The 144,179-nt window shown below is 42.7% G+C and overlaps 1 protein-coding gene across 1 annotated transcript; it reads right to left on the bottom strand.

Annotated features, from left to right (window-relative positions):
* Nucleotides 1–37,380: 37,380 nt before the first annotated feature.
* On the bottom strand, nt 37,381–128,303 carry TGFB2 (transforming growth factor beta 2). Its single transcript, XM_052653852.1, has 7 exons — nt 127,958–128,303; nt 71,348–71,511; nt 46,120–46,252; nt 45,885–45,995; nt 44,218–44,395; nt 42,418–42,571; nt 37,381–38,239 (listed from the first exon to the last, which is right to left on the bottom strand). The coding sequence occupies exons 1-7, from the start codon at nt 128,301–128,303 to the stop codon at nt 38,081–38,083; spliced, it is 1,245 nt and encodes a 414-aa protein (XP_052509812.1). The 3' UTR covers nt 37,381–38,080.
* Nucleotides 128,304–144,179: the final 15,876 nt, after the last annotated feature.

Raw genomic sequence — 144,179 nt, 5'->3', positions numbered from 1 at the left:
ACTGAGTGCAATTCTATTGTCATATAGACCTACAAGGAAAAGAAAGAATTCTTGGATAAAGGGAGTGGTAACAACAGACTGGTTCCAAATAGGAAAAGGAGTACATCAAGGCTGTATATTGTCACCCTGCTTATTTAACTTATATGCAGAGTACATCATGAGAAACGCTGGGCTGGAAGAAGCACAAGCTGGAATCAAGATTGCCAGGAGAAATATCAATAACCTCAGATATGCAGATGACACCACCCTTATGGCAGAAAGTGAAGAGGAACTAAAAAGCCTCTTGATGAAAGTGAAGGAAGAGAGTGAAAAAGTTGGCTTAAAGCTCAACATTCAGAGAACGAAGATCATGGCATCTGGTCCCATCACTTCGTGGCAAATAGATGGGGAAACAGTGGAAACAGTGTCAGACTTTATTTTGGGGGGCTCCAAAATCACTGCAGATGGTGACTGCAGCCATGAAATTAAAAGACACTTACTCCTTGGAAGGAAAGTTATGACCAACCTAGATAGCATACTGAAAAGCAGAGACGTTACTTTGCCAACAAAGGTCCATCTAGTCAAGGCTATGGTTTTTCCTGTGGTCACGTATGGATGTGAGAGTTTGTCTGTGAAGAAAGCTGAGCGCCAAAGAATTGATGCTTTTGAACTGTGCTGTTGGAAAAGACTCTTGAGAGTCCCTTGGACTGCAAGGAGATCCAACCAGTCCATTCTGAAGGAGATCAGCCCTGGGATTTCTTTGGAAGGAATGATGCTGAAGCTGAAACTCCAGTACTTTGGCCACCTCATGTGAAGAGTTGACTCACTGGAAAAGACTCTGATTCTGGGAGGCAGTGGGGGCAGGAGGAGAAGGAGATGACAGAGGAAGAGATGGCTGGATGGCATCACTGACTCGATGGACGTGAGTCTGAGTGAACTCCAGGAGTTGGTGATGGACAAGGAGGCCTGGCGTGCTGCAATTCATGGGGTCACAAAGAGTTGGACACGACTGAGCGACTGAACTGAACTGAACATTTTTCATGGACTTTCCAGGTGGTTCAGTGGTGAAGAATCCACCTGGTTCGATCCCTGGGTCAGGAAGATCCCCAGAGAAGGAACTGGCAACCCACTTCAGTATTCTTCCTGATAACTTCTATGGACAGAGGAGCATGATAGGCTACAGTCCAAGGAGTCTCAAAGAGTCAGACACGACTGAAGTGACTTAGCATGCGAGCATGCACACATTTTTAAAAAGTATTTACTGAATTTTGTTACAATATTGTTTCTGTTTTGGTGTCTTGGCTGGGAGGCAAGTGTGATCTTAGCTCTTCTGCTAAGCGCACCTCCTGCACTGGAAGGCAAAGTCTTAACCACTGGACAGATAGGGAAATCCCAATACACATATCCATTGGCACCATGCTCTGCTGATTGGCTGTTTGTACACAAACAGGCAACAGACTCAATCTGACCTATAGTTTGCCAATCTTGGCTTGTAGTCTTGAAAGCTTTCAAACAAGCAAACTGACATCTACTGTCTCATTTGTGCTTCATAATTACATGAGAAGTCTAGTTTGGCACTATACCCCTATACTATGGTTGAAGTTGACTAAACTTCCACAAAAAAAAAAAAAAAAGAAGAAGAAGCTTCTTGAGGGAATACAGCTGGTAAATGCTGGAACCAAAACTTAAACTTATACTTCCTAACCACACACCCATTTCAATTTAGGGCATATACTAAATCTTTGCTTCCTCTGATTTGCCAAGGAAAATAGTCAAACTAATAATGTCCCAAGATTATACTGATCCTAACCCCAAACTTTTGTCCTCCCATGTGTGAAGCATCTATCAGATTATCTTCAATGGCAGGACATCTCTTTCCTTAGAAAACATATTTGGTTTTTGCAAAAAGCTCCAAAACATTTGAGGCCAAGTCTCATAAACACAACAAGTCTTGGCTATAATGTAATGAGAACTTTTCTCTGGATTGACCTTCAAAGCCAATGCTGAAGAGAACACCCAAGCAGAAACACCTACCCCTATCTGCTGAAAGCAAAGGAATCTTCACTGGAAAAATGAATATGCTCCTAGTTGATTAATCTTTATACAATTTTAGAATTAGAAGGGACTTCTGTGATAGTTTTTTTTTTCTTATTTATAGAAGATGAAGAAGGAAGCAGACTCAGAAAGATTTATTTGAAGAATAGCATTTATAAAATTTCATATTTGGCTTTCAAACCTCTTTGTAAGTAGTAATAAACATAGAATTAATTTCCCTCCAGTGCACATCTTATAAATAAAACTGGATGTTGCAGTTTAGTGACATTAAGCCAGCAGGAATAAGAAATCTACCCTAACATCATTGGGAATTTTGGTCTTTTTAAGGTAAGTTGATGGTTCAGATCAAACCAGTCAGTTCTAAAGGAAATCAACCCTGAATATTCATTGGAAGGACTGATGCTGAAGCTGCAGCTCCAATGCTTTGGTCACCTGATGCAAAGAGCCAACTCATTAGCAAAGACCCTGATGCTAGGAAAGATTGAGGCCAGGAGGAGAAGGGGATGACAGAGGATGAGATGGTTTGATAGTGTCACCAACTCAATGGACATGATTTTCAGCAGACTCTGGGAGATAGTGGAGGACAGAGGAGCTTGATATGCTACAACCATGGGGTCACAAAGAGTTGAACATGACTTAGTGACTGAACAACAACTGGTTCAAATAATTTCTTAAAGGCTCTGAGAGCCCTCAAAACCCCATAATACTGTGGAAAATTATATAGAGTCAAATTCAAGTTTTGTTGGTAAGCATTAATTGCTTTCCATATGCCTTGCAGAGTTCTCAGCTCTCATAATCCTCATAACACTCCTCTGTGGTAATTAGTATTATCGCCATTTTATAGATGAAGACATTTGCTTAGAGAGATTTGCCTACTATTGTGTTTAGAGCTCAAGGAAGATATTGGACTCTAATCTAATCAGTTACTTGGGGCTCAATCAAGAAAGCAAAATCACCAGGATTGATATATATGAATTGGCCAAAAAGTTTGCTTAGATTCTTCCATAGAATGTTACAGAAAAACTCGAACAAAATTTTTAGCCAACCCTATATTTGTCCTTACACAATTATAGGATCTAACTGAATGGTTCACATACAGCTGGGCCTGAAGTCAGGAAGGCAGGCTTTAGGAAAGGAAAGATGAACTTGAAGGAAGGGAGAGCAAGGACAGGCTACATCCATAAAAATCAGCTAGAATCTTTGAGGATGAACTGGAGACAATGTTTTCCCAGTGCCTCCAAGCCTCTGACTTCTCTGCACAAGAGCTGGTGCATTTTGCCAGAAAACTGCATGAAAACCCATCAGATTCTCAGTTTCCAGTTTAATGAAACCATTGCTGTATCCACTCTCCTGAGGACTAAGCCCTCTAGATCAACAGAGCAGGTACAGGTAGGGAAAATTCCACTCGCTTATCCCTAAGGGATGCTAATAAGAGACATTATTTGCATTTCCACCTCTTAATTCCTAGAATGTAAATCCTATCTATGGGAGAGAGAGTACCAAATATTATGCACTGGTTTAGAGCAGATAATGCATTCTGGAGGCTATTTGGGCTGAAGGTTCATGACATTGTACAGGAGGCAGTGATCAAGACCATCTTAAGAAAAAGAAATGCAAAAAGGCAAAATGGTTGTCTGAGGAGGCCTTACAAATACCTGAGAAAAGCAAAGCAAAGACAAAGGAGAAAAGGAAAGACATACCCATTTGAATGCAGACTGTCAAAGAATAGCAAGGAGAGATAAGAAAGGCTTCCTCAGTGATCAATGCAAAGAAATAGAGGAAAACAATAGAATGGGAAAGACTAGAAATCTCTTCAAGAAACTTAGAGATACCAAGGGAATGTTTCATGCAAAGATGGGCACAATAAAGGACAGAAATGGCAAGGACCTAACAGAAGCAGAAGATGTTAAGAGGAGGTGACAAGAATACACAGAAGAACTATACAAAAAATATCTTAATGACCCAGATAACCACGATGGTATGATCACTGGACTAGAGCCAGACATCCTGGAATGTGAAGTCAAGTGGGCCTTAGGTACCATCACTATGACCAAAGCTAGTGGAGGTGATGGAATTTCAGTTGAGCTATTTCAAACCCTAAAAGATGATGCTGTGAAAGTGCTGCACTTAATATGCCAGCAAATTTGGAAAGCTCATCAGTAGCCACAGGACTGGAAAAAGTCAGCTTTCATTCCAGTCCCCAAAAAAGGCAATGCCAAAGAATGTTCAAAACTACCACACAATTGCATTCATCTCACATACTAGCAAAGTAATGCTCAAAATTCTCCAAGCCAGGCTTCAACAGTACATGAACTGTGAACTTCCAGATGTTCAAGCTGGATTTAGAAAAGCCAGAGGAACCAGAGATCAAATTGCCAACATCCATTGGATCATCGATAAAGCAAGAGAGTTCCAGAAAAACATCTATTTCTGCTTTGTTGACTATGCCAAAGCCTTTGACTGTGTGGATCACAACAAACTGTTGAAAATTCTTCAAGAGATGGGAACACCAGACCACCTGACCTGCCTCCTGAGAAATCTGTGTACAGGTCAAGAAGCAACAGTTAGTACTGAACATGGAACAACAGCCTGGTTTCAAATCAGGAAAGGAGTGCATCAAGGCTGTATATTGTCACCCTGCTTATGTAACTTATATGCAGAGTATATCATGCAAAATGCCAGACTTGATGAAGCACAAGCTAGAATCAAGATTTCTGGGAGAAATATCAATAACCTCAGATACACAAATGATACCACCCTTAAGGCAGAAAGTGAAGAACTAAAGAACCTCTTGATGAAAGTAAAAGAGGAGAGTGAAAGAGTTGAATTAAAACTCAACATTGAGAAAACTATCACGGCATCTGGTCCCATCACTTCATGGCAAATAGATGGGGAAGCAATGGAAACAGTGACAAACTTTATTTTCTTGGGCTCCAAAATCACTGCAGATGGTGACTGCAGCCATGAAATTAAAAGATGCTTGCTCCTTGGAAGAAAGGCTATGACCAACTTAGACAGCTTATTAAAAAGCAGAGACATTACTTAGTCAACAAAGGTCTATCTAGTCAAAGCTAAGGTTTTTCCAGTAGTCATGTATGGATGTGAGAGTTGGACCATAAAGAAAGCTGAGCACTGAAGAATTGATGCTTTTGAACTATGGCATTGGAGAAAACTCTTGAGAGTCCCTTGGACTGAAAGGAGATCAAACCAGTGAATCCTAAAGGAAATCAGTCCTGAATATTCATTGGGAGGACTGATGTTAAAGCTGAAACTCCAATACTTTGGTCACCTGATGTGAAGAACTAACTCATTGGAAAAGACCCTGATGCTGGGAAAGATTGAAGGCAGGAGGTGAAGGGGACAACAGAGGATGAGATGGTTGGATGGCATCGCTGACTTGATGGACATGAGCTTGAGCAAGCTCCAGGAGTTGGTGATGGACGGAGAAGCCTGGTGTGCTGCAGTCCATGGGGTTGCAAAGAGTTGGACATGACTGAGTGGCTGGGCTGAACCGAACTGAACTGAATTCCTAGAATGTAAATCCTATCTATGGGAGAGAGAGTACCATATATAACTCACTGGTTTAGAGCAGATAATGATCCTGGATGCTATTTGGGCTTCCCTAGTGTCTCAGATCAGAGAAGGCAATGGCAAGCCACTTCAGTACTCTTGCCTAGAAAATCCCATGGATGGAGGATCCTGGTGGGCTGCCTTCTATGGGGTCGCACAGAGTCAGACACGACTGAGGTGACTTAGCAGCAGCAGCAGCAGTGTCTCAGGTGGTAAAGAATCTGCCTGAAATGCAGGAGACCTGGGTTCAACCCCTGGGTCAGAAAGATCCCCTGGAGACAGGAATGGCTACCCACTCCAGTATTCTTGCCTAGAGAATTCCATGGGCTCTTCTTCCATCTTCCAACCTACTCACATCCAGTTGGCACTGTAACAAATCTCAAAAGGTCATTCTACTCTTCCATCAGGCCACCTGCTTCATAATGGTGTGGAACCCAGTAGGACCAGTGAATTACAAGAGTATGAGCCCCTTGCTGCACTTAATTTCTTGTGAATGAGGTCCTCAGGTGAAAGCAATGTTGTATGGTGATCATGGCATCTGTAAGTCTATGAATAGTATTGGCAGATGCACTGAAGGAAGTTAATGCAAATCTACCTCTATTCCAATGAGAGCAAAGTGCCAGTGCTGGCCCTTACCTGGTAGAACTGGCCCAATTGAATGAACCCTCCATCAAGAATCTGTTTAAATTCTTCAGGGAGTGGTGCCCTACTGGGAGTTCATTGTCATTCTCTGCTGTTGCAGGACATATCTTCAGCAGTCACTGAAGTGAAATCAGTCTTAGTGAGGAGTCTATATTGCTGAGCCCATGTATAACCTCCACTCCTATTTCTCTGCCCACTTTGTTCATAAAGCCAGTTGGGCAAGGGTAAGGGTTGCTGGGAAGAGAAACTGACTGGTATCCATTAGACAGGCTATCTTGTACACCTGATTAAGCTCCTTCTCTCTTTAGGTTGCTCTTTGATGTATGTTCACAGAGGTCTACCCACAATCAGAGGATGACTGATTGACACTCTTGGAGGAAAGACCTATGACAAGTAACTTCCTAAGACCTCTTTGTCACTAATTTTCCCATTGAGCTCCTTCCAAGTTCCTGACCATCTAGGCAAACCAATAGCCAGACCACAACCCATGAATTATTGTATATACACATCTCTTACTCTCTCCTTCTAAGAAAAATGAACAGCCAAATACACTGCCTGAAGTTCCTTCCCTTACCACTCTTTAGGGACACCCCAGAATATGGCTTGTGCTCAGCCACTAAGTTGTGTCCAGCTCTTTGCCACCCCATTGACTATAGTCCACCAGGCTCCTCTGTCCATGGGATTTCCCAGGCAAGAATACTGGAGTGAGTTGCCATTACCTCCCCCAGGGCATCTTCCCAACCCAGGGATGGAAATTGCATCTCCTGTGTTTCCTGCATTGCAGGCGGATTCTTTACCTAGGAAGCCCTGGACTGTAATTGACTACTTTGGGATAGTGCCAGCATATTGCCAAAAACTATCCATAAATGAGACCTAAATGATCCTTCCTTAGCTGATAACAGGGAACAGCCACAGGGCCACACGTTTGAGAAGGAAGAAGCCGTATCTCTGAAGGCTGTCCCATGAACATCATTGCCTTTGCACATACGACTTACATTAACCTTCAGGACCTGCTCTAACCTGATCTTGTTTACAGTGCTTCCATTTAGTCATGGAATGCTTCTATGCTCAAACAATGTTATGACCCAAATATGTGTGTTTCCATAACCTGTGATCTTAACGATTGTGCTGCACCTCTGTTGGAGTTCATAACAAACAAGAACCATTATATTTGGTACAGAAAGAAACATCAAGTAACCACCATTCTTTACAACATTACCACAGACATACATTATGTTAACACTGCTGATTTCAAATATAAAGCAGATATAATGGAAGAGCTAAGCCCAAGCAACTCCTGAGAAATGATAATGGAAGGTGCCTGATTTACACTCTTGGAGATAATTATCTGTGACCAGTAACTACACAGGAGAAAAGACCTTTGAAATTATATATAATTTAAATCCTAAATATCTTTTAAAGTAAATAGGTGTTTCTAAAACTTTTTCTGTTAATGATGCATTCCCGTGGCAAAAGAGCAAAGTAGCCGATCTTTTCTTAACTCTTTCGCTTTCTTCTCAAGCTTTCTAAACTACAACAGTATACATGCTGTGCTAATTGCTCAAAAACATAACATTATTTCATAATCAGCCCTCAAACATCCTGCATCATATCTTGACAAATAAACTGTAACTATCTGATGTGCTTGATTGCCCTTTTAGGAGATTCTACTTTGATTTCAGGCAAATTTGATTGCTCAATCTCTGAAGAAGGAGAAAGTAAAAAAATAAAAAAGAGAAGCATTTCTTTTGCAAAGCACGAGGGGAAAAAAGAACTTATCTTAGGAAACAGACTGCAAATAGGACATTGTAAGAGCAGAGTTTTGATGTTAATGCTATTACTCCATCCATCATGTATCAAAGGAAGACTCCACATAAGATGGTGCACCTATGAATAAAGAGATGTCAACATTTCACAAGTGACAATAAGATGGAGTGAGTTTTCTTCCAAAGAGCTCTTCAAATATTGCATCTACAAAGATTACAATATTAAAGGAAGTGTGAGACACCCTTAGAAATTTGAGCAAGGATTTTCCTTCTAGTCTTTGTTTGACTTTGACTCTCCAGGCTTCAGAATGAAACCTCTGCAACTCTGAGCACAACTGCCTTGCATTTGGCACCCTGGAAAGTCTCTAGGTTTTCCTGGGCTGATTTTCCCATCCTGGCTAATCTTTGATATAAATAAGAAATGAAGTTGCAAATGTAGTCACTGTCAAAGCTTCAAAAAAAGGTGGGGGGAGGGAGTGGAGTGGTGACAAGGCTAATCCAAGAACTGCAGTTACTGTCAAATGTAAGGATAATCTAAGAATTGCAGTTAAGCCAAAGAGCTTTAATGCTTGGCTTTGGACTGGATCATGAAATTGAGGGAGCCTTCTTGTTGAACTTTAACAAATACTAAAATGAGTCTAAGCCCTGGGGATAACCACCAACTCCTAGTTCTGGGAGGCTAGCCTACACTTCACATTTTTTTCAGTTGAGGTCCAATGTGGACAATCCACCCAGATAAATGGAGAATTGATTTTAAATGTCAGGTGATAAGAAATGCCAGTGTGGTAAGAAAAGGGAAGAAGAGATTGGGCAAGAAGGAGGCATAATTCACGTGTCGGCAGGCCCACGGTGACTCCAATCAGACCCGTAATTCTATCCCCCGTACTGAAGAAGATGCTTACAACAGTCATGGGTCACAACATAAGCTCCTTTATTCCCACGGCAAACAGCATCTGAAAATGATGCTCCATGCAATTAAGGTTTGTTGGGAACCTTTTTTTTTCTTTTCACATATGGCAATATTTATCTTCAAAGTTTTCCTCTTTGGCTCATGGGCTCCTTCGTGAGGCAGCTGGTCTTGTGTGGCCTAATTGTGAGATGATTTGTTGTGTGATTCAGTAGCATTGTTTATTTGTACAGTGGTTCAGTGGAATTTATAAACTGCATAATATTGTTCTAGACTGTTTTCTTTTTATTAAGAAGCCACATTTTCTCCAGCATTCATGACTGGGACTATAATTAGGCAGAGGATTCAAGATATTTTCAACCTAGCTTCCTCTGTTAATTAACGTCATTAAACCAGAAACTCTTGCATTTAAATGAAAAGATGGGAACAGAACATGGAAAGAGAACTCCAGTGATGAATCAAGTTGAAATCAATCTTTGTTTTGCATACAAAGAGCTTGTTAACAAATACTCAGATGTAACTAATACAAGCTGTAAGTTGTGTCTAATTAGTCCTAGCTGTTCTCAGGAAAATCAAGACAAATCATGGAGTCTTTTAGAAAAGTTCCCTTTTACTATTCTTGGTCTGTCCCTGAGAAACCCTCAGTAAATGGTCCCAGTGACTTGTCACAAGTTCTTTAATGATGAAATATTTCCAGTGCTGCCAGGCCTATAAAAAGTTCTAAGAGCAATTTGACCTTCCCATTTTGTTTCCTTTATTAAAAAGAAGCTACATGTGGGGTTTTTCTTGTTGTTGTTTTTTTCCAATAAGAATATTTCTAAATAAATTATGAATGGAATTCTCAAGGGACTTTGGAAGTAAAAAGGGAAAATTGCAGGACCAGGGATGGGATGTGAAACCTGACCATGGTAAGATATGTTTAAGCTGAATAGAAAGGCTTAAGATAAAATAGGGAGTCACAGGGGAGAGCTGGTTAGCTATGGGTCAAGCAGTTTCCAACATGGCATTGCTGTGGTGAATGAGTCACAGACCAGAGTCTGGCCCTTTGCCTTGGCAGTCCTTAACTGGACCTTATCAAGACTCTCAGATGTAGTCAGAATCTTGAGGAGAGATTCATACATTAAGTTCACAGAAGGGTAATGAGTGAATCCAAGGTCAGTTTACTAATTTCTTATGGAGGGTGTCTAGGTCAGGGTGCTGAATGCTTGCCCCTCCCATGTAAGACAACCCTTCCCATGTCCTGAGTCGACAGGAAGCTGGGTTATTCATCTGAATGCTGCTTGGTTGGCATAGAACTGAAACCCATGGGTGGGGAATGTTTGAGGATCATGTTATCTAAGCCAAGATAAGGTTCAATGAAATTCCCATCATTTCACGGGAACAACACTCTACAGAGATCTCTGTCTCCCAAATGTAGTCACTCAGTCTACTCAATAAGACTTAACATAAATCATTATTCTTTTCCCTCTTTTCCTCTGTGCTGCACATCTTTATTTAAAGGTGTTAAGGTTGTTAAACAATTATTAAATGGCTATTTCTGTGAATGCCAGAAGATACACTGTCCACTTCCATTATATGCTTACTTAATATCTTTGAATCTTTAAGACCATTCTTTTTTATACTAAGTTTCTTGGGGAACCCTTGCTTCACTCCAATGTATCATCTTCAAAATTCAGGAGTCAATTGTTCACTGAAGACATATTTTTAGTCAGTTCAGTTCAGTTCAGTTGCTCAGTCGAGTCCGACTCTTTGCGACCCCATGAACTGCAGCACAGCAGGCCTCCCTGTCCATCACCAACTCCCGGAGTTTACCCAAACTCATGTCCATTGAGTTGGTGATGCCATCCACCATTTCATCCTCTATTGTCCCCCTTTCCTCCTGTTTTCAATCCTTCCTAACATCAGGGTCTTTTCAAATGAGTCAGCTCTTCACATCAGGTGGCCAAAATATTGGAGTTTCAGCTTCAACATCAGTCCTTCCAAAGAACACCCAGGACTGATTTCCTTTAGGATGGACAGATTGGATCTCCTTACAGTCCAAGGGATTCTCAAGAGTCTTCTCTAACACTACAGTTCAAAAGCATCAGTTTTTCTGTGCTCAGCTTTCTGTATAGTCCAATTCACATCCATACATGACTACTGGAAAAACCATAGCCTTGACTAGACGGACCTTTGTTGACAAAGTAATGTCTCTGCTTTTTAATATGCTGTCTAGGTTGGTCATAACTTTCCTGATACTAAGTGTATTGAATATAAGGGCTTCTTAAGAGGAAGCCCTTATATATATAAAGCCACCTTTAAATAAAGTCACCTTTACCCAGGTGGCTCTGTTGGTAAAGAACCCACCTGCAAAGAAGACATGAGTTGAACCCTTGGGTCTGGAAGATCCCCTGGAGAAGGAAATGACAACCCATTCCAATATTCTTGTCTAGGAAGTCCCATGGGCAGAGGAGGCTGGTGGGCTAAAGTCCATGGGGTTGCAAGAGTCAGACACAACTTAGCTACTAAACCACCACCAAATCGAGAGTTAGGTTGGGTACAGTCAAAAGCACAGAAAGAAGGGGAAATGAACTCTGCTGTCAAGAAACCTCAAATCCAGGTAGGGAGATAAACTGTAGATCCATTCAGAAGAACAATGCTGTGCAAAACACAGCCTGGTGCCAGACACATAGCAGTGTCCAAAGAAGGAAGAAAATAGGATTGTCCAGAGAAAGTTTAATGGAAGAAGTAGAATTTAGGAGGAAAACTGTATAAATTCTGTGTTAGGTTAAGGTGGGCTTTCTTGCTTTAAGCACTAATGATTTTGTTGTGGGGGCCTTTTCCATGTATTGTAGGATGCCCACATCTCGGGCCTCTATCCAACACGCTGGTAATATCACTTGCTCACTGGTAAAGAACTTGCCTGCCAATGCAGGAGATGCAGGTTTGATCCCTGGGTCAGGAAGATCCCCTGGAGGAGGAAATGTCAACCCACTCGAGTATTCTTGACTAAGAAGTCCCAAGGACAGAGAATCCTGGAGGGTTACAGTCCATAGAGTCACAAAGAGTCAGACATGACTTAATGACTAAACAAGTGTGACAACCAAAAAAATCTCCCGATATTGTCATATATCCCCTGGGGCCTGCAAAATCACCACTGTTAGAACCCTTGCAGCAAAGGTAGCCTGTCATCCAAGTAAATTATTCAACTGATCTTTAAAGATGGGGGAACCACTAGTGCCCAGGAGAGAAGTCGGGGTACAAATTCAGAATGGAGAGTTAGCGTCACAACTGTGGGAATCTAAAATATTGGGGACTTAGGAAGAACAGTGACAATCAAAGAGAATAGATCACACTGCAGGGAGATTCGTTACCATCTGAGCTATCAGGAAAGCCCTTTTCTCAAGGGCCTGAGACTGGATATAACAGAAGACATAACAGTAGTTAGGAAATGTATTTTTTGAAATTAAAGTGTTGTTTTGAAAACTCTTAAAACATTCCTGCCTTTATTCTGAACTGGTGAGTTTTTTGATATACGACTCTCCTTTGAAAACACTTCAACTAAAGGGAGAGTTTGGCTACCTATGACTAATTATCTCAGAGGACATCCAAATAGCTTATAGGAACAAATACGATTACAGGCCTGACACCAGAACCAGACAGTTTTCAAGGCAGAGCGCTCCCTTCTTACTACATACTATTTTGAGTGCTGAAATATATAATTATGACAGAGCACATTTCAAAATGACACTCCACATAAATAACGTAACCACAATCCATCATATAATCCCTTTTCAGGGTGCTTTTTGCCAGGGCTGCACATGAGCAGGAGTCTTCAGCATCATCACTAGCCACTGTGTGTCTGTGTGTGTGTGTGTGTGTGTGTGTGTGTGTGTATGTGTGTCTGTCAGTAACTCAGTCATGTCTGACTCTTTGCAATCCCCTGTAGCCCACCAGGCTCCTCTGTCCATGGGATTCTCCAGGCAAGAATTCTGGAGTGGAATGCTGATCCAGGGATCAAATCTAGGTTTCCTGCATTGCAAGCAGATTCTTTACCATCAAAATGCCTAATGTCACAAGCCAGCTTGGAGGAAGAAATTGATATCTCTGCCCAACTTTCGACCTTGCTGGGGACCATGGAGGGGGACAGAGCTTCCCTGGTGGCTCAGACCGTAAAGAGTCTGCCTGCCAGCGCAGGAGACAGGAGTTCAATCCCTGGATTGGGAAGATCCCCTGGAGAAGGATATGACACCCTATTCCAGTATTCTTACCTGGAGAATTCCTACAGAGGAACCTGGCAGGCTACAGTCAATGGGGTCACAAAGAGCCAGACATGACTGAGCAACACTTTCTTTCTTTCTTGGAAGGGAACCAAGGAAAGACCCACTGGCAAAGAGGCACCTGATACTAGAGTAGGCCTGTTAATATTCTGTGGAGTGTTCAGCAGGCCTGTTGTCTCCCAGATTCATTTTGCAATCATTCTAGCAGGAAGTAAGAAGGCCCAGTGACTCATGCAGAAATACATCCTTCAAAAAAAAAAAAAAAGAAAGAAAGAAAGAAAACAAAAACAAAACCTAGTTGACCCTTCCAACTTGTTCAGATGTACACCATTTAAATTTTTGCTTGTTTTTAATTCACCAAAAATCACGTACAGTGGGGAAGTACAGCTGGGTCTTGGGCAGAGGGGATCCATCAGCCTAGAAGGTGGTGGGCAGGAACACACAGGAGCCTGGAGGAGGGCAATCTACCTGAAACCTTTACCAGCCTCCCTGACTTTGTTTCAGATCTTTTTATTCACCCTTTGCCTGGACTCCAACATGTCGGGAGCAGCAGTGCAGAAACAACGCTGATTCAGAAAGGCTGGTTGCCAGAAACAGAAAGGATTCTGTGTGGGGAGGGCAAGCTACACATGGCAAGGCCTGTTATCCTTGCACACAGGAGAAACCGTCAGAATCTTTTGAATCAAAAATACCAGAGTGGAAAGCAGCCTTTAAAAAAAAAATTTTTTTTTTTTTTAAGTGCTGACTCTCCTCTGATTTCCAGAGTTTTCCGGTTAGGCTTCAGTTGGAAAGGCCACTGTGGGTGCGACTGTGTGTGTGCTCAATTGCTCAGTCCTGTCTGACTCTGCAATATCATGACTGTAGCCTGCCAGACTCCTCTGTTCATGGGATTCTCCAGGCAAGAACACTGGAGTGGGTTGCCATTTCCTTCTCCAAGGGATCTTCCCGACCCAAGGATTGAACCCTCATCTCCTACATTGGCAGGCAGATTCTTTATCACTGAGCCACATGGGAAGCCTGGTGGTGGGATTATTCTAACACAATTCCTCTTTCCCTTCCACCCTCTCAGATAAAATCATTTTGAGGCAGTGATCCTTTAAAGCTATAGGCAAATGTTAAAGATCATTTTTATTTTGCCCAAATGCTTTTATTCATCTCTTCCTTTGAATCCTCTCCTTGCCCAGCCATTACTATTTGCTTCCTTTTAAAAAAAGAAGAAACCACTCACATTATGACATACACTAGAATAGCTCCAAGTCCTATTCTTAGATTGATATATAAGGAATTCACCACTCCCTTCAGGATTAAGGAGCATTAACCTTTGGAACACAGTCTCCATAGGCATGTCAGGGTATTTTTAAGAATGGGAAAACCCAAGATACAGATAAACAACAACAGTTCCAAACGGGGTTTATTTTTAGATCTGAGATTCTGAAGTATATAAAGTTACAGATACCAAAATGGTTCTCAGTCTGGTGGGTGTGCCCCTCCCAACACCTCCACAGACCGCAGCCCCTGGCTCTGTCACATCTGTTCACATGCACACACATGTGAACACACATGCACACACCTCAGACCCCTTCATTAACTCTGACTGCCATGACCCCTAGTTGTGATCATAATCCAAAGCATGATGAGGAGTAGAAATATTTAACTGTTTCCTGCAGATAAAAGATATTTATTGCTAAGACGTTCCCCGTAATTGTTGTTTAGTCACTGAGTTGTGTCCAACTCTTTTGCGACCCAATGGACTGCAGCCCGCCAGACTCCTTTGTCCATTGAACTTCCCAGGCAAGAATACCGGAGTGGGTTGCCATTTCCTTCTCCAGGGGATCTTCCTGACCCAGGGATCAAACCTGCATCTCCTGCACTGGCAGGCGGATTCTTTACCACTGAGCCACCAGGGAAGACCTTCCCATGTAAAACTGTAATTAAAAATGCCTGGGTTTTGGCAAATTTGTCCAGAGCATTTGAATATTAGTGATCTCTCCAAAACCACTCACAAACTCTGAGGCTGTCATGCAAAAATGTTGTGGATACTACCCTTCCTGTAGTGACTACTGACCACTAGTCTTTAAAAATGGACAGAGTGGGATTGCTGGGTCATATGGTAGTTCTATTCCCAGATGCTTTCATAGAGAACAGACTTACAGAGATGGGTGCAGGGGGGAGGGAGAAAAAGGAGAGGGTGGGACAAATGGAGAGAGTATCATGGAAGCATATACACTACCATGTGTAACACAGATAAGCAATGGGAATTTGCTGTATGACTCAGGGAACTCAAAGTGGAGCTCTGTAACAACCTAGAGGAGTGGGATGGGGTGGGAGGTGGGAGGGAGGTTCAAGAGAGAGGGCACACATGTATACCTATGGCTGACTCATGTTCATGTATGGCAGAGGCCAATACAATATAGTGAAGCAATTATCCTTCAATTAAAAAAAGTTTGGGGGAAAAAAATGGACAGAGAGCCCAAGGAAAAGAATGGGGAAAACTTCCTTGCGTGATGTGATATCAAAAATCTGCAGTGGAAAAGAAAGTAATAACATGTGAAAGTTGACCCTATTTGGACTGATCTAGAGCAGTCTTTTGGGGTTCCACAAAGGGCATGCAGACTCATGTGCTTATTCCAGAGCTGGCTTTGGTTTTCCGCTAATCTAGAACACATGGCATCTTTAAAGGACTAATGGGATCCGAGAGTAATGGAACTATTTGCTCTATCCTCTTGGAAAAAGCAGCAGCCGTATGGTTCTGGCACCTGGAGGGAATCAATTTCTCTAGTTGGTTTTACCCAGATTGCCTGAGTCTGTTTATATTCCTGAGGAGTATCATTACGCTAATGATTTGTTAAATTTGTAAAAACTTCTTAGTCAACTGATACAATATCTGGGATTTATTTCAAAAGAATCCAGTGGGACGAAGAGGAAAGTGAATAGAGATGAAGATAAAACAGTCAGAGCTGAATAAAGGGTACAGGAGGTTTATTCTACTGTTCTTGCTGCTTTTGTGTCTGTTTGAAATTTTCCATAATAAGAAGCTTTTTAAAGTTCTATGCAGTCATTCATTTATTTTCCGTCTGAACCCTTTGAGTGACTCCTTCAAAAAAAGCACAACTTCCCAGTTTAATTCACACAGTTAAAGCATACAGTTGGCAGCCTAGTTGCAGGGGGGTTACGGAGGGCATTCTAAAGCAATGCAAACAATAAGACATCCAAGTCCCCAAATCCTGATTTCAGGGAAAATGTCTTCATCTCCCCGAACTCTGTAATTTAACATTTAAAACTGAAAGCAATAGTACCTAGTTTATCAGAACTGTTATGAAGGTCAAAAAAGTTAGTATATCCAAAAGGGTCCTGACCCTATAGGGGATTAATACATGTCATTTTTATTTCTCAACAAAACCACTGATGGAATATCAAATGCTGAGTTTATTTCAAACGCCAAAGAAACAAAACAAGAATCTTTTAGGCATGTATCTGCCTAAATAAGCAGATGTGTGTGATTCTGTGTGATTTGAACTGTGCTGGACACAGCACAGAATAATATATGGTCATTGCTTTAGAGGATTCTGTAGCTTAGTGGTAGGCAGAGATATAAATTTATACTACCAGCTGGGGAAACGCCAAAACAGGGGCATATATGTGGAACTCTTGGAATCCTGGACAAGACACTGTGAACTCAGTCAGGAGGGTCATGGAGTGGTTAATCAGGCACTCGAATGGGGCATCCGACTGACCACTAAGCCCTGCTCCACAGCCTCTCAGGGAATCCATCCAAGCTCCCAGCCAGTCCATTGCCTCTCCTGGCCATATCCTAGGTAACCAACAGACAGCCACGGAAACGGAGCATACACAGTGGAAGGAAACCAGAACAAATAACCTCTGGCATTTCCACTCATTTCAGGACAGTCCATCTGAATTGTTAATAAACAGAGAATAGAATTGTTGGAAGGAACGGAGCAGATTGGAGGGTTCAGCTTGAGGGTCCAGGGTGAGGGTTTGATAGGAGGAGACACACTAGAAACGCTTGAGTTCTTGAGAGGCTCTGAGGGGTCAGGGGCAGGGCTCCTGGGGCATGGGGCCTCAGAAAGCAGTCTCCTGCAGGCTTTGCTTTTGGTCAGAGGACAAAGAAAACTGAAAAAGAGAAATAGCCAGCATGGTGGTACACAGCAAGAGGCAAAATCCAAATAACTTGCCCCTCCTCTTTTCTATTGGCACTATAAATACCATTTTCAAATGTTACCGTAACTTAATGAGTCTCTTTTAGGAAGCACTGGGTTGTGAGTCATCTCAAAACTATGCATGAGGCTGAACACCCTGCTCAGATTCCATGAACCTTCGCAACTGGCTCTTACTGGGTCTGGTTTGGAATCCCATTTCTGTGGCGAGGAAGCATCTGAGCTACATACAGGCGAGGTCAACTTGGCTGCCAAGATCTCACCAACTGCACTTATTCCTGTCTTGCCCTGGGGGGCTTCCAGGAGAAGGGACTTGCATGATGCGGATCCACTTTTAAAAGACAAGGTGGGGCTAATTTTAATGAGTGAAATGTTTTTAGAAGACCCTTTGCAGATGACAGAAAGTAGACAAAAGGGAAACAGACGGAAGGCTCAAAGCAGGGATGGGGATGACTGCACCAAATCTCCTGGATCCCCTGGGGTCACGGCTGCAGGGCTGGCCAAACTGCATCTTGGCCATCTGTCTAAGGAAATCCCCACAGGTGTCCTTTTAGGGCTCATCCCCTCCATCTCACGGCTCTCCAGAAAGTCAGCAAGTCAAAACCAAGACACACAGCAGATAACAATCTTTGCAAAATTATTGCATTCCCTTACCAAGTGAGGGCCTGGTCTGGTTCACCCTCTCCAAAATCTATGAAGTAGGCAGTACTTACTAGCTTTAGCTTATTAATATTATTTAATGATTTTGCCTTTTGAGTAAAAATTATTTGTATGATAGTAATGTATGTTTACTACCTAAAGATTACAAGGCAAAATAATAAACCACAGAAATAAGAACTGGGATCCAACCCTTCTACATAAGAACTGCTAGCATTTGAATATATTTCTCTGCTGAACTGCATGGAACTTAAGGGAGTAGATATGCTTTTCATCATAGGGAACTGGAATGCAAAAGTAGAAAGTCAAGAGATACCTGGAATAACAAGCAAGTTTGGCCTTGGAGTACAAAATGAAGCAGGGCAAAGACTAACAGAGTTTTGCCAAGAGAATGCACTGGTTATAGCAAATACCCTCTTTCAACAACACAAGAAATGACTCCACACGTGGACATCACCAGATGGTCAACACTGAAAATCAGATTAATTTTATTCTTTGCAGCCAAAGATGGAGAAGCTCTATACAGTTAGCAAAAACAAGACCAGGAGTTGACTGTGGCTCAAATCATGAACTCCTTATTGCAAAATTCAGAGTTGAACTGAAAAAAGTAGGGAAAACCAGTAGACTAGTCAGGTATGACCTAAATCAAATCCCTTATGATTATACAGTGGAAATAACAAATAGATTCAAGGGATTAGATCTGATACACAGAGATAGAAAGAAAAACTGCTAACAGAGGTCCCTGACACTACAGGAAGCAGTGATCAAAATCATCCCCAAGAAGAAGAAATGCAAAAAGGCAAGGTGGTTGTCTGAGGAGGATTACAAATAATTGAGAAAAGAAGAGACGTGAAAGACAAATGGAGAAAAGGAAAGATATATCCATCTGAATGCAGAGTTCCAAAGAATAGCAAGGAGAGAAAAGAAAGCCTTTCTCAGTGATCAATGCAAAGAAATAGAGGAAAACAATAGAATGGGAAAGACTAGAGATCGCTTCAAGAAAATTAGAGATACCAAGGGAACGTTTCATGCAAAGATGGACATAATAAAGGACAGAAATGGTATGGACCCAACGGAAGCAGAAGATATTAAGAAGAAGTGTCAACAATACACAAAAGAACTATACAAAAAAGATCTTAATGACCCAGATAACCATGATGGTGTGATCACTCACCTAGAGCCAGACATCTTGGAGTGTGAAGTCAAGTGGGCCTTAGGAAGCATCACTATGAACAAAGCTAGTGGAGCTGATGGAAATCCAGTTAAGCTATTTCAAATCCTAAAAGATGATGCTGTGAAAGTGCTGCACTCAACATGCCAGCAAATTTGAAAACCTCAGCAGTGGCCAGAGGACTGGAAAAGGTCAATTTTCATTCCACTCCCAAAGAAAGGCAATGCCAAAGAATGTTCAAACTACCACACAATTGCACTCATCTCACACACTAACAAAGTAATGCTCAAAATTCTCCAAGCTAGACTTCAACAATATGTGAACTGAAAACTTCCAGATATTCAAGCTGGATTTAGAAAAGGCAGAGGAACCAGAGATCAAATTGCCAACATCCACTGGATCATAGAATAAGCAAGAGAATTCCAGAAAAACATCTACTTCTGCTTCATTGACTACACTAAAACCTTTGACTGTGTGGACCACAACAAATTGTGGAAAATTCTTCAAGAGATGGAAATACTAGACCACCTGACCTGCCTCCTGAGAAATCTGTATGCAGGTCAAGAAGCAACAGTTAGAACCAGACATGGAACAACAAACTGGTTCCAAATTGGGAAAGGATTACATCAACGCTGTATGTTGTCACCCTGCTTCTTTAACTTCTATGCAGAGTACAACATGTGAAATGCCAGACTGGATGAAACACAAGCTAGAATCAAGATTTCTGGGAGAAATATCAATAACCTCAGACATGCAGAGAACACCACACAGGAAAGGAAGAGGAAATGAAGAGACTTTTGATGAGAGTGAAAGAAGAGAGTGGAAAAGTGGGCTTAAAACTCAGCATTCAAAAAATTAAGATCTTTGCATCCAGTCCCATCACGTCATGTAAAATAGATGGGGAAACAATGGAAACAGTGACAAACTTTGTTTTCTTGGGCTCCAAAATCACTGCAGATGGTGACTGCAGACATGAAATTAAAAGACACTTGCTCCTTGGAAGAAAAGTTATGACAAACCTAGACAGCATAAAAAGCAGAAACATTATTTTACTGACAAAGGTCCATATAGTCAGAGCTATGATTTTTCCAGTAGTCACGTATGGATATGCGAGTTGGACCATTAAAGAAAGCTGAACGCTGAAGAACTGATGCTTTTGAACTGTGATGTTGGAGAAGACTCTGAGAGTCCCTTGGACAACAAGGAGATTAAACCAGTCAATCTGAAAAGAAATCAGTTTTGAATATTCATTGGAAGGATTGATGCTGAAGTTCCAATACTTTGGGCACCTGATGCAAAGAACTGACTCATTGGAAAAGACCCTGATGCTGGGAAAGATTGAGGGCAGGAGGAGAAGGGGACAACAGAGGATGAGATGGTTGGATGGCATCACCGATTCAATGCATGTGAGTTTGAGCATGCTCCAGGAGTTGATGATGAACAGGGAAGCCTGGTGTGCTGCATTCCATGGGGTCGCAAAGAGTCAGACACAACTGAGTGACTGAACTGACTAAGGGAATAGATGGAGACAGCTGGCTGCTTTTATATTAGCTCTTCCACATGAGACCATGTGACTTCTTTTGTTTTTTATTGAAGTTTAGTTGTTATACAATATTATATAATTACTGGTATAAAATACAGTGAGTCACAATTTTTAAAGGTTATACTCTATTTATAGTTATAAAATATTGACTATATTCCCCTTGTTGTAAAATATATCCTTGTAGCTTATTTTGTACATAAAAATTTGTACCTATTAATCTCTGCCCCTATATTGTCCCACCCCCTTGCATCTCCCCACTGGTAACCAGTAGCCTGTTTTCTGTATCTGTAAGTCTGCTTTATTTGTTATATTCACCAGTTTTGTATTTTTTAAGATCCCACATATAAGTGATATTGAACAGTGTCTTTCTCTGTCTGACTTAGTTCACTTGGAATAATTCTTTCCAAGTCCATCCATTTTGCTGCAAATGGCAACATTTTGTTCATTTTTACGGCTGAGTAGTATTCCATTGTCCCTGGAGAAGGGCGTGGCAATCCACTCCAGCACTCTTGCCTGGAGAATCCCATGGACAGAGGAGTCTGGCGGGCTATACAGTCCATAGGGTCACAAAGAGTCGGACACAACTGAAGCCACTCAACAGAAGTATTCCACTGTATACACATACCACACCTTCTTTATCCATTTATCTGTGGATGGACACTAAGGTTGCTTCCATATATTGGCAATTACAAATAACACTGCTGTGAACACCGGGATGCGTATATCTTGAATTAGCTTTTTTGTTTTTTTCAAATATATACCCAGGATTGGAATTGCTGGGTCATACAGCAACCTATGTGACTTTGGCCAGTCTATTCAACCTCACATCAACCAACTCTCTTTATCTGAAAAATGGGGACTATAATAAAACTGATCTCCAAGATCATTGTACAAACTAATCTCCAGGAAGGATGTGTCACAGGCAAAAGAAAGATAACAGAGAGGAGCTCAGCAGTAAAGACCAGAGGAGCAGAAGGAGGGGGAAAATTCTACCTGCCATTTAAACTAAGGAAACTCCTATGCTTGATTATAAAATTTAGCTCTGAGTTCACTGGCAGCCGAAATAAAAATAAATAATTGATGCACTGTATTTTCTCATGATCTCATTAAAGAAAGCTTCATGTTACATCAAGAAAGACATATTCTAGTAACAGCTGACTCCAAGAGGAACTATTGTATGGGCTTTCCTATATGGGAACATAAAGAACATATTAGGGGCTGGATTTTAAATATTTACCCAAAACACAGATATTCCTCAGGTAACTGCCTCTCATCTTCTCTGGAGGCTCTCCACATGCATGCTGCTGCTGCTGCTAAGTCGCTTCAGTCGTGTCTGACTCTGTGCGACCCCATAGACGGCAGCCCACCAGGCTTCCCCGTCCCTGGGATTCTCCAGGCAAGAACACTGGAGTGGGTTGCCATTTCCTTCTCCAACGCATGCAAGTGAAAAGTGAAAGTGAAGTCGCTCAGTCGTGTCCGACCCTCAGCAACCCCATGGACTGCAGCCTTCCAGGCTCCTCCATCCATGGGATTTTCCAGGCAAGAGTACTGGAGTGGGTGCCACTGCCTTCTCCATATGCATAATCATTTGCTTTTAAACTGGATGATATTTGAAAAAACAAACATAAATCATCCCACATACAACAGATTGCTCTTGATTTAGTAGCTTCTATTTGCTTTATCTTAACACTCTGCGGTTTAATGCACATGTGCATTTTACAGTTATGGATAATTCCTACTTATACTCTTTTTTGATACAGATGTGAAAGAACAAAATTCAGTCGAGTAAATGTCAAAAGTCTTAATTGGCCTTAGTCAGTGATCCATGAATCAGGCAGCAGCCAGTTGGGTGTTGCAAAGAAGCTGCAAAGAGTAGTACAATTCGAGAGGGTTTTATAACCAAAGTGAGCAGGAACAAGGAAGTCATTCTGGGAAAAAGCAGATTGGCTATTGCAAGGTTCCTTTCCTCATACTGAGTAAAGGGAAATCTTGGTGCCTTGTCAGGTAACATGTGCTAAGCAAGCAAACAATGATAACTTACACTTCCCTTTACTGGGAGAGCTGAGTATACAAGCTTAGTTAACTTTTGGTTTGCTGCAGGAAAGATTCCATTTTGAGCCCAACAGAGAAAATACATGAATTCATTCCCCTTGAGAAGAAAATATGAATTAAAAATTAGTGCCAATATATTATGGTAATTGGGCTTTCCTGGTGGCTCAGGGGTAAAGAATCCACCTGTAATGCAGGAGATATGGGTTCGATCCCAGGAAGATCCCCTGGAGGAGGACATGGCAACCCACTCCAGTATTCTTGCCTGGAGAATCGCTGTGGACAGAGGAGTCTGGCGGGCTGCAGCCCATGAGGTTGCAAAGAGTCAGACGCGACTGAGCGACTAAGCACACAGCACACATTTTCTATTAATTAATACATTCCTATAATTAAAGACAAAGGATAAAAACAAGTCAGTGATTAGAACCAGTTCCCTAGAGCTGTGAATATCTCCAAAAGCATCCATGGAATAGGTTTCCTTTTTGAATGGCTAGTTTATTTTGCAAAAGATCACAGAAACCTCAAGGCAACATTTTCTTCATGTGAAAGAAAGAGTTAAGTGTTGACAAGATTCATATTTGGGAAATGACATCACAACTTTACCAAGAGTGACATTGGTTTCCTTCATCATTTGTGTCCATTCCAGTTTTTCTGATGCTGATCAGTGGTCCTGGAGCGGGGAGTGGGGAGCAGGGAGATTCTTTTTATACCACCTGCAGCGTACTTCTGTGGGGGTGAGGGCCACTTTCAGGATGACTGATGAAATTGAAAGTGACAAAGTTATAAATGACTCTACTCTTCTGAAACAGTCACTGAGCTTTGTGTGTCTCAGATGGGAAATGTCCAAGTATCACCTACCACGTTAGCACCCAACACACCTAACCTTGGGGATATTTAGGCAGGAGAAATGGTGAAATAGAAGAAAAGTCCAGAATATAAATTGAGGAAGAAATTTCTGCTCTGAGGCTCCATGGCTGACTCCAATTGGTTCCCTTTATTGGTAAAGTTTTTCTTTGTGGGTTTTCTTTCTGGTCTACTGAGGGCTTGACCAATAGCCCATGGAATGTGTCAGCTCTAATTGCCTGTGTGGATTGGCACAAGTCATGCCTCAAAATTGGAATGTTGTCACATATAACATAGTCCTCCAAAGGGATAAATGTGGCCTGGAAAATGTTTTATCCAAACATTCCTTAAAAGCAATTGTGTTCTGCTATGGCGAGGGGGCGGACGACTTTCAGAGAACCAGCTGAGCTAATTCCCAGGATGCCGAAGTGGTTCAACACGTGTCAGGACACCGCTACCTCCCCTGGCCCCTAAAATCAGATTTCGTCTTCCTGCCAAGGACACAGACAATGGCCGACTGCACTCTGGAGGTAACCTAGCACTGGTATCAGGGCAGGTCTCCAAGAGAAATGGGTAACTGGAGAGCTGTGAAGACAGATGAGGGATCTACAGACCTGGGCTCACTTTGGGAGTGAATCTCCAAACCGATGAGCTCCTTACACAAGTGTTACCTGTTGTGGTAACAGCTATCAAGTCAGCCTCACTACAACAGGTTTGAGGAAAGCAAGGACACTGTCTTCACAGGGGAGGTTTGCTACGAAGAAAGATGCCATGAGTTAAGGACATAATGCAATTACAGAGACAAAGAAAGGACACTGAAATTTTGAGCACCTCTATGTGCCACGTCCTGTGAGTTGGCATTTTTATCATTTTTATCACGGGACTCTAAAGATCAATCAAGCATGCATATCTTCCTGAAGGGTCTGTTTTCTTTAGAAATAAATCACGGCAACCTGATTCCTGTGAGCCAGTTGAGTAGTAAGTGTTGGGCCACACAGACAAATCAGTTCTTTGCTTATTCACTCCATTTTCCTCTGTACCTTACAGACAGGTGCTAGGGGAGGAAAAGTGATGCTTGAACCAAATACTCTAACATAGTTGGGAAAACATTCATTGTGTATGCCACAAGTCCAAATAATATTCCTTTTGCCTCAGATAACAATCCAGCCCAGACACAATCCTCCTTGAAGCCACATAGGCAGGGACTTCCCTGATGGAGAAGTGGATAAGAATCGGCCTGCCCGTGCGGCAGACACAGGTTCAAGCCCTAGTCGGGGAAGATTCCACGTGTCACTGAACTAAGCCCTTGGGCCACATCTCCTGAGCCTGTGTGCTGCAGCTACTGAAGCCCCCATGCCTAGAGTCTGTGCTCCTCAACAAGAGATGCCCAGGCTGCACAACAAGGAGTAGCCCCCATTCCACGCAACTAGAGAAAGCCTGCGCAAGGCAGTGAAGATCCAGCACACCCGAAAATAAAATGAAGGCACGTAGGCGGACACCAAACCACTGACACCAAGCCCCTGTTACACTGGGTACATGTGATGAATCAATTAGTAGACTGATTTGAATTTTGGAAAAATGAATAAATTTTGAATTGCTCTTTTTATCATGAGAGATTGAATCGATTGTAGACCAACAGCAAAACAGAATTCGGCATCATCTGGGGACAGGCAATCAAGGCCTGCCATCAGAGAAGGACTCTCTACCAGAGAAACTCTCAAGAAAGTTCCCATAGAAAAACTCAGGCCCACAGGAAATGTCTAGTTGAGATGATGGATCACAGACCACCCCATTTGCCAAGCTTCCATTTCAAGCTCCTGCAGCCACCATCACATGAAGAAACAAGTCTCCTTTTCGTCCTGGGATACTTCTTTTTTGGGAAACGACAAACTGGTCTTCTAAACATTTCATGTTTGATATCTGACATTTTCCCATGAGACCCAACCTCACCACGCAATGGACTGGAGATAAAGATGCTTCTTTTTTTAGAGACAGGCAATACTGCTTTTGGAGAGCAAGACACAACCACAAGCACAACTTAGCAGAGAATAGAGCCGTGACAATCAGATCCCTGGAGACGTGAGTGGGAGTCTATGAGCACACAACATTATCAATACTCATCTGCTGACTGACAGCCTTTCAAATATTTACAGTGCCTGGAAACGCTCTCATTGAAATGGTCCCATTTTTATGAACACTTTCTCATAAATTTATACCCATTTGTTTAGACAATACAGTGGACCAATGAACCATGCAGGACTTAGGGGTGTCAATACTCCCCAAACTGAAAATCCACATATAATATAAACAGTTGATATATATTAATAAAATAAATAACCATCAAGGACCTACTATGTAGCACAGGGAACTATATTTAGTATTTTGTAATAGCATATAAAGGAAAAGAATCTGAAAAAGAATATATATATTTGTATACGTGTGTATGTATATGTATATCCGAATCACTTTGCTATACACGTGAAACTAGTGCAACATTGTAAATCAACTATACTTCAGTAAAACAAACAAGACTTTACATTCAACCCTCTCACACCCAAGAATTCAGCCAACTGCAGACTGAATAATACAATACTATTTAATAGTGAAAAAAATCCATGTATAAATCCTGTTGTTCAACGCTCAACTGTGATTGGTAAATGCTAGCATGGGACCGCGTAAGATTTCCTTGAAAGACTTTCTTCTTTTTTCTATACAATTCCCTCTCTATCTCAAAAATAACCTGACTTAGTAGGCTGGGATGTTCATAGGAATACCTGGTTTTTACATTCCTCCATGTGACTCTGTTTTGTACCCTGGTGTAGGACCATTGAGCATAGACAGAGCGCCCATCTTAAGGAATCATGAACTTTTTTCCACTCCACTGCTTTTCAAAATGTCTTATGAAGGAAACGGGGTAACAGAGTTTGGTCTAATTGGCCCAAATTGTTCTCTATTATTGGCACAAATATCTAGCCATTAGCAGGTGTGTGTGTGTGTGTGTGTGCACGCGTGCGCGCTCAGTCCCTTCAATCATGTCCTACCTACTCTTTGCAACCCCATGGACTGCAGCCCACCAGGCTCTTCTGTCCGCGAGATTTCCAAGGCAAGCATACTGGAGTGGGTTGCCATTTCCTACCCCTGGGGACCTTCCCGACTCAGGCATCAAGCCCTCATCTCTGAAGTCTCCTGCATAGGCAGGCAGGTTCTTTATTGCTCGTGCTACATCAGACCTACAATAAACCAATTTCACATGGTCTGATCTAATAATTTTACTAGACTTATTTTCTGTTGTTTGTTACTAAGAACTTTAATACATTTCCAATGCATTTCACAATGTATTATTATAACCCACTAGTATCATTTCCATGTGTCTGTCATCTCAAAACTGCTATATTCCCAGTACCCACAGAGTGCATGCCACATCACAGGTGCTCAATAAATACTGGATAAATTAACTGCTTTTGACTTCCATATTGTACTTTGTATATTAATATGTATATACCTAGTTCTTTCAGAAGACTAAAAACTTCGTGGCCAGAGATTGTGGACTTTTTTTTTTAATCTCTGAATCTCCATCAATTTATACAGATCCTGGTAATATTAAAAGTTTCTGGGACTTCCCTGGTAGTTGAGAGGCTAAGACTCCATACTCCCAATGAGGGAAGCCAAGTTCAATGCCTGGTCACTGAAAGAGATCCCACACAGCACAACTAAGAATTCATATGCTGCAACTTAAGATCCCGAATGCCACGACAAAGATGGAAGTTCACGTGTGCCACAACTAAGACGCTGCGCAGCCAAAGAAATACGCATTTTTAAAAAGCTGCTGAGAGACTGAACTCAAAAAGTTATTTTTTGAGAGAAAAGAGTCCATGCAGATGGTCTACTTCAAGTTCCTATTTTACACAGGCTGTTAGTTTAAGTGACGAAAGTCAGGCATCTAACTTCTCAATTACAAAAGCAAAAAAATAGTCACTGTTTCAGTTACCATCACTGTATAACCAATCACCCCAAATTGGTGGCTTAAAATAGCAACAATCATTTTGATTATTGCCTTCTGTCGACAACTTCGTACACCCTCCAATAGAATTTTCTATTGTCACCGAACTCGAGTTTGGCCGCTGTTCACTTGAAAGTGTTAATTGGAAAGGAAAGGATGCTTTATTTGGGAGGCTGGCAACCTGCAGACTCCTGTCCAAAATCGAACTCTGAAGATTATGCACAGCCATGAAAGTTTTTAAAGGGTGAATCATTTGGGGAGGGGGTCAGAGTCTGTTTTCTTCCACCGTGTGCAGACTTCCTCCAGATTGGGTGGTAGGTAACGAGGCAACAGGGCGGTGCTCCAGGAATCGTGTGCTCAGCCTGAAGCTCCCATCCTCCCTCCAGATGGGGGCCTTTGTTCCTGCAGAAGAACTAGGTTCCTGTTATGTATATCCTCGGAGGAGGAAGCCGGATCCTGCTTTATTGATGCAGTACTGTTTCTTAACTGCTTCTCCTTAGTTTCTACATTCCTTCCTTTCCCTGATTAGCAACTCCTCGAATCTGCCTTTTAGAGCTCAGGGAAGGTCAAGGAAGCGTATTTCCTACAGACAAGTGGGGGACACAGAAAGGACTGGTACCCAGGAGGGTCCCAGAGGGTCCTACTCCACTTCACTATTAATAAAGATGTTTCCTGATGCTTGCTCTTTCCGGAGACTTAAGACTTCTGGACACACTGGGGTTGAAATGACATTCCAATACATGCAGTCATAACTGGAGCTCTGTAACAGACACAGATTAATGAGTAACTTGCTTTAAGAGACTCTTGGGTTGAGGTGAAAGCTTTCAGAGATACTCTTACTTCTGTTGCTGTGTAACTAGACTGTGATTTCGGAAACTCATTATAGTTACTCACACTACATTTCTGCAAATATGTTCATCAACATTTACTGTCTTGTGAAATACTTGATAACTACCAAATGTTGCTGAAGTTTTGATCTAGATCAGAGTTTTTCAGTCTCTGCAATACTGACATTTTTTTGGCTAGAAAATTCTTCATTGAAGGAGACTGTCCTGTGCATTGTGGGATGCTTAGCTGCATGCCTGGCCTCTACCTCCTCGATGCCAATAGCACTTTCTGAGTTGTAACAAACAGAAATGTCTCCAGACTTTGTCAGATGTCCCATGGGGGAAAGGGGGGAGGGCAAACAGCTCCCAGTTCAAAATAATTGGTTTAGATGGAACAAGTTAGCCATGGGAGATAAATCAAGATACAAGTTGCAGTGATGATTTTGCTGATGATGATATTGCTGGCAACAGAATCAATGGTAAGTATAATTGGGCTCATTGTCTCTTTCACTGTAAACTGTGAGCTCCTGGGGTGCAGAACTAATGACTGTTCACTGTGGTGGAATAAGCCTCTGAAGCCCTCTTTGCTGAGTCTCCACTTGTAGCAGCAACATGCTTCCAGTCTTTCTTCCTCATGAAGAGCGGTTTATCAATTCCTTCCTGCAGGGTTATAGCCCAGCCAATCTTGGATCGGCAAATGAGAGGCTTGGCTCTACTGGAGAAAGTATTGGGGAAGAAGGGCTTCTTCCTTCTCCATTTCCTCTAAAATCAGCCAAAGAAGCGGCTGCTGATTCTGCTTCCACCAGAGATGGTCAACCAAGCCTCAGCGCCTGCAGCAAGGAAAATACAGCAGGAGGGTGGATTACAGCACTTTCTTTAGGGTTTCACTGAAGTGAAATTCATCCCTCTCTACCCAGAGCATCACCTACTGAAGGCTCAGATTGAAGGACCTGTTTTGTTCACTTGTGTGAACCTAGAACCTAAAACCTAGAAAAAAATCTAGTATATATGATATGCTTGGTAATTATTTGTTGAATGAATTATAGTGAAGAGTTGTTTTATGCTCACTGGTGCAATCATAGAAACACACACAGAGCATCCTACCAACCAGGAGGGGGGAAAAGGAATTTACAAAGGACTTTGTAGACCACCTAATCTAACTCTTTTTTTAATTGAAAAAGATACTGAAAGTGATATCTCTGCATCCCAGATAGTGTGTCAATGGTTGGGTTCGGGGTATAATCCCATCTCATGCTTTGATTTCTGCCATAAGCTAAGTTGTATAGTGGCCTTCCTTGGTGGGTCAGTTGGTAAAGAATCTGCCTGCATTGCAAGAGATACAGTTTCAATCCCTGGATCAGGAAGATCCTCTGAGAAGAAAAATGGCAAACCACGTCAGTATTCTTGCCTGGAGAATCCCATGGACAGAGGAGCCTGGTGGGCTACAGTCCATGGGTCGCAAAAGCTTCAGACATGACTTAGCAATTAAGCCACAGCCACAAGTTGTATAGTAGATGCTGAAAAGAGAAAGGGGAAGTGAAGTCGCTCAGTCATGTCTGACTCTTTGAGACCCCAGGGACTGTAACCCACCAGACTCCTCTGTCCTTGGGATTTTCCAGGCAAGATACTGGAGTGGGTTGCCATTTCCTTCTCCAGTAGATGCTGAGGATTAATATAAATGAGGATGAGTCCAGAATAGGAAATTTAGGATTGTGATGGCTCAGGGTTCTGAGGGAGACTCCTGGGCATGAGATGTGACCATTTCTAACACCCAGCACAGCAGGGCAGAGACTGAGCAAAAAGAATTCCTTGTTCCAGTCACATCATATATGCAACTTTGCTTCTTTACTTCTCAAGACACCTATTGAAAAACAATGGCACATTAGAACTCCCCCTTTGAATCTGTTGCTTGATCTTAAGCCCAGTTGACTAATTTGTTCTGTATTTCTCACCACATTTGTTTAGCTACTTTGGTGTTATATACAGACACCAATCTCTTGACTCAATGTGTGATGCACGTCAAGTCTGGTGATCATGTAACCCACTCCCTTTCCTGTCTCCCTCCTTGTCTCCCTTCACTCCCCCCCCCCCCCCCCCCCCGGCTTCCATTGTGCCCTGAGTGTTCACTGGTGTCAGTATTCCAGATCCCAGGTCAAGTGGAAAAAATCAGAATCGACCCTAGTATTCCCAGTGAATTAAAGGTTCTCGCTTAGTCACAAAAGAATTCGGAAATGAAGTGATAGGTAAGAAGCGGATTTATTTAAGGAGAAACACACGCCACAGACAGAACATGGGCTGTCTCAGAAGAAGGGAGAGAGTGAGAGAGTTTAGAAATATGACATGGCTAGTTTTTATGGGCTGGGTAATTTCATAGACTAATGAGTGGGAAGATTATTCCAATTATTTGGGGAAGGAGGCAGAGATTTCTAGGAATTTGGACATCACTCAGTCTTTTAAGGTTAACCTCGGAACTGTTATGGCCTAATGGGTGTATCATTTAGCATGCTAATGTATTACAATGAGCATATACTCAGGCTCAAGATCTAGTGGAATTTGACTCACCCACCATCTTGACCTATTTTTACACTGACCTAGGTTATGTTGTGTCTTTGGGCTGTGTCATTCTTTCAAAGATTGTGCCCTGCCTCCCTCCCTCCTGTTTCACTAGCGCCTTTGGTTGGAATTATTTTCTGTACTACACCCCTAAGAATACCAAAATAAAATAAATGTTAAAAAAAAAAATCTATCTACCTATCTACCTACTTAGCTAATCTCCTTGAGGAAAATTCTATAGGAATAATTCCTCATGGTTGACTGTAAGAGCCTGCTGTCAAGGATTTGCCAGACCTCCCTGGGCCTTCTTCAGATCTGCTATGCCACCTTCTCTCCGTATTTTACCTTTGTAGGGCTTTGAATGTAGCCAGTGGCTTTGGAGGACACCAGGGTGTGAGCAAGTGGAAGATGTACACATTTGGTGATACAAAATTTATTACTTCATGAAATGGACAACCACCGCTTGATTGAAAGCCCTCCTCTATTTTCTGTACTGTTTCACTTAATTTTGCTTCAAATGAAGAAATTAGTGTTACACCCATGCTTGAGGACAAGCCAAACTACATGACTTCACATCCAATTCAGAGCTGGATGGGATTATGTAATATCTTAACTTGTTTGCTCCCAACATCCTCAGATTCAGGATTTTCTATATGAATCAGAATGGAGATTTGGGCCTGAGGAGAGGGTTTCCATCTCTAGGGCTGGCTAGCCATTTACAATGTCACCTGAGTCACCCATCTGTGTTCTTCTAGGTGGGTTGGAATCTGTGGAAGAGAAAAATCCCACTTTGGGGGAAAAGCCTCAGAAATGGCATTGGGCCTTTTTCTTGCCCACTAATGTCTTGCTTTGCTGTTTAATTATGTCTGTTCTCTTGGGCTGAATGATTTTCCTAGTTTTGATCACACAGTCTCCCTCAGTACATTCTGTTCCTTTTACTAGGTCTCTGCCCAATTACAGGAACACACTCATCTCTTCTCCAAACAGCCATTACTTGCTGAAATAGAGAAATCAACTACAAAGTGTTTCAGAGAAATAAGGACACAAGTACAATCATCCCAATGGGGGAGGGGAGGGGATCAAAGCAATTCTTTCCTTTCAAACAAAGTTAATTGAAATTTGCAATTTCAGAAGTTATTCGTATCCACGATACAACTACCTGATATTTATATGAACTGTATCTCCAATCTCATGGGGTGTTTCAAAAGAGGTATAAAAATAACATCGCTTCTATTCTTCTGATCCAGAATGTTAGAAAAACCACGGTCGTCTTCTCCTTTGTTCAGCACACAAGATGTGATTTAACAGATGATCGAAAAAGAGATGGGATCTAGTTTTTGCTAGAATTACAAGGTGACCATCTGATAGGAACAAAGGCATGTGCTAGCTCGAAGTCCCAAGGCCAGTTTCAGTGAAGCTCTTACAGCTCAAAATGTTCCAGCTTCTCACTTTTATGGGCCTTTTCAAAGGCTCTGACTCTAATTTTGTATTTGTAATTTTGATTTTCTCTAAAACAAGATCCTCCCTTATATAAGCTTCAGGAACACAAAGTCTGGATCCACCCTTCCAAGACCCGTTAGTAAAGGTGGTACAGTTTATTCACGGATATGAAAGCAATGTCTTCTCACTGACTTGAAGGAGCACAGTGAGTATTTGGCTTTCCCAGCCCACTTCAACACAGTAGAAAAACGTCATTACAGGTACATTAATGAAGATTTCTATGGACTGAAAATATTTGCTACAATAGTCTATCTACCCTAGAAATAGGTTGTACTGTCTCAGTAGTGCTTTGCTGATATGTAATCATTATTTTATCTAGAGATTTGCCAGTAGAGCTATTTGTATTTTCATTAATACATCTGTCAATCAGTTCCAACTATTAGGCTGAACCCTAAAGAACTGGCGACATTCAACAAATCACAACCTACAAAAACAGTCTCATAGTGTTTGACTCAGTATTCTTTAATCATAGGTTAATTACAAAAACAAAAGCTGGTCATACAGTTTATGGGAATAGCTTAGTCTTTGAACAGAGCTGTTATCAAAATCTACACCATTCTATTCTCTATTCTAATAGAGAGCTGTCTAACAGAGGTAGAAAGAACTTCTGGCTCCACGTGTAAGGAGCTTAGAAATCACCACTCTGTCCTAACAACTAATAAAAAGCTGAACAGACTGAAAAAAATCAGTAAATCTTCTTGGATCCAAAAGAGAGAAGAGGAAACTAGGCAACCCCCCTCCCACCAAGGATGGAGAGATAGATGGTACCAGACATGGCAGGGATGTTGGAGTTACCAGATTTGTAATTTAAAACAATTATGATTAATATGCCAGAGAAGGCTGGTGTGCTGCAGTCCATGAGGGTGAAAAGAGTCAGACAAAACTTAGCGACTGACAGACAACACTATGCAAAGGGCGCTAATGGAGAAAGTAGATGGCATGCAGGAAGAGATGGGCACAGTAAGCAGAGAGATGGGGAAATTCTAAGAATCAAAAAGAAATTCTAGAGAGATAGAACATAGGGTACAAGTCCCATATGTAAGTTTAAATTTTCTAGTAATTGTATTAAAAAAGTAAAAAGAAACAGCTGAAATAATTTCAATAATATACTTTATTTAATCCCATATATTCAAAATAGTATTATTTAGACATGTAATCAATATAAAAAAGTAATGAGACATTTTACATTCTTTCTTTTTTGTACTAAGTCTTCAAAGAATGGTTTGTATATCATACCTTGGAATATCTCAGTTCAGACTCACCACATTTCAATAGCTTGAAAGTCACACATGGCTGGTAGCTAGTGTATTGAACAATGAAATTCTCGACCCTCCTCTTGCAAACTGGGTGACCTTGGACATGTCATTTAACCATTCTGAGTCTGCTTACTTCTCTATAAAATGGAATTCTATCAAAAAACCCTACATCCTAGGGTGATATGTGAGATTAAGTAAGATAATAAAGAACATAGCTGGTGGGTGCTCAACAAACTGGAGTTCTCACCACCATCATCTTAGAAAACGGGTCCTTCAACTAACTACCTTGACTCTGGTATTTTGAATTCAGTTGGTGGACTGGAAGCAAAGTCTCAGCTGAACATTTCCCCACCATCTGAAACAATTTCTCGTCAGTCATGTAACCAAACAGTTAAGAAACAGAGCAACAGAATATTCTCTGAAATAACTGATGGCCTGATTCACTGGTGAGATTAGAGTCTAGAGGTTACACATTTAGTAACAAGAGGAAGAAATGCGGCCCCAGCTTAAAGTCTGAACAGACGTTAAAAAGTTCATTACAACAGGATTGCTGAGGCCAAACCAGCTCGGTTTGGGAAATGTTGTGAAGTCTATGATTTACTGACCATCAACTACAGGCCAAACACCAAAGTACTTTCTGTACGTCCATTTACTTAACAATAGTAAGGGCACAGAAGCAAACATGCAAAGCCCTGTAGAGCAGGTCATCTCGTCCTTATTTTAAAGATAAGGAAACAGAGGCTCAGAGTGGCTGACAAATTTGTCCAAGCTGATAGAGCTCTTAGGTGACCCTAAGAACCCTATGAGGGTATCAGAACCCTATGATACCCTCTTATTCTCACATGTCAGATGAAGGTGATGTGGGGTGGTACTGGCCTGGTACTGGCCCCTCCAGAGAAGCACACGTGAATTATTTCAAAGTGAAACACTTCCTCTATGAGTTGAATATAAAAGATGAAACACAAGTGGCAGAAAAGGAACCATTTTCTGTTCTACCTATTCGTCTGAATGGATGGTTTGTTTCTAGGTGATGTTTTTAGCCAGCAGGCACAAACTAGTTCTCTCATGAGATAAAGCGGGCAATCAGATAGAGCCACAATGACTTTTTTTTTAATTAGTTCTATTTATTAAGAGACTGGCAACTCGCTTGCAAAGTCTGGACTTGTAGGGAACAGCCAAGGAAGCTTGCGGGAATAAGGGGTTTTTGGTACAGCGGTAGGGGAGAAATAGAGAGAGGAGTAGCTGCTCTCAACGATCAATCCCGAAGAGCACATGGCTCTTGTTATATCTGGCTGGCTCAGCAACTATCCAAGTTATGGGGCTGCAGGGGATACTGTCTAGACCAGTTCTTTTGGCCCTGGGGTTGGCAGAACATAGGATCAGAAAGCCAAAGCATGGTCCAAACATCTCTCTGCATTTTTTTCTGGTAGACAGTCAAGCTGGATGGAAACTAAATCTCCAACAATTACCAAATAGCAATAAACAAGGGAATAAAAAGACTGCACAGGGTTTTCTTCAGGCTTTGATAGATATATCCTGGCTCTTGAACTATAAAGTATGACATCTCTGGACTGAATCTCTTTGAAAAAAAAAAAAGCATGATCTTAAAGCTGGTACGACTTTTCTAGTTTGAACTTACGCTCTCTGCATTAGAAGCGTTCTCTGATCTCTACAATGGACAGGAAAAACACATCGACATATCATTGAAATAATTTATTTACCACTAGAGCACCACAAAAACAGACATACATTGTGTTAAAATACAGCGTAATCAGTCATCAAAATACAAAACAGCTATTCTTATGTTCCATTAAAAAAAAAAATCATGCCAACCATAAAACTGCATTGCTGTTTAACACAGAAAAACTGTAGCCCCATCCCACCCACATACTAACATTTTCCCCATTCCCTCCCACCTCCCTCCCGTCTCATGGCAATATTTACTTTTGGGAAATAAAGGCCTTATAGAACCCCCCAAACTAAAAAAAAAAAAAAAAAAGATTCAAGATATCTTAAAATAGAGCATTTAAAATATTATCAGTGCATTCATGAGGAAAGACAAAATAATACAAAACAAAAATGTCATTCTATCTGAGAAGAAAACACCTGCAGAAATAAAAGTGATTTACATAGAATGAATAGAAAAGTGGAAGAGGAAAAAAAAAAAACAAAAACACACTCCAATCTGGGATTGGGTTTCACCCAATCCAAAGGTTATTTGGTATTGTGGCATCCTATCTCTTGCTTTTCCAGTTTTCAAACAAATCCAATTTGTCATTTTAATAATGGCCAGGAAATTCCAAGAAAAGGAAGTATACTATATCAAACAACTTCACTCTGGATTCACACCTCACTGTGCTGCTCTTTAGGTAAAACTGCAAATATTCCATTGTCTATTAATGATTATTCTAAAGCTAAATAAGAGACAACTGACAAACTGACATATCCTACAAATCCTGACATAAGGTTACCTCCTCTGCAAAAATGTAGCAAATCATGTATTTCGGGAAGGTAAATTCTAGCCTCTGATTTGGTAAGTCTCATTCAGAGGAAAGAAAGGACTTTTTGATCATGGGAGAATTTGCCTTGTGCCTTTGCAACCTTCAAAGAACATCTATAAAACCTTAATTTCAGTGAAATACACTAAATGACTTATGCTGATATGGGTTTATTTTTTCTTCCTTAAAAAAAATCAACCGAAATGTTAATCTTTCCATTTTTCCCTGAACACTAAAAACTCGATTAAAGAAAAAGCTGTCTCCTGTGATCTGTCTGCTCTGTTTTTGAACAGCAGAATTCTGTGAAAATACTGATTAAACCAAGTTAGAGACACCTTTCTTAAACCAGTCACTAAGACTCTGAGTTCCAGTCAGATCCTTAAGCCCTTGCTAAAACTGAACATTTCACCTCAATTATCTATGTATCTATAATCCCCAATTTTCCTAAAATAGAAGCTTGTTAATGTCTGAATTGATTAGTAATGATGCTTAGAAAATGAAGAAAAACTATGTCTTTTTATAAAAGAAAAAAAGGACAGGTGGACTCAGGTAGTTTATGTCATAGTAATGGACAATGAAAAAGCACAAGTGGAACAAATACTATCAAACATGTATTTGTAGTGCAAGTCGAAATACAGGGGCTTTATTCAAAAGTTCTGGCCAGCTAAAGGAAACACACAATTCCCAACGATCATTAGAAAGAGCTCAAATTTAAGTCCAATCTAAATCAGAGTTGGCATTACTATAGAACATTAAAAAATATGGTAAAAATTTACACATTACACATAAAGTAGTTAATGTTTTGATTCCATCATTTGCAAAAGAGATCTGCAGTTGTGTTTCCAATTATACTGGCTTCTATACCCATCTATTGTAATAATATAGGTACGGTTACATACACCGAAATGAAAGAAAAATCTAGAGCATAGCTACACAGCAATACTTTAAGGTCTGAAGTTTGACCAGTACGTGTTTAAACATCTCAACATCTCACTGGTTGACTAAACTGACAAAGAGCCATTTACAATTAAGGAGAACAAAAAAATCTTACAGACTTAATCTGACTGAAAGTTTCCTTTATTAACAGGCTTTTCAGTTTTGAACCTTACAAGAAGCTTCCTCGGGCAGTTGGTACAGAGCATGTATTTGCAGGGTCTTTTCTCTTTATGCAGACTTGCTCGGTCATATAATAGATCTCACTCGCATTTTTCATCTTGTTAATATGACCTCTTTTTGCTGGCCTGTTTGAGTTCAAGTTCCTTAAGCCATCCATGGGTTTCTGGCAAAGTATTTGGTCTCCACTTTTTTTACACCTGTTTTATTTTCCAAGGGCAATGAAATGTTCATTATATAGTAACACACAATAAATAACTCACTGTTAACTCTAAGAGTAAGAATGGGAAAGATACCTATTGCATAGCAATACAGAAAAATCAAGTGAGGCATGGGATAAGAACATATGTACAGCAACTCCACTAAACGGGATTTTCCTGTTTGTTTGTTTGTTTGTTTTTCTTTCACATAATTAACACTAACAAATACTTCCAGTGTTTATTTTTTTCTTAAGAAAAAAAAGGTTTTGCTTCTTGTCTCTCTCACTTACAGAGCAGGTAAAATATAAAGCCTTCAACTTTTTTTTCGTTTCAGATGCCAGTTTTAACAAACAGAACACAAACTTCCGAAGTGTTTGAACTAGTACCGCTTTTTCAATTTTTTTTTAACACTGATGAAGCAAGGCTCTCTTGTGTTTTCTTGTTACAAACATCGCCTCTGTCACCATCATCACCATCATCATCGTGCGATTATCATCTTGTCACTTTTCCGAGAATCTTAGCTGCATTTGCAAGACTTGACAATCATATTAGAAAGCTGTTCGATCTTGGGTGTTTTGCCAATGTAGTAGAGAATGGTGAGCGGCTCTAAATCTTGGGACACGCAGCAAGGGGAAGCAGACGCTTCTGGATTTATGGTATTGTATAAGCTGAGAACCTGAAAGAATGCAGGAGAAGAAAGAAAACATAGGAAAAGCCCAAACAAAATTAAGGGCAGTTTTTTTTTAATGTATTTATTTAATTGGAGGATAATTACTTTACATTATTGTGATGGCTTTTGCCATACAATATGAATATGAATTATCAGTATGCATTGGCCATAGGTATACATGTGTTCCCTCCATCCTGACCACTATGGAGAATGGTCTGGAGATTCCTTAAAAAACTAAGGCAGTTATTTTTAAATAGAACCATCGCACAATGTTATCAGTTCCAGTACTGAGTAGGCAGTTTAAATGATTTGGGGCTTACATTTTACTTATCCTCCAACTATAGTCAAATGGGGAGGCATTCCCAAGAATCCCTGAGTTTATCATTTTCCTACAGAATCCTTTTCTCATACATTGGACAAAACTGCTCATTCAACAGATTTTCCAGTTTTTCCAATGAGTCTTTACTTTGATCACAGCTTTGTTGTCTGCACTTTCCCAGGCCCTCAGAAAACTAGGTCCAAATACCAAACTTGGCACTTGGTCTTGTAAATCTGCCTGCAATGCAGTTCAATTCCTGGATTGGGAAGATCCCCTGGAGAAAGGATAGGCTACCCACTCCAGTATTCTTGGGCTTCCCTTGTGGCTCAGATGGTAAAGAAGTGAAGTGAAGTGAAAGTAGCTTAGTCATGCCTGACTCTTTGCAACTTTATACAGTTCATGGAATTCTCCAGGCCAGAATCTGGAGTGGGTAGCCTTTCTCTTCTCCAGCGGATCTTCCCAACCCAGGAATCAAACTGGGGTCTCCTGCATTGCAGGTGGATTCTTCACCAACTGAGCTATAGAATCCATCTGCAATGCCGAGAGACCTGGATTCAATCCCTGGTTCAATCCCTGGATTGGGAAGATCCCATGGAGGAGAGAATGGCTACCCACTCCAGTATTCTTGCCTGGAGAACCCCCATGGACAGAGGAGCCTAGCATGCCAGTCAGTCCATGGGGTCACAAAGAGACAGACACAACTGAGTGACTACCCACAAGCACGGCACTACACTTCATAACTGAAGTTGTTTCATGGGTAGATATTTTCAATCCCCACCCAGACGAAGAGTTCCCTTGAGGTCAGAGACTCTGTACACTTCATTTTTCTTTTTGTAAAACCTTATAGCCCTAGTAAGACTTCTCTGGACAAAATGAGACTCACATGCTAGGTGAAGAAACAAATACACAAATAAGTAAGAGAATAACGTTTTCTTTATTAAAATTCTTAGCAGAATGTTAATCTATCCTTAGGTAGAGCAAAAGACACCTGTCTGCAGTGTGAAATATTTCTATGCTAAGCATCTTCTCAGGCCAATTTAATGCCACCTAAGATTTTCATTTAGAAGAAAAAAAAAGTTCAAATTCTTTTCATTTGTCATTGCTTCATAAATACAATCATGCAAAAAAATAAGCAATCTATGTTCTTAATTATCCAGTTGATTACATTTTGCTAATGACAATGATGATAATAATAAAAATATAATAATAATAATCAACCCTCCATTTAACTTTTCATGTGGTAAATAGTAGTGGCTAAGTACAGAATGGAAAGGAAGTTCTACAGTTTGCGCTATACCTTTAACCCTGTCCTCTATCAAAGGAGCATGTGACTTCTACCAACAGAAGTATGGCACATCCCCAGTGATGATAAAGAGACCTTTCCAAGGATGCCATTAACGTGTTAGTCAAACACCAAGTGACCTTTTCCTCGAGATCCATGGCAACATTTTCAGCCTAAGACAGAAAATCTGTTCAGCACACCAACACTGACTACTTTATTAAGCTACCTCTGGCTTTTTGGGTAACTGTCCAAACCACATATTTGTGATCATGACAGTGATTCTTCCTCTCTCCTTGAAAAACAAGCATGGTCTCAGCCTTCACACACTCCCTCTGTGTATCAAGAAGGAGAATTATGTTTCTACTTGGCAACGGGGCCTTCCCACATTACGGCTACTGTTGCCACAGCCCAGCTGAAGCAGCCTGGCCTGAGAGCTCAGACAAAGGGACAGGCAGGAGCAAGCTTCCCTCACATGGCCAAGCACGTGGTCAGTCCCGAGAGCCAACAATCTCCAGGGGAGTCGGCAAAACAGCTGAAGGAAGGGGGGCCGTGTTTGTCAACTGAAAGTTTTGTGGATGTAAGCATTTGTCAATAAATAAACTTTATCCTCCACCAACACGTGATTCTTGCACTGAACACAAGAGGCGTTTTCTAAGACAGACTGTCCAAAATAATGGATATTCCCCAAACTCTCGAATTCAGCTGAACGCATTATGCGATCTTTTTTTGGCAGCGGATTCATTTTCCTACCCTGCAGTGAAAGGCAATTTTTCTAATGTTCCTTTAATAAGAAGATTTACAGAGGCATAACCCCAATGTGTAGCCAAGACAGAGCAAATGAAGGTCTAGTTACAAAACCAGGAGTCTTGCATCCTAAGCTTTGGTTTGTCACCAACTGTTTGATCCTGGGTAAGTCATCTACATGATATAGACCCTAATTTTTCTAGAAAAAATGAAGGATTTGGACAATATAACCAATTTTTTGTATTTTATATTATGATTATTTTTTTATTGAATATAGTTGATTTAAAATGCTGCGTTAGTTTCAGGTGTACAGAAAAGTGATTCAGTTATACATATATATGTATTGAGCTGGCCAAAAAAATCACTGGGGTTAAGACGTTATGGAAAATCTGAACGAACTTTTTGGTCAACCCTATATAGATACATATCTTTAATATATGTTCTTTTTCCGATTCTTTTCCCTTATACGTCATTACAAAATACAGAGCACAGTTCTCTGTGCTGTACGATAGGTCTTTGTTATTTATCTATTTTATGGATAGTACTACAGGGTGGACAAGATAACTTATCAAGTCCTTTCCATCTCTAAAATTCTACATGACAAGGCACCAGGAAAGAAGCATTTGGAAAAATATCACTATTACATAGAAAAAGTCTTGGTTAATCTGGGCTGGGAACTCATGGCGTCTACTCTGGGACCTGACTTCTGAATGAGACTTCATTCCTCATCAAAGTAACTTAATAAAATTTTCAGATTCTCACTTACTCTAGGTTATATTCAAAAAGACATAGAGATACTGATTTTCAAATCATTGTCGCATATATCATCTTATGTTCTTCACATCTACTCTTGAGTTGGACATTATTATTTCAAAAAATAATTTTTATTCTTTTTACGGATAAGAAACTGAGGTTCAAAGAAATTAAATGATTTTGTAATTGTTATACACCAGTGAATCAGGTGGTACTAGTGGTAAAGCCCCACCTGCCAATGCAGGAGATGAGACTTAAGAAGCATGGGTTCGACCCCTGGGTCAGGAAGATCCCTTGGAGGAGGGCATGGCAAACCCACTCCAGTATTCTTGCCTGGAGAATCCCATGGACAGGAGGATTACAGTCCATAGGGTCACACAGAGTCAGACATGACTGAAGCGACTTAGCAAGCAAGTGAATCACTCAGGCTTCCCTGGTGGCTCAGTGATAAAGAACCCGCCTGCCAATGCAGGAGATGCGGGTTCTATCCCTGATCCAGGAAGATCCCTTGGAGAAGGGAATGGCACCCCACTCCAGTATTCTTGCCTGGGATATCCCATGGACAGACAACCTGACTGGCTACAGTCCATGGGGTCGCAAAGAGTCAGACATGACTTAGCAACTGAACAACGACAACACTGAATCACTCCACCAAAGCATCTACAGAAGTCCTCAGTGTTCTTTCTAGTAGGATAGACCCTGATTGAGTGATAACACATCCTTTTTTCATCTAGAGAACTGGGTCCCTGCACATTTTAACAGTATCTGACAGTAAGATATTGATTCCACCTATTTATGCTTACAGCTGTTAAGAACATAAAACAAACAGAAAATTAAACAAAATTGTCTTTAAGTTGCTTACGGGCTAATTGGAAAGGCCAGATCTACTTGTCTAAACTCATCAGTATTGCTTTCTGCCTTGACCTACAGCCCGAATTTTTTCTCATCATTCAAAAGGGTTTCTCCAGCATCCATTTATGTGTGGTGACAAAAGGGCATGAGGCTATTGAGAATCCATTCAGTAAAACTATCAGCAGTTACAATTAGCAGCCCAAGAACGAAGAGACAAGTGAAGCCTGTACTTACCCTACTGTGCTGAGTGTCTGAGCTCCACAGATATGGGCATGCTCCAGCACAGAAGTTGGCATTGTACCCTTTAGGCTCATGAATCCATTTCCACCCAAGATCCCTCTTGAAATCAATGTAAAGTGGGCGTAGGCAACAATTATCCTGCACATTTCTGATAAAAGAAAGAGCAATGGAGATTTTAAAGCTGGTTTCCGTCCCACTCCAGGTCCCTTATTCCAAACCAGAAAAATGACTCATTTGTTTATTCAACAAATAAATATGAGCATTGGGGTTCCCTGGTGGCTCAGTTGGTAAAGAATCCACCAGCAATGCAAGAGACCTGGGTTTGATTCCTGGGTTGAGAAGATCCTCTGGAGAAGGGAACAGCTACCACTCTAGTACTCTGGCATGGAGACTTCCATGAACAGAGGAGCCTGGCAGACTACAGTCCATGGAGTCACAAACAGTCAGACACAACTGAGTGACTTTCATACATACGTATATGAGCATATACCACAGACAAGGTTTCAATGGTTGTAAAGCAATCTCAACAGACTTTCATAACGGGGTGTGATGGTGATTTGCTGGGCTGTTTTCCCTTGGGAGTTCTATACTCTGACCCTCTTAACTGTGTCCTCAAAAACCAAACCCTTCCCTTGCAGGATGAGACATAAGCAGAAAGGTGGCAGATGGAGACGAAGCCCCTTCCAACCTGCAAAGTCGCCATCCAGCCTCTATTGCCTTTTCAAATGCAAATGGATAAAGTACAACAGCTATTTACAGAGAACCATCTCAGGCATTTTCCTTTGAGAAAAAATCCTTTATTTCATTTCCTGGCCCTGGATCTAGGGATAAACCAGAGATCAAGAAACACAGAATCTTGCTTATTAGTGCAACCACTGGCTCTAGCAAACAAAAAACACCCTTTTCCTTGCACTTTATCAGTGAGGCCCTCTTACCACCCCGTAGCTCACAACATAAAGAAAGAGCCTTTCTCTTACCAGGCTCACTAAGAAATCACAGAAGGACATTCACACTTTCTCTCCATGAACTCATGTAGGAATAGGAGATCAGTTCATGCTACCCCCACTTCTCTCATATTCTGTAGCAAAAGACGAATAGCACTTTTCTTCTATCTCTCTCATCACTGTTACTGTCTGTGAAGGAGATCTGACCATGGGTACCCTGCCAGGTGGCGTGGATGATAAAGAACCCGCCTGCCGATGCAGGAGATGTAAGAGATGCAGGTTCAGTCCCTGGGTCGGGAAGATCCCCTGGAGGAGGGCATGGCAACCCACTCCAGTGTTCTTGCCTGGAGAATCCCATGGACAGAGGAGCCTGGTGGGCTACAGTCCATGAGATCACACAGAATCGGACACAACTGAGGCAATTTAGCATACACACATGCATGCACACCCTTCAGGGAGAGGAAAGGCTCCTACAGATGGCGAGTCTCCCTAGTTAGGGAGCCGCCATCATGCTCCTCAAACAAACCTATCTTTGCTCTGGGGCGTCGAGAGTTCCTTTTCTCCTTCAGCCTCAAAGTGCTTCAGAGAGACTTGGGGTGAGGGGTGAAACTCAAGGGGCTAGTTTTCTCCCTTCATAGTGGGTTCATTGCTAAAGAACTGATGAAGACAGCATAGAAATAACTGTTTAAACCTCTGGTGTTACAAAATACGATGGCTCTATTTTTCTATCCCCGGCTTTAAGCAACGAGTTACAGTTCAAGACCATTTTCAGTTTAAAAAAAAGGCAAAGGCAGTACAGGAGTTAAACAGAAACACAATTTCTTTTTTGTTTTCTTTTTATTTCCTTTACCTAAAGCAATAGGCTGCGTCCAGAGCACGCTTCTTCCGCCGGTTGGACTGTTGGGACTCAAGTCTGTAGGAGGGCAACAACATTAGCAGGAGATGTGGGCTCTTCCCACTGTTTTTTTTCCTAGTGGACTTTATTGTTTTCTGATCACCACTGGTATAGGTAGAGGTGCCATCAATACCTTGAAAAAATGCATTCGGGTAATAAACATTTAGCTTTACCTTCATCAAGTAGAATCAGCCATACCTTTTATCCCCCCCTTTGTCTATTGTCACAAACAGCAGTGATGACCACACAGCAGCGGCAGCAGTGGCTCACTCCCCACAGCAACGGACAGGACGAGTACCAGCGACAAGGAACACGGCTAAATGGGGCTCTTGTCAGAAGGCAGTTCAGTGTCCAAGGCAGGGCGAGTTGGTTATGAAAGTCACTACAGAAAGAGTCTTTGACCTCTAGTCCAAGGGCACTCGTTCTCAGTAGTCCAGTCAGTCCTCAGCGTAGGCTGTGCTCAAGCCTTCAACGACTGATGACATGGCTATAGAACATGCCTTGTCACCCGCTGGGTTCCTCTCTTCCTAGGACTGGTCAACTCAAAGACTTTCCTCATGAACCTAAACTGAGCCTTACACTAAACTGCCGTGAATGAGGTTCAAGTGAAACAGAAGTCACCCTTACCTAATGCTGTTTGGGGAAGCTGTGAAGAAAGGGCTTTTTCATGGATTTTTATGGCATCCTCAACACTTTCCTGATTCCATCTGAGATGGAGAAACCCGAGCTTCCCAGAGCATGCTCAAGAGACTGCCAGCTTAAGCATTTAATCTCTGTACTTCTCAAGAATCATGACTAGGTTAGAGACTGAAAATAAATCTCTAGACTTCTGGGAGGATTTTTCTGTGAGCAAGGGCCACTGGAGGCTTCGGCCAAGGGATGGAGGTCCCTGGTGGGGTTAGCTAGGGAAGGGTGATCAGCTCCCTAACCTGGTGGTATGGAGCAAGTGCTACACCCACAATTGGTCCAGACCCTCTGCTCATCTCTCATCATCCAACGACTTGTTGTCTAGTGGAAGACATGACTTGAGCCCTTGGTATCACCTCATCCCCTTTGACTTTTGGCTAATTCACTAAAAGGTAAGCAAGACTGGGGAAACAACTAAAACTCTGTTCTGTGTTTGCAAACTAATTATGAAAGCCTGATAAGGAAGCCACTTGGAATACTGGGCATCAGCCAGAAAACGGGGTGTGTTCTGACACAGATCAGGTTAGTTACAGAGGCTGTGGCAGGAGGGGACATCCTTCTGTGAAATCCAGTGGTGGATTCCTGATGTTGGGTTTGGGAGCATTATCAATGGATGTCCTTGAAAGCATGTTATCTTTTTCTTCTGTAACATTAGCATTGAGGGAATGCTGGTTTGCTTAAATGAAGAATGAAGGGCTTAACAGGTTCTTTAAGAGTCTGGAAGGCTGGTAAGTCTGTCAATTAGTATTGCCAAGTCATCATCCAGCTTCGAGCAATGTAAACTGGAAACCAATCCCTTTCTGCCTTCATGTATCTTACCCCAACCATAGCTTTGACCAAACAAATCTCATTTTCACACACAAACTGACCTCATTCCCCCAGGTTATTGACAGAGGCCTTCCCTCCCCCACCTCCTTTGCCCAAGTTTCATTTACCTGCAAATCGTGCTTCTAGTTCTTCACTTTTATTGGGGATGATGTAATTATTCGATGGTACAAAGGTGCAGCAGGGACAGTGTAAACTTATTTTAAATCCCAGGTTCCTGTCTGGAAAATATGAAATCGAGGAGGTCATTTTTCTGTGCATCTAATACCCCTCCATCTGCCAGTGCTTTGCAAATAATTTAGGATCAGTGAACATCGAAGGAGGAAAACAGAGAGCAGTGGTCACCTTTATGGTGGAGCCATTCGTGAACAGCATCGGTGACGTCAAAGGAGAGCCATTCGCCCTCTGCTCTGGTTTTCACAACTTTGCTGTCGATGTAGCGCTGGGTTGGAGATGTTAAATCTTTGGATTTGAGAATCTAGAGGAGGAAAGGGCAAGAGAAAAGCTCAGCTGGCATACTGACAGCAGGATTAAACCAAACTATTCACAGTATCCCAATTCACTATCTAAGTTGAGTCCCGCTCCGGTCTACCCAAGTATTGTCATCTCATGGGCATGGCCACACGCATAAAAAAGTAACACCACGCCATTTGCCATGAAAAATAGAGCTACTAAATCAGCCATGTGTTTTGATAAAGGTGACAGGAACCATAAAGCCAAGTGTCTCAAAGAAAGTGACAGTAATTATTTTCCTCTGCTGACACAAGCTTTGCAAGATTTCAGCCATAAATTCTATGCCATTAAGTTAATGGTTTTGTTGTTCTGCTTGCCGTTTCATATGGGGAGCTGGGATGTGGGGAGGGACCAGAGGACTGGTCCAGGTCAGAGGATCCGGGCTCACCCTTGGAAGGCTCTGAATATAAATCTTCTTCAAATAAAGAGACAAAGGCCCTAATCTTGGTTCCTAAATCCACCACCATTTTAATAAAATGTGGGACATGCCTCAACTTTGGAGGTAAGTCTCTAGCTGGGATTTTTGCTCTCCCTGTGACTTGTTATGATTTATAAGGATATTCCACATCCCGCAGACAAAGAACGAATTTGGGCAGGAGCAATCTGGCACGGCGTGGAGGGAGAGTCTGAAAGGAAATCAGCCTGAACGCTAACAATTTAGAAAGATGCATTTATTTCAAATAAGTTAAGAGCAACTGCAGTCTGTTCTTGGGTTTCTATAGGAAGTGAGCATTTTAAGTTGCTTTTTTAAAAAACTTTCTGTCTTTAAATGATAGTGTTTTATGAACCAGTCAAACCACGACTCTAAGTCTTCAAGAACTAGATTAAATCCCTACCCAAAGCCATATCCTGCCTCTCCTCAGTACTTATAGGCTCAAGCCCTGTTGCTTTACATTTATTTCCTGAGACTGAGCCTAACCGTGATGTGGTCTCTCCAACAAGTTCATATACCTTGCCAGGGCTGGGATCAGGTCATCAATTTGATATCATTTCAAAGCACAGCACTTGACTTAATCAATGTCTATTAATAGGACTGCCTGCATATCTAGAAGATTGATTTATGCTCCTTTAATCCTTGTAAAACAAAAACACACAGTGTTCCTGCAGATTTTACAATGCATTTTCCTTCCATGTGTGCACATCATTGGTTTCAAGCAGTCCAACAACAGACACTTCCTAGGAAATTTGGCATTATAGTAGACTATTTTATTTTCTGGATTGTTGTTCAGTCACTAAGTTGTGTCCAACTCCTTGAAGCGCCTAGGACTGAAGCATGTCAGGCTTCCCTGTCCTTCACTATGTCCCAGAATTTGCTCAAGTTCATGTACATTGAGGCAGAGATGCTATCTAACCATCTCATCTTCTGTTGCCCCCTTCTCCTTTTGCCTTTAACCTTTCCCAGCATCAGGGTTTTTTCCAATGAGTTGGCTCTTCGCATCAGGTGGCCAATGTATTAGAGCTTCTTTTGGATTAAGTAAGTACAAAATAGGGAGGAAATCATATAATTGGACTTCGGACGTCCTCACGAATCTTTAGACTAACCTTACTCTACAAGCCTGCCTCTCAAATGCAACAATGTGCAGAGAATCTAGAGGTAATCATGATCCTACCATACACAAGAGATGCCCTTTGTGAACTAAAGGAAGAAACATGACTTAAGGGCTGAGTACATGGGCCGTGAGTTTGGCACACATTATTTCATTTAATTTAATCCTGAAAACATTCCTGTCAAGTAGATGAAAGAAACCGAAACTCAGAGAGGTTAAATAAGTTGCCCAAAGCCTCACAGTGAACAAATGAGTCAAAGCAATTCCAAGTTATTTTTTCAACTCTGATGCTGGATTCTTGAAGGCCAAAAGAGTTGTGAGAATCCCCTTGGATCACAATTCACTCTTACCCCTTTCCAGATGACAGAAAACAGTCAATGACAGAGGCAAATATTTCTAATAAGATTATAGTAAATGTTGATAGAAGATGAAAATATACCACGTGAGACATATATGTAGTTAGTTAATGTTGACATACCTATAACTTTCAAGATGCAACTTAACAGTTATATCCTCTGGAAATCAAACCTTGATTTGATTTCCTGCCTTGGAAATACTCCCAGTTGGGGAAATAAGACACTACCTATCCGATTCAGGAAAAACAGTCCAATTCACCTAACATAGAATAGCAAGGGTAAAACAATAGTTGAGAAGACATTTTCAGGCATTTCCATCTGTCTCATTGACTAAAAACTGTAACATTCCCAAAGCTCACCTTTCCAACTTTAAATTTCTTCCTCTAGCTGACTTTCTATCATGATGCATTATTTCATAACTCTTTGTGTACTAGCTTTGTTCCTAATTAACATGTGCATGCTAAGTCAGTTCTATCATGTCTGACTCTTTGTAATCCTATGGATTGTAGCCCACCAGGCTCCTCTGTCCATAGCGTTCTCTAGGCAAGAATGCTGGAGTGGGTTGTCATGCCCTCCTTCAGGGGGTCTTTCTGACCCAGGGACTGAACCCGTGTCTCTTATGTCTCCTGCATTGCAGGCAGATTCCTTACCACTAGAGTCACCTTGTTGTTATTCAGTCGCTCAGTCGTGTCTGACTCTTGGCAACCCCATGGCCTGCAGCGCTCCAGGCTTCCCTGTCCTTCACCATCTCCCGGAGGTTGCGCAAACTCATGTCTATCGAGTTGGTGATGCCATCCAACCATCTTGTCCTCTGTCTTCCCCATCTCCTCCTGCCTTCAATCTTTCCCAGCATCAGGGTCTTTTCTAATGAGTTGGCTCTTTGCATCCGGTGGCCAAAGTACTGGAGCTTCAGCTTCAGCATCAGTCCTTCTAATGAATATTCAGGACTGATTTCCTTCAGGATTGATTGGTTTGATTTCCTTGCAGACCAAAGGATTCTCAAGAGTCTTCTCAAACACCACAGCTCAAAAGCATCAGTTCTTTGACTCTCAGCCTACTTTATTGTCCAACTTTCACATCTGAAAAACCATAGCTTTGACTAGATGGACCTTTGTCAGCAAAGTAATGTCTCTGCTTTTTGATACACTGTCTAGGTTTGTCACAGCTTTTCTTCCAAGGAGCAAGCATCTTTTAATTTCAAGGCTGCAGTTACCATCTGCAGTAATTTTGGAGCCCAGGAAAATAAAGTCTGTCACTGTTTCCATTGTTTCCCCATCTATTTGCCATGAAGTGATGGGACTGGATGCCATGATCTTAGTTTTTTGAATGTTGAGTGTTAAGCCAGCTTTTTCCCAGTGCCACCTGGGAAGCTCTAATTAGCGTAGTGTATGTCTTATTCATCTTCATATCCCTAATACTTAGATGCACTGTCTAGAACAAAACATCGCTTTCATTTGAATTAATTACATCTGATAAATATATATCTATCATATATCAAATATCTTCAACATGTATCTGTGAGATATATGTATATATCTCATAACTTAAGATATAATATATGTCTGTATACATATATGTGTGTGTGTATGTGTATGTGGGCCTACCCTGGTAGCTCAGATGGTAAAGAATCTACCTGCAATGCAAAAGACCCAGGTTGGATCCCTGGGTTGGGAAGAGTCCACAGAGAAGGGAATGGCTATCCACTCTAGTATTCTTGCCTGGAGAATTCCATGGACAGAGGAGCCTTGCAGGCTATAGTCACAAACAGTTGGACAGGACTGAGCAACTAACACTTGCACTTTTCACATATGTGTATATATACAAATATACACAATCTCACTAACAATACAGGATTTTAAAAAAAAATCATGACCGCATTGACAAAATGGGCAGAAAAAATGCACACTAGCAAATCTAATTAAATGTGTCTTATAGAGAAGGTAAATCCAGATTATCTGGCTTTAAAATCAAATCAAGGAGGAGCAAAGAGATTCTGAATTTTTTTCTCTTTAAATCTCATTAGAAGATAAGTGCTTCCTCAGCCACAGAACACTTTTACATTCTGACATCGGACAACCTCATACTCTCACACGGGTGAAAGGTCCTCCATATCTTTTTACTAGTTCAAGAACAGGCCAATTGAAACCACCAAGAAAGACAGCTAGTGAGCTACCAAATTCTGAAACAGAGAAGTGACTTCAGTCTTGTGGGTTTGTTGTCTTGAACTTTATGGCCAAGGAGTTCTTAAACCCACTTGTTGCAATTTAACTCCATTCTTTCTTATCCAGTCCTTAGTGGAAACAGGAAACAGCTGCTTTCCATCACTCATAGAATATCCCTCATACTCTTGGAGACTATTATTAAGTCCCCCTCAGCATGCTCAGTCTCCCTCTCTAAGCTAAATAAACCCAATTCCTTTAGCCCATATTTTGAGGGCCAGTTTCCCAAACCTTTAATCACTTGGGTCACCAATAAGGATGGATGATGCTGTATGAAAGTACTCCTTCTACAGCTCGGTGATTTAATTTCAGAACTGGCTAGAAAACCTTCTAATCACATCCTAAAGTCTCGAATCTTAACTTGAAAGGTATTTTCTAAGAATAGGCACACTCTCCCTATTCTGTTTATCCTCCATTTATCACCAAAGCTAAATTAAGCTGTAAGGAAAGAAAATCAACCCACTGCTTTTATCAAGTAGAATTTTCTTAAATTCAAGAGTTGATACAAAAATGACCACCTCGGTCAACTTCCCATTCTATTTAGCCTTTTCTGTCAGCCTTCTGCTAGTGTTCCAACAAGTGTATTGATGTTAACAGTCCTGGATGTTATTTTTTCCTAGAATGACAATCGTTTCTAAATTCCTTTGTACATTTTATCATGACAAAGATAATTTAGTTGAATGGTAAAAACTCTTAACTGGCTGCTGTTTTACTGTCCAGATTAACCAGTGTTCTCCATTTTTTCTATAATAGGTATTGGCTGATGGCAGCAGCACACTGGGATTCATTACTGGAAAGGTACTCTTTAGTATGTTCCAAGGACTTCTGGTCTTACCAGTTGAGTGCTTAGCGAGTATCAATCGCGTATCTTTCTAAGCCTGTTCAATATCAAGTTGAACATGATATTGTAATTATCCAAGTTCTTTAGATGTTCTAGAAACGGATGAAATACAGGACCAAATGTAAAGAAAGCTATGCCGCTGTGAGAACCGAGCTGAATGCCTTAGAAAGTCTTCCTAAAACAAGTTTCTTTAAAAAAAAAATTTTTTTTTGAAAAATAGTTTGGTGAGTCCTCAAAAAGGTAAACATGCAATTACCATATAATCTAGCAATTCTACTCCTAGATACATACCCTAAAGAATTTAAAATAGGGACTCAAATAAATACTTGTATACCAGTGTTCATAGCAGCATTATTCACAATAGCTAAATGATAAAATGGCACCCCACTCCAGTACTCTTGCCTGGAAAATCTCATGGACAGAGGAGCCTGGTAGGTTGCAGTCCTTGAGGTTGCTAAGAGTTGGACACGACTGAGCGACTTCACTTTCACTTTTCACTTTCATGCATTGGAGAAGGAAATGGCACCCCACTCCAGTATTCTTGCCTGAAGAGTCCCAGGGACGGGGGAGCCTGGTGGGCTGCCATCTATGGGGTGGCACAGAGTCGGACACGACTGAAGCGACTTAGCAGCAGCAAATGATAAAAACAACCCAAGTGTCTATTAACAGATATACAGATAAAGAAAATGCAGTCTACACATACAATAGAATACTACCCAGCCATGAAAAGTAATGAAATGCTGACATATTAAAACATGGATGAATCTTGAAAACATTATGCTAAGTCAAATAAGCCAGACACAAAAGGACAAATATTGTACAATTTCACTTACACAAGATACCTAGAATAGGCAAATTTATGAAGATATAAAGTAGAACAGAGGTGACCAGGGGCTGGGGGATAGCAGGAATGGGGAGTTATTTTTTATGGGCACAGTTTCCATCTAGGATGATGAAAATGTTTCTATAAATGGATAGCAGTGATGGTTGGACAACATTGTGAATTTATTTGATGCCACCAAATTGTATACTCTAAAAAATGGTTAAAAGTTAAATTCTATGTTATGTGTATTTTACTGTGATAATTTTTTTCCAATTTTATATGTGGGAGAGACAGCTATCAAACTAAGAAAAAACAATATACTAAAAATCTAGAAGGATCCTGCACTCTGTTCTCTTAGCAGATATTCTGAAATGAATCTCTCCCTCAAAGAAACTAAAAACTAGAAATGATTGACAATGAGCTACAGATGTGGTTTAGGCAAAATATAAGACATGGATTGGCAATTTGTTGTCATTGCTCAGTTGCTAAATCATGTCCAACTCTTTGTGACCCTATGGACTGTAGCCTGCCAGGCTCTTCATTCATGGGGTTCTCCAGGGAGGAATATTGGAATGGATTGCCATTTCCTTCTCCAGAGGATATTCCTGACCCAAGGATCTTATGTCTCTCATGTCTCCTGCACTGACAGGCAGATTCTTTAATACTAAGCCACCTGGAAGCCCTGGATTGGCAACAGACAGAGCTATAGTCAAAGAAGAGTCCTTGGTATCTTACAAAAAACTCAGCATTTAAACTGCGTTAGGGTGTGTGTGTGTTAAACATATATATACACACACACACATACATTTTAAGTTAAAATAAAAGGTTACCTCCTGCTTTCCCCCCAATTTTGCTTTTATAATTTTTTTCTAAAGTTTTTGCTTTAACTGACTTTTTTCTTTAAATAACAGACCAACAACTGTTGTTGACTAAATTAGAAGAGAGTCTCTAGTATATTAAAAATGAGATATAGCTGTCTCTTACTTAGCTACCACCCACAGCGATGCCTGAATGGTACCTTCATTATGTTATTGATATATACACATTATCTGTAATATGTGTAAAATGCCCACATACTATCTTTGGCAAAGCTCTCAGTTCTTCCCTAAATTACAAAACTCCTTGCACAAAAGGATCCATTCATCTCTCTGACACTGGAAACCAGCCAATCAGGGAGTGGAGAGAGGCAAAAGTCACCAATGTTACCCAATAGTTTAGGAGCAAGGAAAAAAAAGAAGGAATAGAACTTTAGATACAGAATTATAGCCAGAGGAAATCTTAGTCTTAAAGGGAAAATGATGTAAATCAATTCAGGATTTGGCTTAGAACCCAAAGAAGACACCTCTTCCATTCCTATGAAACACTGCAAAGAGTTATAAGAAAGCACTGGGAATTCTAATTTACTTTCCATATTCAGACATCAATAGATCTATAGAAAAACCTAGGGGCTCATTCAACCAAACTTTTAATGGAAAGAGAGATTTAATCATAGGAGAGAAAAATGAAAATGAGGTTATCTAGTGTGGGCCCATCTTGTTCCTTCTTAATTTTTTTTATATTTCTTTCTTTTTTTTAAATTAATTTTTACTGGACTATAGTTGCTTTACAATGTTGTGTTAGTTTCTACCATATAATAAAATGAATCAGCTATATGTGTGTGTGGTTATTTTTTGGATTTCCTTCCAATTTTGGTCACCACAGAGCACTGAGTAGGTTTCTGTAAGCTATACAGTAGGTTCTCATTACTTATCTATTTTAAACATAGTATTGTATATATTCCAATCCCAATTTCCCAATCCATTCCACTCTCCTTCCCTCCTCAGTATGAAGAACAGTATGAAGGTTCATTAAAAAATAGAACTACCATATACCCAGCAATCCCACTACTGGGCATATATGCAGAGAAAAACATAATGTAAAAATACACATGCACCACAATATTTACTGCAGCACTATTTATAGTAGCCAGGCCATGGAAACGGAGAAGACAATGGCACCCCACTCCAGTACCCTTGCCTGGAAAATCCCATGGATGGAGGAGACTGGGAGGCTGAAGTCCATGAGGTCGCGAAGAGTCAGACACGACTGGGCGTCTTCACTTTCACTTTTCACTGTCATGCATTGGAGAAGGAAATGGCAACCCACTCCAGTGTTCTTGCCTGGAGAATCCCAGGGACGGGGGAGCCTGGTGGGCTGCCATCTATGGGGTCGCACAGAGTTGGACATGACTGAAGCGACTTAGCAGTAGCAGCAGGCCATGGGAAAGACCTACATGCCCATTGACAGAGGAATGGATAAAGAAGATGTGGTACATACATACAAAGAAATATTACTCAGCCATAAAAAGGAACAAACCTGGTTCATTTGTAGAGACATGGATGGACTTTTAAAGTGTTTTTAATGTGCATGCATGCTAAGTTGCTTCAGTCATGTCTGACTCTGTGCGACCCTACGGACTGTAGCCCACCAGCCTCCTCTGTCCACGGGATTCTCCAGGCAAGAATACTGGAGTGGGTTGCCACGCCCTCCTCCAAGGGATCTTCCCAACTCAGGGATCAAACCTGCACCTCATGTCTCCTGCATCGGTAGGCAGGTTCTTTACCACTAGCACCACCTGGGAAGCCTGATTTTTAATGTACTTAATGCTTAAATGTACTTAAGATTTAAATGCATTTCAGTGTTTAAAATGTTTGCTGTGGCATGTATTGGCGTGCACAGAGTGATGAGGCAATGCCAAATTAAACCTTCATTCTGCTAGCTCCAAGCACCAATCTCTTAGATCAACCTCACCTCGAGTCACTAATCTCTGTGTCATGAAATGCAAGCGTCAGAGAGGCACTTAGGGGCCATCTCTCTAAACCAAAACAATTCATCCTCTAACATCTCTGTCTTGATCTGAAGACCTCTCATGACAGTGAACTTGCTACTTGTTGAGGAAGATCATCCCTCTTTGGGCCAACTTGTACGTTGAAATTTTTCTTCATCTTGAACTTAAAATTTCCATCAACTTGTCTTAGTTAATAACAGTACCATTGGTTCATCATCATACAATTATGCTAGTTTTTCAAATATTGAAACATTGTCACATTTCTCAGTCTTTACAGACACCTGTGGAGTGGACATTCTAGCCCTTATCATCTAAATACTACAGCTGGAGGAGAAAAAGCCTGAGGGACTTACCTGGACTGCCAACACCTTGCAGAAAAAGCCTGGAAACATCTTGCCCCGTTCATACCAGTGGAAGGGGCTTTCCAACACTGTATGTTTTCTGCCCTCTGGAACAAGATGTCAAGTTCTCTTTCTTCTCAATGTCAGCCCCCATCATAGGAGGGGGCTTTCCTCAACTTCTTCCTTCAAGACAAGGTTTGTGGAGCTCTGCCATCCTTGTCAAACCCCTTTTCAATATCCCTCTGAAAATCAGTTCCTCAACAAACTCCAGGTACAGTCTAGTGCAATATGGCAAGTATAGAGAATATGCCAAATGGGGAGAGGGCTGCCTCTTGCTTCCCTTGTTCTGGTCACTATTTCCAATGCCAACTCTTTATTTTTGGCAGCAGCCACATCACACCACTGAGTCTAAACTTTTCATAAAATAAAACCTTTGTTCTTACACAAACCGTTTAGTCAGATTTTCCACCCCAAGTCCTTTCTGGAATGACATTGAATAAAGACAAAGAAATGAAGAAAGGGAGAGAAGGAGGTTGGTTTTTCTAGCCAGTGGTTCTCCAACTTCAGCCTGCATTGACACAACTAGAGGGCTTATTAAAACCTCTCTAGAGCTTCTGATTTAATAGGGATAACAGAGGCACAAGAACTTGTATTTCTAACATCTTCCTTGGTGATGCACCAGCTGCTGGTCTCAGAACTACTCAGAGAACTACCTTTCTAGTATACACCGACACAGTTCATTTTTGAATCTAAACGCAAATTAGATATATGTCTCCAGTAACTTTGAAGTTCTTTTTTGACCTGGGTTTTTAGCACTTTAGAATCTCTCTGAACCTTAACTTTGCTATTCAGCATCTCAACTATCCTTGCCATAGTACCAATCACTATGCATCCAATATCTTCATCGGGTTGACTAAGACATTCCATATCCTCTGTAGTTCCTTAGATTTCTTTGAAAAGCCCATGGCATTTGCCAAGTGCCTTTGGAAATCATTAGTGTAGGGAAAAGGTTCCTACACTAGGCTTTGAAGTCAGGCAAACATAAACCATCACTTCCTGAGTATGATCAACTCTGGGTCCACCCATGTTGCTGCAAATGGTGCTATTTCATTCTTTTATGGCTGAGTAACATTCCATTGTATATATCTTGTGTATATTATTGTATATATCATTGTACCACATCTTCTTTATCCATTCATGTATCAATGTTAACTTAGGTTCTTCCATGTTTTAGCTATTGTAAATAGTGCCACTATGAACATTGAGATGCACGTATTTCTCTGTATATATACCCAAGAGTGGGATTGTAGGATCACATGATAGCTCTATTTTTTAGTTTTTTAAGGAGTCTCCATACTGTTCTCTATAGCTGCTGTGCCAATTTACATTCCCAACAGTGTGGGAGGATTCCTTTTTCTCCACACTCTGTCTAGCATTTGTTATTTGTAAATTTTTTTATGATGGCCATTCTGATGGCCATCAGTGTTAGGTGACACCACACTGTAGTTCTGACTTGCAATTCTCTATTAATAATAATTGGGGATGTTGCACATCTTTTCATGTGCACACAGCTGTCCTCTTAGAAGGAAACTGCCCGTATAAAATTAGAAGACTACCCTATCCCGGTATAACCTCATGTTAACTAATTACATCTGCAATGCACCTATTTCCAAATAAGGTCACGTTCTGAAGTGCTGAGGGTCAGGATGCCTATTGTATCTATTTTGAAGGCTTATAACACTAGATGTTCATACATTACACAGGGTTGGGTATTTTCCAATGCTCAGTCTGATTAGGAAGTTCTTCAAAGCAAAAAGCACTTTCTTATTTTTCCAAAGAGTATTTTCCACTGCAGTTTACATGGTCCAACGTTGGTAAATTCTTATTGACTAACAGACTTCATTAGAAAGACATATATGATCAAATGACATATAAGCCCCTGAACAATCAATCTTTTAGAAGTGATAGAAACTACTTCTCAGAATTTCATACATACATATGACACACACTTCAGAGACTTCATAGATAGACATTTGTATCTATATATCTTTATCTCTGTCTAACTATGATGACAAAGAATCACCAGACAATGTAAATGATTTTATACAGCATTTTAATTTACTTAATATATTTCACTGTGGGAATGAAAATGATGACAAAAAGCAAGAGAGCTGAATTTCTATGTAAAAGAAAGTGGGGTCTTAGAGCAGAATTGGGTAAAGACTTCTCTTCCATGAGGCATAAACATAACCCCCCAGCCCTGTTTAACTGCAGCCTCCTTGAGTAATGCTGGGTCATCTTGTGGGTGTCTAACAAGCTCACATAGTGCATGAATCTTTTGAAAAGTGGCCTAACAGACCCAGCTCTTAGCCTCCTTCTCCCATCACCACATCCTGTAATTGCCATGGCTCTCCTGTGTCTGTATCCCTCTAGGGGGCTGTAAGGAATTTGTACTTCATAAGAACTCCAATACTCTTGCCTGGAAAATCTCACGGACGGAGGAGCCTGGTGGGCTGCAGTCCATGGGGTCACAAAGAGTTGGACACAACTGAGCGACTTCGCTTTCACTTTTCACTTTCATGCATTGGAGAAGGAAATGGCAACCCACTCATGTTCTTGCCTGGAGAATCCCAGGGACGGCACAGCCTGGTGGGCTGCCGTCTATGGGGGTTGCACAGACTCGGACACGACTGAAGCGACTTAGCAATAAGAGCTTCATGAGATCCTTTACAGTAGAAGCCTACAGAATGCACATCAACTTTGAAAGGAAGACTCACCTGACAACGTAGTCTCTTTGGAGCTGAGAAATCTACATTATTATGTCTGATAGTAACTCTTTCTCTTTACTGACCAAAGTAATGAACATTGATATGCTACTATGTTATACAGATCCAAGTGCAATTAATAAAGTATGGCATACAGAGGGCTTTAATGACCTTTATGGAAGCGATACTTGCAAGCTACACATATATATACACACCACACAAATGTACATCCCCACATATATACACACTCATACATACACGTACACAATATATTAATATATACACAGATACGTGCTTAGTGGTTCATTTGTGTCCAACTCTTTGCAACCCCATGGACTGTAGCTCGCCAGAATCCTCTGTCCATGAGGAGTCTCCAAGCAAGAATACTGGAGTGGGTTGCCATTTTTTTCTCCTGGGGATCTTCCCAACCCAGGGATTGAACTTAGGTCTCCTGCATTGCAGGCAGATTCTTTACCATCTGAGCCACCAGGGAAGCCCAAGAATACTGGAGTGGGTAGCCTATCCCTTCTCCAGGGAATCTTCCAGACCCAGGAATTGAACCAGGGTCTCCTGCATTGCAGGCAGATTCTTTACCAGCTGAGCTACCAGGGAAGCCAACACACACACACACACACACACACACACACACACACAGAGGAAAGCCTCTCCTCTTTGATGGAAACACCTCATAATTCCCTATTGTTTCCTTCACTTTTTTTCAGTGTCCATACACAGGCCTTTGTGCTGACTGCACATCTGTATAAACAAGCAAATGCATCTCTACAGGTCTGGGGGATGAAGGAGTCCTTTGTGTAAATGGAAAGTCTCTGATGCTCTGCAGCTCAACAGCATTCACAAGACCATTGGATGTAAATCACACAACAGAGAAAATGATTCAAGCAGTCACAAGTCACATCCTCACAGGCAAGGAAAGAGGCACGTGCCTTCCAACCATCAGTGATGGACTCTGAAGGGAAACAAAGTCAAGTCCGTAGTTCTAGTTGGTCCTTGGGGCCAAACCACAGAGCTCAGTACCGAGGATGCTGATAACGACCCGGTTATTTCCTACCATGAGGTGAACAAGTCCCGCCAACAAAACCTCAAGCTCTCTGAGGCCATATCTTAATTTCCTCATTCAATCTCCCCTTCCAATCCTGCTGCAACTCGACACGAACACACACATACTTAGGGAACACACTTCCAACCCCCTTCTCTTTCTTCCTGGCTCCCAACAATCCATGCGACCTGTACTATAATTCAAGTCCCAGCTCACATTCAGCTGAGCCCTTTAATTTAGGGGGTGTGACTCTAAAGTAATGAGTCTAAAAAAACAAAGAGCCTGTCTTTTCTACCGTGTTGATGGGTTACCCAAGAGTATCAGTTTCACTAATTTATTATATACATATGTATGTATTTTATCTACATGGTTATTATTCACTTAACCAGACGTAGCTCTGAATAAGTAACAGAAAATGGGTCCATGTTTCTTTCTTCATAAATAGCTATATGGCTATGGTTAAAACAAATCTAGCAGAATTTCCAAATACAAATAAATGATGTTTCTCAAGAGTCCCCTGATGATGTTACACTCTTATTTCCACAGTGTTGTTTGTACTTAAATCTTATTTTGCAATGTTCCTTCAGTGTATTCAAAGATGTTTGTCGAGCATCATCTATGCACTAGGTGCTGTTCTGGGAGTTTATCCCCAGAGGTACAGACAAGATCATAAATAAGATGAAGATAGAGAAGATCAAGTGTACCACAGGACATGGGTATGGAGGAGAAACAAACAGTGAAAACCAGGGATGGTCATGTTAGGAAGAGGGACCTTGAGACATCACACAGGGTGGCCAGGGAGGTCTCTGAGTGAGTGACATTTGAAGAAAAATCTGAAGGAATGATGAGAGAGAGGCTTCTGGGAAGCAGAAAAGAGCATTGTGGGTGGAAGGAACAGCAGCTGCAGACGTGAGGAGGAGGTGAGCCCAGGGTGAGGAGCAGCAAAGAGGGAAGGATGAAGAACCCCTCGAGTGGCGGCGGTCATGGCTGCAGGACGAGTGAGCAATGGGGCAGGGACGGCCTCACGAGGCGCAAGAAGGCTGTTGGCTCTTACACAGAGTGAGGTAAGAAGCCTCGACAGGGCTCTGGGCAGGAGATTTGGATCTAAGCAACCTCTTGGGAGAAATCAGCCCCACTGCCATGTTGCAAATGGCCTTGAACGGGGCCAGGGTGCAAACAGTGAGATGAGGCCTTTACAAAAGTCCAAGTCCTGGGACCAGTGTAGGAGAGGCAGAGAAGTTAGAAGTGGTTGGATTTTGGGTCCATCCTTTAAACACTTTAAATCACATAGGAAAATCAACTTAGCTATTTTTATTTTTGACTTTCATTAAAACTTTGTTGGCTGGGAACTCCCTGGTGGTCCGGTGGTTAAAAAAAAAAAAAAAAAAAATCTGCCTTCCAGTGCAGGGGATGCAGGTTCGATCCCTGGTCAGGGAACTAAGAGCCCACATGCTGCAGAGCAGCTAAGTCCATGCGCTACAACCATGGAGTCTATGGGCTGCAACTACTGAGCCCACGTGCTCTAGATTCCATGCACTGCAACCAGAGAAGCCTGGATGTTGTAGTGAAGACCCAGCACAGCCAAAAACAGAAAGTGTGGAAATACTGAAACAAAACAAATTTCTCAAAAAAAAAAAAAACAACAACAACTGGCCATTTCGGCTATTTTCAAGAATCAACAGGATCTTTCGAAAATATAGATTCATCCCCATTGAAAGAATTCACAGTTCAGTATTTGTAGGTTCTAAACAGTTCTAAAGCAAAAGTTCCCCCAAATATTCTGATTACTGTTGCTACCAGGAAATAAACATATATCCTTCTTTGGAATAATTTTTACCCTGGTGGAGTTATAGAAAAATTGGCATACAATTATAAAATGAAAATAAAACTATTGAAGTCAACACAGGAAGCAGGTATCGAGCCTATTTGTGTGGTGGTGAGGCAGAGGTACAAAGACATCCTCCCTGGGGTTGGTCATTCCGTAACGGTTTCTTCAAAAAGAAAAGCCAGATACATCGCAGAGTCAACTCAGCAGAGCTGCATCAGAGTTCCGATAAAGCAAACATCCAGAGCGCTAACACCTCGGCTGTTCCCATAATCCTGCTCTGCTCTGCTGATCGCCGGAAATGGGTCAGAGGAGACCTCATCAACCAGAGATGAATGACATCATCCAACCAGAGATGACTGACGTCATCGAGGAGTAGTTTTATGATCACAAACCCACTCTAGGGGGAATATAAACAAGTTCTAGATGACAAGCAAAACCCTGATGAAAATAATCCACTCCTGACACAGCCAATGTGCCAGACACTCCACAGTGGTGCTCTCTTCACAGCAATTCATTAGACAAGAACTGTATCTCCATCAGATGATGAAAAACTGAGGCTCAGAGAGATGAGGGATTTGTAAGAGCAAAAAACTAATATTAATAAACAAAAAAAGGCAAAAGGTGAACCCAGGGCTGACTGGCTGCAATGTTCCTTTTCTTTCCTACCCAGAGCTACTCACCAGCAATTGAATGAGACCACCACCTGCAGAGTGAGTTGAAAATATTATTTAAGGAAGTCCTGAAGCAAACTCATGGGACAGCCACTGCATACCCAGGACCCAGAGAGCTAGGGCCTAAGGTGAGTGTTCGCATTACTAAGAGATTTGGAAAAGATTGCAAATGTAAGAGATGGTTTCTCATAAAAGTTCAAAATCAGTGTTTTGGGAATAACAATAGTACTAACCTTTGAGTAGACTCACTGTGCTAGGAATTTCCATTCATTTGCTCATGTCTTACAAAATCCTGGCCAACTAGGTGTTTTTATTTACTTTTAACAGGTAGAGAAATCATTTCGGTGCTGTGCCTTTCTCAGATTCCCCAACGTCACACTTGGAACCCACACTGGCCCAACTCCGAAGCCTGCGACCCTCCTACCAGTAGGATAAAGTAAGCAACAGCACAGCCCCTGGAGCTAGGCCACCTGGGTTCAAATCCTGGCTCTGTCTCTTCCAAGCTGTGTGGCCTGGACACGTTGCTCAACTTCTCTGTGCCTCCGTTTCCTCATTTGTAAAATTAAGATAATAATAGGATTATTATAGTGATTAAATGAATCACTCATTATAAAGCACTTAAAATAATGCCCTGCGCATGGTTAGTAACGCATATGTCAGTGATAATTATCAACATGATTACTGAGCCACATTATGCAAAAGAACAGAGAATTAGTTACAATTGCATGATTATTAACATTTTTTTTGATACAGCAGGGAAGGGCGGCTGTTTGCACCACTTTTGGGGTCCCGTCTGCTCACAGGGTTCCTAGACTCTGGGTAACGTCATAACCTAATGCAAATGATAAGGATCCAATTTCCTTACGAGGCGAGCATGTCATTCGATCAGTTTGCAAAGACCTGAGATATTAATAGCCTTGTGCAAACAAAGTGTTTATTATACCTCATGGCTTTTTTTTTTAAGTGGGTTACTATACCGTGTGTGTCTCCAATGTGGCGCCAGAGTCAGGATCAGTATTAAGGGGATTGTATGCTGTAAAATTCTGGACAACAGGAGCACAGTATAACTTTTTTTTTTCAGTGGCACTTTTTGCAAGTCTAATTTAACAGACAGTCAGTTTTCTTGGCTGACCTCTTTATATTTTATAAACCCTTGGGCAATATGAGAACTGAAAGCTGAACTCTGTGTGTGTGTGTGCGTGTGTGTGTGTGCGTGTGTGTGTGCGCGTGTGTGTGTGTGTGCGTGTGTGTGTGCGGCACGATGGCACATATGCGCATGTGCACATGCATGGGCTTGGGATCAGGAAGAGGGTGCAGTTTTCATTAACCCCATTGAGTACTCTGGTCCTTGCAATGACAAGAACCTCATCCTTCATTCTGCAGTTTTGTTGTTGTTCAGTCACTCAAGTTGTGTCTGACTCTTTGTGACCCCATGGACTGTGGTGCGCCAGGCTTGCCTGTTCTCCACTATCTCCCCGAGTTTGCTAAAGTTCATGTCCAATGAGTTGGTGATACCATCTAACCATCTCATCCTCTGCTGCCCTCTTCTTTTGCCTTCAATCTTCCCCAGCATCAGGGTCTTTCCCAATGAGTCAACTCTTCACATCAGGTGGTCAAATTATTGTAGCTTCAGTTTAGCATCAGTCCTGCGAGTGAATATTCAGGGTTGAATTGCAGCTTTAGAGTCCCTTAAAAAGCAAGTTGAGGCCATCTACTTTGAATTTTCACTGTAAAGCCTTAGGGGTGTGCATAGTTTAAAATCTTTCTCAGAGATGAGATATGATGTTTATTTAAAGTGGTGGGTGATTCACTCCTTCCCACTAAAATCTTCGTTTATTTATTTTGCTCCATAACCATCAAGTTACGCTTTCACTTGCAACTCTGAAAAGTCATTTCTTGTGTATTGTAGTTTGAGGCCAGAGATAAATGGATGTGACTTAGATTTAGCCACTGTTTTTGTATAGCCTTGCAAGAGATCTCTAAAGATAAGAAATCATCACATTCGACAAGCCTGTCTAAGCGCAAATCCAACTAGGCATTAAAATCCAAGGATTGGGAATTCCCTGGAGGTCCAGTGGTTAGGATTCTGTGCTTCCACTTCAGGGAGCAAGGGTTCAACCCCTGGCTGGGGAACTAAGATCCCACCCATACAGCATAGTCCAAAAACATAAAATAAATAAAATAAAATCCAAAGGATGAAAGAAAGGGATGAAGAAAAGCAGAAGGACAGATTGTTCATCAAAGCTGTGATAGAGTATCCAGTATAGGTGGGGTGGGAGTCCCTTATTAAGGCAAAGGTAACTTCAACTGAAGCTGAATGCTCCATCTCTACAAAAATAAACACCACTACTGCCCCTCTTATGCCCAAGGTCAGGAAATCTGTTTCCTTGGAAATCCACTGAGCTCATTTCACCCCGACACATTTATCTTCTACTGATTAACAGAGAACCACCAGCAGACTGCACTCTAGCAAGCTATCTGACAGCAACCTCTGTGGTCTCACACCAGCCCCATGTGAGAAGATGACATCTCTCCTGATGTTTCATGATGTATCAACCCAGTACATCACACTGCATCAGGGAGTTCTTTTGTTTTCCTTTCAGTGGCCTCAAGCTAATAAATTAACCTAAAAATAATCTGGCAACTGACTTTGATTAGGTAATGTTGTAAAAGGCTCTTCTTCTTGGAAGAAGTGAAGACTTAGAAGTCAAAATCTAAGAGATGACAAGGAAGGAAGGGAACTAACCTAGATCGACTGCCCACTCTCCATCCAGCAGTTATATACATGGTTTTATTTCACCCTTACAATAAACAGCAAGTGAACTGGAATTATTAAGAAAATTTAGATCGCAATACTCACACCACTGAACACTGCACCATGCTGTCTCATTAAGGGTGACTAGTGAACTAGCAAATGAAAAACAATACTGTGCATAGTAATTCACCAAACTTACTTCTATCTCAAGCTGATGCATTCAGATATTTCTGCTGTAAGTATTTCTGGGCTCAAAGAAATATCTTGATTCAGGCAGATGGTGTATTATCTTGGAATTATCTGCCTGTCCACCCAAGGAATCAAACCAAGATGTTCGGATGTTGCCAAATTCTCACAATTCCCTTCTGGAAGGAATGAGTTCTGAGGCATTCCTCTGGATTCTCCAGATTTTGCACTAGAAGTCTCTTGGGTATATTTCAATTAGAAGAAAGGCAGTACTATTGAAACACCATTTACACATCTGTTCCTCCACCAGACCCTGAGAAACTGCAAGGCACAAGCTGAGTCTGATATATATGGCTAGATTATTTATGTTGTTCAGTCACTAAGTTTGAACTCTGACTCTTTGCAGAGTGTGGACTGCAGCACACCAGGCTTCCTTCTCCTTCACTGCCTCTGAAACTTGCTTAAACTCATGTGCATCGAGTCAGTGATGCCATGCAACCATCACACCCTCTGTCGTCCCCTTCTCCTGCCCTCAATCTTTCCCAGCATCTTGGTCTTTTCCAATGAGTCAGCTCTTCTACATCAGGTAGCCAGAGTATTGGAGCTTCAGCTTCAGCATCAGTCCTTTCAATGAATATTCAGGGTTGATCTCCTTTAGGATTGACTGGTTTGATCTCCCTGCAGCCCAAGGGACTTTCAGGAGTCTTCTCCAGCACCACAGTTCAAAAGTACAGTTCTTCAGTGCTCAGCCTTCTTTATGGTCTAACTCTCACATCCATACATGACCACTAAAAAACCATAGCTTTGACTATCTGGATCTTTGTCAGCAAAGTGATGTCTCTGCTCTTTAATATGCTGTCTAGTTTTGTCATAGCTTTCCTTCCATATTGTTGGATGACTGGCATCAATGCTGGTACCAATGCTAGGAGGCGCTCACTCAGAGTTTTCTGCCTATGACCCTGTACAGTGTGTTGATGTGGCAGATTAAGGGTGGGTGCAACTTCTTTGACACTCTTTCTATCAAGAGATGGGATCTATTTCCTTTCCCTTTGAATTGTGCCTGTAGCACATTTGATCAATAGAATAAGGGGAAAGGGAAGATCTGCTAGGTTTGGGCCTTGTCTTTAAGTGGACCGGCAGCTTCTGCCTTGGACACTGGGGCCCTTGAGCCTCAGGTAAAAAAGCCTGACTCCTCTTCTGGGAAGACCACATGGGTACATCCTGAAACTACTTAGAGAGGAGGAGGGGCTCAGTCATCCCATCCCAGCTCCAAGCTTAGAAGCAAATTCATTATAGATCATTCAGTTCAGCCCAGCTGCCACCTGAGCACCATCAAGTGACCCAGGTCAAAGCCACACGGAGCAGCAGAACAGCCCAGTCAAGTCCTGTCTAAGTTTCTGACTCCTAAAAAATCGATTAAAATTTGGTATTTGAGGCCATAAAATTTGGGGTAGTCGATTAAACAGGGACTAATCGAAAAAGTTATAAAGGTACAAATCTTATTATCCTAGAGGAGATAAAGTTTGAAATGAGCAGTGAACAGAGCCACAGTCAGAAAAAAAAAAACTTATGAAAAGGGAGGGAGATGGGTGTAAATTAAGAGTTTGAGGATCTACTGTATATCACAGGGAAGTATACTCATTATTCTGTAATAATCTATAAGGGAAGAGAACTTGACAAAGAATATATATACATATATATGTATATATATAACTGAATCACTTTGCTATACAACGGAAACTAACACAACATTATAAATCAACTTGACTTCAATTTTTTTTTAAAAAGGGCAGTAAGTGTGAAAAGGATATAAGTTGGTGAGAGGAAGCTATAAATAGCTGGAAGGTCCAAAGTCTTTGGAGGTCAGCATCCCTAAACACAAGTATTCCTTGGTGGTCTCATGTGGCCACAAGGTCATAGACACTCTTAAATAACTTATTAATTTCTTGGTGACTCATTTCTTCGCTTGTAAATCTGAGGACTTAGCTTCCTCCAAGGTGGCAGATTCACTTGCTCATGCTGGCGATATCCAAATGGAAGAAGACTCCTCTTTCCTATTTTTTCCCCTTCTCATAACTCTGGGCATGATTTTAATCATAAATACAAGCGTGATTGAGGCATAGATCTCTAAAAATACAGTAAGGGTCACTGCTATTTGGAAAAAAATGTCCGTCTTCCTCTTTCCCTTCATATCAGAAGGCTTTATCCCTTTCCTATTCCGTGTGATATTGCTGTCCATCTGAAGTCATATCATGATCACACCAGTATATGCTCTTTGGAGTCCATGAACATAACAGAAGTCAGGAGTAGGAGGAGGACAGGACGGTTTTATGTTACCACCATTCATCACGGCTCTGACAGACTATTCTGTAGAGAGGGGAAGGAGAGAGTCGCCTTGCCAAACTAAACATGATTTCCACAGAAGCTCGGGTGTCTTGACTCTCCCGGGCAGGGAGAAATCAACAGATGCAGAACCCCAGATGAAACTAACTCTGAGCTTGCTCCCAGAAATGCTATCTTAGGTCTTTCCTGCCTGGGATTTTGACTCTAGAAAGAGTAACCATCTACAAGTATGGGACAGAATGACCCCCAGCCTTGGGATATGTTTTAAATCTGTGATGCCCATGGCAAATGACCACATCTGAATCACAAGGAGAGCTCTTGGAAACCACATCTTTCCACAGGGAAATCTTTTCTTTTCCAGGGACAATCAGAATCTCCAGGAAAGAGGCCATGGGCAGGCCTTGTAGAAAAGCTCCCCCAGGGCTTTTATAGGTAGGGGAGTATCTCCTACACCCACATGTGAGCGCACATGAGCACACACCCACATACTCTTCCCCTGCTTAAGATCAATGTCATAAATAATCCTAATAAATCATCCATATAACCATCTAAACACCCTGAAAACCTCTTCCTAGTGATCCTATCTTTTTCCTCTAGGAAGCAGGCTGTCAGCTATGTGTTAAGTAATACAGTAATCAAAGGGCTTCTAGAAATTTCAGAGGCTTTGTCCTTCTGAATAGTTGAACTTTCCAACTAAGTCTTTTAAGTCTTTCCAACTAAGTCCATTTAAGTCTTTTATTTTCAAAATAACCTTTAAGCAATTTTGGATGTAAAACTCTCTAGCATTTTATGGCATGAGTTCAAGTTATTACCTGAATATAATTTAGCCTCACCTACGTAATTCAAGGCTGTTATCATAAGCATCCATTTCTGTCCCCCAACAGAAGGGAATTTTATACCAGGGAGCTTTACCACTGAAGGCTGCAAAGACTTCCAAATGCGCTGAACACAAGTGGAAAGTTGGAGAAAAACAAGCCAAAATGGGATTTTCAATGAGGCCACAGCAGGTATCAGAAGGCAGGCAGGGTGTCGCAGAGACAAAGACTGGGTTAACTAAAAACAGGATAAGATTTAGGAAAATTATCCATAAGAAACATTGCATTCTGTGACTTTCTGAAGTGGCATCACTGGGGTGCACTGGTGAACACTGCAAGTCTAAAGGTTCACCTCCTCCTGTCAGAGTGTCTTCCTCCAGCGCTCCTTCCTATCCAGTGCTTCAAATTTCTTGGTCCCAGAGAGGACCAAAGGCTGCCTTTCCAGTGATTCAGCTGCATGTGTGCTGAGTCTTCTGTGAAGGTGTTCAGGGATCTCTCTGACTTACTTCTGGACCTTGGCTGTGTTTCAGGAGGTTAGCTTGCAACATAGCTGAGCTCCAGATGGATAAGGAGATGTTAGTCTTTCTTATTTTCCTTAAAACTACCTCCTTCCCAGATTCCTGTGTTCAGTGACATTGAACAAACCCAAGGTCACAGTCTCCATTCAATGGGCTTCCATCTTGAGCTGTACCTTTTCCAATTGTTGTTCAGTCGCTAAGTCGTCTCTTTGAGACCTCATGGACTGTAGCCTGCCAGGCTCCTCTGTCCAGGCAAGAATACTAGACTGGGTTGCTATTTCCTTCTCCAGGGGATCTTCCCAACTCAGGGATCGAACCCGTCTCTCCTGCTTGGCAGGCAGATTCTTTACCGCTGAGCCACCAGGGAAGCCCCATTTTTTCCAATTTGGGGACTTTAACTGGAACAGAGCTTGCTGCTCATGTCATGGGGCGGCCAGTGCTTGCAGTAACCTCTGGGAATGTACACATCCCTTGAGGACTCATTAAAGTCCTCTAAATTCCAGCCTCCAAGTAAAGATCCCCTCCTGGAGATGAGACAGCCTCTGTGAGGAAGACACACCATCAGTATTCCACTATCCGAGGTCACACCTCAGGGCAAAAAGTCAGGAGCCAAAGAATAATAGTGATTTAGCAGCTTACGTTACAGGCAACAAAACCTAACAAACCTTGCCTTCAATTAACTGAAGTCACATGTCACATAATTAAAACAGGGCCAGAGAGCACAATCCATCTGTACAGGGAGGCATGTAAGAGCGTCTTAATTGAAAAAAGAAGAAAAAGGAGGACAGGGAATCATGTTTTTAATTTTCAAATCATCTTTTAACATCTCTGACTAACTTTGATCAAGCTGCTTTTTCAGAGAACCCAGTCTTTGCTTTCCCTCCAAATATCACTCCACCCTCTGGCCGGCCTAGTTTCTCTTATTTTTCTTCTATTCTGGCTGATTTTGAGGCAAAGAGGTAGGAAAGGATTTGCTACAAACAGCAAATGTGGTGAGGACTGAGCACTTGGGAGTCAGAGTTGGACTTGTATCCCAGCCCTGCCCCCTCCTAGCTCTGTGACTCTGGCCAAGGGACTTAATTTCTCTGTGACTCAGCACCTTCTGTAAAAATAAGAAAGAATACAGGAGTAGAAAGAATATTTCAAATGGGTGAAGGTGGTCCAAAGGCACAAACTTCCAGTTACATGATGAGTAAGTTCTAGGGATGTAATGTATGACATAGTGACCATAGTTAGCAATACTAGATGGAATATTTGAAAGTTGCTACTAGAGTCAATCTTAGCAGTTCTCACCACAAAGAAAAACAGACGTGTGAGTATGTGAAGCAATGGGTGTTAACTGAACTTATTATTAATTATTAATTATTATTAATATATTACTTATTATATTTTGCAATATATACATATATTAAATCCTTATATTGTACCACTTGAACTAATACAATGTTATGTGCCTATTATATGTCAATAAATGGGGAAAAAAAGATGCCTCATCATGCAAACTTCATAGCAGAGCTGTAAGAACAGAGATAATATTAATAAAGGGCTTAGCAGAGGGTCTGGTACACAGAAAGGTGACTCTGTCTGATGCTTTTAGAACATGCCTTAAAATTCGAAGGTCTCCAAGGAAGGTACCTGAGGATCCATTATAACAAGTAAGAATCACTTTTCATGAACACACATGTAACTAGTATTTGAAAACTCTTAACAGCTTTAACTTCATTCTTTGAGATTTCATAACCAACATTTATTTGAGATAATTTTTCCATTTTCCTAATAAATGCAAAGAAAAGTCTTCACCAAATTTCCAAACGTTTACAATCCAGGACAATTAGAGGTTTCCACCTACAGATGTCAGCTCCTCTCATTCCCTCAGATATGCCCGCTTCTCAGTCATATTGTCTCACGTGTTTCCTCCATAACATTGGGTTTCTTGGGTCTGTTCTTGACCTTGTTTATCTCCTTTTACATATCTTCCCTGGAGGGCAATCCTCTCCCTGAGTCTTTCCTCACCCCCTAGCACTGAGCACCATCTCTATAGTATCTTCTATAGACCCCGTCAAAGGAGACCCTGTTTCCTGCTTCAATAGATGCTTCTTGAGGCCCCACCCAAACATCAAGTCCATAGTGAAATCTTTCCAACTCTGCCCCCTGCATACCGTGTTTATATGACACGATGACATATTCACCATGACCATGTCTGCCTCCCCTACTAGACTCAGAGCTTTTACAGCAGTGCTTTCATGTGCATCAGAACCCCCTAAAGATCTTGGGTCATGCTGATGCCACATGAGTAATAAGCTGTTAAGAACATCTCTCACCTCTCAGTAACTTGGCATCAGCACCATCATCATCACTGCCATCATCACCATCATCATCATCACCATCACTCATCACCATCATCAGCGTCATCATCACCATAATTAATCATCATCATCATCACCACCATCATCACCACCACCATCATCATCCATCACCATCATCACCACCACCATCATCATTCATCATTCATCACCATCATCATCACCACCATCATCACGATCTTTTGACACTGCTGCCCAGTGAGATGAGATGAGGATGATAAGATGAGATCTTAGGGAGATGAGATGCCAGGGCTGCCTGAAATAATGGAGGGCAGAGGTGAACAGAGGATGTGCATTTGGTGGGGGATGGACTGGAAAGCCTGAGTAGAACCAGAGAGGAAGAGGAGGCTGGATGAGGTTAGTGAAGAGACAGGAAGTAGCAAAGATGGGAAGAAAAGAGAGTAACAGGGATGGAGAGGAGACAATAGGAAGGGAAGAAAAGGAGAAAGAGATGGCCATCAGATGAGAAAAGAAAGGTGGCTGACTTCTTTCCTTGGGGTGGGATTGGTCTTGTACCATCTGACCTTCCAGAGTAGGGGGTGAATTTCAGGACTGGAGCCTTCCAGAGGATGGTCATTCCAGCCATTTACACTCAGAGCTTCCCCTCTTCACATTAAAGGTTCTGTCTTCCTGAGCAACTCAGGAATAAGCTGTCACTGTGAGATGAATAACAAATAAGGGCCTGTCCCATGATTGTGAGTGTAGAAAATGACGTATCAGTTCAGAAAAATTTCAGTCTGTAGTTAAGTCCTTTATCCTAAGACTTAAAACTCATTGCCCATTCAAACAACCCAAACAAAATTACCTGATACAGCTCGATCCGTTGTTCAGGCACTCTGGCTTTTGGGTTCTGTAAACGAAAGACTCTGAACTCAGCCTTCACCAAATTGGAAGCATTCTTCTCCATCGAGGAGACGTCAAATCGGACAATTCTAAAGTACGGTCTGTAGAAAGTGGGCGGGATGGCATCTGTAAAAAGTTAGGGCAATCATTGAAAATGATAAAAATTCATTGTTCTCTCACAAAAAACCCTGCAGCATGAGACAGCCTAAGAAACCTTACAGGAAATATCTATAGAATGATTTCGTTTCCAATGGCCAATTTAATATCATTAACAATTGAACTAGGAAAAAAAAAAATAAGCATGTGCATTTGGTTACAGGAGTAGCCGATTAAAAGGGATTAACAAACCACTTCCAATTCCATTTGAGGGCCTGAAGTTAACCCTCTTCTTTGAAAGCTGACAGAGTGGTGGAAAATCCTAAATGGTTATGAACTGGAACAAATTCATGACAGTTGATGCCTGGAGAAAGCTGTCAGGCTTGCATACACTTTAATCAAATGTGCCAAGAAAATAGCTCCTAATGGCAAGCAGTTTGCCCATGTATTTTTTCCCTTGAAATTTTGGCTCCTAAACACTCTACTCTCTCCAGGTTCATGGACTGCATCTTTTTCGGCTTCTATAATTTGGTCTTTGACACACATAGGACCAAATACACCCTCTAGTGAAGTTAGGGTGAGGACTGTTGAATGAAAACACACACGTAGTAGCAATACCAGGTCCAGTCTTAAAATTCTTTATTCGGCATAAATGTTCACTGGTGGCAGGGAATCCTAGTGAATGAAGAGAAAGAACCAACCCCAATGCCTTCTGCTCTGAGCCATGAAAAACACAGATTTGCAGACAGCCCACGACAATTTCAAGTTCGTGGGCTGCTAGAATTTTGCTGTTATTTTGAGGTAACCTGTCTTTGCCTTTGGATATATAACTCAGGGTTAAAACAAAACCAAAGCAAGTTTGAATTCTATCCCCATACTTCCTATACAACACCCATTTATTAAGTATCTACACTGGGCAGGCTAGCTGTTACAGGTATGTTTCTATAGTATAGGTAGAATAGGTATATTCCTACAATACTCTTTGAAAATCTCCTGCAAACTTACTTTCATTATTCTGGAATGTACCATCCAACTCTGGTGGTTCGATGATGTTCTACCCCCTCCTCAATTATGTCACTTCATTACAATGTAATCATTCTCAGTTTTTATGGCCCTTTACAAATGTTTTCTTTTGGTGGGGGGTGGGGGGAGCTTCCCTGGTGGCTCAGATGGTTAAAGAATCTGCCTGCAATGGGGGAGACCTGGGTTCAATCCCCGGATCGGGAAGATCCCTTGGAGGAGGAAATGGGTACCCACTCCAGTATTCTTGCCTGGAGAATTCCATGGATAGAGGAGCCTGGAGGGCTACAGTCCACTTACAAATGTTTTTATTATTTTGCTATTATGCTTGCTTATTTTGTTCTCCTTAATGAAATTTTAAGAATCCTGAGGACTGACAGTATTTCTCATATATTTTTCTGCAGCTACTAGAACAGAAGTCTGCACATATGAAGTTCACCAAATATCCACTGTTTGCACAGTTGGTCATCAACAGGAGTTTTGAAAGACTTAAGCATCTGGTTATTGGCAAGACTAGCTTCTTATTAAATAAATGTACCATCTTGCTGATCTTAAAATAGAAATAAATACCTTTCATGATTTCCTGGGAAATCCTTGCTCTGGGATGATTACACTGAAAAATTGAATGCTAGGAACACACCAGCATTTCATTATCTTAAGAACTGTGTACTTTTTCCCCTCACAGAGGCTTTTCTCCATCCTTTCCCCATGTCCCATGACTCTCAGAAAGCAGCTCATGGGGAAGTGATACATTTCAAACCATGCTCTGCTTGATGACTGCTTCACAAATGACTGTGTGATCTGAAACTTTGTAGATCCAAAGTCTCAGAAACAATCAAACAAACAAACCTCCCCAAATCTAAAGCATCCAGGAGGGATCCTTCCTAGAATCTGCAGTGATGTTGGCCACAGCCCCCAAATCCAAATTGGCTATAGTTTGGATTTACATTGCTGTAGCATCTGCCTTTGGCAAAAAAGCAATGCCTACTGACATTTTTGGTTGTTTTAAGATTGAAATGTAAAGTGCGGCAGATAGTACTGTTAAAAATCCAACAACCTGTGTAAGAAAAAAAAGAAAAAATCAACCTTTCTGCTGGAACATTACCAGCCCAGGATGGGACCAGCCCAGAACAGGCTGGTCCCATCCTGACAGCTCAGCTGAAAATAGGCTGGGAATCCAGGCAGAGAGGCCTGGGAGGATGGCTTCACACACTCTCCAGGTTGGCCAGAAGCTTCCACAGGCCTAGTTTCTGCATTTTTCTTCTCATGGCCTCCCCATCAGCAAGCAGAAGCTTCAAACATGCTTGGAAAGAGCATCCTGAAAGGGCAAGGCTGCTTCAGTGGGTTTCCTGTCATTAGAAAAAGTAAACAATCTTGCTGGTTTCCCCCTTCCTTTCAGTGGAAACCACCCCCCAACCCCAGGGGCCTACGCTACTTCCACAGACATGCAGCGTTCACACCCGGCCACCCCAATCTTATCCTTCCATCAAGTTTGTAAATAAGCACTCTTGAGATTTATTTTTATTCTCTTTTGTGTTTATTAAACTTTGAACAATTTTTTTTTCCCTTTCTGGTCATCTGCCCATACACACACTTGCTTTTTATGGCCGCTTCAGACCAGGAGGTCAATTTTGTTTCTCCTTCTTCTAAGCAAATCATCCAATGATCCAGTCCTAGGCTTTCGAGCTTCGAAGGGGTGTTTGCAAATATTTACGGGCGTCTTGTATAGTTAAGTACGTTGTTCTCTTCTGCTCCCTATAAGCTGGCAATCAGCCCTCCTCCCCTCTGGCCATGATAACTCTGTTGGCTGTTTTGACTGCCTGATAATACAAATCCACATATCTGGTGCTTGTTTTATAAGTTGAAGCTGTTCACGGAGGAGGTGAAATGACAGTTGGGCATCCCTTCCCTCCCCGCCAGTGCCTGGGCTTTGGACTCATGACTCCGTGAAGGGACCAGGCCAGCAGGACACAGCAGCCTTTCCCAAACCCCTGCTGCAGCATCCAAGAGCAGGAGCTCATTGGATAAAGACTGGTAACTTCAAGAACTGACTACCACTTTTAAGGGTCGGTCCCAGCTGTCCCCAGGTGTCCTCTGCTATGGGTGACCAGCCCCTAGCCTGGCCAAGGTACTTGAGCAACTTCCCAAATACGTCTGCACTGGAAGAAAAAATAAAAGTCACAGCAAATTGCTCAGACCCAACTCATGATCCTTACCTCATAGAAGCTCTCAGAAGCACGGTACAAAGAGCTGAACATGGCCCCTCTATACCTCGCCTGGTGCTGGGGCTCCATTCCCATGCTCGTATTCAATGGCTTGATCCACACATCTGGCCTGGGAGGGATGCAGCTTTTTTCTCCACTTTCTGCAAGGACTCGTGTCCCCCTTTGGAATGTGAGCTCTCTCTAAAGGCCTCTGGTATTTCAACTCAGCTTCTACCCCATTGTCAGGCAGTGACTTGGGTTTGACCTTTGCCAACTTGCCCTCGCATATCCTAGCTGGCACTCTCCTCTTGATGTCTGACCCACTCTTTCTTGGTTCCATCAGATGGCACTTTCCACCAGCTCTGTGGATTTCAGACCACCAAACTTGTTCTACTCCCCTATCTTACCTCACCTCCCTCCTCACCCACCGCCATCCCATGTGCCTTCCTGTCTTTAAAAGGCTTGTGCCTAGGAGATTCCAGAATGTCACCCAATGACTAGTGTTCCCCTTACCTCAAATCCCTGCTAAATCTCACTTAGGGGAATACACAGAGAGGAAAAAAAGGGGGAAGTCTAACTACTGATTTCTAAAGTCTAGCACCTTAGAAATAAAGTACACAATAAATGTAATGAGTTTGAATAAACCCCAAACCATCCCTGCTCTCCCCACCCTCCAGCCCTTGGAAGAATTGTCTTCCACGAAACCAGTCCCTGGTGCCAAAAAGGCTGGGGACCACTGGTGTACAGAATGCCCAGTGATAGCGTCTGATCACAAGCTACTTTCATGCATTCTAGGTTGACTTGTCATCTGTTCCAAATAACGAATCAACTCATTGTAAATTGTCTCCTCCCCATGTTAGCACCTCGTGGTCAGCAATCTGCACTTAAGAGTCCTTCGGTTCCCCATGGCCCAGGGATGGCTTCACGGGCATGTGGTCACAGCAGTTGTACTAGTTCCCAAGCTCGGAAAAGGCTCACTCTGGAATCTGATATTCTGTGGTCGCCGTCTTGAACACCTTGATCATTTCACCTTTGAATTTAGGCTACGAATGTGACATCTACTGGGACAACAGGGCTGGAGTAGGGCCATGGAGCCTCACTCCTGAGCTCTGCCACCCTTCCATACTCCTGGGTCCCAAGAATTGGTGCTGGAACCCCTGCCCCCTGCCCCCCAGACAGCCGGTGTCAGGCACCCATCTCAGATAGGGCATGGGGGCAGCGGTGTCACCCGAGGCTGGCAACGCAACAGCACAATCAGACGCAACTCAGTGGCAGCAGGGACCAAGTCTTGCCACAGTCCCATATAATTATAGGATCTGCATGCAGGGGGCCCTTTAAGGCCACCTGAATTTTAACCCCAAATCAAAAAAGTCTTATCTATGTGGCAACAGAGACAGCATTTAGCTTTTCAGAACCTATTTCTTCATCTATATAGCAAGGTAAATAATCCCCTACTTCATATGTACTGACTCAGGTTGTCAGGATCACACAAATGAGCAGATGGAACATTCAAGAACTGGGTTTAGAACAAACTTCCTCTCAAAAAAGGTCCCTTCCTATCCCCTTTTCCATCCTGCAACAAAGGGGCTAAGTGATCCTTGGGCCTTCTTTGAATGTCCCACACTTACCACCTAATTGAATTAGAGGAGAAAGAGAAAAGTGTCCTGGGGCAGTTGATCAAGGACTCTGGGTGTTCAATTCCTGCCCGCTGCAGAGAGGAATGACAGTCATCACTATACTCACAGGCTCCCCACCACCAGACTTTAATATTTACCTGTTGTGCTCAACCCTGACCATCAGAAAGGATGACAAGAGAATTCTATCCTCCCAGCAAACACCCTCTGCATCAAACAACTCCACCTCTCATGGCAATGCTCAGATTAGAACTGTTCTAGTCAAGGCTATGGTTTTTCCTGTGGTCATGTATGGATGTGAGAGTTGGACTGTGAAGAAGGCTGAGTGTCGAAGAATTGATGCTTTTGAACTGCGATGTTGGAGAAGACTCTTGAGAGTCCCTTGGACTGCAAGGAGATCCAACCAGTCCATCCTAAAGGAGATCAACCTTGGGATTTCTTTGGAAGGAATGATGCTAAAGCTGAAGCTCCAGTACTTTGGCCACCTCATGCGAAGAGTTGACTCATTGGAAAAGACTCTGATGCTGGGAGGGATTGGGGGCAGGAGGAGAAGGGGACGACCAAGGATGAGATGGCTGGATGGCATCACTGACTCGATGGACGTGAGTCTGAGTGAACTCCAGGAGATGGTGATGGACAGGGAGGCCTGGCGTGCTGTGATTCATGAGGTCGCAAAGAGTCGGACACGACTGAGCAACTGAACTGAACTGAACACATAAGTTAGTAAAAAGCACAAACCGAAGAAAGGTCTTACAATGTCACCAATATGTGAGGAGCTCTGGCAGAAAGAGGAGATTTGGAGACTGAAAGAAATACCCAAGGACATCCAGAGTTCAGCCTTTAGGGGGGCAATGCTTCAGTCATCTCTATCTGTGGTCTGTTCCCTATTGGGCTGCTTATACCACAAAACTAGTGGGAAAAAAAAGTGTGTGACAAACATTGGAATTGTGGGTCAAGTATTCCTGAGTATATGTTGCATTTACTAAAGCAGTGGTTCTGGAAGTGTGGTCTTGGACCACAGCATCTGCCTCACCTGGGAACCTGGGATAAATGCAAAGTATCCAAGAAAGCCTGATGCACCATCAAAGTTTAAGAACCACTGTGCTAAAAGGTACCCATTGGCTGCTAGCTGGAGAGGCCAGTGCTATTTAACAAAGCAAGCAGATTAGCAGAGGCCAAGAAGAAAGAGACCTTAATTTCTAACAACTGCTCTCCTGAAGCTGGCACTCACAGAACCCCCAAGGGAAACTGGCACTGGTCTCAATGTCCTCGGGGAATTTCTAGGATAAGTCAGAGGGCAGTAGTTCAAAATGAAAGGTAAAAGATATGCCTCGTACTCAGTCGCTTCAGTCATGTCTGACTCTTTGCGACCCCATGGACTGTATCGCCTGCCAGGCTCCTCTGTCCATGGGATTTTCCAGGCAAGAATACTGGAGTGGGTTGCCATTTCCTTCTCCAGGGGATCTTCCTGACACAGGGACTGAACTCATGTCTTTTATGTCTCTTGCATTGGCAGGCAGGTTCTTTACCAGTAGCGCCACCCATGAAATTAAAAAGACACTTGCTCTTTGGAAGAAAAGTTATGACAAACCTAGATAGCATATTCAAAAGCAGAGACATCACTTTGCTGACACAAGTCCCTATAGTCAAAACTATGGTTTCTCCAGTAGTCATGTATGGATATGAGAGTTGGACCATAAAGAAGGCTGAGAGCCAAAGAATTGATGCTGTGGTGTTGGAGAAGACTTAGACTGGGGACTCTACCCCAGGTAAAGGAAATCAACCCTGAATATTCATTGGAAGGACAGACACTGAAGCTGAAGCTCCAATAATCTGGCCACCTGACGAGAAGAGCCAACTCATTGGGAAAGACCCTGATGCTGCAAAAGATTGAAGGCAAAAGGAGAAGCAGCAAGAGGATGAGATGGTTGGATGGCATCACCGATTCAGTAGACATGACTCTGAGCAAGCTCTAGGAGACAGAGGAGGAAAGAGGAACCTGGCATGCTGCAATCCACGGGGTCACAAAGAGTCAGACACAGCTTAGCAATTGAACAACAACATGGGAACGAAGGATTGTTAGAGGCCCAGAGGTTCTGTTTGTCTTACTCCCCGAAGCACTCACTAGTTACCTGAATTTCATTTTATGTTTTATTGATTTTTATTGGAATATAATTGCTTTACAATGCTGTGTTAGTTTCTGCTGTACAGCCAAGTGAATCAGGTATACATATACAGGTATCTCCTCTTTTTTGGATTTCCTTCCCATTTCGGTCACCCCAGATGATTTAAGTAGAGTTTCCTATGCAATACAGTAGGTTCTCATTAGTTATCTATTTAATACATGGTATCAAAGGTGTACATTTCTGAATTTTAAATACAAGCTAGATTCCTTTGTAGGGGAGAAGTTGTAAGAGGCTTACAGAGCATCCTAGGGCCCTGTTGTTTAGTGTGGATGTACAGATTCTATTCTATAGCAGGGTTTCTCATGAGTGGGCATGGGGTAATGCTCAATGCTCTGCATTTTAACAAACTCCTATGCAACTCTTATGTACCCTAAAGTTTGAGGACCACTGAAATAAACCATGGGCTTCCCAGATGATGCTAATGGTAAAGAACTCATCTGCCAGTGCAGAAGATGGTATAAGAGACTCAGGTTTGATCTCTGGGTCGGGAAGATCCCCTGGATGTGGAAATGACAACCCGCTCTTGTATTCTTACCTGGGAAATTCCATGGACAGAGGAGCCTGGCAGGCTACACTCCATGGCTTATAAAGAGTCAGACACAACTTAGTGACTGAGAACACGTGCATGAACGCCCTAGACTACAGTTTACAAGTTCATTATAGACTATAATCAACTTGGCTAGGCTTCCCCTCCCTTCAATCTCATGACCTAGTCAGGGATGAATAAAATACTCCCATTTCCCCATCCCCACCCTGAAAAGAACAGTCTCAACTCAGCCTCAGAATTTTATTTCACAATCCTCTCCCATTTTCTAATAGCTTTACATGCTTCATTTCTGCTAAAGAGGTGTTTCCATCCCCATTTCCCAGATAAAGAAATCAAAAGCAAGGAGAACCAAGTAACTTCTGGCTAAGGTCAAGGTAAGGCTGGCCTGTCAATCAAAAGCTCCGGCTTTTCACCACAATATCCTGCCTTCTGCACAAAGGAGTCCCATGAGTCAAAGACATGAATCCAACCCCAGGCAGAAATACCAATACTCACTGGAGTATTGCATTGCAAAAACGGGCACAAGAAAGTAACTCCTTACAACTGTTTGACTTATTAAAAGCTCCAGAAACTTGAATGCAAAGCCTAGTATTTTTACTGATGGTCCTTAAAAGAATGGCCCTGATACAGCGATCTGTGGTTTGCTCAGTGCAAAAGTTCCCCCATAAAAGACACAGTGCTAAGGTCAGGATGGCCCACGATCTTTTGAACCCCCTTAAACATACGCATGATGCCTTGAGCCTGGGAAGCACCCACTGGTTCTCGTCCCCAAGCTCCTCAAATAAACACAACAAACTTCTCATCCTCTTTCCAGCAATGACTATACATTCTCTGAAGCTCTGCCGTGATCCACATGGACTTTCAACAGCGCTTGATGAGGACTCCTCGTTCCTGATGTCCCGAGCTTTGAGAGAAGTAGTTTGGGGTTCCTTAGACATCCTCTGGGGTGCAGCAAGACAAGCAACCCACCGCAGGGCCAGAGGGCAAGAATGAGCTGCTGTTTGTGTGCACACAGACACAGCCAGCAAGAAACCAAGACAGTTGTGTTCGGGGGTTTTCTCCAATTTGTCTTGGCACACGGGAGATGGATTTGATTTCACTACCACAGCCCAAGCACTGCTGACACTCAAGTCCCAGCAATTTAATACAAAATGACTGAGGAATAAACAGCGCATCACCAGCGGTTGCTGATTTTCTCCCTGGCCATCCCTCCTCTTAAGTGTAACCCAGCCCTGGAGCACTTTTGATGGAAACTGAGTGTCTTGGAGAGGCAGATGGTGTCAGACCTGTCATGCTGCTGGAAGTCCAGAGTCTAACTGTGTCAGCATCAGCGTATGTGACTTGGCCCTCATCTAGCTACTATTTGAGACTGTGCACACTGTCAGCAGAACTGTTTGGGCCCCTTCTTACACAGGGCCAAAAAAAGAAAGAAAGTAAAAATCACAATGATGCCAGCCCCAGGGTGGTTGGTCTTATTGTACTATGATAGATACAGGGTTCCTAGCTTCGACTCCAAAGTTTCCATCACCTTCATAAAACTCCACTTACATGGAGACACCTATTCCATTTTGATTTCTCTGCGTTTCTCATTTTAGCTCAGGATTGTGTATGGAGGGAGCGCCTGGATCCACTTGTGCAGGCAGGTGGACCAAGAATGGGACACACTCCTTAGGAATGACGTCACGGTGGGAGGCTCTCCTCCTGGTTGGACTAAGTGATCAAAGTCACTCTTCTCTGCCATTGTCTCATCTTTAAATTCATCAAACTCTTTTTTTATCTGTCTCCCTCCTTGTCTTCTCTCCTTCCATTGCTCCACTTTCTCTTCTTATTTTTCTTCAATCTATGCTTTTTTTTTCCCTTCTAAAAAATAGGGGGCAAAGCAGTCATGACTTGATGGACATGAGTTCCAGCAAGCTTCGGGAGATGGTGATGGACAGGGAAGCCTGGTGTACTGCAGTCCATGCGGTTGCAAAGAGTCAGACACGACTGAGTAACTGAACTGAATCCAATGGCCTTTAAAGAGGCCAATACCCTCAAGACATAGCTAGTAACACAGCCAGTCTAGAACCCAGCAATGGCCACAACATGGTCAACAAAAAGAAGGCAATTGGCAGCCAGTGGCTAAGACCCTCTGCACTCGCAAATGCAGGGGACCCGGGTCCAATCCCTGGTCAGGGAACTAGACCCCACATGCCACAACTAAAGATCCTGCATGCCACAACGAAAATCAAAGGTCACACGTGCCACAACTAAGGCCTGGCACAGCCAAATAAATAAATAAATATTTTTTTTAATTTTGTAAAAAAAAAAAAAATAAGGATTGATTCCACTAACAAAGTAAACTTGGAAATGTAGGATCTCACCCTTAATCTCTTCATGGATGAAAGGCACCTTTTATTTTTAAGCTTCTTCTGCAGATTGAGAAACGAGTAAAATCTTGCCAGAATTACACAAAACATTGGCAAAATAAAGATGAAAATGCACCCTGTTGGACATTCTGGCTCATCCCTGTAGAGAGCTTTCCTAACCCAGAACAAACAGACATTCCCCTTTCCAGAAACTCTGCACTTTCCCTGGAGCTCTGTGATGATTGGTGTGGACTGTTTGACATGCTTAATGGGTGTAGTGTCTCTTATTAGCTTGCAAATCTTTCTCTAATCTTCCTAAAATTATAGCGGTGATGCATATAATGGCCATTGCGTGTCTTGTACTGGGAGCTCGTGTCTCTGTGTCGTCTGTAAGCCTCTTGCTTGTGGCCTGACTTCTTTGTCAGGCAATCACCTAATTACTTGGAGGCACTGTGCTGGTTTGCTGCTCTGCCCTGGAGCTAAGCTAATAAGCGACGGGCACACCCTGCTAGGATTGCAAGCTATTTACCAACTTCACCAAGTGGGACAGGCTATGATTGCTGATGTATTAAATTCATGACTTGGGAGTGAGGACATGTGAAGAGGAAGAGATGGTCTGGATTATCTCGTTTGCAAAGGAAAGTAAATACAGCTAACGTTGATTCTCCCTGAAACTTCATTGCAGTTAGAAATGAGAACACATAAAGGGCTTGCCTGGCATCTATTATGTGCTCTCTCCAAGTTCCTGGGATCTAATTCCCTCTTGCTGCAGTGTCTTGTTCGAGACAGGACAGAATCTTCTAGAACTCCTTCAGTGACAGAGACCTCAAAGCTCAGGCAGATGACCTGCTGCAGTCTCTGACAGCTCCCGCTGTACGAAGAGTTCTTCCCTATGCTGGACTGAGATCTGCTTACCTCCAAGGTCTGTCTACTAGGACTGGTGCTGCAACACAAGATGATTCACTTCCTTTTCCACTTGACCCTACTCAGAAATTGTGAGGCCAGCTTTCATGTCTCCTTGCCCCCATGTCTGTTCTTTTCTAAGCAAACATTCCTATTTCTTTTTATTATGAGAGCCTTTTACCTCCATGGATGGTCTGCTCTCTGCTCCAATTTTAAAACTGGACCCTTAAATTTGAACATAATTCTCAAGTCAGAATAGAGTAGAATTATCACCTTCCTTATGGTAGAACTTATACTTTTATTAATGCATCCCAACAGTGAATTATTCTCATTCTCTCTCTCTTTTAACCTTTCTACTCATGTTTTTTTCTATGTGTTTTGAGTGCATAATAAATTAGAAGTCTTCAGTCTTTTCCACACAACCTATATTTCACAGATGTCATTATCTTATGTTTCATACCCTGAAACTTTTTTGTGTGCAAATTTTACAGTATGCCCCTATTCAATATGTATTTATTTGACTTAAATACTCATTTCAATTATGCTCAGATGGATGTGAAATCTGATTCGGTGAACCTGTGTTTTCATTTTGCAGAGGACAGAGTCTTAAAATCAGAACTATTCTGCTAAATGCCAGTCTTGAATCTTGACTAGAAAGATCATAGGCAGTAAGAATTGCTTGAAAGGAATTTTTAGTTATCAGATATCTTTATTAGCATTTCAGTAGATGGTCATTCAGTACCTTACAAAGAATACCAGAGTTTCAAAAGATGGAGCTTTCTCAGGGTTGGTAGATGTATTCACCAAGGGCGTGGACTCTTCCCCCATCCTGTTTGTACTGGCAACACAGCTATGGGCAATTAAGATATGGGAACATACAGGAATTATAGGAATCCAGATGAACTGTGGCATGACCGAGTTCTGGAATGGAGCCGCAGGTGTTATGCTTGTTTTAAGAATTCTTATGCATTTGGGCACTAAGCAGCTTTCTGTTCAAGATCGAGCCACCATTTGCAAGAGGAGAAAACACAGCTTTTAAAGTGAGAATCTCCAAGGCAGACCTAGACCACAGCTAAGTACCTTGAAATGTTTGAGTGTCTTATTTTTATTTAATTATCCGACAGCAAGCCCTACCATCTAGCTTCAATCTCATGACTTTGGTGTGTAGAAGTATGTACACAGTTTCATCTGCTCATAGGGACACTGGGAAATAAAACTGGTTAAATAGTAGTAGGCAAGACCTCCACAGAGTGAATCCAATTGGTCCCAAGTTACTTTACACCCCAGCAAAGGGAAAGGGCACTGTCATTTTGAGAATGGAAAGAAAATTCTTAAGGAAAAAAAAAAAGTTTCTTCTCTTTGGGGAAGCTTTAGCTCTGTCTTACAGCTCTATTATCTTTCTAAGCCTTTGGTGGACTTCTTGATGGTCCAGTGGCTAAGAATCCACCTGCCAACGCAGGCGCTCGGGTTTGACCCCTGATCCAGGAAGAGTCCACATGCCATAGGGCAACTAAGCCTGAGCATCACAACTACTGAAGCTGGTTCACTCTAGAGCCCATGCTCCACAACAAGAGAAGCTCCTGCACACAGCTAGAGAGTAGCCCCTGCTCGCTGCAGCTAAAGAAAGCCCACACGCAGCAACAAAGACTCAGTGTAGCCAGAAACAAATCAATAATATTTCAAAAATAATAAATTTATAAAAAGGAAAGACAAAGTCTTGGTGGTAGGGGTCAAAACTCAGGCACTTTCTGAAGCTCTCCCCACTCTCTTTTCTCAGAGGTGGATGTGTAGATGGCACAGACCAACACCTTTGTTTAGTTCCAAGCCAAGGGCTGGCCTACACTTCTTAAAAAAGCATTTACTAAGTATCCTTTAAAGAAGAGCTTGTTGAATAAGCTTCAAAAGCTTTTTGAAAGTCACTCAGTCATGTCCAACTATTTGTGACTCCATGGACAGCAGCCCGGCAGGCTCCTCTGTCCATGGAATTCTCCAGGCAAGAATTCTGGAGTTGGTTGCCATTCCCTTCTCCAGGGGATTTTCCCGACCCAGGGATCGAACCTGGATCTCTAGCATCGCAGGCAGACTCTTTACCACCTGAGCCACCAGGGAAGCCCCTTTGAATAAGGCAGTGCTTCTTAAATGTGTTAGAGTGGAAGCAAATAGAACTTCCAGGGCACCACAGTGATGTATAAACACACGCATAACCAGACTAAAATAAGCAGCAAACGCAGGGAGAGAGATGGAATCTTTCCACAACACCAGCGTGGGGTTTACCTACATGTACTCAAGGATGCCCTAAAATCAAGGGAATAACTTTTACCAGGTTGGGGTGTGTCTACTATGTCCCTGACCATATTCCATTTCTTGTCATATTACTTTGGTTTCATTAGACTATTCTTCAAGCCTAGACAACATATCAGAAAGATTTCTACAGGTCAGAAAACTGAGAAAATAGCCAGTTTTATAATCTCACTGGAATACATTAATTGAGCTTCTTTGTGTACACGGACAGGAAGATTACCGGTAAAGAACATACACAATGCACAACAGAGTGTGTGACAGCGTCCTGAGAGCAACTGCTGCCAGAAGATGTTTGACAGCGGAAACTTGGTAACACTTCTCAATTCCTTTCAAGGACTCTTGGACACCCCAGGAATTCTCCTCGGGGAAAGCAAGTCATGTTGCTGCTTGGCTATAGCACTCGACTGGAGACCCCGAGGGTCAGGAAGAGGTCTGCACACATCTATTTCACCTATAGGAGAGCTCCTTTTTAGAGCTTTGTGACAGCTGCCCCTTGGACTGACACTGGGAGGACAGGCCCTCGAAACATTGCCTCTATATTGGAGGGACGAGCCTTCCTAAGTCTCACGAGTACAGGGACTGAAACCTCTCCCTCCCCAACGCCTCCCGGTACATAATAAGTGCTCGGTAAATATCACCATGGAGATGAATCCTTTTCTCAATGATGACGACCAGCATAAATCACAAGCTCTAACATCTTCCTAGGATTTTATGCCCTACAATGTACTTTCACATACATTGTGAGCCTGATAACTCCATCTCCATTCTACTGTTGAGGAAACCATAGTTCAGAGGCCAGACAGTCTTATTTAAATAAGTCTGGGGACCTCTGACACCAGGCTCAGGACCTGCCCCCTCCTGTAAGATATAAATCAGCTGATGGAGCCGCATAACCTCTTAGACAATGCATTCTTGAGTGAAGGCTGGGGAGACCAGTTCTGAGGCCTTCATGATATTCCAACTTGAAGAGATATGGAAACATTAAAATAAACACACCATCTTTTCCACCAGCTCTGATGCACTCTGGTGAGAACGGTTTTCATTGTTATTGTGAAGGGCTATTCTAGGGCCAAGGGTACTACATGTCCAGCAGCCTGAGAGTGCTTAGAAGGGACCAAGATGGAGAACGTGACTTATGCTCAGGCAGCTACCTTGGGGATCAGGACATACAGTGAGTTACCTTTCCTGGAACTAGTACTTTGGGAATGATACTGAAATTCCAGAGGGAAGAAGGGAACAGTTTCCCCCATGTTTCAGCGGGGGATTAAGGTGTCTTTAGGACATCTCTGTCTTCCACAGTGGATGAGGGAGAGACGGGACCAGAGGCAACTGCGTGTGTGCATGTGTGGTAAGTTGCTTCAGTCAGACTCCGTGCAACCCCATGGATTGTAGCCCGCCAGACTCCTCTGTCCGTGGGATTCTCCAGGCAAGAATACTGGAGTGGGTTGCCATTTCCTCCTCCAGGGGGTCTTCCTGACCCAGGGATCAAACTTGCATCTTCTATGTCTCTTGCATGGGCAGGTTGGTTCTTTACCACTAGGGCCACATGAAGCAGTGGGCATAAGACCTAGAAGGACTTCCTGTAGGTCCAGTGATTGGGACTCTGTCTTTCCACTGCAGGAGGGGGCATGGTTTTGATCCCTAATCAGGGAACTAAGGCCCCATAAGCCATATGGCGTGGCAAAAAATAAAAATTAAAAAAGCATTGTTAAAAAATGAATGAAAGACTCATTGATGCTTTTTGACCATCAGCCACTATGACAAAACCACTTTTTGGTGTATAAAGTAATTCCACAATTACTCAGACATTTACTGCATTTGTAAAATTGCTTCTCTGAATGTAGGGGATCAGCTGACCTCTCTTCCCTCGGGATGGCCTCACATAAGTCATTCTGCCTTGAACAGGCGATCGGTGCAGCCCAAACACAGACAGACTTATATAAGGCCCGGCTAATTGCTTTCTTGAAATCAATTTATCATATATTAATTACTCCTTGTTCATTGTAGGAAGGAAGCTAGGGAGCTCTCAGAGGCAAACATGCCTTCTCTATCGCTTTACTAGGGGCTTACCAGGTGGCACTAGTGGTAAAGAACCCATCTGCCAATGCAGAAGAGGCAAGAGGCTCAGGTTCGATCCCTGAGTTGGGAAGATCTCCTGGAGAACGGCATGGCAACCCACTCCAGTAGTCTTGCCTGGAGAATCCCATGGACAAATGAGCCTGGTGGGCTACAGTCCATGGTATGGCCACACGACAGAGTGACTGAGCATAGCTCTACTATAATTGCACACGTGTCTAATGAACTCAGGCTCATGAGTCTAAGCAGAGCTTCTAATCTCACATAGGACAGACACATCTTGCTTTTGGTGGGCCTTATAGGCTGCGTTGTTTTCCATAAAGGATAATGCTGATGGGAGGAATGCTGCAGTAGGCATAATGGGTGCACAAACAGACACACGAACTTCATGGCATGTTTAGCAACATAAACTACCCCTCAGAATCCTAGAAACCCAAAAACGTCTTATGAGGCTAACATATGGAGAGACAGTCAGCATGGACTCAGTCCTATTTGCCCAGACTGCCATCTGACCAGCTTTCTTCCCAAGTCTAGCATGAGTGAAAAGTGAAGTCGCTCAGTCATGTCCTTTTTGACCCCGTGGACTGTAGTCTACCAGGCTCCTCTGTCCATGAGATTCTCCAAGCAAGAATACTGGAGTGGGTTGCCATTTCCTTCTCCAGGGGATCTTCCCGACCCAGGGATCGAACCCAGGTCTCCTGCATTGGAGTCAGACGCTTTAACCTCTGAGCCACCAGAGTGAAAGGATGTGCAATGCGAAAGCGGCGCAGGTCTTGGACAGTGGCTATTGGAACCACGGAGGAATTTACAACGCAATGTGGGAGGGGCTCTGCAGATATCAGCTTGAAGAGGACGCGTGGTTGTGATCTCTATAGGGATCTTTCTAGAGGCATCAAAAACCTCTCCCAAGCTCAGTTCCCTGCTTTCTACAAGAACACTGGGCTGGGGCTAGACTCTAAGGCTGGGAGAGTCACTCCCTACCCATAAGGTCACGGGGATTGGCTGGCCTTTTCTAGCTTGTCAAGACACCGTGGTACAAGGAAAACTCACTTTTCTTCGCCGCTGCTAAGTCACATCAGTCGTGTCCAACTCTGTGCAACCCCGTAGACGGCAGCCCACCAGGCTCCCCCGTCCCTGGGATTCGCCAGGCAATAACACTGGGTTGCCATTTTCTTCTCCAATGCATGAAAGTGAAAAGTGAAAGTGAAGTCACTCAGTCGTGTCCGACCCTCAACGACCCCATGGACTGCAGCCTTCCAGGCTCCTCCATCCATGGGATTTTCCAGGCAAGAGTACTGGAGTGGGGTGCCATTGCCTTCTCCGACTTTTCTTCGCAGCCATCCTTTTCTCTCTCTTAACCTCTACCCAGTGAAAAGCCCTTACAATTTTCAAATAAAGAGACAACTTTAAGACACGTCTTGCTTTGTCCCCTAGGACCCCAACCTGCGTTCCTAGCTTTGTGGGCACACCGTCATCTCTGCTGCCCCGTCTCCTGCCCACGCTCCCTCACCACAGCTGACTCGGCCCCAAGCGCTAAATGCACCATCTGACTTCTGATCTCCAAACATGCCAAATGCTGACACACCGCCACGCCCATGCCACATGTATCCTTCACCTAGAAACCCTTTACATTTGGCAAATTCTACTCATTCTTGAAGGTCCGGCCCAGCTTGTCCTCTTTTCAGAGGAATTTGCAGCTCTTCCAGAGCAGAAGCAATCTCTCCCTTCTTTGGGTGCAACAACCCTCTTATGTATGACAGTTCTCTCTTTAGATTTTACCTGATAGATGAGTGCGAGGACTCAAATTAATTTCTGTGTAATAATACTTACTCTTGCTTGTAAGAATTGCTCCAAGGGTTAACTAAGGTAATGACTATGAACACAGTCACTGCTCGAGAAATGTAAGTTTATATTATTAACAGACCACTGAGAGCACACAGGGAAAGGCAGCATCCAGTCTCTCTGAGTCTGATGCCAGGAAGACTCTCCTAAAGAAAAAGTCACATGGGTCAAAACTAGAGGAGAATCTGAAACCCTGTGGATGGGAGGTATTTTCTCTGCCTTTAGAGTCAAACAAACAAGCACAGTCCTTGGCTCCATTTCTCCTACTCAGTGGATAACTGTTAGTATCAGAACCCTATGAACCCAATCCAATGGACTTATTAGATTTCCTGACCCATTGGATAACTCACATAAAACCGGGTGTAAAAAGAGATTTCTGGTGATTTTACTAAAAAAAAGTCATTAACGTGCAGTTTACAACATGCTTTCTTGGATATGATCTCATTTTTTACTTCAGTGACATCTCCTTTAGATGCTCTCATACAAGAACAGTGCCTGCTATGAGCCAGCATCCACCTCTGGTTGTGCAAGAGAGAGGTTTAGAGCAGGCAAGTCACTCATGCACGCAGTTAGAGCAGTGGCTGAAAATCACAAACCAAGTCTATCTGACCCCAACTCCACACTCTCTCTACTGCTCCATGGCCCTTTCTTCCCAACAAAGGCTCATGCTGAAGTTCTTCAAGGTGGAAAGTTCCAAAAGAACAGCCAGAGCTCAGTAAACGACGAGCCATCTCTAAGTGTCAGAACCATCCACAGAAGGCGTCAGAAACTTCTGACTGGGAACAGCCGAAGCCTCAGGACAAGGAGAGATGACAGAAGCAGATGCCCTTTGAAATGTGACCATCCTGACAACTTGTGACACTGTGCTCAGGTTCATTAGACAGGTCTGGCTTCCAGCCTCTTGAATCTTCTGTTTTCCTCAAAGAGCAAATAATGGGAAGGAAACACAACACTGAGGGTTCAGAGGCTGAGCTCCTGAAAAGCCTCATTTAGGTTCTGAAGGTGTGATATGTCTGTGTTATCGCTCCTTCACCTTGGTTCCTTACCAGCTAAGCACATGATGTGTGTGTGAGAGTTTCTAGCTCCTGATTCAAGGCTGTCTGTTGCAACTAAGTTGCTGCAACTGAGTGAGGAGACTGGTCTTCGTCTTACCTTGTGGTTGTGTTAAAAAAAAAAAAAAAAAAAAAAAAAAAACCTTCAGTAAAAAACTCTCCAATCTGGTTAAAAGGATGAAGGCTTTATGTGAGAGTGAAAGTGTTAGCTGTTCAGTTGTGTCTGATTCTTTGTGACCCCATGGACTGTAGCCTGCCTGGCTCCTCGGTCCATGGAATTCTCCAGGGAAGAATACTGGAGTGGGTTGCCATTCCCTCCTCCAGAGGATCTTCCCAACCCAGGGACTGAATCCAGGTCTCCTGCATTGGCAGGTGGATTCTTTATCATCTGAGCCATTGGGAAGTCCAATACACAGGACTACAACTTCTTAGTAAGAACTCCCATTTGCCTCTGAAACTGTATTGTTTTAGATCTCTCTGTGCCTTTAGAGCTCGTGACCACTTTACAGGGCTCTGGTCGGGCTCAAATAAGATGATGTATGTGAAAGGGTTTTGTTAAACGCAAAGTAATCCAAAAGTGCAAGGTGGCATGCTTATTCTTTGTTAATAGCTTTTTTACACTGAAGTGTAATTGATTCACAGTATTATTAGTTTCAGGTGTACAATGGTGATTCAGTATTTTTACACATTGAAAAATGATCACCATGATAAGTCTTACTACCACCTGTCACCACACAAAGTTATTATAGTATAATTGACTCTCTTCCCTATGCTGCAAATTATATTCAAGACTTATTTATTTTATAACAACTGGTAGTCCTTACCTCTTGGGCTCCCTCACCTATTTTACTTATCTATCCACCCCCTCTCCTCTGGCAACCACCTGTCTGTTCTCTGAATCTATAAGTCAGTTTCTGTTTTGTTATTTGCTCACTTGTTTTGTGTTTTAGATACCATGTATAAGTGAGACCATATGGTATTTGTCTTTCTCTAGGTCCATTCATGTTGTCACAAATGGCAAGATTTTATTCTTTTTATGGCTGAGTAATATTCCATTTAAAACATCTATTTCTGCTTTATTGACTATGCCAAAGCCTCTGACTATGGGGATCACAATAAACTGTGGAAAATTATTCAAGAGATGGGAATACCAGACCACCTGACCTGCCTCTTGAGAAACCTATATGCAGGTCAGGAAGCAACAGTTAGAACTAGACATGGAACAACAGACTGGTTCCAAATAGGACAAAGGAGTACGTCAAGGCTGTATATTGCCACCCTGCTTATTTAACTTATATGCAGAGTACACCATGAGAAACGCTGGGCTGGAAGAAGTACAAGCTGGAATCAAGATTAACCTCAGATATACAGATGACACCACCCCTATGGCAGAAAATGAAGAGGAACTAAAAAGCTTCTTGATGAAAGTGAAAGAGGAAAGTGAAAAAGTTGGCTTAAAGCTCAACATTCAGAAAACGAAGATCATGGGATCTGGTCCCATCACTTCATGGCAAATAGGTGAGGAAACAGTGGCTGACTTTATTTTTGGGGGCTCCAAAATCACCGCAGATGGTGATTGCAGCCATGAAATTAAAAGACGCTTACTCCTTGGAAGAAAAGTTATGACCAACCTAGATAGCATATTCAAAAGCAGAGACATTACTTTGCCAACAAAGATCTGTCTAGTCAAGGCTATGGTTTTTCCAGTGGTCGTGTATGGATGTGAAAGTTGGACTTGAAGAAAGCTGAGCACCGAAGAATTGATGCTTTTGAACTGTGGTGTTGGAGAAGACTCTTGAGAGTCCCTTGGACTGCAAGGAGATCCAACCAGTCCATTCTGAAGGAGATCAGCCCTGGGTATTCTTTGGAAGGACTGATGCTAAAGCTGAAACTCCAATACTTTGGCCACCTCATGCGAAGAGTTGACTCTTTGGAAAAGACTCTGGTGCTGGGAGGGATTGGGGGCAGGAGGAGAAGGGAACGATACAGGATGATATGGCTGGATGGCATCACCAACTCAATGGATATGAGTCTGAGTGAACTCCGGGAGTTGGTGATGGACAGGGAGGCCTGGAGTGCTGCAATTCATGGGGTCACAAAGAGTCAGACACGACTGAGCGACTGAACTGAACTGAACTGAACTGAATATTCCATTGCATGCATGTGTGTAAATATATATATATATATTTATATATTTATATACCACATCTTCTTTATCTATTCATCTATCCATGGACACTGAGGTAGCTTCCTTGTCTTAGCTATTGTGAATAATGTTGCTAAGAACATGCAGGGCACCTATATCTTTTCAAATGAGAATTTTTGTCTTTTTTAGATAAGTACCCAGAAGTGAAACTGCTGAGTCTATTTTGAAGTTTTGTAGGAATCTCCATACTCTTTTCTGCAGGAGCTGCACCACTTTACATTCCCTTAGACAGTGCACGGGAGTTCCCTTTCCGCCATATCCTCCCCAACACTCGTTTTTTGCTGTTTGGTGACGGCCTTTCTGACACTGTCACTGAAGAAAAATGTACCCATCACACCTCCTCAGAGGTCACTGAGATAACAAGCAATTGCTTACACAAGCTGATCTATCCCCCAGAAACAACTTTTGAGGAACACATCCCACTCTTCAGATAAGGAAACCGAGGCTCAGAGCTGGTAACTAGAAAGCACTGGTAAGTGGATTATCAAACCCAAATCCTGACTTCCACCTCATCACAGAGAAGGATCCTTCAGATTACAATGCACAGAACCTAAGCCCTCTCAGGGGGTCTGTGAGACCACAGCATCATCAGTCCTAAGAATGATAACCTGCCAGGGGCCCCGAAGCACCTGTAACCAACTCTCATCTGTTTCCTTGGCTTCCCTGAAGCCCCTCAGGTCATCCTCCAAGTGGCCTTTTAACCAACAGATTTGAGTTTTGCCTTCTCTTCCTTTTTAGTCAGACCGTAGGGGTGTGAAGGACTGTCACAGTCCCTGAGCTTGAGGATGAATGAGGTGAAGCAAATGCACAGTAGGTACACTGCCTCTAAATCTGCCTTTAATATAGAAGTTACCGATAATAAAAGCAGCAGATCAGATTCCTACCTGCATTCTCTCCTTTAAACTTCACAAAAACTCGACAAGGTAGACACTCTTTTTGTTCCCATTTTGCAGATGAGGGCACTTAAGGTTTAGGAGGATTCCATAATTTATCTAGGGTAGGACTGACGCTGAAGCTGAAGCTCCAATACTTTGGCCACCTGATTTGAAGAGCTGACTCATCGGAAAAGACCCTGATGCTCGGAAAGATTGAGAGAAGGAGGAGAAAAAGGTGACAGAGGATGAGATGGTTTGATTACATCACTGACTCAATAAACATGAGTTTGAGGAAACTGCGGGAGATACTGAAAGACAGGGAAGCTTGGCACGCTGCAGTTCACACATGACTAGTGACTGAACAATATAGCCAATAAGTGGTACAACTTTTAGTACTTCATTTCATAAAGTAAGAGAGATCCATTTACACGCAATCTTGTTTATAACACACAGAGTATTTAACACACCTTTTCTCAGCTTGGCAAACAGACCACATACCCACTGATGCTTTCTCCACCTCAAGTTATTCTGATTCTATTCTAACAAACATAGCAATTTTAATTGTCTACATGAGAAAGATTGTAACTTCTAGCCCTACAAAATAATAAATGACAATCCACAGTCATCAAAAAATAAGACACATACCCAGCGCACTCAAAACACTTCTGCTACAAAATTCCTTTTTTCATTTTTTAAAAATGAATCAAGATGTTTTGGATGAGGGATGGGGCACCCCATGAATTACTTTATGCTATCCAAATTAATCTTAAATAAATTTTCCCTTTATCTCATCTCTACAGAACTGTCACACCACCATAAAATTGCCACGCATGACAAGCTCTGTGAGGCAGAAACGAAGGGTGGAGGGAAGGCATTCTTGTGTTATTTCACAATTTCTGGGAGGCTCCAGAATGTGGTACTCTCTGGTCAGTGTGTGTTTACGCTCTACCTTTTAAGGTGGGGAAATCCAAAGGCAACAGTTTTTCCTTGAAAATGCGTTTCATGGAAAGTTCTTCAGAAGCTTGTGGTTAATTCTGCTGCAGCTTCTAACTCCTTGAAACCTGACTCATAGAACGTATCACCAAATCTGGCATGTAGCTGTGTTAAAATTCTTCAGCAAAAAACTTCCAGATATTATGGTCAAAGGGATAAACAGTTTATGTAAGGGCTGCCACTTCTTACTGCGTCTGCAGCCAAGAGGAGCCCGTGTGACAACGAAGGCCTGTGACTCCCTCCCCGATGTCACCTGCTTCCCCATCAAACATAAAAGGACCTCCGAAGGTTACACGAGCAACCTTATCCCTGCATTTCCAAATGTTCCTGTGCTTTATTCAATGTAGATTCATACTGACAATAGATGATACATTTTCTTTAAAGGCACACACTTTGCTATATTGCAGTTTTGATCTGCCTAAAACATCACTTACAAATCCCAGGAGGATTCTAATTAACAAAACAGCAGTGGGCTATCCTGTCTAAACGGGAGTGTGTCTGTGCTTCTAGGCTTCCCACTAAGCCTCTGTTTAGAGCATAAATCCAGCTCCCCAGCTCTTCTGTAATATCCCAGGGCAGCATCCACAATTCCAAGGCTCTGTCAGTATTTCCTGACTGGGAACTGTCTTTCCTTTCGCTTTCTATTCTTCCCTGAAACCTTTCCTAACCATCTAGTGTTTAATTCAAAACCCCAATTACTTCCAAGAAGACTCTGAGAATAATGTATAGTAGACTTGTGTCATGTGACAACCTCCTAGTCTCCATAGATATTAATTTTCAAAAACTGAGATGAAGGGGATTTCCCTGGTGGCCCAGTGGCTAAGACTCTGTGCTCTCAGTGCAGGGGGTCCAGGTTCTATCCCTGGTCAGGGACTTAGATCCCACATGCCACAACGAAGGCCTGATACAGCCAAATAAATGAAAATAAATATTTTTTAATAATTGAGGTGAGGTATCAAAAGAGAAAAAGCACATCATAGCTCCATATACCACCAGAGCTTGAAAAGTAAAGCCCATTAAAGATCTGCGCTTCTAAGATAACTAGAAACAGTATTTGATGATGATCTTAGCATTGTGTTGGGAGCAGGAGTCGGTGACTTTCATCCTCCTCTTCCTAACCCTGACTCCTTTCCCTAAACACTGGCTGTTTCACCAAAGGCAAGTTACTCCTCTCTCCTCTGCTTCAAGATTTTGTTGAAGGCATCCCTTTCTGCACACGTAAGACCTGTGCATTTCACTATATGCAAATAGCACTTCCCTTAAGAATGGGGAGTGCTCACTTTGGCAGCACAGATACTAAAGTGGGGACAACACAGAGAAGATTTGCATGGTCTCTTTGTGAATGCAAATTCACAAAGCATTCCATATTCGGGTTTGGGAGGGAGTTGAGTTGGGAGTTTGGGATTAGCAGATGCAAACTGTTATATGTAGACTGGATAAACAACAAGATCCTACTATATAGTACAGGGAACTATATTCAATATCCTGTAATAAGCTATAATGGAAAAGAATATATATACATATATAAAACTGAATCACTTTGCTGTATACCAGAGACTAACACAGCACTGTAAATCAACCTAAAAAAAGAAAAAAAAACTATTAATAAAAAAAAAAAGGAATGGGGAAAAAAGAAACTAGAAGGATGACAATGCATATAAATAATTTAAAAATAATATCTCTATGAAATGTCCCACAAAAGAAATACTAGTCCCAGGAAGTTGTACAGAAGAATCTCACTAGACTTTTAGGAAATACATCATTCTAAACCATGCAGACTATCCAAAAGAAAGTACTGGAGCAATATCCCAACTCACTCAGGCAGGCAGTATAAACTTGATGCCAAAACCGAATCAGAAAAGGGAATGTAGCGACCAAATTCACTCATGAAACAAAATCCACTCCACAAACAGCAGCATAACCACGGTCTGTTGTGTTTATGACCCCCCTCCACCACCACCACCAAACTTTGAAATGATGGAACAGCATCCTTTGGATTCAGTTCCTATGACAAGTGTCCAGTACAAGACACAGTAGTAAAGAAAAACTCTGAATTTCCACAGAGAAAGAAACCTGTCTACCGACTTCAGGGTGGAAGTGGAACCCAGTGCTTAAGACCAGTCCCTTTATCAGTCTCGCCAGAGCCAGCGCTGCAGGGATGGGATGGGGATCTTGGAGCAACTTTGTCTAGGCTGGGGGTGACTTCTTCCACTGACAACACTCACCAAAGAGCTTCATTTCACACCTTTGCTTTTATAATTTTCCATCTTCGGCTAAAAATACAGCTTTTTGGGTGAGATTCAACCAAAGCATCACCCTCCCCACCTCCCCCACCCCCAAAGCCAAGGGAGCAGTAGCGAGTAAGGGCTCTTGCAAGGGGCCCCCAGGCAAACTAGCTCTTCTGTTTATATTTCCAGCCTCATTGGAAGGCAGCCCTGAGCACTTCAGCTGGGGGCGGGGGGCTGCTGCCAATGCTCTGGCTTCATTCTCAGTCAAACACTCCTACGCCAAAAACATAGACAAAAAAATACCAGCTATGGTGAGGGTGCTGATGGCCGGCCCCATCCAGGAAGGGCAGAAAGAACTAGAGACCGGTTTCACCGTCTCCTTTTGCTGGCCTTGGGGATCTTGTCTCTATTTTCTCATCATGGAGTGATGATGAAAGTAAAATATGGTTCATTACACATGCGCTGCTCTGGCAACTGCTGACCTCTTTGATTTGAAAATCATTCTCCTCTCCTCCAGCCTATGACTGCCTCACTGTGCATGGACACACGTGCGCACCACACACACACACACACACACACACACACACACACACACACACACACACACACTGTTAATCACATTGTCTCATTTACTAGCTCTGTTTATTAACACACAGGGTTCAGTACAGGCTGTCTGAAATGGCCTCCAGCCCCTTCTCACAACTGAGGAACACCACAGAGAGCTGTGCTTGTCCAGAGTTTTAGGATGGGGTTTTGTTTGTAAGCTTGGCACTGCCAGCTGATGAAGACACAGCTCTGTAACACAAGATTTAAGGTCTGGAACTCAGCAGACCCCGATTCTGCTTTGGCTTTGTCACTTTAAAAATCTGGCTTTGGGCACCTGTCTTCACCTTTCAAGGTCTCAGTTCCCCACCTGTAGAAAGCGAGGAACACCTACCTGGCAGGGAGGCTGGGAAGGTCAGAGGAAGTGAGACTCAAGAGAGGCTACAGGGAATGAGTCAGCCCCACTTGGCCACCTTCACCTCCTTTCTCCAAATCAGTTTTACTAAAGTCAAAATAAAAACAGACTTTGGAAGAGAACTAAATATGTGAGCTTGGGCAATCCACTTATATCTCTAAATTTCGTTAAAAGTCGCTCACTCGTGTCCAACTCTGTGTGACCCCGTGGACTATACAGTCCATGGAATTCTTCAAGCCAGAATACTGGAGTGAGTAGCCTTTCCCTTCTCCAAGGGATTTTCCCAACCCAAGTAGCGAACCCAGGTCTCCTGCATTGCCGGCGGATTCTTTACCAGCTGAGCCACAAGGGAAGCCCAAGAATACTGGAGTGGGTAGCCTATCCTTTCTCCAGAAGATCTTCCTGACCCAGGAATCGAACTGGGGTCTCCCGCATTGCAGCCAGATTCTTTGCCAACTGAGCTATCAGGGAAGCCCTGAACTGCATGACCCCCATCTATAAAACGGGGACAAGACAGCGTCTATCACCTAGAGACGTGAGGACAAAACAGGATTGTGAAAGCAAAAGCACTCTGCCCCATGAGTTTGCTGGGCACCCCAACCACGTAAGGTCTGTTATTTTTTCCTAGATCCCTGGTTGCCAGGAAAAAGGCTTGTTTCTGGCAGATCTGTGCTCACCTCCCCAGCTCCCTGCTCACTCGGGGATGCCTCTGCACACGGAGCTCCCTTCCAAGCAGCCAGGCCCGCCCCCACTCTGGGCAGCTCTGCTCTTCATCTCCAGATGAAGCGAAAATCTGGTAAATATTACACTTACAAGGTAACAGGTCTGGAATGCTCGGCATCCCAGCGGAGCACAGTTGCTTCTTGGCATCCAGACACATATAGGCTGCAGCCCAGGGCCAACTACATTTGGCTGCTTTGTGTAATTCAAATAAAGATATTAAAAATCCTCCAACTCTATCAACATCTGTACTGTTTGCTAATCAGAGGGGTGAGTTTTCAAAAGTCATCTGGAGAGAACTTGGCATGTTGACTGCTCTTTTCAGTTTCATCCCAAAGGAGCGCTGCGTGGGTGGATATTCACCACATAGGTTTCTCATATATATAAGTGATTTCTATATTTTAAGCCAGGTGGCGTCTGCTTTCAGACCTCACCGCCTTTCCCCAAACAGATAGTCTTCTGGAGCGGTTTTCATTTCAGAGTTTGTGCCCTTAATTATGACACAGCGTTGCCACTTCTGTGTCACATGATCAGCTCAAGGGTCAACTAATGGGACTAATGATGATAATGGCAAATACGAGGTGGGGGTCTTGTTTCTGCCCCTTATTAGCTACGGATCTGGGGAGTGATTTCATCTATCTCTGTGCTTTGGTTTCCTCCCATGTGAAATGGAGAAAATAATAATATCTACCTAGTATTGCCAGGATCAAATGAGTCAGTATCTCTAAAGTGCTTAGGAAGGTCCCTAGGGTAGAAGCACTACATGGATATAAGTAATAAATGTTATTATTATAAATATTGTTCTTTTTGTTGTTATTGTTTATTTTGGACAAAATACTAAGTGTGAATAAAAGAAACTAGATACAGATTCTTAGCAAAGGGTGACTGGTTCCCCCCATAAGTAAAAGAAGTTAAGCATAATTAGGCGTCTTTAGGTTCACCTTTCTCGCCATCAAATAGCAGCAAGTAGAGAAAAGTGGAAAAATTGGATTCTAACACAGCCTTAACCTGTGACTTAAACCTTGGGCTTCACTGATTTGATCAGGACTGAACTTCCCTCAGTTAAGAGCTCAGAAAAAGGACACCGTTTTCCATTGGCTTCATCTTACTTTCCGAATAGCCAACCTCAGCATTTTTAAAGAAAACCTCCTCCCAAATGGCAACCTTGAGAAAAACTATCAAGGCAGGAACTAAGAAAGGTACACCACTGTCCTAAGACTCAAGTAAATAGAGCATACTCTTCTCTAGGTCTGCTTTGACAGTTAAAGGTAGTCGTGAAGCCTGACGTCCCCTGTGGGTAATGGAAGGTCTGGGATTTCCAGGATGACAGCTCAAGGCTGCTGGCAGACACCCTTCTGGCTTCACTGGCCTGGGAAGGTGCTGCCGCGTGAGGAATGGCCAAGTCCAGACAGCGAGCAGGTGAAGGCTGCCTCCGTCCTCTGCACACCTGTCTCCCACCCTCCCTTCCTCTCCTCCCCTCTGATCTCCCCGCGCATTCACAACCCCTCCCGCTGCCTGAGTTCCCTACTGTGTAAGAACAAGAAGGAAAAAGCAGTACAAGACACATAAGGCATGAAAACGAAGCTGAGGGCTACTGGGGACCTCAAGATTCCCATTACAAAGGATGAAACAGGAAGCCAGTTGTACCGGCAGAGAGAGGGCAAGATTGTTTACTCGGTAAGGCTTGCTGGGACCTCAGGCCACATCCTCCGGAGACATCTATCCTGTGTCCCTGTGATGCTGAGGCCACAGACACCCCAGGCCAGGACAGGACGGGGCTTCCCGGGGGTCAGGAGTGGGGCATGCGAGACAACACAGGAGCCGGCAAACCAGCACAAGAGGGGGACTTTCTGTTCTTTGTATTCGAAGAAGCCTGTGTCTCTCAACAGTCTACGACCGACCCGGGAGGAGCAGTAAACTGAATGAATCACAGTACTGACTGGGGGTGGGGCTGGTGGGGAGGGATGTCCTTGTGGTTAACCACATTTTACTGGGTTTTTTATTGATTGCAGTTGTATTCAAAGAGACATGACTCAGACATACCGTATCCGAAGCCACGTAAAGCAGTGGGTTCTAATGGAATTTCAATGTATGGAAACGTCAAGAACTGTACTCTGAGACGGGAAAAGCTTTGCTATCAACACAGACATCATTTGCTTCTGTCCTTTAACAGCTGAAGGAGACACTGACTTTCCTACTTCCCTTTCCATATGGAGGTTGTGGCTATTCACCACTCAGGTGCACGTAGCAATCTGCATACAATACAGATCAAATTTTTTTTTAAGTTGTTTTCATTACTTAATCATTTTGTCTTTGTGTTACCATTGGCCTTGGCTTGTAAATATCATTCAGCAACTTTTGAATGGTTCTGCTGCTTTGTGTAGGGTGGTGGGTATATCAACTCTTTTCACCAATAGGTTATAAGCTACTTGGGGGCAGCCATAATAGAAGAATAACAATAAAAAGAATAAGAAGAACGCTGACAAAACCAATCTCACACGTTTTGAGGCGCATCCCCTCTGTCCTGTACCCACCGTGATTATTGCATTTTGGTGTGAGCTAAGAAACTGAGGCTTAAAGAAGGAGCGCGCCCAACCGTTGTTCTAGCGAAAGGAGGTGTCCCCACTCACACCTGTGTCCTAGGATCGCAGTGCCTTCCCCTGGGCTATCCGTGCTGCCTCTTCTGGGGGGTCCACCCCTACTCTCCCCATTTTTATCCACCCGTGTGAGTCAGGCAGCAAGCCCTGGAGGCTGTACATGCTCAGTGAATATTAATTGAATTAAATTGAATCAAACAATATTTTCCACATTACTGCTTTCAGCGACAGTTCAGGAAGAGATTAAAGTAAAATAACACGCACAAAAATGTTGTTTAAACTGAAAACAAAAGTATGATCAGGAGCCTATGTGGCTCCTGATAATATTTCTAATATTTTGATATTTCAGAATATCTAATATTTTGATATTTCTGATATTTCTAATATTTTGCTCATTTCATAGTAGCCTAATTTGGCAAACAAAAGTGAACTGGAACACATCTCAAAGGTTAATATGTATATGTGTGTGCATGTATATCATGTATAATATTGTCTATATATAATGGAACCTGCAAAATGCTTAAAAATAAAGTGAAATAACAAGGGAGAGAGATGTACTACTTAGTTGCAGAAATAGTTACTAACAAAGAGAGTTCTTTCAGGCAGGTTCTGAGAATTTTGAGCGTTTCTGATAAAACCGAGAATATCATTCTGCCTTACTTACCTCTACCAATATTTAAATGATATCTCCAATATTATTTTTGTCTAACAGAAATTGGAACTATTTTCAACTTTTTCCTAGGCTGAAAAAATATCTATCACTTGCTTTTCTCAACGTATGACTTGATATTAAAAATATGGGCTGGAATTTCTGGTTTTCTTAGAATTCTCAGGATACGAAAAAACAGGAAAAGTTAAGTCTTTACTGATCACCTTAAATGAATGAATGAATGAATGAATAAAAAATATATTCACTCCCTACCACATGCAAGGCATTTTTATGTGCTAATCTCTCTCTCTTTTTAAGTACCATTTAAAAGAGTATTTTTTAAAATTAATTTTCATTTTAGAGAAGAGAAAAATGAGGTTCAGAGAGGGTAAGTGACTTGCCTAATATTTCACAGTCAGGATTTTTACCCAGGATTCTCTTTTTTGCAAAGTCTATGTTTTCTTTCTATTATATCACAGACTGTGTCACACTTGAGAGTCATCTTCGGCTCATGTGTGAGTCACTTTCTTGGCTTATCAACAGTAGGCTAGGATCAAAAAACCTAAGGTTGACATCCTCATAGAGTTGAAAGGAAGGGACCACCGTCTGTTATAACAAAGCAAAAGAAACAGAGAGGCCCATTATATGAACTCGTCTGTCTAGACAGATGACTAAACAGGGGTCCCTCCAGGGTTAGACTTGAATTTCCTCTGTTCAGCCTGTTGGATAGTTAGCATAAAAAAAAAAAAAATTTGCTCAAAGGCTGTGGTACTAATCCAAGCCCTCCTACACTACCCAGAGAGTAGTTTGAAAGTCATTTCTGTGCAGCCTGCATGTGTTAAAGTTTCAAGCAGAAATTAGATAGAGAGGCGAAGAGCCCTAAAAATACTTGTGCCGTCTGGCTGAGAACCCAACTGCCCCTTTATAACTCCAGGGACAGCACTTTGAACACACAGCAGGAGCGGGGGCTAATCCTGTGGGACCATCCACGACAAGAATGCATCAGTGTTGGGCTTGGCTTTCCTATGGGCTGGCAAGTAACTTGCCTCTTTCTCTCTCCATGCTTCTGGGGACTCTGAATTTTACCCAACTTATACCATGAAGAATACTACTGACACTGAAGAAAAAGGCAGTGTCCTTTCATCTAGGCTGAGAGATGCAAACAGAGGTCAGAGATAATAAGATTGCTTTAACCCTATTAATACTGCTGTGCTTAATGTACAAAAAGTTACCCCAGGAAGGAACTAGGAGTTGCCTAATTGATCAAGTGGCCCCATGGAAAAACTGGGAGCAGACCAGTGGACTAAGACTTCACTCACTTCCCAAGAAATCCTTAGCAATATGCTATTTCTATTATGGTCCATATTTGCAAAGTTCATTCACTCCCTCACTTAACAAATATTTACTGGATGCCTCAATCTGCAACATTCTTTGACATGTATGGCTATATATAGGGTGGCCAAGAGCTGGAGATGGAATTTCCAGGGCCTTGGTCTGGTACCATTCTGAACTTTTAATAGGCATTAAAGGATTAATGGAGTAGTTTAAGAACTCAGATTTGCAAGCCTGGGGGAAAAAAAAAAAGTTGTTCTTATATAGGGAGAAAAAAATGAAATTCCAGGATTTTACCTTGCACACTCCAGTAATTACCTAGTGTGGACAAGAAAATCACTTAAGGATGTACTATACAGTGTACAAGTTTGGATAAGAAGCAACCATTGTCGTTCCTCAAATGGGGGTAGGAGGTCTTACCTCCTCAGACAGGAAGTAAAGACGAGCTAAACTCAGAAGCCACTGCCTAATTCCAACACCATCATTCAAGTCATTAGGTTCTGCTGCTCACTCTGAATTTCCATAGGTTTGGGGGAGACAAATACTGGCTTCAAAAGAAAACAAGAAAGCCATCCAAATATATTTTTTTTCTCTTCCTTTTTCAGAAAAGAATGATCTCCCTTAAATATAGTTATATATTATTTTCACTCAGTGAATTCTCCTTTCTTGACATCTCATCCCTTCACCCCAAATATTCTTGTTCATATTTAAGTTCATCGTCTTAGGGGAGTGATTGGGTTGGATGAACTTTGGAACCAGAAAGAGTTCAAGTTCTGGCTCTGCCACTTGTTATCTGTGTGACTGTGGGGTAATTATATGATGTCTGTAAGCCTCGGTTTCCTCATCTGTAAAACTGAAAATAACAGCAGTGTTTATCCTATGATGTGCTGAGCTGTGCTAAGTCGCTCAGCTGTGTCCGACTCTTTGTGATTCCATGGACTGTAGCCCACCAGGCTCCTCTGTCCAGGGGATTCTCCAGGCAAGAATACTGGAGTGGGTTGCCACACCCTCCTCTAAGGGATCTTCCAAAGTCATGGATCGAACCCAGGTCTTCTGCATTGCCGGGAGATTTTTTACCATCTGAGTCACCAGGGAAGCCCAAGAACTGACCAGGAATTGAAGTGGGGTCTCCTGCATTACAGGCAGATTCTTTACAAGATGAGCTACCAGGGAAGCCCTGTTTATCCTATAGGGCTAATAAAAAGATTAGCACAGTGCCTAACATAAGTATGCAATAACTAACAGTGATCAATATCATTATTATTCATTTTCTTATCACTAAAGCCAGGATCCAGCCTCTTCATTTATTAACACCCCACCTAGATCTTTGCCTTTTTTTCATGCAGAAATTCATGCAGAAATTCATAACAGGACATGGATAGCTAGACAAAAATCACAGTAGCAAATGTTACATAAACTCCCAAAACAGAGATTCTCAAATCTGGCTGCACATCAGAATGCCCTGGGAAGCTTTTTAAAACTAAAGATGCCAGCTCCCAGCCCAGACCAACCAAATCTGAATTTCTGAAGGTGGACCCCAGTCTGAGTTTATGTTTTTTATATTATACACAGTGAAGTTGAGAATCTCAGTAGCAGAGCACCCAAGTAGAGACCACAGCCCTGAGGGTCAGCACTTCCAGTAAAGGATCTGAGTGCTCTGCTATCTGAAGTCCAAGTCCAAGTTTTTGCCATGGTACCAGCATACCTGTGGGTGAGCTGGTCCTGACGATTCCCCTGGTCAGTTTCTGAAAACCAGTCAGCTCTCTCCCTAACAATAACACTTGAGTAAACCATCCCTGAAGCCACAGTGGCCACAGTGGCCACAGGGAGCTGCCCTCCCGCTCTCCTGAATACACACAATGGACGAGGTAAGTAGCAGCCTTGAGAAAACAAGCAACGCAGAGCAGAAAAACAGAGAGGCAACCCCTGCGGTGGATGTGAGCAGAAACGAATCAGCTCCACTTCAGAGCGAAGATACAGTCCAGCTGAAGATTAGAAAAATATGGTCTGACCGTTTAGATTTCACAAGGATCCAAAACCAATTTAGAGTCCAGTTGGTGGACAAAGTTCACATTCAGCAAAACAGCTCCAGCAGTTGCATCATCCACACAACAGGGCAATTCAGAAATACAGATGTCCAGCCATGTGCAAAACAATGCTTTCATTTTTTTCTGCTCTTTCCCACTGCTGACCCCAAAAGCAGGATGGAGATGCTCAGCATCTGCTGCTACTAAGAATAGGCTGCCGAGATGATGGGGAACTTGCAAGCAGGGATTTACCCAGCATGCTCAGGGGCATTCAGAGCAGATGGATGGCTGCCCCTGGGTTGAGAGGGGCACAGGAGATGCCCTATGCCAGGTGGGGTCATTCTGCAGTGTTCTCACTGGATACAGCAGGAGGGAGCCTGAAACTAAGCCATTGACCTCATTGGTTACTGTCAGGAGACTAAGGCTCAGGTTAGACAGAATCTGAGGGAGCCACATGGTACTCAATGTTTAACTCATTCAATTGGCATGGAACTCATAAAAAGAGATAAGAAATAGGAGAGTCATGGTACCTCTAGCTACAGCTAGGCATCTTCAGACTTACAGTCTCATAGAAACTTAACCTGGATTGTGAAGAACATTTACCAGTTACTGCTGGGCATGTCGGGAACATACTGGCAACCTGAGACCCTAAGGCGAAGAGAGGTGAGTACATGTTTTGGAGGTAAGCCTGAGTTTCCCTGACACACATAAATTTCACAGAACATATCAGGACTTGCTTCCTAAATCTAGCACTACCAACTGTGCCTCTGACACCAAACAAACTTGTTTTGGTTGGAGGAATAAGTTGTATATAAAAATGAAGGGGACTTCCCTGGCGGTCCAGTGGTTAAGACTTTGCCTTCCAAGGCAGGGATATGGGTTCCATCCGTGGTCAGGGAGTTAAGATCCCACATGCCCCATAGCCAAAACACCAAAACATAAAGCAGAAGCAATATTGTAACAAATTCAACAAAGACTTTAAAAATAACAATAAAAGTGAAGCAGAAAGAAATTGATGTCTGTCTTATAAAGCCAACTGACTAAGTATTCAGCAAATATCCATTATAAAGCTCCTTATAATTCCATGGACAAAGCAAAAGTGTGGATCCAACCATGCCATACCAACAACATAGCAAGTTTTTACCATGGGTGAAATCCTTCTCTTTTCCCCAACGCCTCCACTTACACTACGGTAGACTATACCACTTGGTCAAACTCCTCTCTTCTAGACCCACCGCCAAACAGATCCTTTTCTTGTGCCCCTTCCTGCCCTACTGAAGTCATGATGGCCACTGGAATGTAGTTGTGGATAACTGTACATCTCCTGCGGTCCAGCCAGGAGGTCAGCATGCCCAGGTTAGACGCTGCTCCCTCAGCCTGGGTCCTGCAACAAAAGATGTCATAGAATCCATAGGACATAAGTGAGGGATCAACCTTTGTGATGTGCCTTTGAGAAGGGGAAAGAAGCTCTAATGACTTTGAACTGTATAATGGACTTTGTACACCACGGGTCCATTATGTCTTCTGAATAACAGATACCTCAACGTGACTATTTTCATGTTAAAATTTAAAAAGTTAAAGGGAAGAAAATATTTTAATCCAAAGTTGTTTCAAGCAAAGAGTAAAAAGAACCAAAATTAAAAAAAAAAAAATAACAGATACCTGATACAACAATTTTGCCCTGTTCTCCAGCCTCACTATTTCACAGTGGGTCTCCTGTAGGTATACATTCAATTTTTCAAAGAATACAGTAAGTGCTTCTGCTGTTTCATGATTCATCAAGACAGTAGTCATGCGAGCTCAAAGAGGGAGAAAACATGAAAGGGCAAATCTTCCCCTTCCTGAAAGCTGAAAACTTCCTAGTGCTACTGACTGACTGCCAAACTATCCTCCCAAAGGCCATCTTTTCAAGCAGCAAATACCAGCTCCCCCTAAGAAGGCTTCTTGACCTGTCTAGATCAAGCTCATCGATTCTTCTGACCTCTCAGACCCTTACTTATAATCAACCACATGGTGTTAGCTTCTCAGTTTGGTTGGGCTGGTTTGGTCGGCCTGAGCTCCTCATCAAGTCAAAGGCTCCTGAAGTCAGGATCTGTGTTCTATTACTCCATCCACGGGCAGAGCTCACACAGCATCTGAATGCAGAAGACGCGATTGACATGTCTTATAGACATGGATGAAGGAATCGAACCAACATCCCAGTGTAAAGTCTTGCTGCTCAAAACTTAAAAATTGGAACATAAACTCTGGTCCAACAGGAATGCTTTTTGACTGATAAGAGACATAGTTTTACACATTCCCTGGCTTATGACCTCATTTCAAAGTTTAGGCAAACGTACAAGGCACAGCTGGACAGATCCAAAGAGCCTTCCAAGTCTGACTTTCCACTTCCTACAGGAAGAGACAGCTTGTCATTCTTGGAGGCCAACCCTGGTCACCTATGAGTTTAGTGTCTTGTGTTCCTGGGCATGAATCGAGGGTGGCTGTAACTAAGCAATCCAATAAGAAGAGCCTCCAGCAGCTGCCATTCCACACTTCTCAGCACAAGATGGGAGACCCAAGAGGTTATTTGCATACACAGAAGGTGCAAAGGTAGCTTCTTTCCAGAAAGGAAGGGGGTGGGTTGCCAGTAATTCAGGAGTGTCCATTTAAAACAAACAAACAAAAAAAAAACATATTCTATATACAGAACCCATCTGTGACCTGCCTATCAAATTATCTGTTAAAGAATGAACTCAGCACAAGGAAGGTCTTGTTGAAGTTCCTAGTTGTTGGAACTTCCTTGGGCTGAGTGCCTTCCCAGTGCATTGCCAAGACCAGCTCACTGGGCTTCCTGCTCTTGCCTTGGTCACTGTCCCTTCATTTTGCTGCAGAACCCCTTGGCTAAAACTGCCCTTCTCTCCATTTGATTCAGAGGAAAACCCACAGACTTGGCAATGGCCTCCAAGTCCCCACCTGACCCATCTGTCGTTATCTCTCTAATCTCATCTCCTAGGATACTTCTGATCAAATTGCAACTCACCTCCCCGCTCCCCAACATTGCTCTGATTTTCTGTCCTATCACATTGATCATATTCTACCATTCTCATCTTTTTAGTTAATTGTCTATCTTCTTCCTCCAAAATGTGAAGCTCCCCAAGGGCAAAGTTTTCTGTTTTATTCACTGATGGCATCGCTAGTGCCTACATGGATACCTAGTACATTGCGACAATGAACACTGTGGAGTGAATGACGATCGTAAGGATGTCTCGTGTTTACCTTCGTCTTCCTATGATCTTTGCATGCATTAGACATCTGTCTTACAACTAGATCTATATTTGCGGTGCACGTAGAGACCTTTTTAATGGAAGGCTTGCTGGGAAGCAGAATGAATACGACTAGTCATTCTTTTCCTGCTTCAATAGAAAAATGCTTATTCCCATTTTTTAAATCTGCAAAGCGATGAGAGTTCTTATGGTATTAAGACTTTAAACTTCCTGTTTTCCAGTGGTTATTAAGCCTGACCAGTGTGATCCAAGGGCAGCTATAAAGTGACCACGGTAGTTAGTGCCTCTTCCCCTGGTGTTAGTTCACTGGTATATTTACTCTTCACCACAGAGCAAACAACCTAGCTCTCAAACTGGTAGAAATAACAGAGAAATCACTCGGGGCACAAAGACAATTTCTGGGCATGTTTATTTTAAAAAAATATGCTTTTTTTTGGTTCAGCATGTAGAAGAGCTGGCTATTTCTCTATCTTGATCGTCAAAAACACTGCAGTAGTTATAGAATAGCCATATTGTGTGGTTGGATTCAAAATACTGGATGGTTCTAAAACAACATCAAAATCACAGGAGATCTAGGTTGCACAAAGAAAATACCAAGTCATTTATTATTAACTTTTTCTATTTAATATCTAGGTCAGATTTTCACCTGCTCGAATACCTCCGGTTGAAAAAAAAGAAAAAAAAAAACACTATTTGGAAAGAGAAAACTTCAGTTACTTGGAACTGAGTTGGGCTGAGTGAGTAGAGTTTACATTCCATTGTTGGTGAGATCCTTACCCCATGGAATGTCTCAGAACAGATTTCAGGCCATGAAGAGGTCAGCGGTGCTTTGACCAAACACTACCTCAATGAACTAAACATTATACATCGGTTATGGCATTATAAATTGTACATCACTTGCACATTATACATTTGTTTTGAAACTGCGCTGCCCAATCCAGCCTCACAGGGAGGCATCCACTCACATGCATAACCTGCCAACGAGCCATCCACCCGCCGACACGTGGTCATCTGCCTGCACATTCACAGACCCTCTGTAGTGAGTGGTAAGCAGGGGTGATGTGTGATCAGCGTGATTAACCACAGACCTAACTCAATCGTTGTTTGCACTGGGGGACATAGAGAGCACAGGGTGAAAACGTGGTCACGCTATGGATTCAGGGTCTCACACTTGCGGGACCAGCTGGTCAAACAGAGGCCCTGCTAGATCTGAATCCTTCAGGCTGAAGGACCTGGAGTAAACAAACCGGCAGAATAAGAGCCTCCACTGCATCAGGTTAGTCGGGACTGGTGCACCTGCACTGCCTTTTAAAGGTACAGACTCCTTGGGTTCCACCCACCCCAGGGACTCTGACTCAAGACAGGCCCGGGAATCTGCTTTTGATGACCCTTCGGAATGTACAAAAAATGCAGGTCACACTCTGAGAAGCCCATCCTTAAATCTGAACCAAGCTAATGAAAGGCATCATGCTCAGCAAATACTTAAAGAACAAACAGAGCTGGATTTGCCTTCGTGACTCTTAACCCATTCCTTCCTGGAGAGACCATCTGGACTGCTTATCTCCTGGACTCGTCTATATTAGAAGAAAAACCTTCAGGCCGGCTAAGCTCATCTCAACCTACATTTTGGAGGAGAGTGAACTTAAAGGGGAGGGGGGGCGAGGGGGAAATGATGTAGCGGCCACACAGGCTACAAGGAGGGCCACACAGGCTACGAGGCGGGGCCACACAGGCTTCCTCCAGGGGATCTGATGTAAAACTGAGGAGGCATCAGCACTGCCAGTCCAAGCATGGGTGTCAGGACACGTGGTGATAACTACACCCAGGTTTGAGAGGGAGGGAGGAAAGCCAGAGGCGCCACGGGTCCCCCCACCCCGCCGACTCCCTGCGGCCACTCCCAGCATCTCCTTGGAATGGAGAGGCAGTTCACACAAGGTGACAGGGATGACCCTCAAGCCGCTTGGCACCAGCCAGCCTCCACTTAACGAGTGTTCAGAATCACAGTCAGCATGGAGAAATTCACCCTGACCCTGGACGCCTGCCCCCTGGCATCGGCTCACTTACATTTTTACTCAATTACTATTTCTAAGAACAGAGACCAAAAAAAAAGAAAAAAAAAATTGCAGAGCCCCACTGCTCAGCAGTCCTGCATGGAAGGTCTGGAAGGGTCTGCAGGCTTGACTCCCAGGCGGGAAGCTGGGTGGGGCAGGAGGGCCTCCCACTGAACAGGGATCTCTTTCCCCAGCCTCACCCTCTGAGACACTCCTGATTTTCCCAGACTCAGGAGAGGCAGGGTGGGCTTCCAATGTTTTTCCACCAAAGAAAGGGGGAAGCTTGCAGCCATTAAATGACCGAAAATAAACCCAAGTGAGAAGGAGTGTCTGAGGCCAAGTGGAAGGGGAGACCTCTCCATTTGTTTACTATGAGGAAAAGATGAAAAGGAAATGAATCCAAAGTGGTAGGTAAGAGAATTATAAAAACTAATGGGATGGGATTCCCAAGGGAAACAAAAGAAAAGCAAAAAAAAAAAAAGTCTGGGGTCTCTGTGGTGTGGTGGAGGCATGAGGGCCGGACCTGAATTCAGGATTAGCTTCTATTCTCTTTGCTAGTTTGATGACCGAGCACAAGGTAGTCACCTCTCCAAGCCAGAGTTCCCTCAAAAATGGGGATTCCATCCCACCCTCGCCAACCAACTAACGTGGGGAGAATAAGGATGACAGGCCTTCAGTACCCGGGACATGGGGGCGGGGTGAGGGGACTGGAATTCAACACACGTTTTCCTTCTCTCATCCCTTCCCCTTGTCTTTTCCAACAAGCTGGCGAAACAAACAAACAAACAAAAAGCAGACAGTTAACTCCTTGGTTTAGACAGTACAATAAAATACAAATTTAGAGATGGAACACCAAATACAATCTGCCTTACAAATGGGAACTTAAAAAGTATGGATGAAGCCATTCACTCTTTTTATTTACATGGCAGCTTCTAGCCATTCTGAGGCCTTCTGTACTCAAATAAATATAGATTCTCAATGGAATCAGTTTTGTTTTTGAGGAAAGCCCAGCTTAGGTTACTGTAAACAGACTATTTCATTTCTTGATTCCTTGATTCCCAAGGAGCAAGGTTAGTAGCTCAGTTGGTAAAGAATCTGCTTGCAGTGCAGAAGATCCAGGTTTGACCCCTGGGTCGGGAAGATCCTCTGGAGAAGGAAATGGCAACCCACTCCAGTATTCTTGCCTGGAAAATCCCATGGACAGAGGAGCCTGATGGGCTGCAGTTCATGGGGTCACAAAAAATCGAGCACGACTGAGTGACTAACACTTTCACAATTAGGAGTGGTAAAGTGCACAGCAGGATAACCCAGGGAGTGAAGACTTCTATTGGGGAAATAAAAACATTTCTCCTGTCCTTATTTGGGATCTCCACTTGAATTTAGAATCCATATAATTTATGCTTCCTCGGGGCCTCAAAAGTATAGAGGGAACCAATGCCAGGACAGTAAGTCCATTTCCTCCCTTCTTGAGCATGGATCAGGGTACCACCTGGGCCCGAGTGTTTGAGTGTCACGATCACCTAAGACCTGTTCTTTGCTGTGGTCTCATGGCTCAGCAGATGATAAAAGATGGCACTCAATAAAAGCTGGCTGATTTATTAATGTTCCAAATCAGAACGGGGTGAGCCCTCCAGCTTTGGTGACCACCACCCGCCCCCCCCCACTCCACCCCAGCCTATCACACGGGGTTAGGCTCTGAGGGGCCTGCACTTGTCCTGAGGGTCAGGGCACAGTGGCAAGCTCTCAGGTTCAGCCAACTGAAGCCTTGACCATGATCATCCCATTCTGTCATGCAACCCGTATGAAGGCCACAAACAACCCATTAATGACCGTATGAAGGCCACAATGATCAGCATACATTTCCCACTGTCCTCCCTGTAGAATTTCAAAGGAGAGAAAAATCTCCTTCTTCCCTTTCAGTTCAGTACCAGAAACATTCATTGAGCATTGAGCCATTGCCGTGTGTCAGAAATAAGAACACAGGTTCAAATAAGAGACCAAAAAAAGGAACCCTTGACATTCTGGCCATACAATCCACGCACCACCCCCCCGCCCAGAGTATCCTCCCAAGGAGTCAAGAGATCAATCTATCAAGTCATTTGGGAAGCCCTGGATCACACATCTCATAGACCCACAATCCATCCTCCCCCATATTAGAATCAAGTCATCATAGCACTTCAAAGCATTCATGAGTTTTTCTGATAGACACTCTGACTACAAGATCGGGGGGCACCTGTGTGACTGTCCAGCTACGAGGTTGCACTTCAGACTTCTCTTTTGCCTCTGACAAGTCCCACCCCCACCCAGGAGACAAACACTAAAGATGGGCCGGCTACCACTACGCCAAATGAGGTATATAAAGCAGACGAGTGTACTCACCAAGGTACCCACAGAAAACCTGGGACTGTCTGGAGCACAAGCTGCCCACTGAGCCAGAGGGTGTTGTAACAACTGGGCAGACAGCTAGGAGTTTTAAAAAGCACAGTCATTAGCTATTTTACTGAGGAGATGCCTATACAGAGCTATACAAAGATTCAATGCAGAAGAGGGACTCAATGCATGTATTTATCATTCCCCCAGAAACAGAAGGGCCCCACTACTCAGGGCCAGGGGACTACGGGGTAAGCAAGTCTGGGGGATTGTGGATTCTCACCCCAGATCTTTTGGCATGCCTTAACCAGCAATCAGGCTCCTGAATTTAGCGTTCCCCTTAACACATTCTAGTGTTAAAATAACAATGTACAATTTATATACTGAAACAGTCACATAAATACTTGACTTATATTAAAGATGAATAGGAAAGACCCTGACCTTTTGAACAAAAGACAGACTCCCTCTTAAGAATAAAACTCTGATTTTCATTTGGTTGGCCTCGATTTCAGTTTTCTTAAAACCACCTGTTACCATTTCTAACTTACACATGAAAACTCCTACATCAGTGATCAAAAATTCAAGTATATACTGGTTTAGGGCTGCTTAGTGATAATTTAAAAATCTAGGCCTCCTTGGAATGGATTATATGCATTTTCCATGATACTTTTTGACATCCTGAAATTCGGAACTCTGCCTTCTTTAAAGATCTTGTATGCATACTAAATGTCAGATTTTTGCATGAGATGATGTGGATGGACACCCCTGCTCTGTCATCAGTCTCCTGGAATCTGAACAAATGCCTTGATGCACCTAAGCCTCTGTTGCTATAAAATGAAACTGACATCATGCTATTCCTGAGGGTTTATTGAAATGGGATATTTAAAAGAAACTCACAAATAAAAGGTGCTTGGGGATATAATAATACCAGTTATCTAACTTATTTGATAGGTAAATCCCCGATGGCCTTCCAGGTCTGTATGAACAGACTTCCTTCCCAGCTCCTTATACCAATTTAAAATCCATGCACCTTCATTCACCTAGGATATGTCTTCTAAAAGCATGACCACTATTCATACCTGACTTGAAGATTTCTTTGGACAAAACACACAGGTCTTATGGACTTCCCCCTCCCCTCTCTCTCTCTTTTTTTTTTTTTTTTTTTTTTTGCCAGATTTTTGTGTTTCTCTCTCAATTCTAAAGCAGATAAGGAAAACTTTTTTCCATGCCCTATAACTTACCACCTCCAGCATGCAGCCCCCTAAAGAGATCCCAGGGACACATTTTCACACTTGTGGGGATTACAGCTTCCAGTCAAAACCCTCTTTGATTGAGATGTGGGAGGTGCCCGGCCTGGATGGCTCGGAAGACGAAGGCCTAACACCCAGCCCTCGGTAACATGTTGCTCTCACGTCGCCACCATACGCTGCTACCAGCTGACATCTGCTCACACACGTTCTCACCCACAAGCAACCACGGTGTTTATTTTCAGAGCCCTCTCTACACCCTCCCTGAGAGAAAAATCCCTCCCATCACCCGTCAGCAAAGATAGGAAGCTACAGACAGGGTAGAAACTGTGTCACAAGATCAGCAAGGCATACGATGTCTTCTCATTCAGATCTGACCTCTAAAAAGAGATGCTGAAAGCTCTCTGCGATAAAAATCTCAAGGAACAGAACCAGAGACAGGCAGGACATGCAGAGCGTGGCTGGGTCAGCAGCACGTTCTCTTCACACGAAGGCCCTGTGCGTTTCTGGGGGGATTTCACTCCTTTTCCTGGGAAATAGCACCTTCTTCAGGCCAGTGGCTGTGTGGTGCTGCAGAGGGATACTGATTCTGTTAATGGAATCCAGATCCCTGAACTCACCCCTGATCACCCGGGTCAAAGGAAGTCTATGAGAGAACAGGGCAAGCTAACTGTCGTCATCTGTCATTTCCAACAAGCAGTCCTCAAGTAGGCACCTTTGGTTTACTCTCGCTCTGCTATCAAGCTACAGCATTAAAATGCTTTCCTTCCTCCCCTCCCCTTTTTGTTTATGTTTTGTTTTTAAGCAGGGCCAAAGAACAGGGTGAGTTTCACTGGTGGCTCAGTTATTAAAGAACCTGCCTGCAATGCAAGAGTCACGGGTTCGATCCCTGGGTGGAGAAGATGCCCCTGGAAAAGGAAATGGCAACTCCAGTATTCTTGCCTGAAAAAATCCCATGGACAGAGGAGCCTGGCAGGCTACAGACTATGGGGTTGCAAAGAGTCGGACACGACTGAGCGACTAAACCACCTCCATAAAGAAAAGGGAGGTCTGGTGTTGATCCAGGGCCTCAGAAGTTAAGACCACAAATCAGATGGAGATATAAGTGATGCAAATAAGGGTGATTTATGCCAAAGAAAGTAACTGTTAGTTGGGTTTTTTTTTTTATCAATTTTCAAGATCTATGTGTTTGAAGTCACACTAGATACAGGTAAACTTTTTCTGTTAATAAGTTTTGAGGTCCATGTGAAATGCTTTCTAAAATGTGAAACCCTAGGGAAAATCTGAGACATGAATAGTCTTAGAGATACAATCATTTTTAGCAGTCCCTGGGTATACTCATGGATAACGGGGGAGCATGGCTCAGGTAAGTCAGAAGATAAAAACAGTCTTGGAATTAAAATTTTGCATGAGTAATTTACAAAATAACTAAAAGACAATGAAGCTAACTATAAAAGTGCTAGAACTCCTTTTTGGCTGTGATGACACAACTAAGAAATAAAGCAAACAAACCTAAACACACAAGGTTTCCAGAGTGTGCTTCTGAGCTACCTACTTGGATCTCACCTTGAAATTAAAGAATAATTATCTTGGTAACTCCCTGGTGGTTCAGTGGTTAGGACAATGTGCCCTCACTGCTGAGGACCCCGGTTAGATCCCTGGTGGGGAACTAAAATCCCTCAAGCTACGAGACATGGCCAAGAAAAAAAAAAAAAAAAAACTATTGAATAATAATTTGGATGGAGGATAGGAGACAAAGTCCCTGGAATCCACACCCAGCACTCCAGGAGATCCTTTTGCTTGGCAGAATTCCAGAAACACTAGTATAGCCCTTGTGATCTAGAGGTTAGAAAGGCCTTTTACAAAAAGTTCATTTGTCCTCCGAACAACCCAATCAGGTAGATCACAATCCTCTCATAAGGGTTCTCTGTTCTGGATAATTAGTCTTTTTATGTAGTGTGAAAGTGTCTCTTAGCCAGAAAGAAAGACATTCTTGCTGCAATGACATCTCAAGCAGAATTAAATGTCACTGCAAATGGGCTTCCCAAGTGGGGCTAGTGGTTAAGAACCCGCCTGCCATTGCAAGAGATGCAAGAGACTCAGGTTCCATCCCTGGGTCAGGAAGATCCTCTAGAGGAGGGCATGGCAACCGACTCTAGTATTCTTGCCTGGAGAATCCCACGGGCAGAGGAGCCTGGCAGGCTCCATAGGGTCACAAAGAGTCGGGCACGTCTGAGTGACTTAGCAGGAGCAGCAAAAATGCGGCAGTAAACTCCACATCACATTAGTCCCTGCCTCCACCCCTCCCCAGCCTCCACACAAACATCCTCCACGCAGACATCTCTCTCATGATGACAGCAGTTCCAGAAGTGGGCACCGTTATCTCTCCCAGCACGAGATGACAGCGAGCTTCTACTCCTCTCAGAGGATTCCCAGCAAAGGTTTCTTACAAACTGCTGATCCCCAACATCTTATGATTCGGGGTCAGTCTGGCTCAAGACCCTCTTTCTAGAATCGGGGTACAACTGCCAAAGAATTAATGAAACTAGACCAGGCCCTATGCACACAGTTTCATTGTTGATGATGATGCTTTCTGACAGTGGAATTCTTCTGAAATATATCTTGCTCCAGGACAAACCAGCGGCTGCCACCTCATTCCACAGAGGTAAAAAGCACAGTAGGTGAAATAGTGGCCATTCAGGACTGAGTTCACACATATGAACAGCAAACGCCATCAACATACTTAACAACCTAAAGCTTGAGTGAGAACCGCTGTCTGAGAACCTTAGGTGATAGCCATCGTTCTCCTTTGGTTCTGCCCAGCTATTTCTGGGTAAAAGCTCTGTTTCTCTCTCCTTAACTTCTGGAACCAGATGCTAAGTTGCAAGCTTGGATGTAGAAACCCTTCTTCCAGAAAGCCCTGACAGACTTCCAAGCAGGCAATTCCTTTACCAAATCATCCATCTTCTGTAAAGACATGTCCTCAGTCCGTGATTTTCTTTTTTTTTTTTTCCTCCTTCTAAAGTCAAATCAGAGTTAAGTCACCCACCTATTTTTCTTTCCTTTTGTTGGACTTTCTCAGCTAGCAACTTAATGATAGGAGTTTATTATAAGGAAAGAATCACTTCAACGGCAGAGTCATTAAGTTGTCGAAACAGAAGTGAAAACGAGATAAAGCCAGTGGACAGGGGAATGAGCTGTGTGCTCAGTCACTGAGTTGTCTGACTCTCTGCAACTCCATGAGCTGTAGCCTGCAAGACTCCTCTGTCCATGGGATTCTCCAGGCAAGAACACTGGAGTGGGTTGCCATTTTCTTCTCCAAGGGATCATCCAACCCAGGGATTGAACCTAGGTTTCCTGCACTGGCAGGCAGATTTTTTTTTTTTACCACTGAGCCACCTGGGGAGCCCAGATAGGGAAATAAATAATCCTGTAAGAAAGCTCTCCACCAATGGAAGGAGTAATAAAGTTACTGCTACATTTGATCTAGAGAGAAGAACCTTAGTTGAATTTGGTCTAAGAAGTATTGAATTCCCAATACTAAAATGACTCCAAAACTCAGGTTATAGTTCTTAGAAAATTCCCATTTATGTGCAATAATATGTTTTAGTGACCTTAAAATGCATGAAAAACTACTGTCTCCTCGTTTAGACAGTTCTTCCTCTGAGATCAGCGTCTCTCTTAAAACCAAACTCTGCCTTCTCATTCACATGCTGGAGTAACAAACAAGGGCCGTGACAACAGCTTGAAGTTATGAATGAGCAGTTATTTGTGAACACGCTCGTCAAGACAGATGTGGAATCTGTCAGTGTGGTGTGGGTTAGATAGGGAAAGCCAAATGAACTGAGCCGAGGTCAAAGTCACAACATTTTTCTTTTTTCTCCTTGAGACTGGAAAGATGCTACAGTGCTTCCTGAAACTAACATCTCCAAAAAACCAGTCCGAGTGTTACTTGGGCTCATGGTTGCCTCGTGACCCTCCTTTCTGAAACACCATGTCTCTTCCTCAGGAACGTCCTGCTTCCTAATGACCCACGTGGAGGCCGAGAGGACGAAGGCCTGAAGGAAGAGCCACACTTTCTCTGTGGACAGAGATGCATCCCACATGCCAGTGTGAGAGCAAACAGCTGCCTGAGGAGGCTGGAAATGGATCTGAACTATTTTCAGAAGGTCTGGGCTTTGCAACATCCAGAAAGCATTTTCCATTTGCTCTAAGTTCCTCAAGTTGTTGTGATTAAAGGGGACATCTAAGCCCCACATTTCTGGCTTATCAGGCAGAACCAAGTCCAAAGGCTCATTTCTGAGAAGGAAGGGATGGGGTTGGTCCACAGAGAAGAGCTTTGTGGGCACCAGAAGGCATTCCCTCCTTCCAACAGCCCCTGCCACTCTGCTTAGTTGCTTCACTTGTGCCCACCTCTGTGTGACCCCATGGACTGTAGCCCACCAGGCTCCTCTGTCCATGGAATTCTCCAGGCAAGAATACTAGAGTGGGTTGCCATGCCGTCCTCCAGGGGACCTTCCCAACCCAGGGATCTCCTCAACCCAGGGTCTCCTGGGTTGCAGGCAGATTCTTTACCACTGAGTCACCAGGGAAGCCCCCTAACAGACCCTAAGCCCAGTAAACTTGGTTCCCTTTGGACAGCAGTGTCCTCTCACACCAATGAAGTGGTTTTACTCGGTGGCTCCAAGAAAGCCAGGATGCTACGTCACTCAGAGAGCATCTTACTCTATTGACAGCTGCTCCTGCCCGAGTGCGGCCTGTCCTCTCGGACAACACCTCCTCAGTTTTCATTTCCTCTTCAAACCCTTTGCAGCAACTTCTCACCACCCTCTCCCCTTCTTCCCACCCATCCTCCTCTGGGAGACTTCTACCCTGTAATGGCATTTTGTTGCTGAAGTCTGTTGAATTGCCTGGGACTTCCCCAGCAGTCCGGTGGTTAAGACTTTGCCTTCTAATGCAGGGGTTGCGGGTCGGGTCCCTGGTCAGAGAGCTAAGATCTCACATGCCTCATGGCCAAAAATCCAGAACTTAGGGGAAAAAAAAAAAGAAGAAGAAGAAGTAATACTGTAACCAATTCAATAAAACCTTTAAAACTGGTCTGCATTTTTTTTAAGTATTTAAAAATATTAGAAAATAATAATTAATAAATAAATAAATTGCCTGGCAGTGAAGAAACCGCTGTGGCTGGTTCCTGGTCATGAAAGTGAGATGAGGTTCAAACATCCTGGCTACCTTCTCAACAGAGCCTCTCACCAGGGGAGGTGATGAGACAAGGGACCTGGGAGAAGGGGCCGAGCGTGGCCCAGAGACAAGCTGCCCAGAAGCCCCCTTGGCATCTTAGCCTTTTATGAACAACATCCACCCCCATCCACACCCCAACCTTTGTTGGATTTCAGCCTTTAGGGCCCAGAAAGATAAAGAGGCGAGTATTATGTAACGCATACACATATTCAGAGAGATCAGTTAAAATCATCTCAAAAAAATTTTCCCTAGAAATGCACAGGCCCTTTGAAACAACTAGCAACACCCTGAGATGTCAAAAATAAACAAATAAATAAACCCTGATATTAATGCACTGAGCTCAGCAAGACACTTCAGCTGGGAGGACTCCAGGATGCAGACCTCCTGTTTCTGGTGCCAGAGGTGGCTACTGCCAGTCAGAGGCTCTGAAAGTTTACTAAATAGAAACGTTTCCTGAGGGCAGATGTCATGCCCCCTCTTAATTTTATTTTCAATGTGTTTCTAGGACAGAGCGCTCTGCTGTATGCACATGGACTGCTACTCTTCCAATCCACAAACATGAATGTGACTTAGTGCCTCCAAAATCCCAATGCTCTCTTAGAAACCATGGCACGTTACAATTCATGAGAGCTCTAAGTGGCATATGAAATTACGGACTGTCGCTTCAGGCATGTCCGACTCTGTGACCCCAAGGACTATAGCCTGCCAGGCTCCTCTGTCCATGGGATTTTCAAGAATACTGGATTGGGTTGCCATTTCCTACTCCAGGGGATCTTCTCGACCCAGGGATCCATGTGAAATTATGGTGCATTGTGAAATCAGTGGTGTTTGAGATTCAGTGCACAGTAACTGCCTGCAAAGCAAGCCTATTAAGTGCCAGAAGTAGCTACACTGGGAATTTCTTTGCACACCATCACCCATCCTCCATGATCCTAGGGGGCAGGGCTCATCTTCATCATGACAAGTGAACAAACAGAGAGCAACTTAAGTACTGGGGCTGTAGCCCCGCCACCAAGCCACGGATGGCAGAGCCAAGATCTGAATTCAGCAGTGTGTGCTAAGTTGCTTCAGTTGTATCAGACTCTTTGCGCCCCCATGCACTGTAGGCTGCCAGGCTCCTCTGTCCATGGAATTCTTCAGGCAAGAATACTGGAGTAGGTTGCCATTTCCTCCTCTAGGGGATCTTCCCAACCCAGGGATCAAACCGGAGTCTATCTCTCCTGCACTGGCAGGGCAGGTTCTTTACCACTAGCGCCACCTGGGAAACCCCTCAGCAGGAAGCAACTGAAATGTCCCTGAGGCAGTTTGGATAACTTGCACTGAGACAGCCAGGTGGCTCACCCACACAAGACCACGTTTTAACAATTTCCACCGGCCTGGAGTAGGGCTGCTTGTCTCTGAAGCTCTCTTTTCCCTTTCTGCCTCTGAGACTGTTCTGGTGCAATCCCTTAACTTATTCTCTTTCTTTTACTGATTGGATCTGTCTGGCTCTCAAGCCTGTGCTCATTAGACAACACCATCCTGCCTTACCCAGTCCATTTTCAAGAGACAAGATGAATCTCCTATCAATCAAATTTAGAAAAGTTTTGCAAAGAAATGATGACAGTTCAAGATGAAGACCAGGAGCCTTGAGAGATCACAATATTTGTATCAACTACCTGCAGAGATAAAAGCAGAATGTGTTAAAGACAATAAAAAAGACCCAGGGCTGTAGAAAAGGATTAAAAAATATAGTGCCTTCTGGAGGGAAAGAATGTAGAGCTTCTAGGAATAGAATTCCTGCCAGGAGAGGAAAGTCACCACCCTTCAGGGATGTTCTATGTCACTTTTCAAGTGGGCAGGAAAAGTCATGCTCTCCATTTCCTGGTCTCTATTTAGGGCTTCTATTACTTAAACCTAAAAGCCTGACTTTCAATAAGACATCGCTGATAGAAATAGTTATAGTCATGTCCTCAGGTGTTACAGGGAAAATACTCGTATGGACTATACAGGGTTACTTGTGAGAGTGAAATAAGTGCACACATATGAAATATTTAAAACTATGCTTGGCACATAGTGTGTACCCGCTGAGGGTTAGCTTTCATCATCATCATTATCACCATCATTTTCATTCTTATCTGCAAAACTGGAAACAGGAACTGGGTGGTTCTGAAAGGCCTGGTATTGCCTTGAGCATAGGAACAAGATCCATCAGGCATGGTTTCCCTGACAACGGAGGTAAGATTTCCATCTCTCCACATCTCCTGGTCTTAAAGCTTTCAACTCATAGATCTTTCTTCTGGTGACTTCGTCTTATTCTCTAAAGGGAAACCCTCATTAATTTATTAAGTATTGGTTGAGCAAAAACAATAAGCTGTAAGAACATAGCTAAGTCCAAGTGGGTTCTTGTTCTGAGGTAGGTCACTAACAGATGAAGAAGACAGGTCAGGACACAGCTAAATTTTACCTACAGCTAAAGAAAAGAGGCTGAGATAGAGATGAGTATCAGTGCTGTGAGAGTGCAGAGAAAGAGCTAATTAAATATGATGAGGAACATCAAAGAAGGTTTCATAAGGAGATGGCACTCACCTAACCTCGAAGGATTCTTAAAGGTGTTAAAAGATGGCTCTCTAAGTGGAAGAAACAGCATAAACAAAGGCCTAACGGCAGGAAAATAAATGGCCCCTTTGGGTAAAGGCAAAGAGAGTGATCTGGCTGGAGTGTAGTTTTCATGGGAGGATTTAGTTGGGGGTGGGATCTGAGCAGGAGGAGGGACCAGACCCTGAAAGGTCTTGGATATTTTCTAAGATATCTGAGATCTTATCTACAAAGCCAAAATTCTCAAGGCCTTCCTATATTAAGATTGGACAGTGATGGGCCTGCTAGGTTACCAGCCCTGCCAGTCTCTGTTCTCACCCTCTTCGGTAGCAAAAATCACCCAAGGACCAATCCAGGTGAGCCATGGAAACAGATCCTCTGAGGGAAAGTTACAAAGAAATGAATGAGCTGGAGATCCTGAGACATCCTGGGCTGGTGGGAGTGGTCCCCAGAGTGTTACTTTTAATCATATCAGAATACCTCTAAAATATCTTTTTAATATCTCATAACCAGCGGCATGTTATAGTCAATTGTCAGTGATGTTTCTTTCTTCAGGGCACATAAAATAAGGTGCACCTTAAAATCAATGGTGTTTGGGAATCAGTGATTAATAGGTACCTTGCAAGGAAGGTGCACTAAGTGCCAGAGGCAGGGTGTGGGACTTCTTTACACAGGTCGTGGTCAGTCCTTTGCAGCTCTAGGAAGCCAGCATCTTCTTCATCTTTACAAGTGAAGAAACAGAGGCATGGGTCAATGAAGTTCCCTACCCTACACACCAGGTATTCCAGGAGAGAGAAGAACAGGAAGGCAATCTAGAGCCTGTGGGGAAGAGGTCAACGGGGAGAGTTTATGAAGAGCTGAGGCCACCAAGCCCGTCTGGCAGTAAGGCGGTGGTCACAGCACAGAACCGTTCTAACCTACCAGAGGTTAGAAAAGAAACGAAACCGGTGACAACCACCGAAACCGTCTTGTGGTCGCAGCGTGACTCGAATTTCTCTCAAACACAGGATGGAAGCAAGCTTTGCAGTCTAAACAAAACCATCAAAGAGTCCCTAGCATGTGATTAAAGTGAATCTACCTGGAGGACACTGAATTCCTAGGTCAACAACTATCCTTGTTTAAGGAATATTAAAAGACAAGGCACACCATATGGTTTCAAAATGACAGTGGAAACTTTTGTTTATCTCGGCCAGAGGCACGTTTCATCAAGCTGTTCAGCATGGGCAGAGTAGACCCACCCTTCGGCAAACGGGGAGAATGAGCACATTTGGGAAACCCACACCCTCTCTCCAGGGTCCCTCAGCACCGGAGGTGCTGCAAGAGGAGGGCTGAGCAGGACCGGAAGTGCTCCATGAGGAAGGCTGAGGAAGCTGCTCCCAGAGCTCTTCCCCAGCCCTGCTCACTTTAATACTGGGCTTCCCAGAGGGCGCTAGTGGCCAAGAATCCCCTGCCAATGCAGGAGACATATGAGATGAAGCTTCGATTCCTGGGTCTGGAAGATTCCCCTGGAGAAGGCAATGGCAACCCACTCCAGTATTCTTGCCTGGGAAACCCTATGGACAGAGGAACCTGGAGGGCTACAGTCCATGGGGTTGTAAAGGGTCAGACACGACTGAGCGTGTGTGTGTGTGCGCGCGCGCACGCACACACACACACACACACACACATACACACACACCCCTTAATACCGAACTTGTAAAGGGGTGAGTGGGACCAGGGAGGGAGAAGGACCCCCCCAGTCCTACCTTGGTGGTCGGCCTGCACATCTCCCTCAGGGGCAGTCTCCTCCACTCTTCTTCCCTAACCTTCTAAAAATGCAGCCTGAAGTGTGTGTTGTAATCTCCGGGCAAAGGCAGCAGTCGGTGACCTCCTCTGTTCTAACCCAGATTTGATATGGGATCAACAGTGAGTCATTAGCCCTTTTTTCACATCTCAGTTTCCTCTAGGAAACAGGATCTGTCATTCTTTCATATCTTTTTATATGAAAGAGGTTGTGCCTGGGTTACATCAACTTTTCACTAGGGAGAAGACAGCATTCAAAAAGTGCAGTTCCTTGAGCAAACCCCAGGGGTCGCTGTGGAGACACAGCTGGCTCCCGGAGCCTCTGCCAGGTCAGCGGGTCCCCACCTACTCCTCCAGCTTGACAAAGCCCAGCCTCCGTCCGATTGGTAGGGACTCCTCAGAAGAGGAGAGCAGCCTTCCTTGGCAACACAGACGGCCCAACTGCTTCCGTTTTAACCAGTATATTTCTTTGAGGGTTTTTCCCAGACTTTGAAAAGTAAAAGAAAGAAAAGAGGAAACCCTGGAAGAGAAGAACGTGGCCTAAGTTAAATGTGACCACAATTAGGCACTAGAGTTAGTACAAGCAATGATGCAATTCAATACAAGTGGGAGAATTAAAACTTGGTCTGCTGTGTGTTAATAACTCAGTCATCAGGGAAGTCTAGGGAAGAGGTTCAAGTCTGTCTTTGATCTCTGTGTCTCTCACACATCCACACACAGAGAATCTTCAAAAATGAAATCCCTATCACTTGGCTGTACACACCTGAAACTAATGCAATATTATAAATCAACTATAGCTCAATAAAAGAAAGAAAAATCATCCCTGACTATCCAGCAAAAATACTACTATATTCTAGCAATTGCTAGTATTTTTCTTCATTGGGCAATTGGTTGACAGTCCAGCAATGTGTTGGAGAAGGAAATGGTAACCCACTCCAGTATTCTTGCCTGGAGAATCCCATGGACAGACGAGCCTGGTGGGCTACAGTCCATGGGGTCACAAGAGTCGGACAGGACTGAGTGACTAAACCACCAGCACCAGCAATATATACACAGAAAAGATATACCCATGAATAGAATGTTAAGGTACACCCCTGCCCCAAACCGTAGTGCTGCTACTGTGTCCAGTCTATGTTCCATGATTTCACTTGGCAATTTACAGGAGAAACAGAAAACGGGATTGCCTGGTATTAAACGTTTAGCATTTATGTGAGTCAATTACAAAAGAAACCTCATCGTGATGTCTCCTGCTGTACAGCTGAGTTTATCTAATTCAATATGACAGAATAAACCAACATGATTATTTACTTTCTTCCGTTGCATAGCTTGGAGATTCGACTCTTCCTGAACATGAGCTGTTTACTTTCCTTGCAAGGAAAATCCAAGATAATCCCACACTTCTTTTTTCTCTGCCCCGACTAACATCCTACTGCTGCTGACTGAAGTTACAGATGGGTGGGGTGACACAACTGCTCAGGCTAAATGAATGGGAAGTTTTGATGCCTCTCATTGAAGCCCTTTAAGACCACCATAATATACTACATATCATATAAAAGAGTGAAATTCATAGTCCAACTTACTTAAGAAAACTTACTGATTATCTGTCTATTCCATGTTAATGTCCTTTTGATCCTAAAGATGTTCTGTTTTTAGGTTATTACTTTGGAGGTGGTGCTACTGCAGAATTTAGCAATCCCAAATAAATCCCAGGGTTACCAGGCTTCTCCACGTGGGAATTTCATAATTTTTTCATGTAAGGGGGTTGAGAGTGGGAAGAGGATCTGTCCTGTGCATTTTAGAGTGGTTAACAGCAATCCCTGGCCTCTCCATCCCCAGTCATGACATCCAAAAATGTCTCCAGACATTGCCAAACATTCCCTAAGAGTGGGAATAGCAAGAGCGGTAACATCACCATAATAAGAACCACAACACCTGCCTGAAATTTGTTACATGGGAAAGAGAGGAGAAAGAAAGAAAGAAAAAATTTTGTCTCGTCCTTTTTCCTTTTTTGACTGTCCAAGTGTCTACATACTTCAATTGTTAATCATTTGGATTCTTACTCCATTAAGTGGAATTACTCTTTCTAAATTTCTAAAGCCTAGTACAGTGTCTTTGGAATAGATGTGCCTTGAGGTTCCAGTGGATTGTCAAAGGATGAGAAGTCCACTAATTCCCACTGGGTAAAGTGTGGGTAAACCATAGTATAACTCCACTTTGAGCCTTAAACTAACAGCATGTGAAAAGATCAATACAAATAAATTCAAAACTAATCAGACCCCTTCTTCAAATGTTGACACAGTATTATTTATAGCCTATAAATACCTTCTTGACTAAAATTCATCCTAGGAGATTGGCACCTGGCCAGTTCTATTCATATTTACTGTATTTATATAGTACACTGGTCCAAGGATAATATTTAATACAAAATATGCTTCGAGGCATATGCAATATCTCTTGTATTTTTACTTTTAAAACTCTGCATTGCTAAAAATATTCGTCTGAACTGTATAAAATGTTCTGCAAAGGACTATCAAGAATCTGTAATGATACATAGCTCATTGAGTATAATTAGAGCATATTTGTAATATTTGAGTTGAAGTCATTCCCTGAATGCTAATAAGTTGGTGGTAAAAAATGAACCAGTGATCTTTCCCATGCCTCCATCCCTGGAGCTTGTGACCCTCCTCAGATTTCCTTTGAGAAATGACAGGCACACTCCCTCCCCACAGCAGCTTCAGAGAGGACCAAGTTAAAAGTTAGGCGGAACAGTCCTAAAGGGGGAGACTTGGTACATAAGCCAATGCTGTCCTTTCAATTTGCCCTTTAAAAAATATGGTGGAGTGATTTTTTTCTCTTTTCTTCCTTTTTTTTTTTGGAAGGGTTCTCTATATTCCAGTATAACCAGAAAGTGCTGGAAAATCAGTTAACCTACTTTCTATAAAATTATGCACAGTCCTAGCACAGTAGTATCAAATCTGCTATTAATAAGACTTTCTGCTCCTAAACTTCCTTTCAGGCTTTAAGAAGCCTGCATTCTTTGTAGGAAAACTGATAGTGTATATTTTATCCTGTGCTGATCAGAGATTTTCAATTTCTTTGGTAGCTAGGAATTGAAACAGAAGGGAATCCACACACCCATCTTTAATGCCAACCTCTGAAATCCTAATAATCTGAGAATGTTCCCAGTTTGGTGATGATTATGATCCCGAGTGGGATCATCTCAATTCTTGAGACTGAAGAGGGTTTAAAAGAAAGAATACCCTCTTGGATAACTTGCTCTCTCCACACCTATCTCAGGAAGAGATCAGACCTCCTCTGTGTTATGAAAATATCAGCAGTTCATTAAAGCTGTTGCAGGTAAACACTGAAGGGTTGCCTTGTTCTGATTCTACATAACGTAACTGCCTGCCTGCCCAAATTCCAGTAGAACGTCGCACGTGCTAGAGAAAGCAAACTGACTCAACTCCCTGTTGGATCTCAAAGATTTTGGACTAAATTACAATGAACTTTCTTTCCTAATTATCTCCAGGGCTCCACCCCAGGTAGAAAGCTTTCCTTCCTCCCACCCCTATTACCCCCCTCCCCTCGCCCCGCATTACCAAGATGGAGTGTATATAATCACCACTGTGGTGAATGGTGCCATAATTACAATAATAAAATCGACCCCCTTGCCGGGATCTCCTATCTCAGCTCTGCTCTTAAACAAGAGATGATCCTGCAGCAAAACAGAGGTCGCCAGGAAGACTGGGGTTGTATACGTCAGCCGATATTCTGAGACCATCAGATACAAGACATGGCAAGTCCCGGAACTACGACTTGTCAAACTAAATATAAATATTCAAAAAGAAAAGCACCACTCTGCAATTAGAACCTCTAGGATAAAATTACCAAGGTGGCCATATTATCTCTGTAGGCAAGACACAGAGACTTTGTAAAGGCAGCCAGAGAGTATATAGGGCATGAAAAGGGGCGGAGAGAAATGGGCAACCAATGAAAAGTGTACGACTTGGGATTTGGAATACGCGAAAGTCGGAGCTTTTTTTTTTTTCTTTCTTTCTTTCTTTTTCTTCTTCCTGGTATTTAACCCTCTCAGGTATCAATATATGCTGCTGCTTTGCTTCTTCTTTTTTTATTTTAAGAACTTGGAAATCATTCTAAGCTAACTGCTCTTTTCCCTTCCCCCCAAGGAGCTCCAACAATAAATCATTTCACTTCCACGGCTACTGTATGCCAGCTGGTTTTGAGGACACTGCCCTCAGAGAAGCCAGTTTAAAAAAAAAAAAAATCGTCTGTCTTCTACGCTGAGATTCAGGAATGCAACGAAGTGACTGCAGGAAGCCTATGAAAGGGCAGGGAACACCCGGCTCCAGAGTGAGAAAGATAAAACGATAAACGCCTAAGAAAAGGGATTTGCTACACCGGCGATTTTAAGAAGGCAGGTTTGAGAGGATTCTGGAGAAAAAAAAAAAAAAAATGAAGGAAAAACTCTTTTAAACGTAGTCAGAAACGAAGCTGTCTTCTCTACCATTCCAGGTGAAATCAAAAGGGGACGTGGTTACAAGATCTCGCCTTGGCGGGGGCAGGGGGATGTAAACACCCCGACGAGGTCAGAGATTCACGAATTGAGGGGTTGGAGGTAGGTTTTTGGAGGGGTCGCCAGATCGGGTTTCGTCTTGACGATGCTGACATTTTTCGGGGAGTTAGAGACAATAGGGAAGGCTTGCGGAATCAGCTGATAGGTCGGCACGGAATGGGGCGCCTTCCGGTGAGGCTCGTTTTGAGCCACTTTTTTTTTTTTTTTAACCCTCCGTGCCCCAGTTCGGCGGGCTCCAGGCCAATCGGAGCAAAGAAAACAAACCCACTGAGGTTTCCCGGTTTAACTCGGCCCCGGGGAGTGCCTGGAGTTTGACAGAGGAGGGCTGACTCCTAGCCGGTGGCCGAGTCGAGAATTTCAGGGAAGAGGAAAAAAAAGGGAGCGAGAATAACGCCTTATAAAGGACGGGGGCGTTATGGGGGGAGGGGGGTGAGGAAGAAATGGAGAAAATAAAGTCGCAAGTCCACGTTTTAAAGCCTAATGTTCTCAAGCACACAACTGGCAAGGAGGTGGGTGGGACGGAGGACCGGAGAAGGGGAAGGAGCGAGCCGGGGACCCCAGAGGGCAGGGCTATCCCTGGAGTGGCTGCGGTTCTGGAAGCCTCGGGCAGCGCTAAGCCCCGGGGAATGGAAGCGAGGAGCAGTACTTACTTTCCGAGGGTAAGAAGGACGGCATGTCTATTTTGTAAACCTCCTTGGCGTAGTATTCCTCGTCGCTCCGCTCGCGCTCGCAGGCGGCCGCCCTCCGGCTCGCCTTCTCCTGGAGCAAGTCCCTGGTGCTGTTGTAGATGGAGATCACCTCCGGGGGGACCTCCTCGGGTTCGGGGTAGTCTTCTGGGGGGCTGGTGAGCTTCAGCTTGCTCAGGATCTGCCCGCGGATCGCCTCGATCCTCTTGCGCATGAACTGGTCCATGTCGAGCGTGCTGCAGGTAGACAGGCTGAGCGCGACCGTGACCAGATGCAGGAGCAGAAACGCGCTCAACACACAGTAGTGCATTTTTTTAACGGTGGAAAAAAATTTTTTTTCTTTTAAGCAAAAAGTAAGAAAAAAAAAAAAAAACCCTAGCAACTCTCAAAGTACAGATCAGGTAGGTTTTTTTTAATGCGAAACTTTTGCAAACAATCGAGAGTCAATGTCCGAGAGAAAAAGGTATCTTGCTTGAATTCCTTTCAAAAGAAAAGGCAACGTCGTTCCCCAAGTGGAAATATTAATACACGACGGGCAGGGGGAACCTGCACTTGAGGGAGTCGGCAAAAGTTTTCTTGGAGCGACGAGATGGAGGGGAGGGGGGGCGGAAAAAAGAGACGAGTGGCTATTAGGCAGAAATAAATTTAGCAGGAGGAAACGGAGTTCAGTGTGTCAGTTTCGGGTGCGGAGTGGCGAATCTGAACTCGGCTCCTCCGGCCAAAAGGGAAGAGATGAAAAGGTCCCGGGGCTGGCAGCGGGCGCGTCGGCGGGAGGGGCGCGGGCCGCGCTGTCAGGGGGGCGGCCGAGGCCGGCCGGCTCCAATTTATATATTTCAAGAAGGAGCGGCGCGGCGCGGCCCTGCCTTCCACTGCAGCGCTGAGAGCAGGAGCGGCAGCAGCTCCGGAGCGGAGGAGCGCACACGTGTGTGAGTGTGTGTGTGAGTGCGCGTGTGAGTGTGTGTGGTGTGAGTGTGGGCGCGCGCGCGCCCGGGTGCGCGCGCTGGGGGCGAGCCCGGCCCGCGGAGGGGAGGCGGGAGAGCTTCGCTCGGCGCCCGGGACTCGGCCGGGTCCGGCGCGGGCCGCGGAGGCCGCGCAGGGAGGCGGCGAGGATCCTGCTCCCGGAGCTGCGCGCGGGGGCCGACTCCCCGGCCGGCGCGCCGACCCGCCCGCTCACTCCACGTTGCCGCCGCCGCCGCCGCTGGCGAACGCGTCCGGCCTCCAGCTCCCTCCTTCTGCTCCTCCTTCTGCTCTCGCTCCAAACGCCAACCCGGCAACAGGCGAGCGGCGGCCGCCGCCGTGGCTCTCGCCGCCCGCGGACCGCAGCGGCAGCCTGGCGACGCGCCGGCGGGGGAGTTTTATTCCTAGGGGGGTGGCGAAGGGGTTCCCTCGGACTCCCACGCCGACCCACCCTCGCCTGGTTTCTCCCCCACGTGGGCTTTTCTCGATTAGGGCAGCAGGCACTTGGCAGCCCGCAGAAGGTCCTCTCCTGCTTTCTCCTTTCTGCAGCCGGGCAGCCCCCTCGGTTTGCTCCCGAATGGCTCCCTAGGCCGTTATCCTAGCTCTCCATCCCTCTCCCCGGGCCTCCTTCACTTGCGCGCTCTCCCTTCCCGGTGTGTCTCTTCCTTTCTGCCTCTCTCTCGGTCCCTCTATATCTATCTGGCTGACCTCTCTCTCTCCCTGTCTCTCTCTCTCTCGTCGGGAGCTTCTGGAGCTCCCCTCAGAGCGAACCTTCTGCTGGCAGCAGATAACATCACGATCCTGCCTGGGAGGAGAGATTTATAAGTTCTCCCCGAACCACGTGTTTGCCTTCAACAAAGTGACGTGCTAGGATTACAGTCAGGAGTCCTCTCGTTTACTTAGACCACGAGCTCTCCCTGGACCGTTGAGGGGGTGTGGAAATGAGGGTGGCTGAGGGGCAGGGAGAGAGGAGGTGCAGTGTGCGCCCTGACAACAGTGATTTATGGTATTTACTTTATATAGTCATTTTGGACCCGTCTGGTGAAGGACAGGCGATCAAGCCTCCCATTTTTACTTCTTGTGGCTTGTTCACGGCTTCCCAGATGGGATCACTTGCTCTAGAAGCAAGTCTTCCCATATTGTACACACACACACACCCCGCACACTTAGGCAAATGAGCATCAAACAGTTGACTCTGGGCCAGGCCAGCCCCTGAGATAGGTCACCCAAGCTCCACCCTCTTTGTTGTTGTTCAGCCACTGAGTCATGTTCCACTCTTTGCGACCCCATGGACTGCAGCTGCCAGGCTTCCCTGTCCTTCTCTATCTCCCGGAGTTTGCCCAAATTCATGTTCACTGAGTCGGTGATACCATCTAATTTCTCATCCTCTGCCACCTTATTCTCCTTTTGCCTTCAGTCTTTCCCAGCACCAGGATCTTTTAGTGGAGTCATTTTCTGAGATTCCACAGCACCTGTGCTGGTACCTCTGTCCTAAAGCTTATTACGGTTTGTTGTTCACAGCCTGGTTCTGCACTTGAAACGGAACTTTGTCTTGTGCACCCAGAGAATGAATTGCCTTTACTTTGCTGTTTGAATGGATGGATATCCTCTTAATTTGCTGCCGAAGGCTTTCTCTTCACCCTCTTCCCCAGCTAGACCTGAGTGACCAACTTCATTTTTTTCCACAACATATATCCAGGAAGCTGGGATTTTAAGTGTTTGATGTCTGCTGTTTTACACTACTCATAACTTGACATTTTCTATTTCAACCTAGTCCAAATGAGATGAATAAAAATAATGCTTGCCCCTGTTCCCTTTTCCCTTTTCTTTTACCTTTACTCAAAAAACATTTTCACCATGACTGTAGCCATACCAACTAGACAGATGATTTAAACTGCAAACTGTTGAGTTTTCCCCCAGACTCAAAGCCACTATATCATTCTGTAGTTTAGATGTTCCTTTTATTACAGAAAGGTCACAAGGAAATTTATCTAACTTTTGGAATTTAAACTTTCCATGTGTATGGGGTCTATATCATTAGTAAGTAGAGAGTTAAATAGCTGTTAACAGTAGGAGACACATTTTACACTTAGTAATGTGCTGTGCTGTGCTGAGTCACTCAGTCGTGTCTGACTCTTTTTGGACCCCATGGACTAGAGCCCTCCAGGCTCCTCTGTCCATGGGATTCTCTAGGGAAGAAACTGGAGTGGGTTGTCATGCCCTCCTCCAGGGGATCTTCCCTACCCAGGGATTGAACACAGGTCTCCTGCATTGCAGGCGGATTCTTTACTGTCTGATCCACTAGGGAAGCCGGTAGGTCCTTAGGTGTATATGTTCATTTAATCTTCACAATGACACTCAAGTATTTTTATTATCATCTCTATTTTGCCGATGAAGAGATTGTGGTACAGAGAGGCTAAGTACCTTATTCGAGTAAGAAGCAGAGCTGGAATTTGTGAACAGAATCCATTTCCATGTTCTCACTCACTACGTATTTCTCAGAAGCACTGGTTCCAGAACATGTCTGATAAACAAGGATTCTGTGGTGAAGTGAAGTTTAGGAAATACTGGGTACTGTTGCCTTCTCACTGGTTCATATATCCCACCATGTTAAAGGCTGAGACTCTTCTGAACTCCTGTGGACATGGGATTTTTCCCTATTAAAACACATTGGAAAGCTCTGACATAAAGGAATGGTTCCAGCTCACTCAGAATAATTCTGAAAATTACATATAAATCGACATAGGTGTGTTCCTTTCTTTAGGTTAGCTGCAAATTGAAGCAGCTTGAAAGGAGTTAAGACAACCAGCTACAATTCCAGTAGCCAAAGCAAATTAGAGGCCCTACCATGGGGCTAGCAGTTTCATCAAGTTGTCATCTCTTTGAGTTAAGTTTGTGAACTGCTCTAATCTAGCTAGACACAAATGAGGAAAACTGAATATCTTTACACTGGGGGCAATGACAAAACATAAAGCAGGAGTGACTGAGTGAAGATGTGGCTTTGGAAGGCGCTGGTTACCTCAGGCACCATACTCTGCCAAGGACATAGGTTCAGCCTCCCCTCAAGTTAGGGAGACTACCTCCGAGATATAAATGCAAACACACCTGAGGTTAAGTGGATTCAGATTCCAGTGTGGATAAAAGCAGCCAAAGTCCATCTCCATCACTGCTAGGAAAACAAGCTAAGCCATAAATCCTTCTGACAACCCCCTCCCCAACATAAACACACACACTTTTGTCCATAATATTTAGTTTGTTGAACACATATTGCTTACTTTACAACTCCTTAGACTCCTGGCCTATTCATAAGAGGCTACTTTTAGTACTTCCACAGCCTAAGGGAGGACAGTGGAGGGGTTCCTAAGTGTAGTGTGGCTGAGCAGTGTCTTGAGTGGAGCAGGAGGGGCCTCTTTCTATCACTCAGGTGAGCAATCCCTTGAAGATGCAACAGGTAAGGCTTCAAGAGCTGTCTCCCCAGTTTGCCATAGCCATATGGGTATTTAACCTCCACAGACCATCTTGATTCCCTCAAGCAGGCAGGTGAGCATTGTGGTTAAAAAAAAAAAGAAGGTGGTAGGTTACAGATTCAAGTTTTCTTAGATTCAAATATCTGTCACTTTCTGGCTTAATGATCCTGGACAAGTTACTCAGACACCTTGTGTTAGTTTCTTCATCTATGAAATGGGAATAACACACAGCCACCAAGAATATAAGATGATTGTGAATTACACAAGGTACCAAGATAGCTTCTAACACAACCTGGCACTTAATTCGTGTTCATTAAATGTTAGCGACCATTTTTGTATCCTCTTTCAGCTTCAATTTGTCAGATCTTTCCCCAATGTAAATAGGATGAACAACCCAGGGAAGATGATGATAAGAATTTGCTTCATGGTAATGCTTCCACGCAGTTTCTATAAGCACATGCTCACTGTTATTTTAAATGTGATGATATTTTGCCCCTACTAGTTATAGGAAGAAAGGATAAGAAAATACACTTTTTCTATGGTGAATAGAACACTTAGTGATTACCAAAATCCAATTAAGTCCAAATTCCAGTTTCAGTTCTTATTATTTAACACCCTAAAATAGAATTCTTTGTTTTCCAGATCAGAGCAATAGAGGGTACAGCTGTTTCAACCGCCAGCCCTTCTCTGCTCATTAATGGGTCTATTCATTTAACTTATGTTCCTACAAGACCCTAAACAAATGCTTGATGTCAAAACAATTACTCACCCCTACAGAGGAGTTTTACCCCTAAGGATCACAGACAAAAGTTTATAACCTAGTAGGTCCTTCCTAAGTCTGGTGGAAGAATAACTTCATTTGTAACAATTCTGAAAGCTTCCCCAATGGTTTCAAGCCTTAAAAATCGGGAGGTACAGAAAAGAAATACATGGAGCTAATGTAATTGATTATAGTTTACTCTCAATAGTTATACTTGATAAATGAAAAATAACTCTTTAATGTGAAGACATACCAAAGCCTTTTTAAGTTCTAACTTATATCTTTGGTTTTGTCTTGTTGACTTGCTAAGTTGTGTCCAACTGCAGAAACTGACTCTGCAAACCCCAAGTACTGCAGCCTCCCAGGCTTTCTCTGTCCAGGGGATTTCCCAGGCAAGGCTACTGGAATGGGTTGCCATTATCTTTGGTAACACAATTCAAAAACAATGTTTTGGTCCATACCATGTTTTGTCTCATGTTCTGTATACATGTCTATGCAAGTTTCTGCTCTCAAAATAATGAAATAATTTTTCCCCCCAAGAAAAATCATCCAATTATCATTTCCATTCTGTATCTACAGGTTTATCTTAAGAAAGAAGTGATATAGGATGAAGGAGGAACACTGGTAGGGAGGAGAAGAGCCGCAAGAGAAGATCAGAGGTGGTAAAAGATAAAGGGGTGAACTCAGGAGACAGGGACAAGGGAAAGCAGAGCATATCAGTAGGTTGTGAGGTTTCAAAGAGATAAACTCCTCACACTTGGATGATGCACTGTGGGAACACTGGTCTTAACACCTTGGAGCTGTGATTAGTTGATGGATTACTGCTGGTGGCTTTGGGGCCCTTCCATCTCTACATTTTCTTCAGTTTCATGAGATTTCCAACAAAGGGGGCAAACCTCCAGAGGCCTGTATCCTGTCAATGCCAGGGCTTACAGAAATCAGCCAGAGACTCTGGTTACTCTGGTTCTTACCCTGGGTGCAATTCAGCCACTAAAATAGCACTTGGTGACTGATATCAATGAATAGCATTGAGTGATAGATACAAATACGTGAACATGATGGGGACAGTGGTCATATAGTAAAATATGGATATGTGCTTGATGAAACACTAATGCTGATCGGAAGAAGCCAGCAACAGAGTTTTCCTTAGTTTTTAGGGCAGGGTCTGACACTTGCCTTTACAGAATCTCCGCTGCCACTTCACTGACTGCACTAGGTCAGCAGTCCCCAGACTCGTCACAAAGCAAGAGACTGGAATTAGGCTGCTGGGGGAAAAGGGTGACAGAGCAGTATGAACAAAGTAAAAATGTAAAAATGAGGAAGGAAAAGAAAAGGCAACGGATAAGAGAGAAACAGAATGATAGTCTCACAATTAAAACGAGTAGACAACATAAAGTTGAATTTTTATCGTTTAACATATGTAGTCTTTAAATGAATGTGTCATCCTTTCAGTGGGCTTCATAGACTGTGGAAAATTTTGAATGTGTAAATTTCCATGAGCAAAGGTACCAACCATATTTCAAAAGCCTTACCTTTAGGCTGCTTTAATTATCCTGCAGTTAAAACAATGAAAATAAAACAAGAACCAACAGGCAATAGCAATTGCACATAAACAGAAAACCTGGATGTAGTTTTTTTAAACATTAGAAGGAAGAACTAGCAAAGGACTGTCAAACCAGTCCTTTAAAAAGCAGTGTAAATATATTTTAATAAATATTGTAAAAAGCAAAGCCACATGGTAGAAATGGTTTGCAAAAATGGAGACTGAGGGCCACAAACTTTTCCTGATGTTTGTTTCAAGTCTCAGAAAAGAAGGTTAGTCCTTACATCGAGGGCAACAGTATAATTCATCACACAAACCCCAAAACCTTCAAAGAGTGAAGAGGATGCTTTTCATCAAAACACTGGACAACAGGAGGAAACTAGGACTGTCCCAGGCTGTCACCCTAAAATGAAGCTACCTTCAAATCTGAACCTGCAACAATGCATTAGTTAAATGTTCACCTTTTCTCGAGAGTGATATATCAGTATTATGCATATTTTCAAGCCTTCTTTTTTCTTTGCTTATGCTACTGATTCTAGTAATCACTATGAGAGCTATAATTTGAAAATGCTGAACTGTATGATTGTAGCATTTATATAAACATGCATCACCCCCAAGATGAAGCCCCTGAAAGGTACCTGGTCAAGATTCTTCTGAGCTCAATGAAAGCCCATCTGCCACATGGACAGGAAGAAGAGGATGAAGATGAAAATGACTGGGGATTAGCAAGTGTTTCTTGTATTCTGGGTACAGCCAAACTCATTTTTAAATTTTGGAAAGTGAACAACAGAGAAAGAATCTGCAAGGTAAAAATAAAAGTGTCCTCTTCCCATTTTAGTGTACAGAAAAAAAGAACAGAATGTTTGTGTCATTTGCCGCTTCCAGGTCATGTCATACTGACTTTTTACATGTTGATCTTTCCAGTTTAGTAAACAGTAAAGGCCGCAACAAAACCAGGGACACCTGGGAACTGCACCTACATTTCTGGTTTCTTTTTGGATTGTTTCAGCTATGTCTATGTGTCTTTCCAAGAACAAAGGCAGATCTTTACAGTTCCTATCAAATGGCAAGCTGTTTATCAAAGACCAAAGAAATAAATCCAGAAAAGAGTGCATGCTAGGAGGCAGAGAGACTTCAGCAATACATAAAAATGATTTTAGTTACCTAGTTATTAGAGATAACAAGTTTTATTTTTTAAGAAGTCTTTGTTAATTAGGTTACTTACAGTCACTAAACTACATATTGTTATAAGATCAATCTGGTTATGTGATCAGTTATAATAAATGGAATCAACACTTCTGTTGTTGGGGGAGAAAAAAGAAAAAAAAAATCAGTTGATTCAATGAGAGCCTAACTCATGCCACCTAGAGGAGAAAAGCAGTATGTCTCACAACTTTCTATTTGTGGAGAAAACTGACATGCTCAACTTCCCTGGATATTTTCATCACAGCCTATTAAACAATCATACAATGTCATTGGGCTATAATATAAAAAGAAAACTGCAATTAAGTTTCACCTCAAGAATATTTTCCATTGACTTCTTTTCTAGAGGAAAGATTATAAAGTTTTAGTTACCTGTTATCTCCTAGCCAATAATATTCTAAACTAAAATCTACTCTGAAAGCAGTTTGAATATCTAAATTCTTAATAGCAAAAATGTCAGCCCTTACACTTTCATAAGCCACCTAATGTTATGAAGTATAACAACCAGAGTTATGGGCAATATATCATATTTTAGCATAAAAGGCGCTGCAGACCAGGGAACTAATCCATCCAACAGTTAAGGTGGTTCCATTTCTGCAGCATCCAGGTAATCAGAGAGTAAAGTTTTAGTTGTCAGACATACTCTAACACGATCTGTAATAAATTCTCCAATACTATGTTGCATAATAAACTGACAGTAGCAACCAAAATAAAGCCTATCTTTAAACTGCTTAACGCCCAGGAAAATGCCTTTTGATATGGGCTGTCCACCCCTACCTTCCACTAGCCATAGGTTCATGTCATGAGTATATGAGACTAAAAAATGTAATATGTGTTTTTCCCCCGGAATAAAGTACAAATTTCTAGAATCTCATTTTCTCTGTCATTAATATCATCTAAAATGTGAGTAAATCATTGTTGTGTTTAACGGCGTCTATGACTGAAACTTGGATCGGATTGTATTAATTGCCTCTGTATCTTAGGGCAAGTTATTCAAGCTACTGCCTGTTTCCTTAACTGTATGTTGGGGATAATAACAGCACCTCCTTCACAAGGTTATAGGAAGACAGACCAGATGAGTTAAGGGTATTAGAAAATGTTAGATAGTATCTGGAACATGGTAATTACTGTATAAAGATTTGCTATTATCACTTTTTCTGATCCAACTCATATTTGAAGGGTTGATGCAGTCATCAGTTGCCTCTCTCCAGTGGTAAAGAATCCGCCTGCCAAGCAGGAGACGCGGGTTTGATCCCTGGATAGGGAAGATCCTCTGGAGGAGGAAATGGCAACCCGCTCAGTATTCTTGCCTGGGAAATCCCACGGACAGAGGAGCCTGGAGCAGTATAGTCCATGGGGAGGCGAAGAGTCAGACACGACATAGCAACGAAAACTGTCAACCCTTAGGATGTATTAAGACAGTATTTAGAGTTTGGGCTCTGGAACAGCTGAAGTGGGTGGGCAGTAAATATGTCTTAGGCTCTCATTTAAATGTCAGAATCTTGGTACTCAGTGTGAGACTTGTCTTTTCAGACCATCAAAAGTTATTTTCTTAAAAAGAGAATGCATTATGTTCTTATATTCATCTAATGAATTTCTGGCATTTGAAAAATGTACTTAAGCTAGCCATAATGCTTGTAATCTTACATTTTTGGTCTACATGCATTCTTGACACGTGATTTCACCAGTCTTCACAGCCTTCGTGGTAAACGGTAGCACACACGTGGAAGTTACCATAGTGGACAGACATCTGTATGTGTCCTCCTTTCACTGAACTTGTTGTCTATAATTTGTTGCTGTTAAAAATAATGCTATTATATTGTTCACACAGCATTTTCTGTAACTGAGATTTTTTCCTGTGGAGGGTTTTTAGAAGTAGAATTACTGGCTGTTCACAAGGACCTACTATCTGCAAGGCTTTAAACTTTTATGGGGGGAACTCATTATCGAGAAGAGGAATACTTACAATTACATAGATCAGAAATGAATGCCATATCTACATGTACAGCACCTAGTTCTCCAGCTACACACTACTGTTTCTTCAGACTCCCTACTAGAGCATGCCGCTGGACAGCCGCTGTGCATGCATTATTCCAGTCCCTCCAGTGTAAACAAATGGATCCCTGTGCCTGAGCCACGTGTGTGCTGTGCTTATTCGCTCAGTTGTGTCTGACTCTTTGTGACCCATGGACTGTGGCCCACCCGGATCCTTTGTCCATGGCGATTTTCCAGGAAAGAATACTAGAGTGGGTTGCCATGCCCTCCTCCAGGGGATCTTCCCAATCCAGGGACTGAACCCAGGTCTCCAGCATTGTAGGTGGATTCTTTACCATCTGAGCCACCAGGGAAGCCTGAGCTACAAACTAGCCTCAAAAACTTTTTGACATTTTTGCAAGGGCACATGGCTTAATAAGAGTCCAAACTGAACTCTGAACTTACTTTTGATTCCAAAATTTTGCCTTTTGTCATTTTTAACAATGAATACTAGTATTTCTAAAAATATTCCATGTAAATATAGCTTCATTCATTAAAATGCATATTTGGGAGTCTTCATGAAGGCCAAAATATGGCAGTTTTGTCATGCAATAGATATTCCTATCATTTCTACCATGTGTAAAGAAGGATAATGTCACCTTGAACCTTCTGGAGGCGAGCTTATTTACAATACACTTAAGAGAGCCCAGTGTTATTATACAAAGACAAATATTATGCAGAAACAGCCCTGATGTTATGCTTGGTACTACTCACTATTTCAGGGTAACTGCTGTGTCTGGCTGCCGGGCTGATGTTTTGAGAGCTGATGTCAACCCACTGTTTATGTCCATCCCAGGGGAGGGCATCCATTTTTACCTAAGACTGAAGACTGGTTCTGTGAGTGCGCAGAAGCAACTGTCTAGTAGCTCCGGGGTGAATCAACAGCTGCAAGGCCACCCACGCAAAGGACACAGCTCTCAGCTGTCTCTCCATTCACGGCCCCAGTTGGTCTTGACCCCATACAAATTTGGTGTTCCTGCTTTGATGTTTATGAACCGATTGCATTAAAGATGCAGGATAATGATTCAGGGGTTAGAGAAACTGTTATTTATACAAATGTGGTTAACACCTCATCATTTTAAACGGGCTGTGCTAATAATGCTCATGGTGCACTTTGTTTTCTGTTGTTTTTTTTGGGTTTCTTTTTGCCCCAATCTGCAAGCTACATTTGCTCAGGCAGGATGTCGAGTGTGCGCTGGGACAGATCAGAGCCGCCAGACACCGCGGGAGCCCTGACACAGAAGGCACTTCCTCCGGAGACCCCCAAAATAAGGAGGCTCCTGTCCAAAGTCCCCAGCGCTGGAATTCACTGGCTTAGATGGTACCTGCTATCCACGGCTCCTGCCATTCTCAGTATGTCCTTTTCTGTGTATCACACACCTAACACCTATTCTTTGAGCATACAGCCATGAGACTTAAAAGTTCAGTGTGTTCATTCTGAAAACCGCAGGTGATAATACTAAAAACTCAAATACTATGTGTTACGCACAGTGGCCTAACGTGTAAGGATTATAGTTACAACTCAGGAAGTAATTGCAAAGCAATTTAACACATCTCTTTAAAAAATACTAGTGAAAAAGACATCAAGCATAATTTAGACAATAAAATCACACCAGTATTTGTATGTACATAGATTGTATCTATCAAAGTTTATGGGAGAATTCAAGGTAGACTGATGATTCCAAAATTGGCTGTTTTATGAGACTAAATATATGCTCTGTAACTTTAATCTCTTCACAGATAGACATACTACCACTAGCCACGTGCAGCTTTTGAATAAAGAGATGCTCAGCAGCCACTTAGACTCCATATTGGGCAATGCAGATACACTCCCATCATCACAGAAAGTTCTACTGGGCAGTACTGATGTAGGGACTAAAATTGTAAGAAATTAAACCCACTTCTCTAGCATATACTCTTGTTCAACTACTCAATGAAAACCAAACAGCATTAACAGAAATACACGCTCCTGCTATGGTGGGGTGGGGGAGTTAGTGAGGTGAGCAATGTTGGGCCAGATATTAACAAAACATACTCTGTAACTCTGTCTCTGAGTACAACCCATCTGAGTACAGAAGGTTCTTCACACCTCCATAAAAAGCCCGAAGTCGTAACTCCCTGGAAGGATGCTCACTAGACCAGATGGAAGAATAGTGTGTGGCCCTAGGCTAGAAAACATCCTTTAGAGGACCTAAAATTGTTTAAGAATTGCTGGAAGGTATCTTTTCAATCTAGAGTTCTGATTAGATTCATTACAACTCTTAGGACTTGCCACCAGTCATGATTCTAAACATCTTGTCACCTATCTCCGACACGGTTTTACTTCCCAATGTGTTCAAGGATTCTCATGACTGTTCTTTTTGAAGCATCACTTTTTATAGATGATGGGTGTGTCGGCTGTCATGTCTAACTCTTTGTGACCCCCATGGACTGCAGCCCACCAGGCTCCTCTCATCCATGGAATTCTTCAGCTAAGAATACTGGAGTTGCCATTTCCTCCACCAGGGGACCTTACCAACCCAGGGAATCGAATCTGCATTTCTTGCGTCTCCTGCATCAGCACGTGGATTCTCCACCACTGGCACCACCTGGGAAGCCCCTCCTGATTGACATTTTTAGTCAAGTTTCAGAAAAGCTCACCCAAAGGAAAAATTCACTAGGGGGCCTAACTTTACTGAAGTAGTAAGATTCACCTATCCAGCTGGCCCAAAACCATAGAATCCTTTCTGTAGGCAAGGATGCGTCCTCTCTCCTATTTCCAAAATTTGTTCTAACTGCCAATTCACCTCAAACAGTCTTCATACTGTTTCTGCAGAGCTTAACAGACTCTCTACCTATCACTGATACACGGAGTGGAGATAAACACTAGTCCCATTGATCTTAACAGATGAATTTAAGGAAAGAGCAGTTATGAACTCTGCTTCCCTCAACTGAAAATTGTTTCCAAGTAAAAATGAACTTAATGTCAATAGTGTACTGACAAATTAATATATTTACAGACCTATTTAGTACAGACAAGCTTCGTTATTCCAGGACTCTCTGTTTCTGTACAGTTATTGTACAATCCTATTGTAATAGATTTTTAATGTGCAATTTAATCTGAATCTTTAATCTGTGCAACATCCACTATAATCTTTAAAAGCTTATTTTTTAACAAGCATTTTTTAAGTCATAGTAGGAAACTGATTTATTTCAAGTTATCACTGTTAATCCAAACTGCCCCAAGATTCAAATCACACGGTGGGCACTTACTGCAGGAAGTTAACTTTAGAAAGAGGAGGTTCGATTTTTTTTTTTTTACGGGAGTAAAATTATTCCTTATTTTGCATTAACAATATTATCACTCAAATAATTCTAGCACAGTTCTTGGAACAAGTGCTCAATTAATGCCAGATAAATGTTTCACTTAACTTTCTAATTCTGTTGAAATTTAAATATTAGGAAATTTAAGTTAAGAAGAACAAGGGCAGCTAAAGTTAGTTCATGTCTATGTAAAAATATACCATTTGCTATTGTACATTGCTATGGACTGGAATTTTGTATCCTCCCCCGCATTGCGTTCTCCAATTCCTATGTTGAAGCTCTATTCCTGATATGATAATATCGGAGGTGGAGCCCTTTAGAAGGTAACTGGGTCATGAGGGAGGTGCCCTTGTAAGAGACACTGACAAAGACAATCTCTCTCCCTCAAGTAAAGACACAGCAAGAGGTCAGCTGTTGACACACCAGGAGGAGGGTGCTCATCAGACATTAGATCTGCCAGCTCCTTGATCCTGGACTTTCCAACCTCCAGAACCACAAGAAATAACTGTTCGTTGTTTCTGCCACCCAGTCTATGGTATCTGGTATAGCAGCCTGGACTAAGACACACACTCCATCCCCCCCAACACACACACACACACACACACACTTCCTTAAGAAATTACAAATGTCACAAAATACTTACTGATTTCTTCAAATGTTTGTTTTAAAAGTGAGATTCATGCGGCACACATGTATTAATAATAATATACTAAGCATACTAATGGTCCTCTGTGGGCATTTAAAAAGACTGAAAAAATAAAACTCCCATCCCATTTCACTTATGACTCCTTCAACACATATATTCATAAAAATCTGTAACAAAAATAAGTATATAGAGTGATAGAGAGAGGAAAATATATAGAGAGAGGAAAAACATTATCCAGAAGATGCCAAACTGTCAACGTATTTGAGCTCCTCTTATCTCTTGGACTTCTCTGCTGTTGTATGTTTGACAGGGACATCTTTGGGTGTCTATAAACTGTAATTAGATGGCCTCATGGTTCAGTACTTTATGGTCCTCAAGACCAGCATGGGTGGCTATAGATTAGGTAAGTTGGTGGCCACTGAATATTAAGTATGTTCATATGTGCAAAAGCACAGTGACTGGAAAGTCCTAAGAGGCTTTCCACAATTTAAACATTCCCTTCTCCCACGTGTTATAAAAGAAGGGTTGGACTTTCCCTTCAATCAATCTTCTGCAACTCCCTACAGAGTCATTTCAGGTTCTCAGTCCTGAAAGTGAGCCTCCACGCTAGTCCATCCAAAGTGTTTCACAGAGACATTTTTTAATGAGTAGAATAATACCTGATCTAGTAGAAGTCTAAGTAACTTTAAAAATGCAGTATTTTAAATTAAAGTACTAACCTACTGTAATGATTCTAAGTTATTGTCAGTCTATAACTTCGTGAGATTGCAAAGCCTAAAAACAAAAAAATAAGTAATTCTAAACTATGCTAATACTGAGAATATTCTCCCTAGCTATCTGAACATCCAGATAAGGGAATATGATAATACCTAGTAATTGGTTTCTTGGTTACTATTTTCCATTGTTCTTTCTAAACAAAAATAAAATCTATTTATTACTATTACCCTAAATAGTTACCAAAACATATACCCAAATACTGTTATATTTTAGATGTCAGAAGAATTTAAATGTTGTAGGGTAAAATATTTAGGGTAGAGATGAGAGATTACTTAAAACATTCACCTAAAGATACACACTTAGTTTCTAAAATAATATGCTAATCCTTAGATTCATGTATGGTGGTATTTTGCTCAATTATTTGATAGTCAATATGCAGAAATACTAATATACAAAAAACATTCCATCTTTACGATAAAAATTATTTTATATAATTTAAATATGCTTTACAGCCTTTTAGCATAAGTGATACATTTTTTTCCTTACAACAGCACTTCAATTTTATTTTGGAATAAAATAACTTCTGAGAGAAGAAAATCTACAAATATTATCTTATTATCAGTTTGAAGTTAAACCAAGGACCATACAAAAACAACTATTTTTTTTAAACTAAATGAGAAGTTATTTACCCATTTCTATCACCTGATGTTAGCACAGCAGAATTTTTGCAAAGCTTTAATATGATTCAGAAACAGATTAATAGCAAAAAAATAAAAAAATAAAATCTTTGATTCTGAGAAGGTAAGTTTTTAGGTGCTGCAAATTTCTCAAAATGATCTACATATTAGGCTGCACTGAAATACTTACGTGTGTTAAGTTATATTGAGATATTTAGGTGATCATGTTACTACTGAGGAATAACTGTTCACATTTATTTATATTACATTGACAAAACAGCAGTCCTATAATTCAAGAAGACACTAAATTTCAAAAGTTTGGATAAATATAAAAATGCATTTTGAGCTCTGCTGGTTTAAGCATTTGATATCTTAGATGTATACCTTCCTTTTAGGATAACAAATACCAGGCCATGGACTAATTTGACTCTGGTTACATAATACTTGTAATACTCAAATGGGTTTGCAAATATAAACAACTCTGCTCTAGCATAGTTCTGAGGGGAGGATTATCCTTCCATATATATAACACACACAGACAAGTGCAACTGGGTAGTAGGAGGCAACTATTTTTATTATGGAAAGATGGTGAAAGAAATGAATCCTTTTATAAAACGAACAGATCACTTTTATTAAATAATTCCCCTACAAACTTTGCAGCTTAGGCCCAGTGTCACAGAAATTTTGGAATGATATTTAAATAGTCCTGCTTTCTCATCTCTTTCTGTTTAATATCTAGACTTTAAAAGCCACCCAACTTAGTAATCTTTAAGGCAACTATAAGGAATCAAGCCTCAACTGAGATGCAGCTTTCTGATGCAGACTATCTGTTGCCTGGGCTTCCCTGCTAGCTCAGTGGTAAAGAACCTGCCTGCAAGT

This window comes from Budorcas taxicolor, chromosome 16 (genome assembly GCF_023091745.1).
Source record: "Budorcas taxicolor isolate Tak-1 chromosome 16, Takin1.1, whole genome shotgun sequence".
Lineage (NCBI taxonomy): Eukaryota > Metazoa > Chordata > Mammalia > Artiodactyla > Bovidae > Budorcas > Budorcas taxicolor.
The sequence above is the reverse complement of the archived record's forward strand: the minus strand, read 5'-3'. Positions and strand labels throughout refer to the sequence as shown.

Coding starts and splice junctions, on each gene's coding strand:
- TGFB2 (XM_052653852.1), bottom strand. CDS start 128,303: ATGCACTACTGTGTGTTGAGCGCGTTTCTGCTCCTGCATCTGGTCACG. Junction 45,996..46,119: donor CGAATGGCTCCACCATAAAG/GTGACCACTGCT, acceptor CATATTTTCCAG/ACAGGAACCTGGGATTTAAA. Junction 38,240..42,417: donor CAGACACTCAGCACAGTAGG/GTAAGTACAGGC, acceptor GCATTCTTTCAG/GTTCTCAGCTTATACAATAC.